This window comes from Rhinopithecus roxellana, chromosome 18 (genome assembly GCF_007565055.1).
Source record: "Rhinopithecus roxellana isolate Shanxi Qingling chromosome 18, ASM756505v1, whole genome shotgun sequence".
NCBI classification, from domain to species: Eukaryota; Metazoa; Chordata; class Mammalia; order Primates; family Cercopithecidae; genus Rhinopithecus; species Rhinopithecus roxellana.
The window spans coordinates 3736604-3880782 of NC_044566.1; the positions used below are offsets into that span (position 1 = coordinate 3736604).

Consider the following 144179-nt stretch of genomic DNA (forward strand, 5'->3'; position numbering starts at 1 on the left):
TATTAATTCTAATTATATTTGAAGGCCTTTAAGCTTTCTATATACAAATTCGTATCATCCACTAATAGAATTGTTTTATTTTTTTCCTACCCAATCTTTTTTATTTTCTCACCTTATTGCACCAGGAAAAACCTCCAGTAAAAAGTGGATATATGTGGGTAAGTGGCCATTCTTGTTTGTTCCTAATCTCAGAACACTATCAACATTTAGTATTTTCCATGTGATGCTTGCTGTAAGGTTTTTGTAGTTTCCCTTAATATGGATCAGAAAGTTTCCTAGTTTTATATTACAAATGTGTATTCATGAAACACTTTTCTGCGCGGATTAAGATAATCAGATGATTTTTCTTTTTTCTTGTTAACGTGATGAATTATACTGATTAATTTCCAAACGTTAACCCATCTTGTATTCCTGGAATAAACCTGACGTGCTCGTGGCTTACATCTAGGCTCATGAGTAGTTAGTGGTGTGGCTTGGATGTTTGTCCTGCCGAATCTCATGTTGAGATGTAATCCTCAGTGTTGGAGGTGGGGCTCGGTGGAAGGTGATTGGATCACAGGGTGGATTTCTCATGAGTAGTTTAGCATCATCCCCTTGGTGCACCCTTAAGATGGTGAATCAGTTCTCTCGAGATCTGCTTGTTTAAAGGTGTGCGGCACCTTCCGTCTCCCTCTCTTTCTCGCTCCTGTTCTCAATGAGCGATGTGCCTGCTCCCCCTTCACCTTCCGCCATGAGTGAAAACGCCCTGAGGCCTCCCAGAAGCGGAGCAGATGCTGGAGCCAAGCTTCCTTGCAGCCGGCAGAACCAGGAGCCAGTTCAACCTCTTTTCTCTGTAAACTACCCAGTCTTAGGTATTTCTGTTTTTTGTTTTTGTTTTTTGTTTTTGAGACGGAGTCCCGCTCTGTCGCCCAGGCTGGAGTGCGGTGGCGCAATCTCGGCTCACTGCGAGCTCCGCCTCCCGGGTTCCCGCCATTCTCCTGCCTCAGCCTCCCGAGTAGCTGGGACTACAGGCGCCCGCCACCTCGCCCGGCTAATTTTTTGTATTTTTAGTAGAGACGGGGTTTCACCGGGTTAGCCAGGATGGTCTCGATCTCCTGACCTCGTGATCCGCCCGTCTCGGCCTCCCAAAGTGCTGGGATTACAGGCGTGAGCCACCGCGCCCGGCGGTATTTCTTCACAGTGATGCAAAACCAGCCTAACAGTTGGCTTGCTGTTTTCCTTTCCTGGAATGTCACGTTTTGGCATTGATGCTGTTTTGGTTTCATAAAATAAATACGGAGTGCTCCTTCTTATTCTCCGTAAGAATTTGTGTTTGCCATTTTATTGTTAGATGTTTATAAGAATTTACTGGTGAATTCAATTGGGATTAAAGATTTCTTTGTGGGAAGGTTTTACATTGCACCTTCAGACAATAAATTTAGAATTAGGACTATACAGATTTCTTTCTTGTGTGTATTTTGAAAACTTGTACTTCTTAAAGGAATTTGTCTATCTAAAATTTCAAGTTTGTTGATTAAAAATATGCTTACAGTATCCTCTTATCATTTTAATAAGAAAGATTCAATATGACCTTTTACAGTCTTGAAATTTTTATATCTTCCCTCTTTTCATTGATCAGTCTCACCAATGGATGTTTAATTTTTTTAGTTATTTCAAAGAGCCAAGTAATGGTTTCATTGATCTTCTCTATTATACATTTATTTCCTATTTCATTAATTTCTTCTATTTTTATTTTCTAACTTCTTAAAATGCATACTCAGTTTATTTTGGCTTTTTTCCTCCATAATATATGTTTCTACCTTCATACTTCTCTTCATGCAAGGCTTTAACTATAAGCTAAAAGCTACTGAAATGTAGTACTTTTATTATTTAGTTCAAAATACTTTTAAATTTCCACCATGTTATCGTCTGTGGCGCATGGGTTATTTAGATGTATATATCTTACTTACCATACATGAGGATTTTTCAAGTGTCTTTTTATTACTTATTTCTAGTTTAATTGATTGTGGTGAAAGAAAATATCCATGTCCTTCCACTCCAATCATCTTTTATAGTGGGCATCCTAGTGGGTGTGAGATGGTGTCTCACATGTGGTTTTGATTTGCATTTCCCTGATGATTAGTGATGTTGAGCATCTTTTCATGTGCTTATTGGCCATTTGTAGATCTTCCTTGAAGAAATGTCTATTTAAGTCCTTTGCCCATTTTTAAATGTTTTGTTGTTGTTATTGAGTTGTGGGAGTTCTTTCCATACATATTCTGGATTTCAACCCTTTATCAGGTATCTGATTCGCACATATTTTCTTGCATCCCATGAGTTGCCTTTGATGGCTGTGTCCCTTGTTGCACAGGTTTAAATTTTGATGTGGTCAATTTTATCTCTTATTCCCTCTGTTGCCTGTGCTTTCAGTGTCATATTCAATAAATTACTGCCAACTGCAATGTCATGAAGTTGTTGAAGTGTGTTTTCTTCTAAGAGTTTTATAGTTTTAGTGTTACATTTAGTAAGAGCTAAATCTTACAAAATAACATTTAATAAGAGCTAAACTATAATTAAATGTATCCATATATAGTAATTAATATTAAGTACTATTTATATGTGGTGGAAGGTAAAGGTCCAACTTCATTCTTTTGCACGTGAATGTCCAATTTTCTCAGCCTTACTTGATGGCAAGACGGTCTTTTCCCTCATTGAATGATCTTGGCACCCTTGTTGAAAATCATGTGTCCATATATGCAAGGGTTTATTTCTTGGCTGGGTATTTTATTCCATTTGTCTATAGGTATATCTTTATGCCAATACCATATTTTGAAAATTACTTTAGCTTTGTAATATGTTTTGAAGTCCAAAAGTGTGAGGCCTCCAACTTTGTTCTTCTTCAAGATTGTTATGGCAATTCAATGTCCCTTGAGCTTTCATATGAATTTTAGGATGGATTTTTCTATGTCTGCAAAAATGCCATTGGGATTTGATAGGCTTTCTGATTCATTTTTAAAGTATTCTCTATATGTGGAAGGACATTAGCCCTTGGTCTAGCTTGTGATATCCTTTTTTTTTATTCCATGTGGAATATACCTTGGAGCATGGTGTGAGGTAGTGATTTAAAACTTATTTCCCCCAATGCTAAGTCATGATATTTAATCCATTCTCTACTGATTTCTGATAACACTATATATAAATTTCCCCTTTTCATTTGTCAGCTTCTGGTTTATCCATTTTGATCTGGCTTTACACATTTTTCTTTTCCAAACAATCTGAAGTTCCTGCCCTATCATGCCCCAAAACTTTGGGGTGTGATTCTGAGAAACAAGGACACACTCCTCCATGGTCACCCCCAGCCACCATGCATGACAGCTGTGCTGACCACCACCCCACCCGCCCTCAGGCTTTACTCACGTGTCTCCAGGTGTCATAATAATGTCCTCTATTGTGGGATCTGGCCAGCATCCCGCAGTGCAACGGGGCTCTTTCTTTGTTCCCAGGTGGATTGACAAGTCGAGAAATAATAGACACATACAAGATGGTGAAAGCTGGGCCCAGGGGGGTCACCGCCCTCTGGTCCCACAATGCCACCAATGCACTGGATATACTAGCATTTATTATTAAGTTTGGTGAGGGTGGGGGTAGGTTAGTGAGGGATTCAGGGTCCTTTGATTATGAGGTGAGATGGTCAGATGGGGATGAAGTAATTCTTTAACATAACATCTGTATGCAGAAGTAAAATATACAGAGATAAGAATTTACAGTATAGCGTGTGCATCAGTAATTTCTAACAGAGCCTTAAAACAGAAATACAGTCTTTCCATAACCTATGATTAGCAAGATATTAATCAGCAGTAACAGTTGCAGCAAAAGCTGGTTACAAACAATCCATAGAAACAAGAGGTGAAGCTGGACAACCGATTAGACCAGAAATTCTCAGAAGGGAGTATGCCTTAACCCTAAAGAGGCCTAGAAGAGCCATGGCAAGATGAGGGCGTTTATAGCCCTATCTTATCTATATGGACAGTCACCCACCAATGCGTCCGTTTATAGGTTCTCCACAAGGGTCGCATTCCATTCCCAGAGCTATGAACATCTGCTTTTCTGGGATAGGAATCTTGGTGATGTGAAACCTCCCCTGACTGCACGTCCATTCACAGGCTCTCTGCAGGGGGAAGCACATCTCGCGCTGTTAGCTCATTCTGGCAGCCAACCTGGCATTGTTTTTACACAATCCTGCATGCAATTTTGTATTTACAATAATCAGCATTTCATCTTTTATTCTGTAGCAATAGTTTCAGGGGGTCTCCCTACATCTCCCCCTTTTCTCTGATTTAAATGAACCATAGCAATCATAGCTTGGCACCGATCATGATTGGATTGAAGAATATTTTTTCCAATTTTACACATGAACAAGAAACCAATAGCACAAATTATACTGAGAACAAAATTAACGATAGTGGATCCTCCCAAAGATTTTACTCATTGAATGGGGTTGATATTAGATAACCCCTGCAGTGAAGAATCTGGTTCACTGTAAAGGACATTATTGCAGCCATAAAAAAGAACGAGATCATGTCTTTTGTGGGAACGTGGATGGAGCTGGAGGCCGTTATCCTTGGGAAACGAAGGCAGGAACAGAAAACCAAATACCGCATATTCTCACTTATAAGTGGGCGCTAAATGATGAGAACTCATGAACACACGTTAAAACAGAAACAAATAATATTTATTTGCAAACCAAATCAGTCGGTGTAGGGAGCCTGTGTTGAGTTAACTGGGTCAGGCCTGACCTGCCCTGCTGCTGAGCTGTTCCCGGCATACACTGCTGTTGTCACTGGGCTGCCACTGCTGCCTCCCACCCCACACACCTCACACACTCACACCCCACTGTCTTTTATGGCTGGGAAGGATTGTGAGTGTCAAATATACACAAGGGAAGAACAGGCACTGAGGTCTAGTTGAGGGAGGAGGGTGGGGGGAAGGAGAGAAGCAGAAAAGAGAACTATTGGGCACTGCGCTGAATACCTGGGTGATGAAATAATATGTACAACAAACCTCTGTGACATGAGTTTACCTAGATAACAAACCTGCACATGTACCCCTGAACCTAAAATAAAAGTTAATAAAAATAAAAACGAAAGAACGAACCTGGTTCAGAAGGCCGGGAGCACCATGGTTAGGTCTCTTCGGTCTCCTGCTGCTGGGACGCTCCCCAGGAGCTTTTAACCTTTACAACCCTGGCACAGGCTCCCAGTTCCTGGGTCAAGGTCACAACTTGAGTTTCTCTGGTGTTTGCTCTGAGTCAGGGTCAAGGTCTGTGCCTCTGGAAGGAATGTTCTGGAAGGCACATGTGCGTGTGCCCCATCGTGTGTGTGAATGTTTGTGTCTGCACATTTACATTCATTATTGGGCCTATTTTTATGTATTGGGAACCCTGAGCTCATGCCCATGCCTGCAGATCCAGTCTAACCCCGCAGGCCCGCTCCCATTTCCTGCTGTGACCTGAGTCCACCCTTCACACGCAGGCCTGGTGGGCAGCATCTCCTCTCCAAGTGGCCATAGCAGTGGCGGTATCACATACCTGGCTTTTTTGTTTAATGTGGAGTTCTCTGTATCATGATAGGAAGATAAAATACTTTTGACAGAATGAATATTTTTCAGTTCATCTTTGATAGAAAGCATTGGGATCAAATAACGCTGTGGGCAATGCTTGTCAGAACCTCTCCTGCTTTTGACACTGGGCAGTGCTGTGGCCAGAGCCCCCTTGTTCAGTGGGGGCCTATGATGTCTGTGCCTGCCCTTCCTTCTGCTGCAACCCCTGTGGGGTGAGTGGTCCTCAGCTCCCAGACTGTTTCTCCCAGGCATAAAGTCAGGTAGAAATTTAGCATTTTCAGAGTTACATTACTGGGAAATTCAGGTGCTCTATTTACACGTTAAAACAGAAACAAATAATATTTATTTGCAAACCAAATCAGTCGGTGTAGGGAGCCTGTGTTGAGTTAACTGGGTCAGGCCTGACCTGCCCTGCTGCTGAGCTGTTCCCGGCATACACTGCTGTTGTCACTGGGCTGCCACTGCTGCCTCCCACCCCACACACTCACACCCCACTGTCTTTTATGGCTGGGAAGGATTGTGAGTGTCAAATATACTTTCTATATAAGCTGACACTTTTAAAGAAAATTTCAGAAGGAATACAGGAATCCATGCTCATGGTAAAACTGCCAATAACATAGAAGCTGATTGTATTAGTCTGCTCTCACACTGCTATAAAGATACTACCTGAGACGGGGTAATTAAAAGGTTTAATTGACTCATGATTCCACATGGCTGGGGAGGCCTCAAGGAACTTACAATTATGGCAGAAGGGAAAGAGGCATGTCTTACAGGGCGTCAGGCGAGAGAGAGCAAAAAAGAGCAGGGAAAAATGCCTTATAAAACCATCAGATCTTGTGAGAACTCATTACTATGAGAACAATATGGGGGAACCACCCCCATGATCCAATCGCCTCCCACCAGGTCCCTCCCTTGACATGTGGGGATTATGGGGATTATAATTCAATATGAGATTTTGGTGAAAAAACAGCCAAACCATTATCATTCTGCCCATGGCCCCTCCCCAATCTCATGTCTTCACATTTCAAAACACAATAATGCCCTTCCAACCGTCCTCCAAAGTCTTAACTCAAAAGTCCAAGTCCAAATTCTCATCTGAGACAAGGCAAGTCCCTTCCACCTATGAGCCTGTAAAATCAAGACCAAGTTAGTTACTTCCAAGATACAATGGGGGTACAGGCATTGGGTAAATTATTCCATTTCAAATGGGAGAAAGTGGCCAAAACAAAGGGGCTACCGGCCCCTTGTAAGTCCAAAATCCAGTGAGGCAATCATTAAATCTTAAAGCTCCAAAATGATCTCCTTTGACTCCATGTCTCACATTCAGGTCACACTTATGAAAAAGGTGGGTTCCCATGGTCTTGGGCAGCTCTGCTTCTGTGGCTTTGTAAGGTACAGCCCCCCTCTTGGCTGCTTTCATGGACTGGCGTTGAGTGTGTGCAGCTTTTCCAGGCCACAGTGCAGGCTGTCAGTGGGTATACCATTCTGGGGTCTGGAGGATAGTGGCCCTCTTCTTACAGCTCCACTAGGCAGTGACCCAGTGGGTACTCTGCTATGGGGGCTCCAGCCCCACATTTCCCTTCCTCACTGCCCTAACAGGTTCTCCATGAAGGTTCCACCCCTACAGCAAATTTTTGCCTAGACATCCAGCTGTTTCCATACTTCTTCTGAAATCTAGGCAGAGGTTCCCAAACCTCAATTCTTGAATTCTGTGCAGGCTTGGGGCTTGCACCTGCTGAAGAAACAGCTTGAGCTGTATGTGACCCCTTTTAGCCACTACTGGAGTTGGAGTGGCAGCAGCTGGGACAGGAAGGTGTCAAGTCCAGAGGCTGCACAGAGCAGTGGGGCCCTAGATTCGGCCCATGAAACCACTTTTCCTTCCTAGGCCTCCATTCCTGTGATAAGAGGGGCTGCTGCAAAGTCCTCTGACATACCCTGGAGACATTTTCCCCATTGTTTGGTGATTAACACTTGGCTCCTCATTACTTTTGCAAATATCTGCAGCCAGCTTGGATTTCTCCCCAGAAAATGGGTTTTTCTTTTCTATCATATTGTCAGGCTGCAAATTTTCCAAACGTTAATGCTCTGCTTCTTTGTAAACATATGTTCCAATTTCAGGTCATCTCTCTCACATTCAAAGTTCCACAGATCTTAAGGCGGGGCAAAATGCCACCAGTCTCTGCTAAAGCATAGCAAGAGAGAACTTTACTCCTGTTCCCAAGAAGTTCCTCATCTCCATCTGAGACCACCGCAGTCTGGACTTCATCGTCCACATCACTATCAGCATTTTGGTCAAAACCATTCAACAAGTCTCTAGGATGTTCCAAACTTCCCCACATTTTCTTTTCTTTTTCCTGAGCCCTCCAAATTGTTCCAGTCTTCATCTATTATCCAGTTCCAAAGTTGCTTCCACATTTCGGGTATCTTTATAGCGGTACTCTACTCTCTGCAGTACCAATTTACTGTATTAGTTCATTCTCACACTGCTATAAGACAGACCAATTTGTAAAGGAAAGAGATGTAATTGATTCACAGTTCTGTATGACTGGGGAGGCCTCAGGAAACTTACAATCATGGTGGAAAGGGAAAAGGCACATCTTACATAGCAGCAGGCAAGAGAGAATGTGCAAGAGCAGGGGAAGCTGCCTTATAAAAATCATCGGAATCTCATGAGAACTCAGTATCATGAGGACAGCATGGGGGAACCACCTCCATGATCCAGTCACCTCCCACGGGGTCCCTCCCTGGACACGTGGGGATTATGAGGATTACAAATCAAGATGAGATTTGGGTGGGGACACAGCCAAACCATATCACTGGTGGACAAACACCTTGTGAGGGCATCAGCTTATTTAATCCTCACCACCATCTTATGAATGAGGAGTGGGCATTGTCACAGACCCTGCCTCAGAGAGGTGGAAATGAAGGCACAGAGAGGTTTAGGTATTTTGCCCAAATGCACAGCACTAAGTAGGAGCAGGACTTGAACCCAGGCAGTCTAGCACCAGGCGAAAACCCTTCTTCACCCTCTCCCCATGCAGAGTTAAACCCTCCTGGTGTGGGGTGACAGACACATTACAGATAGATGCACTCATGTCCCTGTGTAAATGAACAGCTTGGGGCTTGTTCTTTTTCTCCTTTGAAAACACAGATAGAGCCGTCTTATCCCGCTGATGCTTGGAGATGCCTGTCCATTTCTCACCCACCCACAGTATCCCACAGCCCCACAGTTCCACCACTAGACCGTTTCCCACGGATGGCATTTAAGTTGCTTCCCATGTTTTTCATAACAGTGTTCAACCCTCATCATCCTTTGTATATTTTGTGTGCACTCGTGAATATTTCTGTGAAAATCTCCCCTGGAAGTGGATGCTGGGTGAAAGTTTGAATGTCGTCACTGGGGGTAGATGTTAACCTACTGTTCTCGAGGTGGCACCACTTTCCAGCCCAACCTGGCCTGAGACTGTCCACTTCCCACACCTCCCCATGCTGTAGGCTGCCAACTCCTAAGCTCGCATCTTAATATGTTCAGTTTTCAACAAATTCAGACGTGCAACCAGAAACCAAGAGGAAGTTCCCCAGTCCCACTTTTCAGAGGTATCTTACGGTCATTCCCCCTCTTTACCACCAGCGTGGTTTGCTTTTATCTCTAGTTCTTGATCTGTCGACCTCAGATACTACCTCTCAGCCTTGATAATCAAAGGTGGGGATCTGGCTCACTCGTGCTGGTGCTGCTGGAGGGAGGCAGTTATGGCATTGGGTTTTGCTCTTCCAGGAGGCACTTATGGCAGCGAGTACCCTTGTGTTTCCCCAGTGCTCCTCTCTGCTTCCATGGCAGAAGATCCCAGTGTCTTTGTCTCTCCCGAGTTCCTGGAGCTCTGGAAGCCACAGGCTGGGAGGACTGGAGGTGCCTGGTGGGGTGTGGCAGAGGTGCGGGGCCGAATAAAGTAATGTCATTATGACTGCCTCTGTGGTTCTGTCTTCTGCACTCACTCCATGAGGGTACCCTGACTCTCCTCCGTGCCTCCTCTCGGCCACCACCAGGTGCTGTCACCACCACACTCCCCTCACCTGGTACCGGGTGACAGGCCACCCTTTTCTACAGAGACAGCTGAGTTCCAAAGAAACCCTAAACTACAAATGCATTACTACAACTGTGGGAACACTGGTTTCCTACCAAAGTCTGCAGAGGTGGAGCCCACAGCCTCCCCAGACAGGCGGGAAGCTCTGCCTCCTTCCCTGCATGCCCCACCCAGCTCACGAGGAGCTAGTTGGAGATTCTGGGTACCACTGTGCGCACTCAACGCACCGTTAACACACTCAAGTATTTGGACCGCAAGTGGTACTTGTGTCTTTACTCAAACTGTTGCCGTTATAGATGTTGGGGGACAGTGGGGGCAGTGTTTGGCTAAAGAGTGACCATCATCTCAGTCTGACAGAGACTATGCTGGTGTTAGCATTAAAAGTCCCATGTCCATACAACCCCCTCAGTAGGCTGGGCATGGTGGTTCATGCCTGTAATCACAGCACTTTGGGAGGCTGAGGCAGGTGGATCATCTGAGGTCAGGAGTTCAAGACCAGCCTGGCCAACATGGTGGAACCCCATCTCTACTAAATATTGAAAAATTAGCCAGCATGGTGGTGGGTGCCTGTAATCCCTGCTACTCAGGGAGGCTGAGACAGGAGAATCACTTGAACCCGGAAGGTGGAGGTTGTAGTGAGCCAAAATCGCACCATTGCAGTCCAGCTTACGTAACAGAGAAAGAGGCTCTGTCTCAAAACAAACAAACAAACAAACCCTCAGTCCCAAGCAAATTGGGACAGTTGGTGACCCTGGTGAAGCGTGTGCTGTAAGATTCTTTCCTAAACGATGAGTGGGTAAGAATTGTTCTGAGTCTCTACCTGTTCAGAGTCCTCAATCTTTTTCCTTTTCATGTCAAAGCTAGTTTGATTCCTAGTAGGATTCTAGGTTAAATGACAGTTTCTTCTCAGACCTCTGGAATAGGTCCCATTGGCAGGCCACCCACATTCTCCTGAAAGCATTCTTGACTGTCCACCCACATCAGTCCACAGGACGGAGCCACACAGCCAGGACGGAGCCGCACACCTGCTCTCCTCCACCTTAGGTCAATCCCATGCCCATCTGGGGCGCACTCTGCAAATGCCAGCAACTTGTAAGGTGCAATAGGTCCTTACTTGATGTCGTCAGTAGGTTCTTGGAAAGTGCAGCCTTCAATGAAAGGACATGTAACAAAATCCATTTTTGCTCCTTAGGATGAAATGATGTTGAAGTAAAGAATGTTATTTGAGCGCCTGCTGTCTGTCCTTTTGTTGAAAGTTGCCGTTTCCAAGAACCTAATGACGACCTTAAGTGAGGAATTAGTGTGCTCACAAAAATGTTTTAGAAGTTTTACGCTTACAGGAAAATGGTGAGGATAATGCAGGGAGTTCTCCTGTAACAGAAATTTCTATTATTATTCACGTCTTACATGAGATGGGCATATCCTGTCCCTGTGTTTGAAGACTGAACAAGCCTACTCCCGCGGTGCACAGCTGGGGCGTGCCCCTCTGTGGTGGGGTGACCTGGCCCTCTCGCCCAGTGACGTCCTTATGCTTTGTGTCACTTGAACCATGAAATCTGAGTGAAAACAAAAGTCCATGAACATCCAGGGTGGCCACCAGACGTGTGCAAGTAAGTCTCATGAAACAGAAGCTTCCCTGGATGGGGACAAAACACACTTCCTTCTGCTTGTCGCCATCCCTGGCTCCTTCCACTTGGTCCATCTCCATGACGCGTTCCTCTGCTTCTCTTCCTCTGAATGAAAAGGAAGCATGCCTCGTAAAGACAGCAGTGCTGGGCTGGAGCCCCCTCTCCCCATCAGCACTGATGGTGTGGTGCCTCTTGGCCAGCCCTTCTCTCTCCGCACCAGTGTTTTCTTTCTTCTAGAACCTCCTCTTGGCTGAGGCCTCATGGGGAAAATAGAGGCACTGGGCCCCAGGGAAATGCCAGCACCCCGGGCCAGAGAGTAGCCGAGCTCCAGACTGAGTCATCGCTCCGTGGGCCACAAAAGCTGGTTCGTGCACAGCAGCCGCCCTGGGCCCAAGCAGACACGACAGAATGGGTTTCCTCACACAAATTGAGCTTGGCAGATGTCACCTAAAAGACAGGAATGCCGAAATTCCAACAGAACGACCAGGGGGTGGCTCTGTCCTGGCAGGCTGAAGGCTCTAAGGGACACCATGTTTCCAGAAGGTCAGCAGCAAATGCTGGTGAGCACCCACTCCTCACCTCTGTGACAGGCATATGTGTTGGTTCCACCAGGGTGCAGAAGCCACACGAGCTGCTTTAACAGAAGAAATTCATGTAAAGAACAGCTCTCGGGGCGTGGGGCTGTTAACCAGGAGGGTGTGCAGTGCACGCACTGTCCAGGTTCCACTCAGTTTTCCTCCCATAGTCATCACCCTGTTGGGTGTTTCATGTTGTTGCTGTGAGAACTTGCCATTGCTTGAGTGAGTCACACTGACGTGGCTCCTGCTCCAGGGTTTCCAGTCTTTCTGCTCCTAGACTGACTCAGCGCTGGTCATTAGGCGCTGTCCATCAAGGGGAACTTGCCCTGGGCATGGAAAATGCTGACCAGCTCCCTGTTTTGGAAAATGACCTCATCCCCAGGCTGCCCACAGAAGGTGGAGCATGCCAAAGCCGTTCCTTACTGGTGTGTATAGCACTGTTTTTGTTCTTTTTGTGCAGCCTGTGAAGTGTACTTCTAGAGCTGTCATTTCACTCCTGTGTTTTCCCGGCCTTGGGTGAGGATCCCACGCTGCTGGTAATGAAAGCTGCCTGTTTCCCTGGCTGCTTTCACAGTCCCTCCCTCTTCCAGAGAGAGTTTTGTTTTGTTTTGTTTGAGACAGGATCTGACTCTGTCACCCAGGCTGGAGTGCAGCGGCACGATCTCGGCTCCCTGCCACCCTGCCACCCTGCCTCCCAGGCTTGCCCCGTCCTCCCACCTGTGAAGGGAAAATAAATCTCGGGCCCCCAAACTCAAGCCAAAGGGAAAAGTCAAGTTGGGAACTGGGTCGTGCAAACCTGCCTCCCCTTTTGGTCCCTAAATAAGATGCTGCAAGATGAAAAGCTACATACCTCCCCTATATTTTACCCACGAGGAAATTCCTAGTGAGCTCTGAGATCTTTACTCGGTGTTTCTGTTAAGATTTCACGATGGCAATGCAAATTCACAGCTCATCTTTACAGGTGCAGTCAACCCCTGCCCGACAGACACAAATGCATACCTGATTGTTCCCCTGCCCCATTTGTCTATGTCATCTTGTGTAAAAATAATGCAGATTCAATGAGCCAAAGGCATGACTATTTTTCTCTACCCGCCTCTTACGTGAAAATTGTGTACTTGTCATTATCCCACCCTTTCCCCTTTAAATTTGGAGCCCTCAAAATCATCTTCGGAGAAAGGTACAGACTGTCTCCTGGGTGTTCATCCTCAACTTTGGCAAACAGACCTCCTAAAATGATTGAGACTTGTCTTGTCATTTTTCTCAATTGACACACCTCAGTCTCCCAAGTAGCTGGGACTACAGGCATACGCCACCAAGCCCAGCTAATTTTTGTATTTTTTGTAGAGACAAGGTCTCACGTTATTGCCCAGGCTGGTCTTGAACCCCTGAGCTCAAACAATCTGCCCACCCCAGCCTCCCAAAATGCTGGGATTACAGGCGTGAGCTACTACGCCCAGCCGAGAGAATTTTAAAACCACTAAGGAAATAGTGCCATTGTTAGGAATCAGAGACTTAATGTGCTGTTCCATGTAGTGGTTCCTGTCGTTTTGCTTGCAAAGTTGGCTTCAATTATCTTGAATGATATGAACTGTCAGAAAAGCCCTACAGCAGATGATGGTAATGAAAAGACATCCTTTAGCAGACAGGGAATAGGACTGATTCACTGATGCATCTGAGTTGCAATTTTTGTTTCTAAAAACCTTGTAATTAAATTCCCTGGTAAGAGCACAGTGGCCTTCATAAATAGGAAAACAGAAAAATTGGAGTTGTCTCAAACTGTCCTAGAATCTTAAAGTTCAGGGGGCACCTGGCAGAGGGGAGCCATAGAAAGATGGCAGGGAAGGGAGGGTTAAGGTGAGGCCAAGATAAGCCAAGCAGGACTGTTCTAGTTTATCTTTCTTATTTTGTTCTTAAGAAAACTTGCTGAATGTAGCTGGCTTCAGATCTTCCTGTTTAAAAACAAAAAAGGCAATAAAATGAAACACCCGACGTGTCCTCTACCCTTCCCCAGCCCTCCTGCCTCTGCCTGCCGTGGGTGAGCACTCTTCAGGAAGCCTGGTGGAGAGGCCCCTGCCCTCCCTTGCATGGAGCTGTGGTGGCCTTAGGCCAACAACCATCAAAGAACTCAGGCCCTCAGTTCAGCGACCCGGGGGGGACCTGGGTCCAGTCACCAGCCATGGGCATGAGCTTGGATGCAGAGGCTCCAGGGGAGCTTTCAGATGAGACTGCAGCCCTGGCTAACACTGCACTGCGATCTCATGAGAACGTGAGCCCGAGGAAGGGGCTCCTCCCCCCGGGTGGGATGTCCTGCCTCAAAGCTCAACGCTCTGCTGCTGCTGTCAGTGCTGTGTTTTGAGGGGGATGCCCAGTGCTGCACTGACCAGCTCTAACCTTGGGGACTCTGCAGCCCTGGCCATGGCCTGGGGACCCCTTTGAGGTGACCTTTCAGCACAGGTACTGGGCGGGTACCCACCCCCCAGCCTCTGCCAGACTTTGCCCAAGAGGCACATCCCTCTTTGCTGCACTGTGGACCTGCCTGCCCAGGTACTGGGGCACTTGGTCATCTGGGGGCTGTGACCGTTACTGGGATGAGGCCTGAACTCCAGGTGGAGACCCCTTTCCCAAGCCTGCACTTCCGGGAACCCTGGGACCTCCCAGAGTCCTCTTGACCTGTGTGGCTCTGCTTGTACAGGTTAGAAACTTCTAGTTCAGCTTCCCTGGCTTAGCCCTGCCAGTTTTCCTGCTGAATGCCCAGAGAACTGGGGGACCCATGGCGCCCCTCCCTCTGCCCACTCCTTCCCTGCCTGCCCACGAGGCTTGGCCACGCAGCAGCAGTTTTTCACCTGGCCCTCACCTGTGGGGCCTCCGCCTCGTCCTCAGCTCTCCCTGTGGATTGACCACAAAGTGGTCACTCAGAGTCCCTCAGGGATGGTTTCAGAGCTTCACCGGCCTCACTTCCCCACCCTGCAACTTTCAAAGCCCGAGCGCACGCCTCGCACGTGCTATTCCCGACAGAGAAAAATGTGACCCTATCCAAGTCCTGCCCCAGACACCCAGGAGCTGCAGTCCTCTCCTCTTTCCGTGCAGTGGAAGCTTCTCCAGGGCTTGAGATGCCCACCTTCCCAGCGACTCCTGCCCGGCAGACTCCGATTCCAAACCCATTCTGTCCGCATGGCCCCTGTCCGGCCCCATCTCCCCTGCCCATCTCCTGAGACCTCTCTAAGGCCCCTAAGCTCCTGAGCGGACCCAGCAGGGCCCCTGAGCTCCACGATTCTGCACTGCCTGGGCCTTCACGCCGGAGCCGACCCTGGCCCTTCCCTCCTGCTCCCCAACAGGAGGCCGAGCTGCCCTCCGGGGCCTCTTCATGGTGTGCAGGTGCCCCCCACCCCGGCCTCCCCTCCCCGATGGCCTCTCCGCCCCTCCCCTCTCCCATGGCCTCTCCCTCCGCCTTTCCCCATAGCCTCTGATCCTCCCCCGTCCCCAAGCGCCTGCTCTTCCATCCATTCTCCAGATCTGCACATCACACACACAACATTCACACACATGCATACATTCACACCCACACAAGTCACACACATAACATTCACACATGCACACACATTCATCCACACATGTACAAGTCTCACATACATTCACACACATCCACAGATACACAAGTCACATTCACACACATGCCCACACCTCGACACAACACCCACATGCAACATTCACACACATCCACACATGCACAACTCACACACATGTTCACACGTGCACACATATAACACAAGTCTCACACTACAACCACTCATGCACATCAGCCACACATATAAAACATTCACACCTGCACACACGCATTCATAAACGTCACACACAGCATTCACACATGCACAGCAGCCACACACATTTACACACATCCACATGCATCACACATTTATACACATCTGTGCACACGTCACACAAATCAACATTCACACGTGCACACACATACACATCCACACACATCACGTACATTCACATATAAACATTCACACACACCAGGTTCCCACTCACAACACACACTTCCCTTCACATTCCCATACACACACTTGCACACTCACATTCCCAACGACACACTTCCCTCCACATTCCCCCCACATTCCCACACTGACACACTCACAAACCCCCACATTCCTTGAACACATTTGCACACTCTCATACACGGACACACATGCTCGCTCACTCATGCATTTGCACACACTGATACGCATCATCACACACTCGCACACTCAGGGTCTCCCTGGCTGCAGCTGTGTCCGGGGTCACTGTTCACGTTGCTCAGTGCAGACTCTTAGGGTGGCGTCTACCTCCAGCTCCCAGCTCCAGCCCTGCCCTGCCGCAGCCTCCACTACCCTCCCACTGCCCAGGGACCCCCCATTCGCCCCAACCCCGGCTGCGGTTCCCCAAGTAGAGCTGCGCTGGAACCGCCCGGCTCAGCCCCCTCCACCGGCACCTGCGCCTCTCCCCCCGTTCCCGCCCTCCCGATGGCTCCTCCCCTTCCACCCGCTGCCTGTTTCTTGACTCGCCTTTTCCGGGAAACTCTTCAATGTTTCCCACGTTCTGTCTCGAAATTATTCTACCGTTTTCTCGTCCTTAATAAAACTCCAAAAACCCAACCTATGGAAAAGTCAAAAAGGGTAATTCAATGAATACCCAGTCTACATTTTCCAGTTATTTATCACTAGTTGCTTAGATCTCATCATTCGAAACATGCCAGCACTTCTCTCACTGTGGCCTGCAGAACCTCGGGGTCCCCAGGACCCCATTTCAGGGGGTCCCCAAGATCAAAACGGTCTCATTACCAAGATGTGACTTGCCTTTTTCAGTGTTGACATCTGCACTGAGGGTTCAAAAGAAACTGTGGGTAAAGCTACTAGCACCTTAGCAAAAACGGCCCCGACCTGATCACCTTTAGATTCTTCACTGCTGTGCAGTCAAAAAAAGAAAAAAGTCAATTTCACTTAAGAATGCCCTCAATGCAGTAAAAATGAGTAAATTTTGACAGCACGCATTCTGTGTGATGTAAAGAAAGTGTGCGTAAAGGATTTGTTGTGTACGGTTATCTCCAGGAAAAAGCACATCTGTGGCTGATTGTGCGATAAATGTATCCAGTCGCTTTTTCAGAAACGTCATTTTCATTTGAAATAATGATTGACAAGCTATGTGATTTTTTAAAAAAATAACCAGGTTATAATGCAGTGGCTCAAGCCTGTAATCCTTGCACTTTAGGAGGCCAAGGTGGGAGGATTGCTTGAGGTCAGGAGTTTGAGACAGCTTGGGTAAAATAGTGAGACCCCATGTCAAAAAAAATTAGCTGGGCATGGTGGTGCACGACTGTAGTCCCAGCTACCTTCAAGGCTGAGTCAGGAGGATCCCTTGAGCCCAGGAGGTCAAGGCTGCAAGGAGCCAAAATCGCATCACTGCACTCCAGCTTGTGCGACAGAGTGAGACCCTGTCTCCACTTAAAAACAAAAACAAAAAACCCAGTGAACCTTCTACTTCAAAGAAAACTGACAGTATTTGTGTCCAGTGATAAAATTTGAGTTTTTCAGCATCAATCAGAGTGTTGTAAAACTTATATCCAGTACCATGTGCTTGACAATTTCCAACTTTTGACTTCCATGAGATTATTGGTGATCAATGTTTTATTTATTTTTACAGATGGGGTCTTGCTTTGTCACCCAGTTTGGAGTGCAGTGGTGTGATCTCGGCTTACTGCAACTTCTGCCTCCCGGGTTCAAGTGATTCTCCTGCCTCAGCCTCCCAAGTAGCTGGGATTACAGGTGCGTGCCACCACACCCAGCTATTTTTTTTATTTTTAGTAGAAATGGGGTTTCACTTTGTTAGCCAGGATGGTCTCTATCTCCTGACCTCATGACCCGCCCGCCTCAGCCTCCCAAAGTGCTGGGATTACAGGCATGAGCCACTGCGCCTGGCCGGTGATCAATGTTTTAATATTAATGACAGTTTCAACACTTGAAAGACTTGCAGAACTCAGTTAAAAGATCTTTCCCAAGTAAATAATGCATAAAGTTACAAAATTATGCATATGGGTTAAAGGTCCTTTCTAAGTGAAAGATGGATGGACTCGACTGTAACCTAATACAAGCAGCTCACTCATGCGGGTCCTGATTCAGCATTGCAACTGGCCTTTAAGAAACTACTGTTACTGGATGGAAGGTCTTGACTGCGAGTTGTCCAAGTTCCTGGTGCAGTTGAATAAATACAATTACAGGTGCGTGCCACCACACCCAGCTATTTTTTTTATTTTTAGTAGAAATGGGGTTTCACTTTGTTAGCCAGGATGGTCTCTATCTCCTGACCTCATGACCCGCCCGCCTCAGCCTCCCAAAGTGCTGGGATTACAGGCGTGAGCCACTGCGCCTGGCCGGTGATTAATGTTTTAATATTAATGACAGTTTCAACACTTGAAAGACTTGCAGAACTCAGTTAAAAGATCTTTCCCAAGTAAATAATGCATAAAGTTACAAAATTATGCATATGGGTTAAAGGTCCTTTCTAAGTGAAAGATGGATGGACTCGACTGTAACCTAATACAAGCAGCTCACTCATGCGGGTCCTGATTCAGCATTGCAACTGGCCTTTAAGAAACTACTGTTACTGGATGGAAGGTCTTGACTGCGAGTTGTCCAAGTTCCTGGTGCAGTTGAATAAATACACAAAGCAATAAAAGAAGGGAACAATGAAAGAAGCAAAAAAAAAAAAAAAAAAAAAAAAAAAAAAAAAAAAAAAAAAGCGCAGCTTTATTGTAGCAAAAGTACACTCCACAGAATGGGAGCCAACTTGAGGCAGGCTCAAGAGTCCCCCCTTTAGGGTTTTCACTAAGCTAAAAGAATTTGGTAACACCCCTACGTGCCCTTTAGAGGCCTCCAATTGGCTGCACCCTATGAAAGATTGGCCTGCAACCAATCAGAGGCTGAGGCAGAGACGAGTCTTGTTATCATAGGTAGCAGACTGTGGCCTGAGTGCTGCCTCATGTTGCCTAGAACTGGCTGTACCTGCTGTTCTTTTGCTTATGCCTTAGCCCTTGGTTACCCTAACTTCCTATTCTCCTGCCCCACGACCACTACAGAGTTTGGGCGTGGCATCAAGCACTCACAATTAACTGCAAAGACAGTTCAAATATCCCTCTTTTCAATTACCTATCTGTGTAAGGCCAGATTTTCTCCACATACTTCAACCAAAAATGTATTTAGGTATTCTATCTCCGAGTAACGTTTTATAGTTTTCAGTGTAGAGGTCTTGAACATCTTAAGATATTTTCCTAGGTATGCTATGGTTCGGGTGTCACTGTAAATGGGTTTTATTTCATTTTCCAATTGTTTCTACTAGTACAAACGAATGCGTGCATGGGAAAGTATCTTCAGGCCAAAAAGGCAGAGTCAGGGAGCTATTCTTTCAGTATAAATGTCAATTCTGGCGGACACAGAAAAACCTAAGCTTATTCTCAATGTTAAAATGACAACCATATTTTTTAATACAGCATTTTTCTTTCAAGTCCTAAAAAAACCCCAAAAACACTTGTCTCAAATAAATACAAAGTAGACAGACTAATGCCCCTTTACATACCCACTACCCAGCTTTAACATCAGCTCGCACCAATTGTGTTTGATCCTTGTCTCCACTCACCAGGGAGCATGGACTCCACTCATATTTTTATATTTTGAAGCAAATTCCAGGCATAGTATTGATTCCATCATCACAATTCCCTTATGTATCGCTAAATAAGAACTGAATAGACTCGTGTAAATGACTCTAAACTAGAATATGACAAACTACTTCAGTCATCCACTCAAGTGTGGATGTTGCCCTACTCTAGGTTCTATGCAATATTTTTGTTCCTAAGCAGTTATATTCTGTCCAAAAATTCAAGACTCATCAAAAGTATGTTTAGTGTGTTTTCAGAGATTCACTTAACGTTTTTCAGCAAATTAACTCACTATAGGTAATATCTGGAATACCTTAGAAAACAGTCCAAATGGGATGGCATCAAGTTTCATCTCTCTTAAAAACTCAGTAGTTTGGGTGGCTTCTTGGATCAGTCTGAGGCCAAATCTCAGTTCTAAGCTTGGTTACTAGTATCTGCCATAGGATGGGGGGGCGGTGGCCTGGACAGCACCATGCATTGTCTTCCTGTTCTCACTGTAATTTTTGCAAAACTTCCAAAGCGTAATGCTCTCTCATTGTGGTCTATTAAGTTTTTACAAGAATATGCGTGACGTATTGAATGTTTTAAATAACATATGTAGGCATGCCAGAATGGCTATTTTGGTGCTATAACTGTAATTCATATTCCTAAAAGGCTTACATTAATGAACATTTGCTAAAACCAAAGAAGTTTAGAACATTATGGTTGCTGTCTTTTACGAAAATAAACACCCAGGCACGATGCTAAACTGACATGCAATTCATCCTTCCTCCACAGAGGCTCAGTACCAACAGGGCCCATAAAACTAGAGTAGAAACTCAAAAACGGGAAAAAACACCCTATGAAGAGTGTCCGAAGAGTCAAGTAAAATCTTATAAGCAAACTGAAACAACAGTCAACTTCTCCTTCCTTCCCATTCCTTCCACAGATATTCACACCCTGCTGGCCCCCAAGCCCAGAGAGAAACGCCAGGGACAAACTGAGTGTGAGAGTTTTTTATTCAATTTGTGAAGGACAGTTTCAAAACAAAATGTTAGTAACACTCTTAGAACACTGGTTTGTTCATTTGACATATTCTCTATCTGCACCAATTTTTATTACAAAAATCAAAAAAGTAAAAATTCATTACAATATTTGCACAGTATAACCACTAGTTGCCTAGACAAAAGCTAATTTCTACAAAATCAAAAACTTAATGCAGTTTTATTAAGAGAGTCAAAATTCTCTCAGTTAACTGGGTATACATAGTGGTATATATCTTAAAGCAGAAAACCCCAAAAAACAAAAACAAGGAAAAAAGAAAATACATGTCAAAAGTCAGTTAAATATTTTGACCTGACAGTTCCTACAAATAGTAACTTCCACTACATATAAAGGAATCTGTTACGTGTGGTAAAATTTCCAGAGACCAAGTAGGAAATGTGGAATTAAAAACAGTAAATCAGAACGCAGCCCCAGGCTGGGTCTGCTGTCCATGAAGCCCAAGGCAGTGATCTCCACCAAGGAGGGACCACTGTCTACAACTAAAACCTTCAACCACATGGTGATCTGCAAAGCTTCATTGAAAAAGACAAACGTTCTCTTCTTCACACAAATCACTGCAGAAATCTTTGTAAGGCTGTACCTTGCATAGGGAAATAGTTGTATTCTGTCAAATTCTACAGAAAACAGTGGAAGCAAGCTTTTTAAAATGATGCCCATGTGCAAAGAGATAAATTACCAGGCACCTCATTTACCGCCCCAATTTATCTTCATCATATAATCTTTTAACAAAAGGAAAAACAGCAATATCTGGTGACAGTATTAAAAAGACATTGTTGAGACTGGCATCAGAAAAACTCCAAAAGTACATCATATAAAAAGGACACCTCACTGTAGAAACATCTATGCACTTAGTAAGCCCTACTCATGCACAAACAAGCAGTCGCTGGGAACTTGTCGAAGTTTACTTTTTCAGAAAGTTAAAGTATAAAAAAAATAGAAGTTGTGACATTCATTCAAATTGCTGCTACATTGGTATTCTGAGCTGGCTACCAGGAAGGACTCCTGCATTTCCAAGAGGCTGGCCAGGGTCTCTAGGAGCCGTGGTGCAGGTGCATGGTGCCCAGCATGGCACTGTCGTACCGCTCCTGCACCTTCACGGACTTGGAATGCTCAAGCACACTGTTCAGTTCTGGGATGCTTTCAGCAGTGTCCCCAAAGCCGTGGTAGTGTCCGTAGTACAGGTTATCCCCAATGTCTTCCACCCAGGAAGGCCTACTGGCTACACAGCTACTTGGACTCCCGTTCAGGTGCAGAGAACCACACAACTCAGGGTTAGCTCTCAGGGTCTTCTCTGGCTCCTCAGTCCCACTAATGCAGAGAGAACCCTGGCTACTCGGAAACGGCTGTCCTGGGGCTAATCCACTGCTAATTCCGTTAGATCCTGTCAAGCATTGGCCATTCCTGCTTTCCATCCCACTGAGCGGGGTCGTGGAGGGGAAGTCCAAATGTCCATTGATGACACATCCATTTGTCAATGTATTCGATACGGAGCTACTGTTTTTCATATCTGCATTAAGAAATACACCTGTCACCAAAATTCAGAACCAGAGAGAGGAGAAACTATAAAATGCTTCATTGCCATTACAATTTTAAAGAATTTTAGTTTTGGGGTTTTTTTCCCCTTTTAAACCAGTTCTTTTTTCAAAGTAAAATGAATGTGCGTAAGTAGACTTGGTATTAAAACGTTAACAGTATTTGCCTGCTAAGATAGGAAAATCACATGCATGTCAGTAGCATCAGGTAGCTCAACTGAAAAATGTAAGCTGACAAACACACTGCATGAAAAATACCAACACAGCCCCGAAAAGCCATCAATGAAGTGCTCTCATTTTAAGGCTACTTCCGAGAGCGGCTTAAAAACCGCCCCTGAAAAGGTCCATCAGAACTGAGTGTCAAGTGTTCTACAGAGGGTTCCAATAGAACACAAACTTCTCTAGTTCTCAAGCGAAAATGGAAAAGAAGATAAATAAAGTGAATTAAGGAAATTCTTTGAACTATGTATGACAGCATCACATGAGGTTTTTAAAAAATCTCATAAATCAGGTAGGGACTGTTGACTCTCCCCCGAGCCTCTAATCAGGGCTATGAAAAGGAACCACTAAGTTTTTATTTTTCCAGTAGCACAGAAATCTACGTAGTACTTCTGCCAAACGCCACATGAGAGCACTGGCAGAATACAGAGAAACCGGTGACCACAGCAAGGAACTGTAACGGCCAACAGTCCTATGCTTGCAGGCCTGGGCCAACAGCACAACATGGAGTCACTTCTTCTCAGTCCAGCAATTAAAATGACCAGGGCAGCCAAGGTTTCATTAGGTTACTTTCAAAAACCACCTTTGCTGGAAAAAATGTTGATAGTTCAATCTGCATATACAGACATCTATCAAGAGGGAGATGTCTTATGGGATAAAAAGTCCATCACGGAACATCTGGGCACACCAGGACAGGCAATGACAAGTCATTCTTCTGTATAGTGGAACTTGAGAATCAGTGATATTCATGTTCACAACAATTCACATAACAGTATAAGGGATGATCTAAAATTATCTCTAACTTGGTAATACTAGATTTTATCTCAATGTTCTTTACTACCAAAGCAAAGCATGATATTAAATCTAGAAGAGCTCAGTTCTAATAACTTTTAGAATAAGGACGCAGCTTAAATACATCCGATTACCCTAACACGTCACACGCTGCGCGACTCTTCCCATGGAGGGCCTCCCCTCCATCTCACCACCTGCATACCTCTGACAGAGCTTTCTGATACGTCCTGCAAGTCTTCCTGCCAATAAAGGATCACGGCTTGTTCAGTGAATGGAAACATTATCTAAATATTCCATTAATTGTCCAGTGTTTGGATATTTAAGCAACATAGTTTAGTAATTGCTATAAATTCTTCATAGGACAATAGATTTTTTTTCCCCCAAATTAAGTGATAGCTTTTCTATTTGGCTAAAATCCTAGACTAGAAAACATGTGTTTCAAGGACTAAATAGAAAATAAAAACAGAAATAAAACAAGTTATTTCCAGGGGAAATTCATACGATTTTTTTCAAAAACAAAGTATAAACAATGTTTTCCTAGGTGACAAAACTCAAATATGATGGCAACCCTGACAGTTGTTTATTGTATGTATAGTTTTTACTAAGAGAATAGAGTAAGTAGAATTTTACTTCAGTGCCCAGTTAAAGTAAATCTGTTCTATTATTTCATCTCCAAATCAAGGCTGGTTGGTAAGCTCATGTTGTTACAGAGAATCTAATAAAACTGAGCATAAAACAGCGGGCAGCTCACACATCACAACCTCCAACGCTCTCCCTTCCTCTGCTCCCAGCTGCCGGCCAAGACCCGCACTTCCCTTCTCACTGTCTGCCTGGCCAGCCCCCGGATCCCACGAACATCCAAACACAATGCTGGGGATGAGGTTTCAGACAAGATCCTACTTCCCTTCCAGCCAACCCCATAGAGAAGATCGGGATTTAGAAGCAAGCACCCTCCTATCCGAGTCCTTTCCAGGGGTGGGGACACTTGACCCTCCCCTGAGTCTCAAACTAGGGGCATTTAAAATGCAAAGATAGCTGTACATAGTTGTTCAAAAATGTAGAATTCTTTGGAAATAATTTTGACCAAACAAAAATTTGAACTTCCTCAAGTGTTTAAAGGAGAGCAGCCTTTGGTCTGATTCTCAAAGGACTATGGAGGCAGCTCCCTCAAGCTTCTAGTGGACACGGAGTGCCATGTCCCACCAGGAAAACCTCGAGTAATCTCTACTGATTTAACACATTGTTTATTCAGTCAGAGTGTCATAAATGAAATGACGGGAAACACGGGGTGTATGTACTTGGCATCTGGTAAACGGGATGGGCTGGGTTTTTCAAAAGTACGTTCCAGCTTGGATATAGTTTAACAAAGAACTAATGTCTGACAAATAAAGGGTGGCCACTTCTGCCTATTCAAAAGCAGGCAGCAAGGTCATTTTTAACAAACGCAGGATTTGAGTTCTGTTATGGATCTTTACCTAAGGTCAAATAGTCCCTGACTACAGAAAACCTATTATTTTAAATATACTAAGTGATCTGAATTTCTCTACTGGGAAAAAGGTGACCCCAGCAATTCTGTAGCTTCCAGAAAAATGAACACATTTTCTTTTAACTTTAGTGAACAGAAATGATTTTTTCATGTGGGTTTGGGGAAAAAATACATACTCTTTTTTTTCATCCCCAGTTATGAATTTTGCATAAAGACATAATAAACTAAAAAAAAATCTACTTCTAAATATATTAACATGTAAAGAGAATGGCTAAAAATGTTTTTGTAGTCACCTGAATAAAAGAGCAGCAGAAAAAAAAGCAATAGCTAAATGGACAAATCATTTTAGATATTCTAAATGCTATAAGAACTGAGCTGCTTCTGCCTTTTAAAAATTGGAAATAGGCATACGGTTTTAATATGCTAAAAACATTAATGTATGTTGTGAAACACAGTGTTTACCATTTTAACAGACTCAGAATGAAGACCACAGAAACCAAAGCAACCAAGTCCTGGGTAAAAGATTCCATGCTGGAGTGACCGGGTGGAGTCAGAACCACATTGACTAGTTCTCAGTGTTTACTGCTAGTCGTCCTCTTTGCGGTATATTGGTTTGAAAATATTAACCGTAGCATGTTCGGTATATTCACCCAAAGGCCATATGTCAGAAAATTAAAAATGCAAACCTCATTAAAAATAAGCAAGGCACATTAAGCAACAGCTTCAAATCAGAATAGAAAGATTGCACTTACATTTTTCATGTTCATAGAATATACCCAAAACACTTATCCTTGTATCTACAAACTTGCCCAAGATATGCAAATTATAGTATAACATTTTTAAAAAGACACTGGACAACAAAGTGCAAAACATCTGAGAAAAACTCATGTTAGAAATAATATGCATACTGATTCTTGCAACGACAGGGGGTCTGCATTGCTGACACAGTATATATTTCTATTTCTTTTGGTCCAACAGAACCACTCTCCTGCTGTTTGGTGTCTTCGATCATTGGATTGTTGTTGCAGCTAACAGGAAACTGTCCACTCCCACCTGTTACAACAGCAAACTCCCTATCAACGTGCATTTTGTCAGCATCGTCTTCTGTGTCGCCATTCATGAGTGGCACGGCAGAATCCAAGCTTTGAGCTGCACAGAAAACAAAGACTATTTCAGATTCCTTTGTCTGTAACAAGATAAGTGTTCAGACACACAGTTTACATTATTTTGTGTGGGCACTGAACACTTTAAACAATCACATAAAAAAAAATCGACAGGTCACTAATGAGCTTAGCACACGACTGAAAAACTTCCACAATCAAAAAAATTTATTGACATGTGCAGTGTTTAAAGTCATGGAATTTCAGATACCTATTATAGATTTACTTGATGGCAAAAATTCTAATTTTCTGGCCATTTAGAGGGCATAAAGTGGTTATATAACCTGGAAACAATCCTAAACTCCATTTTCAAATTCAGTAGACTTTAAAAACAAAAAAACATACTACGACAATTCTTAAATTAACATACAATTAAAACAATCCTGATTTTTAAAAAAAATCCACTATTTCCATAACAAAAAAATAATGGAAAGGCTGAAAGACTCAAGACTAGTCTGTCAGCACTGTCCCAGAGTGGCATTTGATCTGAGCACCAAAATACAGTAAAATAATTACACCAAAATACAGAAAGAGTTAAGAAATGTGAAGTTAAAGCTACATGGGCACTTCACTTACAAGATTACCATCCTCTGCACTGTGGAGATGCGAATGCCCCATGTCATACACTCTGCACAAGCACCTCCGCCTCCGAATCCTAGCAAGACTCACTTCTTACAAGCAGCTCCACGTGTCTGAACGGCTTCTAGTGTTTAAAAATGTGTTTTAAACAAAAAGGATTCTAACAAATCACTGTTACACGTTGCTTTATTCATTTAGCATGGCATAAATGTTGTATCAGTTAATTTCAAAACAATCTTTCCTCTGCCCTATGACTGTATTACGATTCACCTAACCAAATTCCCTGCAGCTGTCTGGGCTGCTTAGCCCTTTTCTTTCCTATCATGAACACCACAATTAACATACTCATAAATGCATTTTTGTGTGTATTTCTGGTTAACTCAGATACTTAGAATTATTTCTGGGCCAAAGAATACACACCACAAATAGCAATTTTCAGTGCTAAATACCTCTTTCATATAAACATTTAAAAATAGGGAGAACGGAACTTTGCAGCTTGAATTAGCTCTAATTTTAGAGGCACACAACTCATTTTTGATTATACTGTATATACTAGATCTGGATTATTCTACAAAGATGCTAACGTACAGGATGAGAAACCCGATTTCTGAATTAGTATCTGGGAGAGAAACAGAGCAGTGTGATTTGTGTAGCTGAGGGGATTGGGGGTAGGCAGAAGTATGAATAGGTAGGAGGCCAAAAGCATTCTTAAAATACAGGTGCTTTAAAACCAGAGGCATTAAATGGTGGATTTAATCCTTATTCAAAGCTTTAAAAAATCTTCCACAGGCCAGGCTCCACTTTCACTATGACTCAGGCATGCACTTTTAAGAGATCAATGTGTAAGCAGGGCATCTTTTGGAGGAAAAAAAAAAAAACAAAAAAGGGCTGGGCGTGGTGGCTCATGCCTGTAATCCCAGCATTTTGGGAGGCCGAGGCAGGTGGATCACGAGGTCAAGCGATCGAGACCATCCTGGCCAACATGCTGAAACCCCCGTCTCTACTAAAAATACAAAAATTAGCCAGGTGTGGTGGCGAGCGCCTATAGTCCCAGCTACTCGGTAGGCTGAGGCAGGAGAATCACTAGAACCCGGGAGGCGGAGGTTGCAGTGAGCCGAGATCACGCCACTGCACTCCAGCCTGGTGACACAGCGAGACTCCGTCTAAAAAAAAAATGGGAGCGTGGGGTGGTGGAAGAGCAGATCTCCCAAGTGTGCGAAAGTCGTCCCAACCTCCAGGAGCCTTCATGGCGTGCATACACGGAGAACCTGCAGCCAGGAGCAGATCAGCGTTCGCTCCTCCCACAGGCTGCAATCCTGCAAAGCCAACCACGAACACGGTTTGTACAAAAGGGTGGACTTTGATGGGAATACAATGCAGACAGCTTAAAATACCTGCACACTCAATTGGCATTCAGATGCCAATGTTCCCCAGATAAAAGTGACAACTAGGGGTTACCTGCAATTTCACACCTCTGAAAAGCAGGTTAGAAAACCCCAACAGAGAAGAGCTTCACGAAAGCTGGGGTGTTCGTCTTCTTCAGTAGGCCCAGTACCTAGAACAGTACTCACATCAACAGATGAAGCCCACTCACTAGCCAGGAGAAACACACACAGAAGGTAAACAAAAACAAATCATCAGTGGCCGGCGCAGCCTGTAGTACAACCCGAGGAATCACAACCATCCAGGCAGGCCTGGCCATGCCACGTGCAGGCGCAGGAGGCGCCACTAGGGGGCCGGAAGAGCCGCGTCAAGGGCAGCCCAGGGAAGAGAAAGCGGGCAACACACTATCTCCCAGCAATTCATCCTGTAACTAGAAGGCTCACAGTGGCCAGGGACCTCTCAGAAACTGCTCCATTGAGTAGACGCATCTTTTGTTAATGCAGATGGTTTCTCTAACAAAGCAGGGTAAGAATGAAAGTCTTCCATATTTTACCAATCAAGATTCGATTGTGGGAATCATACCAACAGACACCCTGGAATTTCTATCTCCATAGATATGGCCTCTCTATACAGTGTAGTTCCCACGACCAGCTGTCCCAGAGCCTTGGGTAATGCTGTTTCATGAGTGCTGCCTTCTTCATTCCTAGTAGCTATACATAAGTTCTCAATTGGCTGGTACAGATATTAAGCCTGCAATTATCTTTTTAATTATGCTGTAAGCCATGAAATTAAAACTGGCCTCTCAAAATTTTAAGAACATTGGATATGGACCCGTTCCCTCCCACAACCAAGACCCTGCCAACTGTGGCATTTGCTCCCACACACCTGTTGCCACTGCTGAAGGAATCAATTACATCTTGCATTTGAGGAAGGTGACCTGTACAATTTCAGAAAAACGTCTTCCAACGTCATCAGTTTACTCAGGAAGCACTATCCTTTCCTATCTTCCTATTGACTCTTAAACAATGATTGTTTCTGAAAATGTTAGCATGACCACTTTTTACAAAGGGTCTTTACCTAACTGTAAAAGCAGGTGTCTGTTGGGAAGACAGGCTTCTAGTACACCTGAGACACAACGTTCAGGATGGAAACCTACCTAGGACTAGCTCAAAACCTCCAGCCTCCCTGCTCAGAAATACAGCCGCGTCCAGGTGTGGTCACTGCCTGCCCTCCTAAGCAAGAACTAAAGCCAGCAGAGCATGCCTCTGGCTGAGAAACCCGCATTCCTGACCCTGGGGGACACGTAGAAATGCTCCACTTGGGGATGATGCCCACGGCAACTAAATGGTCTGCATTTGTATTTTCATCTTAAATTTGGAGGTTGCACAAAACCTCTAAAGGCAGTTCCCAGTAACTCTGCAACTATATGAGCTATTCAGGATCCAGCAGCCTGAAACCATGAAAAAAGTCTTAAGTTTCAAGTTCGGGAAGGTCTGCCGAATTACAGAAGTAACGCAACTGGACATCAAGGTCGTGCCACTACAGAGGCTTGTGGGAGTGCTGACCAGGTGAAGACACTCCGGTGCACCACTCATACCGACACACAGGAAAACAGGACTGTAACTGACAGGCATGCCTGCAGATACATGTTAAGGTTTAGGGAAAATGCCTGATCATAACTTTAATCTTACATTTAAAAAAAAAAAACCAAAAAGCACTCTATTAAATAAACAGTCATATTTTGGGATATAGGGGCTCCAATCAGCCAACAGGACATTACTCCCAAGACGCGAGCCATACTGGTTATATTCCCCAAGACTAAAGCAGGAGACATTTTACAAGTCAAAAACTGCCAAGCAGTTTCACACAATGAACTTAGGCGAAGCTTGAGATCATGACCTAGACTTGTAATCTACCTTTTACTGTGCCTCTAGGTGCTGTGTGGAAGGGTCCCAGGTGTTGACCTACAACCCTTGAAAGGTGGCCAAAAGGCCCAGGACCCCTCCCGCCTGTGGCCTTTCCACTGAACTGAGTGAATCCTGCTGTTGCTTCCACTGGGGAAGCCTCAATGTCCTCTCATTAAAGCAGCAAGACAAGACGCTCTGCCTTCCCGGTTTCCCACCAGTCATTACCTGGAACTATTGTTTGTTCCGCTGTAGAGCACATTTTACTCAACTTTTTAAGGTCCTGTTAAAACCACAATGTTTTTCTATTACAAGGTGACCTTTTGTGGGACCCACCAGGGCCCAGATTCCAGCAGTGCAGAGGGCTGGGATGACTCCAGGCAGCAGGAAGCAGCAGCAACCAAGGACAGAGGAAGGCAGTGAGCGCTCTGGAAAGACGAGGGCGGGCTGGGGGTTTGGCTCAAATAATACAAAAGCGGCTTGTGATCAAGTGTGCCAGTATTGGTTTTGCTTCCCACTGGAGTGTCCACAACTCTGCTGAGGACAGCTCAGGCCCGTAAGTTTGCTCAAATGGAGACTTCACAGTGGAAAATGCAGACACTGTCTGGACTGGAAGTAATTCAGACTGTATTTCAAGACATCACATCTTCAGGGATCAAGAAAAAATACTCCTTATTTGAACACAATTAGGTAGGTGTGTTCTATCATCCTGGCCAAATTTTTATAAACAAATATACTGCAAATTTGAAAACTGTCAGGATGTCCGCAGTTAACAGTGCTCTAATATGTAACTAAACTAGAAGGAACTAAATTACAAATTTACTCCTGGGAGGCATTTTATTTCCTCTCAAGCTTCAAGCAATTACCATCTATCATTTAACAAACCAGCCGGTCATATCTGCCCTCCTTTACCAATAGTCTTTAACCCTGTTCAACACGAAGAGTTAAGGACAAAAGGCAGAGATCCTTTATCCAGGTTAAATCCATTCTGGCAAAGTGTTAAAACTTTCCACCAGTAACTTTACCTCTAAATCATCAGGTTGTAGATATTTTTTTCTGTAAGGTGTTTTTATATTCAATATCTTCACAGTATGAATGAGATTCTATGATCAATAATATGCCTATGATTAAAACCGAGCTGTTAAGTCAGTTTAACGCTTGAGATTTGCTGTCACCACAGCCTACTTCTGGGGCAAATGTCCCAATTATGAAATTGAAGTTATTGGGTCAGTTTTTAAACTCACACTGTGTTCCCCCACTTCTTCCCCACGACTCTTGAGCTCAATCCAAAACAATTATCAATCAGCAAAATGAAGTTTTCAGTCATGGAAGGGACTGGCATTCTTTTCTAACCAGGATCACTGAGAAACTTGACAAGTTTCCAAGGAGTACATATAAAAATAATTGCATTGGGTTATTCCTGAAGATTAACCAAGAACACTAGCAAACCTGAACTCAGTTTTATACAGTGCAGCTGGAATCCCAAAGCCCATGCGTCATACCATCAGAGCAAATGATTGATAAACAGAAAACAAAAAAACTTAAAGACTGATACTTCCTTGCACCATCTAAAATGAACAAAATCCCACACTGGGGAAAGTATTATCCCAAGATACTTTCCATCAAAACAAACTGCTTAAGTAACTGGATTTTATTTCACCCTCCAGAGGTCATGTCCACACCTATTATATGTTCTAACTAAACTGCATTTCATACGGATGCAAATAACTTTATGAAAGTTAAAGTATGACTTCTTGTAGCATAACTTCCAAGACAGGTAATATTCAAGCAATACAAAAGGCGAAGTCTTTATTCTTCGCTTAAGATCTTTTACATCAGTTTCCAAAAGAAAATTCCTCCAATTTTAAATACTTGAAGGTAGTTTACTAAAAGCAGATACTACTTTTTGGGGAAGAGTGGTTAACATTCAGACAAGTGTTTTGGCTTTTAAGAGTGAATTTTACAGGGATCTCCTTAAGAGAAAACTTTCTGGAATTACTTTTGTAAATATAAATTCCACACTAAAAGCCTCAATATTTGTAACTCTTAAATTCTAGGAAAATGGAACAGACTAAGTTTTATTGATAAAAGTTATGCAGCCAAGATATCCCTGGCACCTGTAACTTTGTTTTTAAAGCCAAACAAAACAAAAAACCCAGCTTAAACTCTTCTAAATATTTTTATATGTGAAGTTACTCAAAGTATTTTATATGTATGTGTTAAATGAGGAAAAAACAATTTATCTTTTTTTTTTTTTTTACTCTGGCATGAGAACCAAAAACCTAGTAATTCAGATTAAGCAAAACTTAACACACATTTAAACAAAATCAAAACAAGATCCCAGAAATTACAATTAAAATAAAGCAATGTATCTTTAATTCAAAACTAAAAAACTGACCAAATAATGGAAATAATTATGTATCTATTGAAACCAAGAACAATTTCATGTAGAACATTCAGGTAATTGGGAGAAAAAAAATCCTGTTTCAATGATCAAGAATGATTCCCAATACCCAACATACCACATTCAGTATGCAATGTAAAAGGGGCGGGGGGGGAATCACCTTTTCCCACAGGGAAAAGAGTGGTGGGAGTGTGGGTAAGCTGAAGATGCCCATCTATACTCACACAAACACAAAATAGAAAAATATATACAACACACCCTTGTGACGTGTGGGGCAAATCTAAGGACTGTCAACTACACAAAAGAAGCATTAGAAGTTCCAGGAAATTAGTCAAGTCACAGTCAGTATACAAATTAGGAAAACCAGAGATGAGTGGCTTTAAAGTAATGTGCATCTTGGCTGAAATATTTTTACTGTGATAATCACAGAAACATCAGTCATGTACTGTGTACCTGGAACAGTGGCTCAACCTGTTAGGTCTATGTATTACCTGCAACACTTAAGCTGGAGTGCCGGCTCTAACCATGTTTTTTGTCTAAATTAGCACCCTCAGGCTTAGGACCAGGAATGTCTAGTTTGGGAAGGCTGCATGGCGAGTTTAATGTGCAAAATGTGAACTAATCACTGGTCAACCAAAACAAATCCTCCTCCTAAAGGAAGAAAATAAGATCCCCGAAAATCAGCAGGACTCTTTAAACCAAATGTATGTAGTTATCGAGGATTAGGAAACAAGGAATCCTCAGAAATGCTTTTCAGGGTAATTAAGCAGCGTGGTACTGGCCAATTCAACTGACTGTAGACACCCTGAGACTAGTTTTACAAACTCTTCTAGGTGCATTTTGAGTCCAATTAGCATGTTAAGTGATCCCTTTTTAAAAATACTAAACAGAATTTAAGATTTGTCAGCAATAAGAAAATGAAGCATAAATCATTTTTCAAGGACATTTAGACTATACAGTGACATACACGGACAGACATGTACAATTCGTCCATGAGGGCACAAGGCCACTCTACAATATTAACCAGGTTTTAAAGGAAATGACAAAGGATTTTTTTAAAAAGTGGATGCTCTTAAAAAGGCTTTGAAAATACATTAGAAAAAATATATTAAAACATGGTACAGATAAATGACAATGCTGAATATATCACTATTAAAAAAGACCATTTTGAATTTTATGCAGATCTTCATGTCACGCTTATGATTTTAGCATCTTTCCGGAAATGCTTAACTCATAAAAATCTTGAATTTTATAAAACTGTTAAGTTTATACATTACTACAAAAAGTCTTATCACAGGAATTTTTATGGTGACAAGATTTAAGTAGTTGTGAAGTACATAATACTGACATTTTATCAACTTTATAGGAAAAAAATGTTTCACTTGGACACACTCATTAAAATAAGGTAGAAAAAGATGGTTGGTTCATGAAATTTAAAGTTAACCAAAACCTCTAGATTTTTAAGTGATTAACTGATAGTCACTCAGTTTTTCTTATGCTATAACTGGTAGGTTTTTTTTTTTAAACCAACAGACAAAACTGTGCTTATCCTCAGCAAATCTGAGCTCACAATCTAGTTCATTACACTCCCACCTCTCCCCTTCTATGTCCACTAAATACGCCTGCCAAGCTATCACATTTACCTTAAGACTTTTTTTCTTTTTTTTTAAAGAGACGAGGTCTCACTATGTTGCCCAGGCTGGTCTCAAACTCCTGAGTTCAAGTAATCCTTCTGTCTCAGCCTCCCAAAGTGCTGGGATTACAGGTATGAGCCATGACAACTGGCCTAAGACATCTTATAGATACAGATGATTTTCCTACAGGAAAGGGAGATGTTTTCAACTTCGAGTGATTGGCTGACTGCTTATTTGCAAACTCAAACATACCTTAAAATACAAATTAGCCCGGCGTGATAGCATGCACCTGTAATCCCAGCTACTTGGGAAGCCGAGACAGGAGAATTGCTTTAACCTGGGAGGTGGAGATTGCAGTGAGCTGAGATCACACCATTGCGCTCCAGCCTGTGTCACAGAGCAAGACTGTCTTTTTAAAAAAGGGTGGAAAAATACTTACAATGAAAATAACTTACCTTAGGGACTTAAACCCTCAAGATCAAATTATACACCAGATCTTGCTGTGATAAATGAACACGTATTACCATGTGGGGTACAGAGACCAGCTGAGGTCAAATCATAGTACAGAAATAGTACAGAAAACATTTACCTTCTCGAATGTGAAAATGTTTTACTGCCAGACCATCAGCAATTTTTTTAAGCCCAGGAACATTTACAAGAAACAAATTATTAAAAAAAAAAAAAAAATCAGGCACAGTGGCAGATTTTCTTTAATAGATATATTTCAAACAGATACAACAGATTAAAAAATCTAATTCACGGCAGGTAAACATGGGTGCTCAAAGAGTTCCACACAGACATTTACACTTGGGCTGTTAGTATTTCCCTCACATCCCCTTTTTTTAAGTGTCCCATCTTCGCAGTGGCAGTACAGGAGAAATCTCCACCGTCACCGCACAATCCACCAGGCACATTACCACCTGAAGTGAAGGTCTCATCTCGAAGGTGCGTTCAGCCATAAAAAGAAAACATATTAAAGAAAGGAAAAATAAGTGTGCTCTTCCCACCCACAAAGTGGTCTCACCTTCAGTTCTAGCTTTCTTTACTCCAAAGGCTTCTGAGTCTTCCAAGCATCTCTTTCGATTTGTTCCCACACTAATATGATTAGGAAATACATTCTGATGACCCCCATTTAAGATGCCATTGTTATAGAAATGGTTCAGATGACAATTCTGGAGGTTCAAGAGAAACTGGGCACACTCTTGGAAACCCTGGGTTTGTGCAATGTCTGCTGCTGTCAGGCCACTGGCATTTCTCAGGCTGTACAACACAAAAACACTGAATTATACCCCGTCCGCATGCTAACCTGGTCTCTGCTCCTGCTGAACTGACTAGCTATCTGAGGGTGGTATGAAAGAGTAAACAAATTCATAGCAAATCTTCATTAAAGAAGTAGTTAATCAATCTAGCTCTGTAACTAACTTCTCTTATACACATTTGATTTCTAAGCAAGATTTGGGAGATAAAATAAATATGCTAAACGTTTTAAAAAGGCATCTTCCTATTTAATTTCTCAAAATCATGTTTTATGTTTAAATTTAGTCTGAAGAATCTAAATTTATGCTAACTTCAGACTTGAAACTGAATTATATATTATCTGCACTTAATTTTAATAACCCATTCCTTTAGCGTGAATAAAATCATAACAAACAAACATGTACTGAAATTGTCCATGGCATTCATAACTGTCTTCCTAAAAATAAAAGTAATGGCTTACCAACAAGCCAGCCTTTATGCTTACATGTGACACTGTAAGTGGAAGTTTAGAAGGATGTCCTGACATTAAAGTAACTATCATCAGACTCCAGAGCTGAAAAGCTGTGTTTTTGTGTCAGATTTTGATTGTTTTGGCCTTGCTTGGAAAAACTTGCAAAAGTATTACATTTTTGGCATTCTAGAGCATTTGAGTAGTTGGTTCCTTTAAAAAGGCTTTGAATACTGTCCTAAAAATTCATCCCTATCACTCGCAAGAACCAAAGCTTTACCTGGCTAATAGTACTAAAAAGGAAAGGTCTGGGATTTCTACAGTAGCTAAAACTCAGATTAAAGTAGGAAGTGATGGCAGAATAAGTGAAAGAGCTGAATAAAATAGAGTAAGTTGAACTTGTAAACCTTTAGACACTGAATTAAAACTGAGGGATCAAAGGTAACTCCATGTTGAAGTTCCCCTGGAAGACAAGAATGTACACTGCTCTGTGAAATAAACCTGTAAAAAAGCAGACATCCTGTTAGCTGCAGGTTGATAAACAAACTGGAGAAGTACTTAACAGCAAAGACAGCTTCCATACCTGTTCAGCAAGCTACACTACATCCACAGCAAAAGCATGATGAAATAAAGGCCTTGTGCTGTGTCTCTCAAACAACCAATCCAGAACCCTGATGCTTTTCTTGGGGTTACTGTTAATGCAAAAAAACAAAAACAAGACAAAACAAAAACAAAAAAACCCTGCATTTGAGAGTGAAAACTGCAGAATTAGGGACAAATAATATTTTCTTATTTATAAGAACAATAATCTTGTATTCGTTATTTCCGGACATCATAAAGCTCTGACCTCAGAAATGAAAAGTGGGCATGGACGCTCACTAAACGTGTCTCTACTTTTTAAAGCATAAATGTATTATACATTTTGAAAAAAGACCCAAATCCTATTTGATCAGGTATAAAAGAGAATTGAGAATCTCAGAAACCAACAAAATTCTTAAAAATATAAGGCAGCTATGTGCAGGATGATTAAAGTCGGTATTTTTATTAGCCAATAAGACTTCATGGCTATGAATGGCCGTATTTTCTAGTATTGCATATTTTTATTTTGATATATGAATTAAATGAAAAGGAAGCACCAAAGTTTGGGCAGACTGAATTACATTAATTACACTTTGTACAAAATCAGATCACCTTGTTATTGAAATAGAAAATATACTAATATTAAGTGACAGCTTAATCATATAGCTGAACTTTTTATTAATGGTGTTATTTCACTTTCAAAAGATATCAGAAGTGCAGATGACCTGGGAGGGTCTACTCTGTCAAGAATGTGAACAGAAAAATAAGTTGCCACATGAAAATTCAAAAACTCTTCAAGGAGAACATACGTTTATAAACTGATTATTTCTACAGACAAGCACAGACTTGCTCTCCAAAATCAAGAAATAGAGACATGAGAAGCTACTGCTTAGTATTAGAACAAATAAAAATATGAAACAAATCCCACAGTAAAGATTACTCTTTAGTAGACCAGAGAATAAAAAAGAGCAAACAGATTTTTGAAATGGCACTTAGAATCATAAATACCATGCTGGGGGTGGTGGCTCAGGCCTGTAATCCTAGCACTTCGGGAGGCCAAGGTGGGTGGATCACCTGACGTCAGGAGCTTTGAGGCCAGCTTGGCTTACATGGTGAAACCCCATCTCTACTAAAAATACAAAAAATTAGCTGAGGGTTGTGGTGGCACATGCCTATGGTCCCTGCAACTCGGGAGGCTGAGGCAGGAGAATCGCTTGAACCTGGGAGGTAGAGGCTGCAGTGGGCCGAGATCACACCACTGCACTCCAGCCTGGGCGACAAGAGTGAGACTCTATCTCTAAATAAATAAATAAATACCAATTCGCTGAGGGAAGTTTACATGCTCAACGGCCACGCCAACATTCTGAAGTGGTTGAAAGAACATCCAAAGCACATTCAATTCCTTTATTCCTTATTCAGAAGCTGAAGACTACACTGAATTTGGGTTAAAACAGCAAGTTTACTGATCTTCCAAAGAAATATAACCTTAAAGAAAAATAATCAACAAAATAGTGCCAACATATGGAGATTCCTGGAGACTGAAGTTTGAGAGTGTTGCCTACACATAGATAGCACCGGTAAGCTCTCCCACTTCGCTTTTTCCCCTACCAAAAGTAGTTAAACATGTGCTTGTCCTCTACTTAGACCAAGCAAATTTCCATGTGGTCTTAGGTATTATCTCAAAACTTACTTCACTAAAAGAGCTCAAAAGATGGATTATGGCCCACTCATGCTATATACTCTACTCATGCATAAGGACCACTCATGCTATATACTCTACTCATGCATAAGGACCAAGGAAGCAAGAACAATCACAGGTCAAACAACTTCTAGCAGCTCACGTAATTTGGGGGCACTAGAAGGTAGACATGATGGGGAGATCAAAAAGTTCTAGAAATTGTATTGGACAGGTATCAGAATCCAGGATACACGGTAACTGGAGGAATTACTTAGAGGCGACTGTAATTTTGCTCTACATTTAAGTGGCACTATCTATGCAGCATTATCAGAAACAGAAATATCCAGCACCCTTTCTCTGCTGCTAGTGAGGTACAAGAACATTTCAACTCTTATCATTTCCCTTGTTACCAAGGGCTGAATGTATACAACATACAGTTTAACTTGATAGCATTTATATTCTACTCTGAGGAAATCTGTTGGTACCTGACTCAGGAACACAACACAAAATGACACCACCATCCCTTGCCCCTGAAAGTCTTCATTCTCATTTCCTCTCCTTACCTACATTCATCACCTCCACTATCCCGCTCACATTAAAAACCTTGCAAGTGGTCACTCAACTGTTCAGTGCACATTATAGAAACTGGCTTGAAAAGATCATTAAGGATCATCTTCCAGAAGGCACTTTTCTAAAAAGGACTATGTAGTAATTATTTTAGACTTTGAAGACGATACATTCTCAGTTCTACTCAATTCTTTTGTTGTAGGCTGAAAGCAGCCTCAAGACAATTAAGCATGGCTACGCTCTCATAAAGCTTTATTTACGAACACTAAAACTGAAATTTCATCTAATTTTATATACTAGAAAATATTATTCTATTGATTTTTGCTCAACTATTTAAAAATGTAAAAACCATTCTTGGCCCACAGGTCATACAAAAAAAGGCAGCAGGCCAGAACTGCTGAATAACATTTAACCAAATAGATACTGTAAATATTCCTCTGTTATTATGGGGTACACTGTAAATTCCAATACAACATATAGGGATTAAAAAAAACAAAATAGCATATGCATCACCTCAAACACTTTTCATTTGTATTGAATTAGCTATATAAAAAAAAATTAAAAATTACCATTAACTAGTCACCCTACAGGGCAAGGTAACACTAGAATTTACTCTTTCCATCTAGTAACCACTCTTTTTTAAAAAGACAGAGTATCTCCCTGTTGCCCCAGCTGGAGAGTGCAGTGGCACAATCGTAGTTCACTGCAGCCTGGAACTCCTGGGCTAAGGGATCCTCCTTAGCCTCAGCCTCCCAAGTAGCTAGGTATACAGGCATGTGCCACCATGCCTGGCTACTTTTTTTTTCTTTTAATTTTGAAAGAGATGTTGCTCAGGCTGGTCTCAAACTCCAGGCCTCAAGTGATCCTCCCACCTCAGACTCCTAAAGCACTGAGATTAGAGGCATGAGCCACTCTCTACTTCTATGAGATCTTTTTTACCTTCCATGTAAGTACAGTACATGGAGTATTTATCTTTCTGTGCCTGGCTTACCTAACATAATGTCTTCTAAGCTCATACATGTTGCTGAGAATTACAGAATTTTGTTTTTTAATGGCTAAATGGTACTCCACTGGGTATACATACCACTGTTCGTTTGCTGACAGACACTTAGGTTGATTCCAAATCTTGGCTATTGTGAACAGTGCTGGAATGAGCATGGCAGGTGCAGATGTCTCAGTATATGGATTTTCTTTTGGATATATACCCAGTAGTAAGACTGCTGAATCATATGGTAGTTCTATTTTTAGTGTGTTCAGGAACCTCCATACTGTTTTCCACAATGGCTGTACAAGTCTACATTCCCACGAACAGTGTTTAAACGTTCCTTTGTCTCTGCATTCTCATCAGCATTTGTTACTGTCTTTTTCATAACTCATTCTAACGGGGATAAGACAGTCTCTCATTGTGGTTTTGATTCTCTTTAGAATATTTCTCCTCTGAATATTCCTCTACTCTTAATAATGGATTTTCTGAAAACATCTATTAATTTTACGCACTATTCAACTCAAATAAAACAGTAACTTTTAAAAAGTTGCCAAATCTGTCACAAAATATTAAATAATAAGAAAAATATATAAAGGTAAACTTGAGAGGGGTGTAAAAAAAAAAGACCCTGAGCGAGCACTTAGCTGTAAAACAATCATTCCTATTCCTAAATTGAGTGTTTTTGGTTACATGTTCTAAGTGCCTTGCAATAAACCAGGCAATGTGCTTTATCTGGAAAAAGGGAGCCCGAACTTCAAAGTCTGAGTTCCTCAAACTTTTTTAATAGTTAAATTTCAAATATGTTAGAGACTGAAAATAATTTGGGTTTCCAAGTCAAAGATTAGAATAATCATTAAAGATCATAAAAGAGGTTCAGGTCTTTAAATTCTATGTTCATATGTGCTTTCCTATTTGTTAAGCAATATTTCAATTTTCATGTTTTAATTGCTAAAATTCAGTAAGAGTTGAACACATAAATGAAACACTTGATTTACAGGTTCTGTGTTTCCATCCACACTCAAACCTAGTACTTCTAGTACTTTGTTCTGTCATAGTAATTTTTAAATACTCCACCCTTTACCCTTCACTCCACAGGTTTTTTGTCTGTTTGTTTTAAACAGGGTCTCACTCCCGTCACCCAGGCTGGAGTGCAGTGGTGCAACCACAGCTCACTGTAGCCTCCTCTACCTCCCGGGCTCAGGTGCTCCTCCCACCTCAGCCTCCTGAATAGCTGGGATCATAGGTACCACCACCATGCCCAACTAGTTTTTCTTTGTTTTTTTTTTTTTTTTTTTGAGACGGAGTTTCACTCGTTGCCCAGGCTGGCGTGCAATGGCGTGATCTCGGCTCACCGCAACCTCCACCTCCTGGGTTCAAGAGGTTCTCCTGCCTCAGCCTCCCAACTAGCTGGGATTACAAGCGCCCACCACCACACCCGGCTAATTTTTTATATTTTTAGTAGAGACAGGGTTTCACCATGTTGGCCAGGCTGGTCTTAAACTCCTGACCTCAGGTGATCCACCCACCTCAGCCTCCCAAAGTGCTGGGATTACAGGCAAGAGCCACTGCGCCCAGCCATTGTTTTTAAGTTTTTTATGGAGACTGGATTTTCACTCCACAGGTACCGACTTAGTGTATTACGTGACCATAGGCACTAACTGCTGGCCACTCCTGTCAACCTCAAGTGAGGTATCAGTAGTAAAGACAAAGTTCATCTGGACTGTGTTTACGCACACTATTCCAAAGGGAAAATTAAAGTATCCAGAAGAAAGAATTTAAAAAGAGTCTCAAAAACTATTTTGAATGCAAGCTGGTGGTAACGAAGGTGCACACATTATTTTCAGATGAAATCTGCAAAACAGACGCACTTTTGAACTGAGCACCCCCAGTTTGATGCAGCTGGATACATGGGCTGTGCCTGACCTAAAATGCGTGTCTGTTCGTTTCTGAAAATAGGAGTGTGTCGTTCTACAGCTATAGCCTGTCCTCCCTGGTCCTCTCCAACATCCATTTGAAAAATCTTTGAAAATGGGAAGAGATTTTTAAAACTCAGACAACGGTCAACTTGCGGTTCAAACTGGTTCTAGTTTGAAGTTCTAAAATTAACTTTCTTTAAAAGAAACGCAGCATGATCAGATTTTTAGGCTAGCAAGCTAAATGTGCTGCAATTTATTGTGGAAACTATGATGGCTGTGCTTTTATCTATAAATTCTATCCCTGTAACATTCACCAAGACTAGGAAAAGCAGTCACTGAGCAGGCCACCCATTTGCTCTCTACTATTCTTTCAAAACAGGAATATTAAAATGTGGGACAACACAGAATCATTTTTACTGTGAATTACGTTCTGTTAAATAACTGGCAAAAACAAATCAAAGCAGCATTAACTTTACTAAAGACACAAATGCTTATATGCTGTATTTTCTTATTCTGAATAGAATATTAAAATTTATTACCTCTAGGCCAAGGACAGTGGCTCAACCCTATAATCCTGGCGCTTTGGGAGACAGAGGCAGGAGGATCACTTGAGGCCAGAAGTTTGAGAACAGCCTAGGCAACACAGGAAGACCTTGTCTCTTCAAACACTCAAATTGATATCTGAGAACTCTCCCCAAAAGAACTTTCACTAAAATTTATATCTAAGAATTCTCCCCCAAAGAACTTTAAAAATCAGGCTCCACTCTGAAGCCAGCCAGGGTCCCACCAGTTTCCACTTATAGTGCCACAATCCCAGAACAAAGGAGAAGCCATTCTGATGAGAACGACTTTGCTTTAATTTTGAGGAAACCACGGATCAGGAAATACCTGAAGTTTAATTTTTAGAATCCGAGTTGTCACATCACCTCCAGGATGTTTTCTTATTGTTAATGCCATGTGACAATAAAAGATAACAATTTTTATATAAATAATATTTCTGTTAAAATTCTGATCTCAACTTAGCTATTGTTAGTTTACAAATAGAAAGGTAGATATCATAAATTAGGTAAGCAAAGCATGCAAATCTAAAGCATCTCTATCTGAATTCCTAGATTAGCGTTAAAACCAATCACCGCAACAAATACCTCAACAGTATGCCTCGTGTGCAGAAAGGAAGCGATACTGAACATTCAATGCCACAACTGTAAGGTTTTCGGAGAAGCACCTGTGGCAGTTTCAGCAGTTTCTATATGGAATGCTCCCCCTTTCTAGGATTACTTGAAAAAATCAAGTCAATTCGAATTACGTAGCTGTAAAACATTGACATGTGTAGTTTTTACAGATTCAGAATCTTCTGTGTGATTTAAAACGGGCAATGGTTCATAATACAGGAAACTTAAATAATAAGGGATCACATATTTGCAGGCAACATTTGGATTAAAAATACATACACACATAATGTGCAGAAGCACACTGACTGAACTTAAGCCATTGTCATGTGACCACCTTGACCATGAGCTATTGCTCTAAAACACTGCCTTTTAAATTACCTTTGGTAATTTTTTAGCATGAAGCCAATTTAAGTATGTCAATATTTCAACATAAGTTTAACAGTATGGACTAAAAACCATCAACTCACGATTCTGGTTACTTTAAAATTTGGTATGCTGTATCTCAAATACATTAGTAACTATTCCTAGATGGAAATAAGCAAATACATGGAATCATTAAAAAAAGATAAAAAACATTACTAAATTGTCCATTTGTACAGACAAAACATTAGCAAACAACTAAGATATCTTCAGCAAAAGAAATATGTGTATTTTTAACCCTTTGGTATCCAAACTCTTATTTAATTATGAAGACTTTCTTAAATATATCCTTCAGTTAATAACAGGAAGAAACTATTTTAAAGAGTTTCTACCTAAATAAATTTGGTGCCAAGTTTTCAAGTTCAAAGTTACTGAGGATAGTTTTACATTGCAATTGAAACACAATTATGTTTGTATACATTAAAATGTAAAACCATCATTCCAGGAGTTTGATGAAATATTTAGCATGCTCCTGCTATAATTTAGCAAGGGAAAAAGACATTTGGATTTAGAAATCATTGGTTTTATTTGAAAGCACTATCTACAAAAGCAGTAAAGAAATTTTATCTGTATTTTAATCAAGCTGCTATGAAAAAAAATCAAAATTCTAAACTTAATTTCTTAAGTCTGGAATGGTATCAACCCACTTACTGTCCCTGTCTAGCAGGCAGAACTTAACAGCTATCTCAGGAAGAGATTCCTCCATCCTGAAATACTTTAACCACCAGAAAATAGCCAAGACCAGACAAGTGTGCTGTGGTGACAACTAGATAAAAGGAGGCTGCTGCACAGTGGCTCACACCTGTAAACCCAGTGCTCTGGGAGGCCAAGGTGAAAGGACTGCTTGAGCCTAGGAGTTTGAGACCAGCCCGGATAACACAGCAAGACCCCCATCTCTACAAAACATTTTTAAAAATTAGTTGGGCATGGTGGTATGTGCCTGTAGTCCTGGCTACTCAGGAATCTGAGGCAGGAGGATCACTGGAGCCCAGGAGTTTGAAGTTGCAGTGAACTATAATCATGCCACTGTACTTTAGCCTGGACGACAGAGTGAGACTCTGGCTCTTTAAAAAAAAAAAAAAAAAAAAAAAAGAGGCAAAAAGTAAGATGTGAGGATGACCAGAATTCAGAGGACCTAAAATCAGAAAATATGAATTCAGAGTCATAATTCTGGTAGATTTTGTAACTATTATTCTGACGGGCAAAAAAATGAACAAATGAAAATAAACCACAAATTTCAAAATGAACAGCTAAAAGTAAATCTAGGTTACATTTGCCAAGGGCAAAAGTCGCAAATGAATTTAACACTAGTATTAAATATGCTCATCACCTGTATTTGCCCTAATGAAAATCTGGTTTCTAGACCGGGCTCTATGGTAAACAAAGGTGAGTCATAAATGGTCAATTATGATCCAAACTAAGACAATTCCATTTTAATTAAAATGTCTAAAAGCGAAGCAGTTTTTGTGGCATTAAAATAGTCTACTAACACCACATTCTAGGCCTTTGTTATTATAGCCAGCTGTGCCTACTTTCTAAACTAGGCAAGAGAGACGTCTAGAGTTAAGTCACTGAATTTGCTTATATAAGGCTATTGATGCTTCTCAAGCTATCTAATGATCCCAGTTAAGATAAAAATAATTAAGTTAAAATACATGTATCCCAGCTGAAGATCTGGTTACCACAGAATAAATGGCTTTCAAAGAAATCTCCTCCTATAGAAAAGTTCTGAGACTTTGCCATTCAACACTGGCATCCATATAATGTAGTATTAAAATGCATCCACAAATCTGCCTGAGATGTAAGAAATGCTGGTTCATTCTAAATCTCTTTATTTCTACTCAGTGGTATAAAGCTATTTTACTAGCTGGTTGACATGGAAACATCCTCCACTTTATCTCAAGAAAATAAAGATGAATTAGCCAAAATTAATTGGTACCAAATTACTAAAAGTACAGCTAATCCAAGGCTCGAATTCTGCTATTTACAATGTTAGTAGTGAAAAGATCTTCTTAATTATCAGCAGATAGTAAGTTTTCAAGTTTTTTTCCAAAATCACATTAAGACTTAATGTTATAGTTACTTGTTCCATCGTCCAAAAGAAAAATGAGATGACAATCTTTTTGTAATATATCCTCTTCTTCCAGTCAAAACCTGAGTATCAAGCAAGCAGCACTCAAATACTGGCTGTAGTGGAAAAATGGAACTACTATATAAGCAAGATTAAGGATGGTGACAACTTCACGTACTTGCTGAAAACTCCACACACAGAGATTTAGGTCCTTTAAAGTACACAAACATTGAGTTTGGTCACAAGTTAGATTTAATCCTGTGCACTTTAATTTTTAGATGTAAACAATGGTAAATAATAATGACCAACATATAAGCCAGAAACAGAGCTTCACATACAGAAAACTTGGCACCAAAACTCAAGATTTAAAATAAGTAAAGAAAAAGAAAGTCCATTAACATACTCACGTGTGGTGCTAGAAAATTTAATACGATGCACAGCAGCTGAAATGCGTTATCTTACAGATGCAACCTACATTAACAAGTAAGTTATATAACAAACCGTTCTAGCCACAGACACTTAGTGTACTTGCCCTTATAATTATGTACCTGATGTCCAAAAAAGCACAACAATTGAAGACTTTGGGCACTTTAGGTAGCAGATATATAAAAAGCAAAGCAGGAATTAAGAGCAAATTAATTTAATAATACTGATATAAGGCAGCTTTTAATCTATTCACAGGACAAGGAAAAATTTATGTTATCTCCTAAATATTATAGCATGTAATATGAAGAGTTAATAATCTGGTCCATTCTGAATGAAAAAAAAAAAAAAGTAAATGCTCCTTGAACGTTTTAAAAAAAGAAATGGTTATGATTTGCTAGGACTACACTTTACCATATGAGCAGCATTACAGGGAATAAAATAGACCTAGTACCATTATTTTGGAGATTCAAACTGTTACACATTGGTGGACTAAATGGGGTAAAGTATAAAAATGTGCAGAAATCAAGAAGCAACTTACAAATTAACTTACTGACAAAAGTGACATTTTATCTAGATGTTAAAATGAAATAATCACATATACAATAGCAACAAATAATAATTACTTGTGCGCTATCTCCAGGCCAAAGGCTTATTAAGAATTGTTTTTGGCTAGGTAGCTCAGGCTAAATATTTCTTGTAAAAAAAAAATATGAAAGCTCAGTCCAGGGAAGTCACCATAATGCAGGGTCTTGAGAGGTGGCTCTTATACTGAGAAGGAAAAACAGACTGGCACCTGAGCCCATCTCAGCCACACCTGGTGGAAAAGAGACACTTGAGGGCCCTGTAACCAAGGACAGAATTGTAAATAAAAGATTCTCATTTTTAAAAAGACACCTACTCAAAAAAGGACATTGTGATATTTATTGGCTGAAAAGATTAAGCTATCCATAAAATGAATAAAACACCTTTGTAATAAAATGTTCAGGACCAATTAAGAGTATTATTTAGAAAGTCATTAAAAATATCAACTTCTAATTATCCACTGTTTCAATAAATGACAAGCAATTTAATCATATGACTCCGTATTTTATAATAAAAGCTTCTGTTATTAAAATTAAAGATGAGTTTTTAATCTAACTACAGCTAAGAAAAATGCACAACTTTGCTTTAAAGCAATCCACTGAGAATCATCTCAATGTTCTACTATTATATAAAACATACTATTGTTTCAACATTACCTTTAGTCACAACTATACATGAAGTCGCGAGAGTCCCTGCAATGTAACAGTAAATAGAGGCCATGTTTATAATACTAAATCACTATATAAGGATCACAGCCCAAACTAATGGTGAATCTTGCCAATAAACTTAACAAAACAGAAGCTAAGATATTCACAGATGATTGACAGCCTCTGGTACCTACACATGTTGTGCATGAACCTTGTATGGTTTTGCTGTTAGGATCTATTTTCAATATTTACTATAATACAGAGTCAAAGCAATGAAATGGAAACCAAAGGGTTAAACTAGTTTTGTGGGTTTTATTTCCTCCAAAGTCTAAATGTTCACATTTCTGATTAGAATAATGTGGTTTATAATTAATCTTTATGAATTATTCGTAACATTTAAGGTAAAACAAAAAAGCTGATATCAGTTATTTTGGTTATTACGGCTCTATAGCTTACACTCAATATTTAAGGGTGAAAACCGCATCCATTTTGTTAATGCTGTGAACTGCAGAAGAAAAATTTTTATAATATAAATCTTTAAGAAAAAGTTAATACAAATAAATTTAATAGTTAAAATAAATGTATAATGCCATGGCTAGCTAATGATTTGCATATAAGATCTCACTTCTAAAAGAATACACGTAAACATTAAGATTGCCCCATCAAAGCATAAATAAGCTAACTGATGTAAGCTGAGCTAAAACAAAAGATATTTTAAAATAATGCCACCAGTACCAGAAGCTTACAGCAAGCTTGAGGTCTTTAATGAAATAATCCTATTTTACAAGGAACTATCAACCATTAAGTTATAATAGGCTTTAAAACATAACTTTCTCACATCTGCTAAGATGTGGAAATCAAAACAAAGAAAAGTGAATTTTCTTCAGAAACCTTTTGAGCCAGAGAGGCCTGAAAAGATACTTTAATCCAATCCAAGCTTCTTGTTTTGAAATCAAAACTTGGCAAAGAAAAGTTTAAAGACCACAGTGACACAACTAGTTAGTGGCAAAGTAATGGTGGCAAAGTAATGATGCCAAGTTCCAAATCTAATTAGTTAACTGTTCTTTCAGTTCAAATACACTCTCTTGGCAAGAATATTGAGGCTGCTGTGAAATTAAACCCCCTCCTCTAGAGATCAATTTAATCCACACAATTTTCCTCACTAACACCAACTGTTCTAAAAGGCAAAATTACATTACTAATTTTGAAAACAAAGTTTTAGGATTTTTGCCTGCTTATGTACTACCTTTAAACAAAACATCCTCGACTACATCTTCAGCTGGCAAGAATAAACGAAAAACACTTACTCGACGCGAGCCCCATTCGCCACAAGGGCACTGATGCATTCTAGGCTCCCAGAGCGAGCTGCCTTGTGAATGGGAGTTTCACCCTCACAATCCTGAAACAACAAAAAGCAAAATATACACATACTCAGAAGAAAATTTCTGACATTTTGAAGTAATGTCATTAGCACAGATCAGAGACCTTCTCATCTCTCTTTGAAGTAAAACGTGTTGAGCAAGACCTGAAGCAGAACACAAAGAAACTTACACGTGAACGGAGGATGAAAGCGAACCAGGAGGGGCCAAGATATTTGGTCTTGGGGCCTCTCTAGTAGTGACAGCGTGAATGCTCTCAACAGTGATTTATAAATCACTTTATGCTGGATCTTAACAGATCTTAGCAGAGAAAAAAGTGATTTCTGGTGGAAAATGAAGACTCTGGGAAATCCTGGGGGCTCCACAGCAACACCTGTTGAATACTCACACAGAAACCTCACCGGAAGCTGAACTGGGCAGACTACCACACAATTAAGAGACCAAGATAAAAAGGAGTGCAGTAATTGTGGGTCACTTAGAAAACAGTTCATTCCTAAACTCAGTAAATAGCTAAGCTCCTTCACCAACGCATACTCACAGGAAAAAACGTGAGGTGAGGGCCACCCAAAGTTAAAAACAGCGGTAGATTAATTCACAGAAAAATAAGAGTATGAAAGGCTCGAGTGCTTGGTGGAGGGAAAAGTGTACACATTTATTTAAACAAAGGTCTAAAGAGAATATAAAGCAATGTAAAGCTCTAAACAGAAAAATCCATTATGGAAGACAGAAACACAGAAAACCATGCGGCTATAAACGATCCAGCCAACATGGATTTCTTAAAAAGCGAAAACCTAGCCCTGACCTCCCCAAAAGAGAGGTGGGGAGGGGAGAGAAGCAGTACAAAATAAAGACAAATAAAAATTACATAAAAACATTCCCAAGAAAACTGGAGCTGAGACTTAGATACAGTTTTGCCAAAAAAGAAAAAAGCTAAAAAGGAAAAAGGTCTTTAAAGCTATCCTTGGAACAAGACAAAAAAGTAAAGGTCTGTCATGGTGGGATACGAGCAGATGACAGAGAAAAAGCAAAACCACCAAGCTCTTCAGGGACAATCTTTAGGGCAGAACAAACACTAAAGAAAAGCCCGGGCACCCTGAGAGAAGGCAGCCAAGAGAAAAGATGCTTCCAGCACAGAGCCAGGTGAAGGTGCCCGGGCCTCCAGCTCAGCCCAGTCACGTCGCAGCCACGGCAAGTTGAGTGATACAGGGAACTGGGAGCAGTGCCAGAATGCTCAAGACAGGCTGGGCACCCTGGGTTTTCATAAAGAAAAATGTCATTTCTAACCTAGATAGGAAAAATTAAAGACAACATCAAATGCCAGCAAAATTCTATAAGAGGCATATGAAAGAGAATGTTTGCTAATTACACACCAAGGCTAGTCAATATAGATTCACTAAAAACAAAATCACAGGAAAGCTGACTTCATTTCCTCTTGGGGAAACCGAGAACACGGGCCTCCAGGCAGCATACGAGCTTTGGTAGTCTCACAGGCTCACCTTAGAGATTGCCAAACAAGTCTGTGGTATTAATCTTGAGGAAAATGAACTCAGAACTGTTAGTAGCTAACACTCCAAAACATTAACAGACTAGAAATTGTCTTAAAACACTGTATCAACAGGCTCAAAAAATTAAATGGATACAAACAACAAAGGAGAAAGACCTGGATCTGGCATCCTGAGTTTCTATGAGAAATTAGAGAAACCGTCTGCCTGGAGATGAGTCAGCAGGTAGGCGGGGTGGGGAGCTAACAAAAGGGCTATTGTGTCCTCAAGAGTCACTGGGTGCTGAATTTCACCCACTACATAATAAAGTGAGATGATGCCTGAGATTGGGATGTAAACTCCACATGCTAGCAGACCACAACTACCTAAGACACACTAAGGAGAAAATCCAGGATGCTTAACAACGCCAAATGATATGCCCTAGGCACACGTGAGGACTTGGAAATGTCCATCTGGCTATTTCAAGTACAGGGAGGGCTGCAAAGGAAAAGATTTTAGGATCCTGCCTGGGAAGAAGCAGAGTGTGGTAGAGGTTTCCAGAAGGTGTTATCTAGAGGCATCTGAGAGGAAGGTGGGGGACACAGCAGCACACTTTCTGCCCCACTCCCTTTATCTACTGAAAACACTAAACTGCCATAAGACACTTTGAAAAGGGGGCTTCTCGATTTAAAAAGGACTGGAAAGCAGTGTTAGACAGTTTCTCTAGCCCTCTCTAAATAAGATGCTATGTAACAATTTCATGAAAATTAACATACAAAAATTATATAAATTCCATACTAATTACTGCCATTCATGGAATTATTCACCGTATTTTACTGATAAGGAGATTGAGCCACAGACCAAGTTAATGACTTGCCCAAGGAATCAAGCCCACACTGCCCTTTCTACCAGGGGACGGGGTAGGGAAAGAAAAACACAAGGCGATGCCCAGCACATAAGGGTATAGAGTAGGTTAATTCATAACTCTTGAATTTATGAATACGAGCAGCAGAGAAATATACATTATGTAAAGGCATACATGCAGAGATGGAAGGAGAGAAGTGGCAGCATAACCTTAAAAGTTGTCCCACATCCCAAGTTTCAGTTTAGTAACAAACAGGCCTAAACTCTTGGCCACCTTCCCTTACATTGTTTTTTCTACTTCGTATCTCTCAAGGCGACAAACTGCCTTCTCACTTACCCCACTTTCCCATTGATCCTTGTTTTAAATCATGGCTAAAAACACCTTCTTTCTCAATTACTGCTTAGATGGGCAGCTAAGTTTTTAGGAGAGGGACTAGAAACAACCTTATACCTGGTTATAATCAAGGACTGAATTTTGGGAAAGACAGAAAAGTAGAAAGACTTTGCATACAAGACCTTGATGACTATAAAGCATTTAAAAATAGGAGTAAAAGAGGCATAAAAAAACAGCTCCCAGAGCCCATGCCCAGGTCTTAAGAGAAGAAAATTACAAATTAGTCTAAGGACTAATCCATCTTCAGCAAAGGACACTGATTCCAGGGACTGCTCCCAGTCAGACAACCTAATGGTTATCAGATGCTGCTTGTCTTATACAACCAAGTACCTAACAATCTGAACACTCGTGTGTATGGTTTAGGTGAAATGATACTGAAAACACACCATGAAAAAAATCTGGCATGATGATGTTCCTGTTAGTATGCTTAATCTTAAATACCAAGTCCTCAAGTCACTTACTCTTCCGACTTAGTAAATGATCCTTAGCTACTTATCTGCACCAAGGCATCAACTTGTATCTAAAGCTCACTTTGGAGCTGACTTAATAGTCATGCTTTTTCTAGGATGAAAGTGTTTTTATAATTATCTGTGGAAATGAGGCTAAGGCAGCTGTGAGAAGAAAGCCAGGAAACCTGGGCTTAAGGCCAGGCTCCTTTAATTACCAGCTATAACCTTGGGCACATCACCCTGGATCAGTTTATCAAACAATAGGTGAAAGCACTCTATGAACAGAAAGCATTCCTATGGAAAGGGTCTATTATCCTTCACAAACAAGTGAAGAAACAGAAACTCCAGTTTGCCCTCAGGTAAAGATATCAAACTCTAATTAAGGCCTCCATTTAAAGCAATACCGTGTATAATTATAACTGCAAAAACCAAAAGCAAAAGCAAAAGTCCATCACCAGCACTCTTACCGGTTTGTTAATGTTGGCTCCTGCTTGAATCAGCCAGACCAGGCACTGAGGATGTCCCCCAAAGGCCGCAATGTGGGCTGGCGTCTGCGCGTACCGTGTGGTAGAGACATTGAGTGTGGCTCCAGCTCTCACCAACTGCACTAAGCACTCCAACTTCGAAAACAAGAGGGGTAATGAAAACACGCAGACATGTCAGTACACTATTCAATATTACAGGAATAATCTAAATTCTGTAACGGTGACAAATGGCATTGTTACCAGTTTTTTAATAGATCAAATTAAGTCACTCTTTCCCAATGCCATGCAAATTTTAAAGAGCATTTAAAATAACATTTTCCCTTGTCCTTATGAAAAAGATGGGAACTAGAAAAATGCAAAAAGACTAATAACACTACACAGATTTAAATATTTTGGTTTCCCTACAACTGAATAAGCCAAAATCAGAAAATATTGGACTGCGCTGTTCCAAGACTTCCAACAAAAATGTTTGTTGCACAGACTATTCTTAAAAAACTTTGTGTAGGCCGGGAGCGGTGGCTCATGCCTGTAATCCTAGCACTTTGGAAGGCCAAGGCGGGTGGATCACTTGAGGTCAGGAATTCGAAACCAGCCTGGCCAACATGGTGAAACCCCGTCTCTACTAAAAATACAAAAAAATTACCCAGGCGTGGTGGCGGGCACCTGTAATCCCAGCTACTTGGGAGGCTGAGGCAGGAGAATTGCTTGAACCTGGAAGGCGGAGGTTTGCAGGGAGCTGAGATCATGCCACTGCACTCCAACCTGGGCGACAGAGCAAGTCTCCATCTCAAACAACACTTTGTGTAATGCCAGGCGCAGTGACTCAAGTCTGTAATCCCAGCACTTTGGGAGGCCAAGGCGGGTGGATCACCTGAGGTCAGGGGTTCAAGACCAGCCTGGCCAACACTGTGAAATCCCATGTTGGGGTTTCAAAAATACAAAATTACAAAAAATTAGCTGGGCGCGTAGTGCATGCCTATAATTCCAGCTACTCAGAAGGCTGAGGCAGGAGAATCGCTTGATCCTGGGAGGCGGAGGTTCCAGTGAGCAGAGATCACGCTGCTGCACTCCAGCTTGGGCAACAGGGCAAGACCCTGTCACAAAAAAAACCAAAACAACACAACAACGAAAAACCCCACAAACTTTGTGTAGCCATAGTAAACGCCTCATAGTCAAAGACTATTTTCTATAGTGTGCACAACTGTGCACTTTTACACAAGCCAGCACTGAATACTCATTGATTACTCAATGGAGACCCCATTCTCCACATTTTTTTACTCTTTTCAAATGATTTGTATTTTAAAACCCTATGTTAAAAAAAAAAAAAAAAAAAGCCTACAGCATAAGTGAGCAACGCACCCAGTGGGTGACTAACACTGGCAAGTTAAGACTTTGTGGCCAGGCACCAATACTATGATAGCCTCTGGCTAAAATAATTCACCACATTCAACAAATTTAGCAAGTGCCTACCATGTGCCAAGCAATTGTTTAACCCACCTTCTCTGATCCTAGACTGCTTGTTTTCCCTCACTCCAATCACAATGCAGTTAGGGAACAAGCTATGCCTGACCGCAAGCAAGTCTCTTGAAGAGGAGAGACCTCACCTGAAGCAAAATACCTGACACTCTCCCCCAACTCACCTCAAGGTTTCCTTTTCCATCTAAGTACTGTCAGGCTTTCAATGCACACTCCTGTGAGATGAAGGGTATACAGACTCAAAACACCCTCTTCAACCAACTTGGACCTGCGAGTAAAGGCTGATGTCTCTCTCTCTTTTTTTTTTTTTCCTGAGACGGAGTCTCGCTCTGTCGCCCAGGCTGGAGCGCCGTGGCGGGGTCTTGGCTCACTGCAAGCTCCGCCTCCCGGGTTCCCGCCATTCTCCTCCCTCAGCCTCCCGAGTAGCTGGGACCACAGGCGCCGCCACCTCGCCCGGCTAATTTTTTGTATTTTTAGTAGAGACGGGGGTTTCACCGTGTTAGCCAGGATGGTCTCGATCTCCTGACCTCATGATCCACCCGCCTCGGCCTCCCAAAGTGCTGGGACTGCAGGCGTGAGCCACGGCGCCCGGCCGTCTATTTTTATTTATTGCCTTTATTAATTTACTGGGTGAAAATGGAAGTATTCACTAGCGATAAGATGAACAAGTCTCAAATCCAATAAAAATGAAACGGATGCAAATCACTTGGCAATACCAAAAATCATCCACTGAGGGCTCGCTGGGCTTAAACCTGTTACCCTTGGGTTCCATTTAGAAACTTGGATTTGTTATTCTGGAAAGATACTGTTCAATATGATATCATAAAAAGTACAAGAGAGCTTTTAAACAACCCGTTTAGTCCTCTGGAAGCAAACGAGTCTTACCAGCGGTTAGGGATCTTGTGCACCACTGGCACATTTCTAAGAACACGAGCCTGAAACCTGTGTAAGAGGGCAGCCGTTAGCAGGGCTGGGGAGAAAGCCTAGACTTCGCAAGCGGCAGCCCGGAGTCCTGGCCTGACTCCTGTCCTAACAGCTTCTTCTCAGAAGGGAATGTTTGGACCCTGGACAGGGGCTTTCTAAGGCCCCTTCGGTATCTAAGACCAAACAGCCCTATGATTCAGACAGCTGGAAACAATGAAGTAACTGCTTCTTGTTATAACATTTGACGACCAAGGTAAAGCTACTACTCAAAGTTCCATGGAAGCAGACTTTTGAAAAGTGATTTCAGTTGGTGTTTTTATAAAAATTGTGATAAAATACACCTTAAAAGTTACCATTTTAAAGCAGTTATGGCTATTTTAATCCCCAGAGACAAGTGGAGGCGCCATTGGGTTAAATTTTTTAAGTGACCATCTGTAATGAAGCTTTAAGCATTCTACAGATCGCTGTTGACTGTCACCCAGTAATGTCATTCTCAAGCAGGGTAGAAAGGACGGAATCCTAAAGTTTAGTGTAAAAATAAACCACAGCAAGAGACACTCTGGAGAGAGGAAATCCTCAGATTACTGACTACCTCGGGAAATCTATTTAAGGCCTCAGGCAGAAGAGCAGGGAGGCGGCTTTTTTACTTTTGTTTGTTAAGAATCTCATTTCCCCTGGGCACCTGTTTCCTCCAGCTGGTACTACGGTTGCACAACTTCAGAGACAGTGCCACAGGAACCTAACAGCCCTTGAGGGTGGATTAACTTGCTTGTCCCACCCCGATCGTCAAAACCCCTTCTAATTTCTTTTGTTGAAAGAAAAGTGGCTTTTCCACTTTAAAAGGAGAATCAGAAACTGCTTCCCAAAAGATACAACTGCGTTGTGAATGTAGCGCCAGGGGCAGCAAAGGTAAAGCGCAACTTTGTCAGCTGGTAATGACATTACCAGGGCCAGGCCTTCTTAAAATAACTTACTTCACATTATCTCTGCAAAACTATTTAACCCCATCTCATCATTTACGAGAAAAACACTAAATATTCCTGAATTTTAGTGAATTGAAAATATTAATCATTAAAAAAATCATTAAAACCAGCCACTTCTGAAAAGGACGGTGAAATCTCATTTTAAGATTTCTCTGAGCAAGTACCCCAGCGACTTCACAGATGAGGAAACTGTAGCTATGTTTTAAAACCTTAAAGCAGCACTGTGTTCCCTCAGAATTTTCAGTTTAAAAAAAGGGGGGCACGTAAAGGCTCCACGGGAAGAGAATTCTGCTTCATTTAACCACTTCTGCAGTAATTTAGATCCAAGATAAACACAGCCGTTACTAATTTTCCTGAAGCGGGGCCAGTTACGAGCTTTAAAGCAAACCCAGAAGCTGGAGAGCCGGCCTCCATCCCACACAGCTGCCCGAGCTTTCCAGACCCGCTGGGGAGCGCGGTCCTCGGCTGAGCTCGTCCTCAGCGCGGCCCTTGGCTCCCGGCGAGGGTGCGCCGAACCAGAAGGTCGACCGCGCCCAGGCATTCCCCGCGCGCCTCTTTCCGGCACCGCGAGGGCGAAAGACGCCTCTGACCCCGCCTCGGCTCCCCGTAAGCCGCCGGGGCGGCTACGCCGCATAATACCCGGCTCTGCGAGGTCGCCCGCGCCTCCCACCCGGCCTGAAGCCCCGCGCCATCCGCGCGCGCAGGCTCCGGCCGACAGGCGCCGGGACTCCTGGAGCCCGCCTTGTTACTTGCTACAAGCGCCGCCGCACATGCGCCCTAGGCCCCTCGGGGCGCAGGCGCCGCCGACCCCGCTTCCGCCCAGCACTCCCGGCACGCCCCGCGCCCCCCGGCTGCCCCGCTGCGGCCCCTGACGGCGAGCGCTGCCGCACAGGCGCCTTAGGCCCCGCGAGGCACAGGCGCCGCCAACCCCGCTTCCGCCCCGCGATCCCGGCACGCCCCGCGCCCCCCGCACCTCAGACCCGCTTTCACCGACCCCCACTGGACAGCCGCGGAAAATGGCGCCTTAAAGCGTTCGCGCCCACCTTGCCGAAGTGCGCGGCCCAGTGTACGGGCGTCCAGCCATAGAAGGAGTCCTCAGAGGTCAGGTGGGCGTGCGGCGTCTGCTGCAGCAGCGAGCAGAGCGTGGCCAGGTCCCCATCGCGGCAGGCGCGGTGCAGCGGGAAACGGAGCGAGAGCAGCTCCTCGCTAGAGAAGCCCGCCTCCACGCCCGCGCCCGCTCCCGCCGCCGACATGGTCCGTCACTGGAGAGCGCGGGGCTGTCTGGCCGAGAGAACGCGTCGGAGAGGACTCGAGAAGCCGCCGCCGCCGAAGCACAAAGGAACGAGACTAGCGCTGCGGTCGCGTCCCACAGGCTGCCGAGCGGAGCGCGCACGGAGGGGGCGGGGCGGGGCCTGGAGCGGCCGGGTTGGGGGCGGGGCCTGGCCCGAGGACGCCTTGTGCAGCCGGGCAGGGGGCGGGGCCTGCAGCCGCGGACTTCTGGAGCGGCCGGGGAGGAGGCGGTACTTGGGCCTCAGGACGCCTGGAGCAGCCGGGCGGAGGGCGGGGCCTGGAGCTGCGGACGTCTGAAGCGGCCGGTAGGGGGCGGGGTCTAGCCCAGGGGATGCCTGGAGTAGCCGGGTAGGGGGCGGGACTTGGACCAGAGGAGGCCTGGAAGTAGCCGGGCAGGGGGTTGGGCCAGAGGACGCCTGGAGCGTCTGGGCAGGAGGCGGGGCATGGCTTGGGCCCACGCCTGGGGCGGCCGGGGGCGGGGTCTGTTTAGAAGCAACGCTTGGAGCTGGGGTGCAGGGTGCGAGGCCTGGCTGGGTCACTGCTTACAGCGGCTTCCGGGGCTCTGAGGTCACGGGGCTGGCTGTGTGGGGGCTAGGGGTCGTAGAGCGGCCAGGCATTGGTCTGAGCGGGGCTGGTGGCCGCTCGCGCTGTGGGTTTCGGCTGCGCCCCGGGTGCGGACCGTGGTGTCTCCAGCGTGAGAGCCGTTCCGGGCGGAGAGTCCCGGCTGCCAGGGGCGCAGGTTGAGGCTCTGCGGGCCCGCGCCCAGAGCGGGTGGGAGACACGGGTCTCCCCGAGGCCCGGCAGAGCGCGGTGAAGTTGTCCAGTTAAAATTTCTGGAGCGCCTAGGGAGAGCAGGGCTTCGCATTAAAATCTGAGAATCAACAAGTCCTAGTTCCTTACAGAGCAGGGCAGATTCCTCAGTTTTGTCTGAGGGACGCCTTCCTCAGAACCAAGTGCAGTGGGCTAGCACTACACTTTTGCAGCTTTAAGAGATGAGCCGGAAGACCAGACAGAGCAAAACATAAAAGGCTTGTTGTTGAGAACTGTGTAACTGTAAGGAAATACTAAATTCCCTGTTTCGAATGACAGTATCATGGGCTTTTTTACATATGTAATTTTATTCTGATTGTGAAAGCATCAGTGATTTCATTATTGAGGAATAACCACAATGTTTGTGAATATTTCCTTTACTTCTAAATATGCGGTGTTTTAAAATCATGTATTTTGTTTCATTTGTATATATAGTTTTCCGCTGTGTAAATTTCCTTCCTTTTTGCAAAATTCTACGTCACAGAAATTGAACTTTAACAAGGCAGTTAGATGTATAGGGAAATACTGATGCACGAGAAAGCATATTGCAGCATTGGTTAGTAAAACAAAAAATAGAAACCTAATATTTAACAAAGGGAAATTGTTAACTAGTGGTGTAACCACTCAACACAGACATTTCTTCATACAGCAAACATTTGTTGAGTACAATGCTGAATGAAACACATTGAGAAGCACTCTAGTGAAGAAGTAGCAAATATTTCAGTTCAGTGAGCAATTGCTAATGAATGGAAAGTATGACACATAGATCTTCTCTCAAGGAGTTTGTAATCTATTAGTGAGGCTGGAGAGAATAATCGAGCAATACTTTTTTGTTTGGACCAAAAGGGATGAGAATAGACTATAAACTCATTTCAGGTTTTGTTTACTCTAGAACTTAATCATTTTTCTTTTCACGTGCCATGTTTATTTTAATCTAATCTCTTTAAAATATATCCCCCTGATAATGATTTCAATCTTTCTTAGGAAAGAGGTGTCCCATTCTGCAAAGGGACATGAGTGTATCTTGTCCTCCATATAATGAAAGGGAGGGATTACTGGCTAGGCTGCATTCTGGGAATGGTGAAACAGAGCCAGTGGTAGGTCAAGGAATTTGCCCGAGGGCAAACTGCATGCCTGCAGCAGAGCTTAGAATAATATCCAGACCTAGGTTCCAACCCACTGTTAGATTTTTTTTAACTTTGGAATTTCTTTTGCATCGAGTCTTAAAGGCTAGGAAGACAAAATAGGTTATAGTGATGGGATACTTAGTGTACTTCTTTCCTGGCTTCAGATGACTGGGTTTTTTTAAAGGATTATTTCGACTGTATACATATTTATGTAGCTGTACTGGAGTAGACTGACATATATACATGGTGATGAATCCCCAAGACAGATCTTGTAACTCTGGCAGGAGGATTGTGGATAGGATGGTGTCTACTGACTATTCCCAATGCCAGTGGTCTAAATGGTTGGTCACCCAGGTTTTCCCAACTCTTATAATTGTCAGATACATTCGAACTAGAACAACTCCGTCTTAAATGGGGCTGGGTAAAATGAGGCTGAGACCTACTGGGATGCGTTCCCAGAGGGTTGAGGCATTCTAAGTCACAGGATGAGTTAAGAGGTCAGCACAAGATACAGGTCATGAAGACGTTGCTGATAAAACAGGTTGCAGTAAAGAAGCCAGCTAAAACCCACCAAAACCAAGATGGCCACAAGAGTGACCTCTGATCATCCTCACTGCTACACTCCCACCAGCGCCTTGACAGTTTACAAATGCCATGGCAACATCAGGAAGTTACCCTATATGGTCTAAAAAGGGGAGGCATGAATAATCCACCCCTTGTTTAGCATATGATCAAGAAATAACCATAAAAATGGGCAACCAAGGTGTTCGGGGCTGCTCTAAAGAAGAGTCATTGTTTTATTCCTTTACTTTCCTAATAAACTTACTTTCACTTTACTCTGTGGCCTCACTCTCAATTCTTTCCTGAGTGAGATCCGAGAACCCTCTCTCTCCTGGGGTCTGGATTGGACCCCTTTCCTGTAACATAATCATTACCAATCTCAGATTTCCTTTGGGACTGTTATTTTTAAAAAGCTCCAAAGAGAAGAAAAGAGTAGAGTCATAACGTCTTTTTCATCTGGTGAAGCACCATACACAAGCCAACTTAGGCATTTGAAGATACGATCCAAATCCGTGAAAGAAAACAGGAAAACTCAAAACATATTACGATTGCCTTTAGATTGGAATTTTTTTTTTTTTTTTTCAAAAAAGGATTGTATTGTGTGAGAAATTGTGGAAATGGGGCAGGGCTCTGTTGTGTGAATGGCACAGTGATACAGTGTTCATACGTGTGACAGACATTGATGGGCATCTCTTGAGTGTCGTTATTACACTAGGAGCAGTGCGCCCTGAGGGACGTGGGGTTGGAGAGGAAGGCAAGCCCCAGCTGATGTTCCATACTAAGCATGCCATGCTAAGGAGTGGCTTTTTAATTTCAAAAAGTTTGGGAACCAATGAGGGGTTTTGTTGTGCCATTTAAGGGAGGGAGTGATGACTTGGGGTGGAGCAGTGGGGGGACCCAGGTCAGACTTGCAGCTTGGCTGTGAGGATGGAGGTCAGGGAGCCCACTGTGATGACACCTTCAGGACTCAACGTGGGCCTCCAAGCCTTGCTGTTTTCTCCTTGGCTCCCTCACAATTCCTATCCACATCCACTACGCTGGCAGATCCATCTTTTGAGAGGGCAAATCTGCTTAAAAATTGATGCAAGAACAGTTTCCAAAACTTGTTGTTCAGATACCATCTGCATGTGGGTTTTTTTTTTTTTTTTTTTTTTTTTGAGACAAGATCTCACTCTTGTCACCCAGGCTGGAGTACAGTGGTACAGTCATAGCTCACTGCACTCTTGACCTCCTGGGCTCAAGGGATCCTCCTGCCTTGGCCTCCCAAAACCCAAAGCACTGGGATTACAGGTGTGAGCTACGGCTCCTGGCCCTATGTGGGCTTTTATATCTACATAGGATTGATACTTTTTTTCTTAAAACTGGTTCACCTTTTTAAAACTTAGCTACTTCATTCATATCCTTTCATTAATAAAACATTAGTTTGTGGTGCTAGTTACATTTTCTCCCTACCCATTTAAACAAATAGATATCAAAATAGAGTTTGTTCTGTGAACCTTCCAAATTGGCTTCTGCCATTTGAGGTTTTCAGACCACACCTGGGAAAATGCTCCTAGCAAGCAGAGTCCCAGATCAGACCCTTGGCTGGGTGATGTCCTTACAGCCAGGGCCGACTGCCTGTCTTTGGACTTCTTGTTATGTCACTGCCCAGGGCTGTCCAGAGCATGTCCTTGACACTAGGGCTACCTCTGCCTGGAAGGCTGCTCCCTGCCCTGTCCCAGAGTCCACTCCCTCTGATCTGGGTTGAATTGTGTCTCCCCCAAATTCATGTGTTGAAGTTCTAACCCTCAGAACTAAGAATGTGGCCTTGTTTGGAAATAGGGTCACTGCAGATATAAATAGTTGACATGAGGTCACACTGAAGTAGGGTGGGCCCCCAATCCCTTATGACTGGTGTCCTTATAGAAAGGGGACATTTGTCACGCCTGTAATCCCAGCACTTTGGAGGCCGAGGTGGGTGGATCACCGGAGGTCACGAGTTTGAGACCAGCCTGACCAGCATAGAAAAACCCGTCTCTACAAAAAAAAAATGAGCCTGGTGTGCTGGCACATGCCTGTAATTCCAGCTACTCGGAAGGCTGGGGCAGGAGAATCGCTTGAACCCAGGAGGCGGAGGTTGCGGTGAGCCGAGATCAGCCCATTGCCCTCCAGCCTGGGCCACAAGAACAAAACTCGGTCTCAAAAAACAAAACAAAAGGGGTGGGGGACATTTGAACACAGACACGGGGGGAAGACAACCATGTGAAGACAGAGGCAGAGATGGGGGTGGTGCTTCTACAAGCCAAGAAACCCCAAGGGCAAATCACGAGAAGCCATGGAGAGGCCTGGAGCAGATCCTTCTCTCGCAGCCCCAGCAGGAACCAGCGCTGCTGACACCTCCATCTGGGCCTTCCAGCCTGCGGGGCTGCAGGACAACACTTTTCTGTTGTGAAGCCGTCCAGCTCCGGAAAATAACACACTGGTCCGTGCTGGGTTCCACCTCTCTCGCCCGAGGTCGGGAGGCCCCAGCCACCCGCTGGGTGCCTCTGTGCACTGGCTTCTTCGGTGCTGTTCACTTCCCTTTCTAAAGCTGTTTTCCATGTTAAGACAGGAGCTTCTGTCCCCTGCAGGCAGGCTCGGGAGGATCCAGGTGTCTAGCCTTGAAAATGTTTTCAACTATTCCTTCATTTCCCCATGTGGGTACCGTAGAGGAAAGTCCCTAGTGAGTCCCTAGCGAGTTATTAAAATGGTTTCTGCCGATCTTCCTGGGAGGGGTGCTGCTGGCCCTGCTGTGCTCTCCTCCTCCAGCCGGGTGCCCAGCCACTGACCCGCTCCTGGCTGGACCAGGCCCTGGTACCTGCTGTGACTCAAGGGATTTACATCTTCCTCACCCTTCCTGAAATTGCCATTATTGTATTTATTCCTTAAGAACGTTCTAGAAAGAAAAGCATTTATCCTCACAGGATTTCCTGTCACCTCCATATGAAATAATTTAAAAACCAGACAAGTAAATGTTACTCTTATTTCTAATCATGAAAGAGATTGATTTTTTTAAAAATCCTGACCGTGGAGAGGCATGCCTGAGACTGCATCCCCCTATTCATATACTCTTGTGATTAGAAACATGCCAGAGATCTGCTTCTGGGGGCTTTAAGTGTGGAAACCAACAGCTGTCTTTCCAGCTGCTCCCTCTCTGCTCTGGAGGGGAGCTCTTGGTGAGCCCCTTAAGCAGGTAGAGGAGACTGCTCTGAAAATATTAAATACTTCTGGCTGATGCTCCGTGTTCTGCTCAGCAGTGTCACAGACGGATCTCTGTCTGTCTCTCTCTCTCTCCATCATTACTGTATCCCTCGAACGTAGGAAGTAGGACAGTGCCCAGCCCATATTAAGTCCTTAATGCCTAGTTCCTGAATGGCATGAAATTGAAATGGAAGACTGAGCTTCAAATCAGTCGATAGCTCCCTTCAGAAAGGGAGAAAGCACCATGGACCAGGGATCTTGAATTAAAAAGAACATGAAGATTCTAGAATCTTACTAATCATCCTGTATCTTGCTTTTGTCTTGTTAAAAAAGTGATTAGCAAAATCACTTTAAATTAGCAAAAGTGATTACCCATTTTAAAAAAAAAAGGAAAAGTCTGCAGCTCTACTCAGAAGCAAGGGCAGGCCTGTCTGCGGGAGACCGACTGTGGAGTGGGGAGGGATAGATGGGCGAGAGTGTTGAAGGAAGGAAAAGGAAACAGGCTGCCCGCTGGTCCCTGCCCCCTAAAGAAAGAGCAAGCTGCCGGAGGAGCTGCTGGGGGAGGATGACCTGCAGGTGGTTTGCTGACATCTTGACCTTTAATTTAGCAACCATACAGTCCTTGAAAATGTTTTCAACCGATTCCTTAACTTCCTCATGTGGCTACCATAGAGGAAAGTCCCTAGTGAGTCACTGCTGTTATTAAAATGGCTTCTGTCGATCTTCCTGGGAGCGGTGCTGGTGCCCTCCCACCCCCTACACATGCTGTCCTCCACCAGCCGAGTGCCCAGCCTCGAGGCAGGGCCCACTGACCTGCTCCCGGCTGGACCAGGCCCTGGTACCTTGTGTGACTCAAAGGATTTACATCTTACTCACCCTTCCTGAAATTGCCATTATTGTATTTATTCCTTAAGACCATTCTAAAAACAAAAGCATTTACCCTGATAGGAATCTTCTTGACCTAGGATAAAATAATCCACCCATCTCATTATAAGAGGAAGTGGATGTCGCCTTAAAACCACTTATATCTCACAGCATAAGACAGTGAATGCAGAACAGTCCCAGCCATGCAGAAGCACCAGGGCGTGGGGAGCCAAAGAGATCAAATCACTGGTGTCACAGTGTGGGATGTGCCTAGCAGAAAAACGCTTGATTGTCTCCCTTTATCCTATAGCGCCTAAAACCTTCCACATCCCTCCCTGGCTCTTCCAAACTTGAGCGCTGACTCTATAAGCTTGGCTAACTAAGTGTCTTAGGGAGCAGCCAGAAGCAGGGATGGAAACAAGAAAACAGCACAGCTCCGGCCCCGGTGCAGAGCCCGTGGGTAATTACTGGGACAGTTCAGTTTCTCGTTGTGACAGCCTTCTTTTTCTTTTCCCTGTTTCTGAAGGCTGGGTTGAAAAGAATATTGCAAACAACATTGCACAGGGGGTTCTTCTGCTGGAGGAAGGGTTTCCTCCCTGCCCTGCCTCAGTTTCCTCATTTATTAAAGGAAGACAATAATTTTCCTGTCCAGGTAAAGGTCATTGTGAGGGGTCAGGTGAGCTTTTGGGTGTGGAAGGATCTCTAGACTAGGAAGATACTGGGTACTAATTGTTCTCCCAAGTGCCTTTATGAATTTACACTGCCAACAGCAATTCACCAAAATCCCAGTTCCCGATTCTTTCTGATACTAGGTATTGCTATTAGATTTTTTTTTTTTGTTGTTGTTCTGCATTTTCATGAAGGTTAAATTGCAGTGGTAATGGCTGCTAGGGGCTTTGTTGTCAGAAACTGGCACCACTGAGTGCAGGCCAGCTGTTGAGAGCGTCCCCAGTGCCTGTTGGGCTCCTGTGCCCTGCTCCGTGGACCCAGTGCCCCTGGGGTACTGCTTCACCTGGCACTGTCCTCTACACAGGCTGCCGAGGCTGCAGCATTCTGACCTCTGGCCGTGGGGAGTTCATCCCTGTAGGATGGCTGTTTCCTCTTCATTCTCCAATGTGCAGCAGCCCTCAGCCTGTGACTTTGATCCACACTTACTGCAGGTTCGGTGTGCTGGCAAGGATGTGTCACTCCACAGAGAATAACCAGGGCCACAAACCCAGAGTTGCTCCTGTTTACTTGGATGTGCCTTCCCGCTGCTTCACTCCAGCCTGACTCCAAGGAGTAGTGGCCAAGGACAGAGGAACAATTAGAGTTCAAACACACTCAAAAATCTGTTCCACATGGATTAGACTTCAATGTGAAAGCAAAATGGAAAAAGATTTATAAGAAAACATAGCAGAACATCTTTATGACCTTAGAGGGTGGAGGATTTCTCAACAAGACACATAAAGCACAGCAATAGAAATGTCCAAACTTGCCTATGTTATAAGTAATAATATAATAATGTCTTTCAATTGTTATTAATTAGTAACATAACTTCTTTCAAAGCAAAAGACAAGCTATAGAACAAGGGAAATTGTTTGCAATTCATTTAACACGTACAGTCATGCCTCACTTAACAACAGGGATATGTTCTAAGAAATGCACCATTAGGCTATTTCCTCATTTCAGCATCTTGGAGTGTGTCCCCACGAACTTGGATGGTACAGCCCTGTCACACACCGAGGCTAGATGGTGGAGCTTGTTTCTCCTAGGCTACAAACCTGTACAGCATGTTCCCATACAGAATACTGCAGGCAATTGTGACGTAACGGTAAGTATTTGCATATTTAACATACCTAAACATAGGAAAGGTACAGTCAAAATATATTAATAGTATTATCAGCTCATGGGACCACTATTGTATATGCAGCCTGTCGTTGACCAAAAGGTTGTATGAAGGGCGTGACTGTAGAGCATTCTTATTCAGCATATAAAAATAACTTCTACAAATCAAGAAGAGAGAGATGAACAACAGGGGCAAAAGATATTGACAGGCAATTTACCAGAAAGAGATATAAATGTCCAATAAGCAAGATGCTCAGAAATCAGTAATTTCTCTGCCCTACCGAATGGATTAGTCCCCTCACCAGGCAAATCTGCTGCGACCACTTATAGTGGTTCTCTACCTTAAAATAAGCACACGCTCTCATCATACTCCGTTCTAGCTCCTGCCCATCTCTGCCCTTTCAAAGAATTGTCTGCAGCCATTGTCTCCCAGGCCCTCCTCAACCCTTTCCAACTGGACATCAGCCCCCAGCACTCCCAGGGATAGCCAGGGAAGTTCATCATAGTCCTTCAAATCTGCCAAACCAAATGGTCAATTCTCTATTCTTATCTGGCTTTATCTTGCTGGAACATGCAACAAGTTGACCATTAGCTCCTTTTTGAAACACTCTGTCCTGGCTTCCATGACACATCAACTCTCTTGCTGGACCCCCAAATGTTTAAAGATCCCAGGACTGGGTCCTAGATCCTCCATTCTCTGTATTTTCTTCCTAAGCAATGTCATTTAATCCCACACCTCCAAACACTACTTACATGCTGGTGATTTCTTTCTTTCTTTTTTTTTTTTTTTTTGAGATGGTGTCTCGCTCTGTCGCCCAGGCTGGAGTGCAGTGGCCGGATCTCAGCTCACTGCAAGCTCTGCCTCCCGGGTTTATGCCATTCTCCTGCCTTAGCCTCCCGAGTAGCTGGGACTACAGGCGCCCGCCACCTCGCCCGGCTAGTTTTTTGTATTTTTTAGTAGAGATGGGGTTTCACCATGTTAGTCAGGATGGTCTCGATCTCCTGACCTCGTGATCCGCCCGTCTCGGCCTCCCAAAGTGCTGGGATTACAGGTGTGAGCCACCGCGCCTGGCCATGCTGGTGATTTCTAAATTTATGTGTCTAGACCTGACCTCTGAGCTCCAGACTCAAATCCCATGGCTTAGTAAATACCTCCATTTGGATCTCTGAGGGGCATCTCTACTCGTGCCCCAAATGAAATTCTTGAGTCACCCTCCCCACACCTGCTGCCCATCCCACACATACATAGTGTTCTCTAACTCTGTAAATAACACCACCACCTATCCAGGGGCTTTGAGTCCAGCATCTGCAGGTCAATACTTTCTCAACTGCCACGTGCAAACCACCTGTAAGCCCAGGGGGGCTCTACCTCCAAATATATCTCAAGTCCACGTGCCTCTTTCTTTCTCCCCTCCTATCTCCCTGACCCATTCTCTCTCACTTAAACTGACACGGTAGCGTCTCGGCTTTTCCTGTCCAGCAGCCAGAGGATCTTTTTATGATATAAATCTAATAATAGTGCCAGCTTAAAACCTTCCTATGCTTTTTCATTGAACTTGGAACAAAATCCAAATGGCATAGAGACTTGATGCCCTGTTGGGCACCCGCAGCCCCTCTCGCCCAGCCTTCTACTGCTCTCTCTTGCCCTCACTGGGGTTATGCAGGCCTCGGGCTTCCTGTTCCTGGACCCAGCTCCGTCTGCTGGGAATGCTGTCACCTGAAACTCGCAATGCTGATTCCTTGTTTTTCAGGCCTCCCCTCAAAAACATACCGGAGGAACGGTATGGCCTGAACCCTAGCCCGAGTCGTCTTCTGCAGCAGCGCCTGCTTTGCTTTCTTCCCAGCATATACCTCTGGAATGATCTGATTTCTCACTGACTGTCCTGGCCCCCTTGAATGGATGGCCCAGAGAGACAAGACCTCCTTCACAGCGGATACTCAGAATTTAACTAAATGCTTTAACGAATAAATTTAGGTAAAACTAAATTTACGATGGAGTTGTGCCTTTAGGGATTGAGTGACAAATTCAAATCATTTGCTGCTTGTTTCCCAGTCAAAACTGCCCTTGTGTCAGAGGCGTGTGAACCAGGGTAACTCCATCTTGAATTGGGACTGGGTAAAATGAGGCTGAGACCTATTGGGCTGCGTTCCCAGATGGTTAAAGCATTCCAAGTCATAGGATGAGATAGGAGGCTGGCACAAGATACAGTTCATGACCTTGCTGATAAAACAGGTTGCAGTAAAGAAGCCAGCTAAAACCCACCAAAACCAAGATAGTGATGAGAGTGACCTCTGGTGGTCCTTACTACTACACTCCCACCAGTGCCATGACAGTTTACAGATGCCTTGGCAACGTCAGGAAGTTACCCTATATGGTCTAAAAAGGGGACGCATGTATAATCCACCCCTTGTTTAGCATATAATCAAGAAATAGCTGTAAAAATGGGCAACCAGCAGCCCTCAGGGCTGGTCTGTCTATGGAGTAGCAGTTCTTTTATTTCTCTACTTTCTTAAAAACCGTAGTTTCACTTTAGGAACTTGCCCTGAATTCTTTTTTGCAAGAGATCCAAGAACCCTCTCTTGGAGTTCGGGACCCCTTTCCTGTAACACTTGCAAGTCTCTTTCAATTGCTTGTAAAGGACAGTAGAAAGCTGTGTGGTCTGTAGCAACTGCTGGCCACAGGGTGCTTTAGAGTGCTTGAAATGTGGCCAATGAGACTGAGGAACTAAATTTTAAATTTTATTTAATTTTAACTTATTTAAATGTGAACTTAAAAACTGAAGCCTGATTCAGTTATTGGAAAATTCTTAAGTAGGTTTGGAACAACTTAGATCTGTGCATAGAACTCTTTCAAATGTAATGGTCTAAAATCTAAGTAAGGTTCAACTGTTGTCAGTGAAACTTTAATGCCCCATTGAGATGTGCTGTAAAACACACACTGAACTTCCCAGGCTTAGTAAAAGTGAAGGAATATGAAATAGCTCATTAATGATTTTAAATGTTGAATGTATGTTAATATGTGTAAATATGTTGATATAATAAATTGATAATACTTAGGATATACTGGGTTAAGGAAAATATATTATTCAAATTAATTTCACCTGTTTCTCTTACTTGGTGTGTGGTTAGGGAAAAGTTTAAATAACATATATATCTCAAATTTTATTTTTATTGAGTGGCTGTAATAGTTGAGTGCCAACTTGATTGGATTGAAGGATGGAAAATATTGATCCTAGGTGTGTCTGTGAGGGTGTTACCAAAGGAGATTAACATTTGAGTCAGTGAACCAGGAGAGGCAGACCCACCCTTGATCTGGGTGGGCACCATCTAATCAGCTGCCCGTGTAGCCAGAATAAAAGCAGGCGGGAGAACATGGAAAGACTAGACTGGTTTAGTCTTCTGGCTTACATCTTTCTCCCATGTTGGATGCTTCCTGCCCTCGAATATTGGACTCCAAATTCTTCAGCTTTGGGACTTGGACTGGCTTCCTTGCTCCTCAGCTTGCAGATGGCCTATTGTGGGACCTCACCTTGCGATGGTGTGAGTCAGTACTCTTTAATAAACTCCCTTTTATATGAGCATGTATCCTATTCATTCTGTCCCTCTAGAGAACCCTGACTAATACAATGGCGCTGGAATGTTGGAGACTGATATGTATCTCATCTATCAACAAATCACATAACTAGTTGTTTTGTTTCTTCTGCTAGGAGAATACCGTTTCTTTTGTTCAGTACCAGCCTTGACCTGGGGTCCATCTTGAAGAAAAAAATAAATGTCTTTAAAGAATGGAACCCCACCCAAGGTGGCAAAATGCCCACAAGAGACTCAGGAGGACGGAGAACAGCTGAGTGAACAGCAGGGCCAGGTCTTCTCACTCACTGCTGGGTTCCAGGAGCAGAGCCGTATCTGACATTATCATCTGCTCTGTGCATTGTTCTTCTCCCTTTCCCTTCTTCCCTCCCTCTTTACCCAGTATGTACAGTTATACTTCTCTCTCCCCATAGATAGATGTGGAAAATGATTTTCACCTGAGAGTTTTTGAATGGTACAATGTTGGGGACATTTCTTTTTGGAACATTTCTATATTGCTTCATTTTTAAAATGAGCTTTTTTTTTTTTTTTTTTTTTGCAAAAATAATAGTTCTCGTAACAAAGTCTGGACATTACAGAAATATATAAAGTAGAAAATGAACCTAAAGGCAGGAATACCATTTGACCTAGCAATCCCATTACCAGGTGTATACCCAAAGAAATAGAAGTCATTCTACCATAAAGGCACATCCACTCGTATGTTCATCACAGTACCATTCACAATTGCAAAGACATGGAGTCAACCTAAATACCTATCAATGATAGACTGGATAAAGAAAATGTGGTACATATACACCATGGAATACTATGCAGCCATAAAAAGGAATGAGATCATGTCCTTTGAAGGGACGTGGATGGAGTTGGAAGTCATTATTCTCAGCAAACTAACACAGGAACAGAAAATCAAACACCACATGTTCTCACTTACAGGTGGGAGCTGAATGATGAGAACACATGGACACAAAGGGGAACAACAAACACTGGGGCCTGTTGCGGGTGGGACTGAGGGAGGGAGAACATCGAATAGCTAAGGGATGTTAGCTTAATACCTAGGTGATGGGATGATCTGTGCAGAAAAACACCATGGCACACATTTAACTATGTAACAAACCTGCACACCCTGCACATGTACCACTGAACTTAAAAGTTGAAGGAAAAAGAAAGAAAGTAAGATGAAAGACCCTTGTAATTCTATCCCAGAGATAATTTCATTTGTTGTATACATTTTCACACACACATAGATAAAATACAGATTGAGCAGGCCAAATCAAAAAATCTGAAATCTGAAATAGTCCAAAATCCAAAACATTGAGCACCAGGATGACACTCAAAGGAAATACTCATTGGAGAATTTTGGACTTTGGATTTCTGGATATGGAATGTTCAACTGGTAAGTATATATAAGGCAAATATTCCAAAAACCCCATATCCAAAACACTTCGGGTCTTAAGCATTTTGGATGTGGGGTACACAACCTGTATCTTTATATATTAATATATCCATGATTTTTCAAGTAAAATGGAATCATATTACACACAGTGTCTGTAACCTGAGTCATTTACTTATCAAATGTCAGGCTTTCCAGGCTGGTAATAGACATCTCTACTACTCTTTTTAATAGTTGTGCAATATCCCAATATGTGCCTGTAGCATAATTTATTTACCCTTCCTTTATTGGTGAATTCATCTCGTTTTGCAATGATAAACAATTTTGAGGTGAATTTATTTGTGTATGGTTCTTTGCATGTTTGTCTTATTTTCTGAGGTGAAATCTCTGGGCCAGTTTTATGCACACTATAATGACTCTTCCAGGTCTCACTTCCTGGAGGTTTCCTTCCAGAAAATTTGAGGTTTCCTTCAATTCCCAAAAACATTTGAGGTTTCCTTCCAGAAAATTTTGGCTAATTTATACTCCCACCACCAATGTTTGAGAGTACCTGTTTCCCCACATCCCGGCTAATATTGGGTAGTACCCATAATTTTATGCAAAAATAATTCATTCAACAAGTATTTATTAAGCACCCACCATATGCCCCTGTTAATTTGCACTTTAAAAATTTGTCAGTGAGGCTGCTACCAATGTATTTCTATGTGTTTTATGTTTTCATGTGCTTTGTGTTTCTGCTCCAAGCTGCCCTTGGCATGTTGGGATTATTTGTGTTTTATTAATTTATGAGACTTTTTCTATTCAAGGGTTGCAGCTCTCTGTTGTACTGCAGAGCTGTCCTGCCTGTTTTCGCAGCACCCTACACTGTGCAAAATGTCTCTATTTCAGGTAGTCAAGATTGGCATTATGTTCTCTTATGAGCTTCTGTGGCTAGAGTCACGCTGAGAGACATACCCTGATTATAAAAATATTTCTTTGTCAGTTATTGATTTACTGCCTCCTAGCTTCAAACTTGGTCTCTACTCTGCCGTATGGACTTGTCTTTTTAAGCATTTCTCCTTACCAATGTTAATTTTTTCTTTTTTTTGAGACAGGGTCTCACTCTGTCGCCCAGGCTGGAGTGCAGTGGTGTGATCATAGCTCACTGCAGCCTTGAGCCCCTGGGCTCAAGCCATCCTCCTGCCTCATCCTCCCAAGTAGCTGGGACCACAGGTGGCCACTCTGTGGGCTCACCGTGTTAAGTGTCCGCACTGGAAGATGCTAGAGGATGTGGCAAGAGGAAGGGACCTTTCCCTCCTGGGTCAGGTGTGCTGTGTCTGTTCTCTTCCTTGTTCCTACCGAGGGGTCTGTCCGTGGTGCAGGAAGGTGGGGACATTCCAGGGGGCTCTGCCACAGCCCCTGCTCAGAGGGTGCAGCCCCTCAGCTGCCTGACCCTGGATCTCTGCCCAGGAGTCTCCTGACACGACCTGTGTGCCCAGACCTCACATGCCCACGCACTGCCCAGGCCCAGGAGCCTGTGTCCTGTGCCCGGCTAGGAAGCAGCGCTGGCCGGGCAACATCCCCACAACCCATTATCGGTAGCCACACCTGGCCGGTGAGTCTGGACTCTGGCCTGGGGGACAGGGCTCCTTCCACATTTCTCCTTTTTGGGGCCCTTGCCCTCAGCCCTGGTGTATCTGTCTTTATAGTCTTTATAGTTACTATCTAATCACACTTAATAATTCTTTATAAAGTTCTGTTTAAGTTACTTACTAGACTCAAAATGGTACAATTCCCTTATATTTCCTTTTAGTCATTCCATGCTTTTATTCTTGATATTTAACTGTTTAGCTCATCTCAATTTATTTTATTGTGTGGTATGTGTTAACATTCGAACTCAGCGTTTTCCCAGTCATTTACCCATTGTTCCCAAATCTTCCACATCCTCATCATATGCTAAACACCAGGACTCTCAGAATTTCTGGACACTTTGCTCCATTCCATTGATATTCTGTCTATTCTTGTGCCATACTGTTTCATACCCTGTAGCTTCATAATATATTTTGAAATATGGTCTGGCAAATTCCCTTTTTTCAGTCCTAAAATGGAAATTTCAATAATCATCACTAACCCCCCTTCTCCCAAATACTACACAACCTGTGTCCATGATAAAAATTTTAAAATAGCAATAAAAAAATCCCTAATTTCATGGAAATTAAAAAGTCTTTTTTCCAGAAGCAAAAAGGAAATAATTAAAATTACATGGTAGTTGGGGATTAATGACACCAAGAACATGTTATATGAAAACCTATGAGGTACTGTACATCTTCCCCCAAGAAACTATGCCCATGTAGGATGTGTGAAAAAGAAGCCAACATGGAATATGTGATGCAGATGTATTTTAATTTGCAAAACCAAAATGCAGATGCAGCTTCAAACGCGAAAAGTGACTCTGCCTATTGTGGAACTAGGGGAACATCTGCCTACATTCTACGGGGATGAGGGGAGGCAAAGGAGCAGAAGGCCCTCCCTGGAACTCCACACCACACCTCAGAGTCTCCTCCACCTCCAGAGTCTTGCACCTTCATTCTCTCCTCCTTCACGAATTCCTCGGAAGATGGAGCATCTTCTTGCCAAGACTACGCGGTCTTCAATGAGCTCCTGGTCTCAGGCCGCTGCATGTGCTTGCTCAGGTTATGTGGCACTGGACAAGAGCACCTGTCCAAGGAAACTGTGTGGGCTGAATCTCAGCCCCCCACCCTGGCTGTCACACTGGCACCAGGTGGCCTCTAGTGGGAGGGAGGGATTCCTTGTTCAGTTTTGCTACATCCAGATTACAGCCCAAAGAGGAAAAATGATGGAAAATGTAGAAAAATGTGTGAGAGTTAAACATTCTATTGCCTTTGCGTTGTCAGTGAAGCCGCAAAAGTGCTGATAGGTTCTAGCAAGGCAGAGAGGCATGTCATAATACTATCATCATTACAAGAATGTTTAATAACAGAAGGAAAAAGGAAAATAAAAATACCTAATATACACAACAGAAGCAAGAAACGATAGAAAAGGACACAGAACAGATGGGACAAATAGAGAACAAACACTGAGGTAGCAGACAGAAGCCAAACGACAGCACCAGTTACATTTCATCAAGTGGAGTCAATACTCCAGTGAAAGGCAAAACAATGGTTACTGTAGACTTTGAAAATCCTCCTATATGTTGTTTGCAAAAGATATACCTTAAATATAAGGGTGGTTATCTTAAATATAAGGGTGGTTATCTTAAATATAAGGGCACGAAAAACTGGAAAATAAAAAAGGAAAATAATATGTAAATACTAGTTAAACGAAAGCATATTCAAATGAATATTGAACAATTGTACTCCTGAGGCAAGAAGATTTTGACAGATGAGGAATATTTCTCAACCAATTTCAAAAGATTGAAACCATGGAGAAGGGAGGAGTGTCGCTTCAAAGTGTCTTCCATCCCATCCCACTCACAACAGGGACGAAGACTTTGTGTGACAGCCGTGACCACCCGGAGGCAGTCTCCCCTGCTCAATCGCCACACCTTCTATACCTTCAGGGAGTTCTTCCTTCTCCCTGGAGTGCCTGTCAGATTAGATGCACAAGGAAGGCTCACTTCCAGCTCAGCAGCAAGTCTTAAGTATTTGCTACCTATAAACTGATTTATCACTGGTTTTTCTAGCTAATATTAAATTTATATTTTTGTTCATAAAGCTGGATTGTAAGCCTTCTGAAGCCCGTAACTGTAAGTCTCCTAGGGCATTCAGAAATATCCCTGGACCTGTGCACACTTCATAACTGCTGAGGACACTGGGCTCAACATCTTTAAAACCTTTGAAGTAATTTATAAAATAAATTATAACTCCACAGAAGTTGTGAAAAGAGTACATAAGGTACTGTGTACCTCCCGCTCAGCTTCCCCCAATGATGGCATCTTACCCAACTGTAGTGTACTATCAAAGCCAGGAAAATGACATTGCTGCAGCATTATAAGCCTTATGCTGTGTGCACCATTTCTGCATGCATGTGTGCATGTCTGTGTGTGTGTTCTGTGCAATTTTGCCCCTTGTACAGGTTCATGTGACCAACACTACATTCAAGTTACAGAACTATTGAGCCAGCACAAAGAGTTCCTTCATGATACCCCTTTATGTATTTATTTATTTTTTAGTTTTTAGGGTTTTTGTTGTTGTTGTTGGGGCTTTTTGTTTGCTTGTTTGTTTGTTTTTGATATGGAGTCTGCTCTGTTGCCCAGACTGGAGTGCAGTGGCGGGATCTTGGCTCACTGCAACCTCCGCCTCCGGGTTCTCTTTTGGAGGCAGGGCCTCCCTCTGTTGACCAGGCTGGAGTGCAGTCGCAAGATCTTAGCTCACTGCTCACTGCAGCCTCAACCTTCTGGGCTCAAGCAATCCTCCCACCTCCCAGCCCTCCAAGTACCTGGGACTATAGGCATGCACCACCACACCTGGCTATTTTTTTTTTTTTTTTTTTTGTATTTTTTTTTTGTAGAGATGGAGTTTCACCATGTTTCCCAGGCTATGATACCCCTTTATATTTGCACCCCCAATCCCAGTCCCTGGCTCCTGGAAACTACAATCTGTTTTCCATCTCTGTTGGTTTTTCATTTTGAGAATGCTGTAGAAATCACACAGTATATAACCTCTTAAGGTGGGCTTTTTCCACTGAGAGTAATGCCCCTGTGATTTTTTTACTGAACACAATTGCCTTTGAGATCTACCCAGATTGTTGGTATCATAGATTGTTCCCTTTTCACTGGTGAGTAGTATTTCATTGTATGGATATACCAAAGTTGAACATTTTGGGGTTATTTCTAGGTTGTTACAATTATGAATAAAAGCACTCTGAATATCTGTGTACAGATTTTGGTGTGAATATAAATTTTTATTTCTATGAGATAAATGCCTAAGAGTGTGGACTGCTGGGTTGTATGGTATTTGTGTGCTTCATTTGATAAGACATGGCCAAATAATTTTCCAAAGTGTCTGTGCGATTTTACATTCCCACTAGCAATGCATGAGAGGTCCAGCTTCTCTGCCTCCTCACCAGTATTTGGTGTTATCACTGTATTTTAATTTAGCTGTCCTAATAGGTATTGAAGGAAATAATGTATGTGGTGGTCCATTTCCAAGACAAAGTGCCTTGAATAGGCTTGGATCTGCAAACTACTGAAGAACACACTACATGAAGCCTCTGCTTTGATAGCCAGCACCTGCTTGCTGTGGCCCCTTAGTTGCCCTCACCCGAACCAAAGAAGTCTAGTCTAGAATAAAAGTTTATTAGCCTCCAAAATAGCTCACTTTATCTATTCTTATCAGCTTGCCTACCTAGGTCATAGGTCAAATAATTAAAAAGCCCCTGAGCTAACTATAACTGCAATGTATTGTGGGCTGCAACAGAATGCAGTGAGGTGACCCTAAAAAATATACCTAAAAGCCCCTACCCAATGACCAATAGGCAACATCTGGGAAGATTGTGACCCCTGAGGAATCAGGGGAAGGACCTGCACACTAGGGGATAAATTACTTGTGGTAACCGTGCCGAGTGTGCCTGTCCACCAGACCCTCGATCTTGCAAGACTGTCATTAAAAGTCTCACTTCTGCTGCTCCCTGTGTCTCTAGGTCCATTCTTTAGGTTTGAAGGGTTGAGTTTGTTTCTCACAACCTGGGGGCTCATCTGGGACACCTGTGCTTGCACAGCGTGGGACTCCAGCCTAGAGGGGAGACACGTCCCACCCACTTTAGGTGGCCGACTCTGTCTGGGGATAGCAGCTCCCCACAGAAGTAATAGACAAACCCAAGACTGTTATCCAGGGGGCAGTGGAGATGACACAGGGAAAAAAGCAGGCACCTCAGAAACCAGGCAACCTTTTGCACTAGCCAAGGTCGGAAAATCGGACTGTAAGTATTGCCTTGGTGGTGGGGCATTTTTGGAGGTCAAGTGTGTGTGACTGAGACGTATCTTAGATAAAAAGCAAGTGTGGAGTCCCAATCTGTGGTTCTGTTCTCCTGCAAAGGGAAACAGCCAAAGACAGACGAAGCAATTCTCAGGGTGTGCAAGAAAGCTCTTGTAGCAGGGGCTGCATACCGAGGGAAAAGACACAGAGACTAACTGAAAATAGGCAACAGGAATTCTAGGCCTAGGGAACAAAGGAAACAGAGAACTAAGGAGACTCCCTTTGACATTCCCACAGATAGCCCACTGGGGAGAATGCTGCAGGTTTGCAGGTATAACCCTCCAACCAGGGACAAGGAAAAGCAAAAGATGATAAAGTATTGCTGTCTTATTGGGCCCAAAGATCCCATTCGTAAGCCTTTGGTCTTTTGGCCTAAGTGTGGCTCCGATGAGGATTAGGTGTGCCAAGGTTTAATTCTACATGTGAAAAATAAAACCTTATCCTCACAAGAAAAGACGGGTTATGCTGTCTGTTGGGTCAGGGAATTAGCCCCCATGTTCCCCGTCAAAGAAAAAGAAAAAGAGCATAGTAAAGAGCCCTCACCCGATAAAAAGCCCTGGGATGCCCTAAGACACTTGGGCACCCTCCTCCCGCGCCCACCATACATCTCCCAAAATAAGGAACAGTGAGATCAGGGGACAACAGGAAGGCTGGAGGAAGAGAAATCTGGAGGCCATGAGGAAACTAAACCCACTGCTCCCTTAAATCCTTATCTGAACTCAAGCAAAGAATTAAAGCAATGTAAGAAGAACGTTAAGAATTTCCCTTTCGCTCTAAATAGGAGATGTCCAACACGTTTCCTCTTAAAGAAGGCCCTATGGGACTGGGAGAAGCTGGATTTATGAGTGTGCCTTTAACAAGTACTGAGGTTAGGAATTTTAAAAAGGAAATGAGGCCACTTTTAGAAGATCCCCTTGGATTAGAAGCACAGCTAAATCAATTTTCAGGACCCAATTTTTATACTTGGGCTAAGATAATGTTTATCACGAATATCCTGTTTACTGAAGAAGAGAGGGCAATAATGAGAAGGGCAGCCATGGCTTTGGGTGAGACAGCATCATCCCGGGCAAGGAGTCCTGCTGGAGGAGCAGAAATTCCCAAATGCAAATCTCGGATGGGATAACAATGACCCCAGGGATCCGGCCCACAGGCAAGACCTTAGGGAACTCATCAGGGGGATTAAAGAGTCCATTCCTGGGACACAAAATGCCTTGAAAGCATTTGAGATTCAACAAGAAAAAGAGGGGACTGCCTCTGCATTTCTGCAGAGCTCTGGGATCAAATGAAAACTACTCAGGATTAGATCCAGAGGACCCAGTAGGGCAAGGTGTTTTAAAGGCTAATTTTGTAGCTAAAAGCTGACCTCATAGCAAAATTACTAAGAAACTACAAAATATTGATGGATGGAATGAGAAACCGATTGAGGAATTACTGGGGGAAACTCAGAAGGTCTTTGTAAGAAGAGAGGAGGAGAAGCAAAACAAAAGGCAAAAATCATGGTTTGCACTGTAAAGGAAGCAATCAGAAAGAGATTAGCCCTCTCAGGGGAGACAAGAGAACACTAGGTCTCAGCAAAGAGACTGGAGGCAAATACAAGGAAAAACTCCCAAGATTGTAAGTGGATGTTACAAATGTGGGAAACCAGGACATTTAAAGAAAGAATGTCCGGAATGGAAGAAGGAAGAAAAGGTAATCCCCATTATGAATTTTAATGAGGACTGGGGGGTCAGGGGTTCCTTCTAACCAGGTCCCACCAGGAACCCTTCATAAACTTGAGGGTGGAACCCGAAGGGGAAACCATGACATTTTCGGTCGACACTGGAGTGGATTCTTCTTCTTTAATATACCCACCAAGGGGCACAGACCCTCTAAGAAAAAGTTAACAGTATCAGACTAAAAGGAGAGGGATTTCAGGTTCCAATATTCAAGAAAATGTTAATTAGGCAGGAATCAGAACCAATTAAGCAGTCACTCTTACATGTTCCAGAAGCAGGAACTAATCTCCCGGGCTGAGACCCGATTGTAGATTAGGTTTAGCTTTAGGATTAGGAGTAGAGGAGGGACAAATAAAACGAATGATGGTTCTCCTAACAGAGGAAGAAGAAGGTAAGATTAATCCCCTTTTGTGGGTTAAGGAAGGCAACAGGGGAGGTTTAAAAATCACACCCTTACAGACTGAACTAAAACATCCAGGAGAAAGAGTTTACAGGAAAAAATATCCCATACTCATTGAAGGGAGGAAGGGTCTCCAACCGGTAATAGAAGGACTAATTAAAGATGGACTATTGAGCTGGGCGCTCGGGAGCCTGCGGCCAGGTGAGCGTGAGCGGGGCGGCGAGGGGGCAGCTCCGGGCAGCGGCGGCGGCGGCAGCGCATGTCTCCAGGTCGTCGCTTCGGGTTCCTGGGATTTGGCGGCAGCTGGGGGAGGATGATGCAGTCCTCAAATAAGCTCTACCAAGTGGAGTACACCAAGAGCGGACGCACCTCTGCGCCGTGGCTCACGCCTGTAATCCCAGCACTTTGGGAGGCCGAGACGGGCGGATCACGAGGTCAGGAGATCGAGACCATCCTGGCTAACACGGTGAAACCCCGTCTCTACTAAAAATACAAAAAATTACCCAGGCGTGGTGGCGGTACCTGTGGTCCCAGCTACTCGGGAGGCTGAGGCAGGAGAATGGCGTGAACCCGGGAGACGGAGCTTGCAGTGAGCCGAGATCCGGCCACTGCACTCCAGCCTGGGCGACAGAGCGGGACTCCGTCTCAAAAACAAAAACACAAAAAAACAAAAACAAACAAACAAAAACAAAAGAAAAGAAAAAAAGAAAGAAATGCAGCGAGAGCATCCCCAAGGACTCGCTCCCGATGGCCATCATGGTGTACTAGCCCATGTTTGATGGAGAAGTCCCACACTGGTACCACTTCTCCCACTTCCGAAAGGTGGGCCATTCCATGTGGCACCCTGATGAGGTGGATGGATTCTCTGAGCTTTCATGACCAGCAGAAAGTCAAGAAGGCAGTGGAAGCTAGAGGAGTGATGGGCAAAAGCCAGGATGGAATTGGCAGCAAGGCAGAGAAGATGCTGGGTGACTTTGCAGCAGAGTACGCCAAGTCCAACAGAAGCAAGCACAAGGGGTGTTGTGGGGAAGATAGAAAAGGGCCAGATGTGCCTGTCCAAGAAGATGCTGGACCCTGAGGAGCCTCAGCTAGGCATGATTGACCACTGGCACCACCCAGGCTGCTTTGTCAAGAACAGGAAGGAGCTGGGTCTCCAGCCTGAGTACAGTGCCAGTTAGCTCAAGGCTTCAGCCTCCCAGCTGTAGAGGATAAAGAAACTCTGGGCCGGGTGCAATGGCTCATGCCTGTAATCCCAGCACTTTGGAAGGCCGAGGTGGGCGGATCACGAGGTCAGGAGATCGAGACCATCCTGGCTAACCCGGTGAAACCCTGTCTCTACTAAAAATACAAAACATTAGCTGGGCGAGGTGGCGGGCGCCTGTAGTCCCAGCTACTGGGGAGGCTGAGGCAGGAGAATGGCGGGAACCCGGGAGGCGGAGCTTGTAGTGAGCCGAGATCACGTCACTGCACTCCAGCCTGGGTGAAAGTGCGAGACTCTGTCTCAAAAAAAATAAATAAATAAAATAAAGAAACGAAACGAAAACCTGAAGAAGCAACTCCCAAGAGTCAAGAGTGAAGGAAAGAGAGAAGGCGATGAGGTGGAAGGAGTGGATGAAGTGGCCAAGAAGAAATCCAGAAAAAAAAAGACAAGGATAGTAAGCTTGAAAAGGCCCTAAAGGCCCAGAACGACCTGATCTGGAACAATCAAGGACCAGCTAAAGAAAAGATGTTCTTATAATGACCTGAAGAAGCTGGTCATCTTCAACAGGCAGCAGGTGCCTTCCAGGGAGTCGATGATCTTGGACTGAGTAGCCGACAGCATGGCGTTCGGTGCCCTCCTTCCCTGCCAGGAACACTTGGGTCAACTGGTCTTCAAGAGCAACACTTATTACTGCACCGGGGACGTCACTGCCTGGACCAAGTGTATGGTCAAGACACAGACACCCAACCAGAAGGAATAGGTGACCCCAAAGGAATTCCGAGAAATCTCTTACCTCAAGAAATTTAAGGTTAAAAAGCAGGACTGTATATTCCCCACAGAAACCAGTGTCCCAGTGGCGGCTGTGCCCCCACCCTCCACAGCCTCCAAGCCTGCTGCCATGAACACCTCTGCTCCAGCAGATAAGCCATTATCCAACATGAAGATCCTGACTCTGGGAAGCTCTCCCTGAACAAGGATGAAGTGAAGGCCACGATTGAGAAACTTGGGGGAAAGTTGATGGGGATGACCAACAAGGCTTCCCGTGCACCAGCACTAACGAGGAGGTGGAAAAGAAGAAGAAGATGGAGGAAGTGAAAGAAGCCAACATCTGAGCTGTGTCTGAGGACTTCCTCCAAGACTTCTCTGCCTCCACCAAGAGGCTCCAGAAGTTGTTCTCAGCACATGTCTTGTCCTCCTGGGGGGCAGAGGTGAAGGCAGAGCCTGTTGAAGTCGTGGCCCCAAGAGGGAAGTCCGGGGTTGTACTCTCCAAAAAAAGCAAGGGCCAGGTCAAGGAGGAAGGTATTAACGAATCTGAAAAGAGAATGAAATGAACTCTTAAAGGAGGAGCAGTTGTGGATCATGACTCTGGTCTGGAACACTCTACGCATGTCCTGGAGAAAGGTGGGAAGATCTTCAGTGCCACCCTTGGCCTGGCGGACATTGTTAAAGGAACCAACTCCGATTACAAGCTGAAATTTCTGAAGGATGACAAGGAAAGCAGGCATTGGATGTTCAGGTCCTGGGGCCATGTGGGCATGGTGATTGGTAGCAGCAAACTGGAACAGATGCTGTCCAAGGAGGACACCATCATACACTTCATGAAGGTATATGAAGAAAAACCGGGAACGCTTGGCACTCCAAAAATTCACAAAGTATCCCAAAAAGTTCTACCCCCTGGAGATTGACTATGGCCAGGACAAAGAGGCAGTGAAGAAGCTGACAGTAAATCCTGGCACTGAGTCCAAGCTACCCAAGCCAGTTCAGGACCTCATCAAGATGATCTTTGATGTGGAAAGTATGAAAAAAGCCATGGTGGGGTATGAGATTGACCTTCAGATGCCCTTGGGGAAGCTGAGCCAAAGGCAAATCCAGGTCATGTACTCCATCCTAAGGTCCAGCAGGCAGTGTCCCAGGGCAGCAGTGACTCTCAGATCCTGGATCTCTCAAATCGCTTTTATATCCTGATCCCCCACGACTTTGGGATGAAGAAGCCTCCGCTCCTGAACAATGCAGACAGTGTGCAGGCCAAGGTAGAAATGCTGGACAACCTGCTGGGCATCGAGGTGGCCTACAGTCTGCTCAGGGGAGGGGGACATCGAGGTGGCCTATGATCTGCTTAGGGGAGGGGGACATTGAGATGGCCTATGGTCTGCTCAGGGGAGGGTCTCATGATAGCAGCAAGGACCCCATCAATGTCAACTATGAGAAGCTCAAAACTGACATTAAGGTGGTTGACAGAGATTATGAAGAAGCTGAGATCATCAAGAAGTATGTTAAGAACACTCATGCAACCACACATAATGTGTATGACTTGGAAGTCATTGATATCTTTAAGATAGAGTGTGAAGGGGAGTGCCAGTGCTACAAGCCCTTTAAGCAGCTTCATAACTGAAGGTTGCTGTGGCATGGGTCCAGGACCACCAACTTTGCTGGGATCCTGTCCCAGGGTCTTTGGATAGCCCCGCCTGACCTGCCCATGATGGGCTACATGTTTGGTAAAGTGATCTATTTTGCTGACCTCATCTCCAAGAGTGCCAACTACTGCCATACATCTTAGGGAGACCCAATAGGCTTAATCCTGTCAGAAGAAGTTGCCCTTAGAAATGTGTGTGAACTGAACCATGCTGCACATATCAGCAAGTTACCCAAAGGCAAGCACAGTGTCAAAGGTTTGGGCAAAACTACTCCTGACCTTTCAGCTAGTATTACTATGGATGGTGTAGAGGTTCCTCTTGAGACCAGGATTTCATTTGGTATGAATGACACCTGTCTACTGTATAATGAGTACATTATCTATGATGTTGCTCAGGTAAATCTGAAATATCTGCTGAAACTGGAATTCAATTTTAAGACCTCCCTGTGGTAACTGGGAGAGGTGGCCGAGTCGCACATGGTGGCTCTGGTATGAATTCACCCTCAGAGCTTCTGCACCAACTCACCTGGTCGGCTAAGTTGCTGGTGGGTAGTACCTGTACTAAACCTCCTCAGAAAGGATTTTGCAGAAACACATTAAAAGCTTTTCCCCAACTTTTTTAGTCTCTTGTTTTGTGTTGTGTTTGTGGGGAGGGGTACTTTTTGTTTTTTCTTGCCGGGTAGATAAAACTGACAAGCTGGAGAGAGATTCTGTTTGCATAGATTAGTCCTGTGGAAAAAACCAAGCTCTGCTAGAATGTCTGCCTTACTGGTTTCCCCAGGGGAGGAAACATACATTTCCACCCTTTGTTTGTTTGTCTTTAGCTTTGATTTTGGAAAGACATTAAGCATTTATTTTTAGTTAAAAATAAAAATTGATTTCACACTAAAAAAAGATGGATTATTGAAACCCTGTATGTCACCATACAATACTCCAATTCTCCCAGTAAAGAAACCAGATGGGTCACACAGATTAGTGCAAAATCTAAGGCCTATATAAAAAATTGTCCAAACTCAACATCCTGTGGTGCCTAACCCCTACACCCTCCTTAATAAAATACTCTATAAACATAAGTGGTTCAGCATAGTGGATCTGAAAGATGCATTCTGGCCATGTCCCCTAGACTCTGAGTAGGGACCTCTTTGCCTTTGAATGGAAAACCTCATAGCTGGGAGAAAGCAGCCGTATCACTGGACTATGCTGCCACAAGCTTTCATGGAAGCCCCAAACTTACTTGGTCAAGTCTTAGAAAAAGTTCTGGAGGAATTCTAACTGTCCAAAAAACCCAGTTGTTACATGTGGTTGATCTTCTAATTCCTGGGGAAAGGAGGGCCGAGGTATTAGAAATTCCCTAATTTCCTAGGGGAAAGGGGATTGCGAGTCTCCAAAACCAAACCACAATTTGTAGAAGAAAAAGTTAAATATTTAGGACACCTAATTAGTGAAGGAAAACAGAGAATAAACCCAGAGAGAATATCGGGAATAGTGGGTCTGCCCTTGCCTAAGACAAAGAGAGAACTCCAAACATTTTTAGGTTTAACTGGTTACCATAGGTTATGGATTGACTCATGCGCTCAAAGGACAAAGATTCTGTATTTTAAGTTACTAAAAAGGGAACCCGACCCCTTGCAAAGGTCCCCAGAATAAATTAAGGCTGTGGAGGATTTAAAGCAAGCCCTCACTACAGCCACAGTCCTGGCCCTCCCATCTTTAAATAAAACATTTCATCTGTCTGTAACAGACCAGGCCCTTGGGGTGCTCATTCGAACCTGGTAGGGTGGCGGGGTGGGCGGGAAAGAGGCAACCTGTTGCTTTTATCTCTAAGCTTCTCAATCCTGTCTCTCGAGGGTGGCCCGAATGTTGCCGTAGCTGCCACGCCCTTGCTGGTGGAGGAGAGTTGAAAGGTGACCTTTGGCGGGGCCCTGGTAGTGAGCACCCCACATCAGGTAAGGAGTATACAAAATTAAAAAGCTGGGAAATGGTTAACTGATTCCCAGATTGTAAGATATAAAGCCATATTACTAGAAAAAAATCATTTGGTCTTAAAAACAAATATTTGCTTAAATCCAGCCAGTTTCCTATGGAAAGGAGAGGAGAATAAAGAGACATCAGACCCTAACTGTTTAGATATCAGAGAATATCAGACTAAAGTTAGACCGGACCTTAAAAAAGCTCCACTACATGATGGGATAAGCCTGTTTGTGGATGGGTTGTCCTGAGTAATAAATGGCAAGAGATCTATGGCTATGCTGTCATTAGTGAAAACACACACTCCTTATGTGAGAAAGGTAGACTGCCTAATGGCTGGGTGGCCCAAACCTGTGAATTATGTGGTCTTAACCAGGCCCTAAAGCTTCTTGAAGGCCACAAGGGCACTATATATACTGATTTCAAATATGCCTATGGAGCAGTACACAGCTTTGGAAAGATCTGGACAGAGTGGGGCCTAATAAATAGCAGGCAGAAAGAATTGGTACATGGGGAACTGGTCAACCCAGGTTTTAAAAAATCTCCTGCTTCCAGTAGAGGTAGCAGTAGTTCATGTAAATGGCCACCAGAGAGAGAACAGTATAGAAGCTCTAGGGAACAGGTTTGCGAATGAAGCCACTAATCAAGCCTTCCTGGAGGAAGGAGTTAAACTATTTAGTCTAATCCCAGATATCCCTAAGGTAGTATTAAGGCACCAGTTTTCCAAAGAGGAAAAAGAAGAACTGGCCAAGATAGGGGCCACTTAAATTGCGGATGGGAGGTGGGTGCTTCCTGCTGGGAGAGAAATAATAAGCAAACCCATAATGAGAGAATTCATGTCCACAATGCACAAGGGAATTCACTGGGGGTCCCCAGGCTATGTGTGATGCAATATTCAAAAATGATGTGTGTATAGGGATTTATACCCTTGCTAAGCAAGTGTGTGGAAGTTCTGTGACCTGCCAAAAATTAAACAGTAGGGTAGTCAGAAAACAAACTGCCAGGGGAAGACCTCCCAGGTTAAAATCATTTCAAAGCATTCAAGAACATTTTACATAAATGCCCAAAATGAGGAGACTAAAGTATCTACTAGTAATGGTAAACCATCTCTCTGGCTGGGTGGAGGCCTTCCCTCTCCCAACTGCCACCACTGGGAATGTCGTCAAAATAATCTTAAAGCAAATTATACCCAGATTTGGCCTGCTTGAAAATGTAGATTCAGACAATGGGAGCCACTTTATCTCGAGGGTGCTAAGGGGAATTATGGAGGGTTCACACATTAAATGGAATTACCACACCCCTTGGCATCCCCCTCCTTCGGAAAGGTAAAGAAAATAAATCAAACTCTCAGAAGCATACTACCAAACTAATCATAGAAACTAATATGCCTTGGACCAAACGTCTCCCAATAGCACCCCTTAAAATTAGAACAGCCCCAAGGAAAGGTTTGGGTTATTATATGGTCCCCCGTATTCAGGCAGAGCTACAGACCTTCCTACTATGGAAACCAAAGACCAATTTTTTAAAAATTATGTACTGGCCATATCCTCTACCCTATCATCCCTTAAGTTAAAAGGACTTTTAACTCTAACCCCGCCTCTTAAGTTCACAATTCACCACTTCCAGTCTGGCGACATGGTGCTGATTAAGACTTGCAAGGAAGGCAAGCTTCACTCAAGCTGGGAATGTCCCTATCAAGTGCTCCTGACCACTGAGACAGCTGTGTGAACAGCTGAACAAGGGTGGACTCATTACACTTGGGTCAAGGAACTGGTAAAACAAACAAACAAACAAACAAAAAACCCGGAAGGGAGAAAAAAAAAAGCCAACAGGAAGTGTGTAAATAGCTTAAGGAACCCTTAAAGTTAACTCCAAGAAAACCTAAAAGGGACTATGAGTGAGCCCCATCACTTGGGGGGTGGATGTGGTTAAAATTAGTCCTAATACCTAAGGTAAGAGGGCATGCAAATATTGAATAAAGCCCAATAAAAAGGAAATATCCAATCAACTTAACAGTCAATATAACTAAAACTTTCACCCCCTGGACTATAAAATTCAATGCCTGCTAAGTCTCACCTTGTGGGAATGTAGGAAACCAAAGGCAGTTGTCACAAGCAGACAAATATCTATGCCCTGAAACAGGCCTCTATTGGGCCCTCTCAAAAAAAGTCCTGTGCTAGCCAGAATCAGGTCTGGTATACCACTCAGTTTCAAGGCTGGGTAAGTCATTCTTCCAAAAACAAAACCTTCAGTCCTGAAGGATGTTTTTACTTGTGGAATATAGGATTGACAGTGCTTTCTTTTGCACTTGAAAAATATCATGCCACTTCCTGCTGGCCTCCATGTTTTCAGAAGAGAAATTTGTTATTTGAATAGTTTCTCCCCTAAAGGTAATGCATTGTTTCTCTCTGGTTGCTTTTAAGTTTTGTTTTGTTTTGTTTTTTTTTTTTTTTTTTTTTTTTTTTTTTGGTCTTAATTTACAAAAGTTTGCTTATTATGTGATTTTGCATTGATTTCTTTGGGCTTATCCTGTTTGAAATTTTCTCAACTTTTCAATCGTAGATTTATGTCTTTCACCAAATTTGGAAGATTTTCGGCCATTATTTGTTTGAATTCTTTTTTAGCCTCATACTCTTTCTCCTGCGGTCTAGGATGGCATGGGAGAAATGTTAGAACTTTTGTAATTGTCCCACAGATCTCTAAGGCTCTGCTCATTGTTTTCCAGGCTGCTCTCAGTCATTGAGATTGGATAATTTCTGTTGATTGTTCTTTGAGTTCACAGGTTGTTCCCCCTGTCATGTCCATTCACTATTAAGCCTTTCCAATGAGTTTTTTTTTTTTAATTTTGGTTTAAAATTCTTTCCAATTCTAGAATTTCCATTTGGTTCTCATTTTTTTTTCTGAGATTTTCTATATTTTGCTAGTTTCAAGAGCATTTATAATTGCTTATGGAATAATTTTTAGATTTGTTGCTCTAAAATCAGCATATATCATATCAGTGTTCACATCTGTATTTGTTCCCTTGGGCTGCCATAACAAAGCAACACAAACCGTGTGGCCTAAAACAACACAAATTTATCTCTCACAGGTTTGGAGGCCAGAAGACAGATCAAGGTGTCAGCAGGGCTATACTCTCTCCAGAGGGTCTTCCTTGGAAGATTGCATTCATTGCTTTTTCCTTCTGGTGACTGACAGCATTCCTGGACTTGGGACTGCATAGGTCCAGTCTGTGCCTCCATCTTCATATGACCTTCTCCTTTTCCCTGACTCAAATCTCCTTTTGCCTTTCTCTTATGAGGATGTGTGTCGGCGAATTTGGAACCAAGGGTTATCAAATCTCAAAAGCCTCAACTTAATTACATCTATGAAGATCTTACTTTCTAATAAGACAGTATTTATAGGGATTCTGCAAGGGGCAGCCTGGCCAAAAATGCCCTGCCTGTGATGCCAGGAGTGTTGGGATTTGCATCTGCTCCTGCATAGCTGGGGCGTTCCTCAAATTGAGGGTGGAGAGAAACAAAGTGGACACCGGCCTGGTGGCCTGACCCTTCAGGGAGCCTGGAACACTGCCCAGAGAGGCTTCCAAGGGCTGGACAGGCCATAGGGAGTGTTGGGCACTGGGCCGTTCTGACCATGCAAAGAACAACTCCTGCGGTCCCACTGCTGCACGGTCCCCACAGGAAGTGCTCTGACGGGAAGCTATAATGGGTGCTCCTGGGAAGGCTGCCCCCAGCATGGTGGGCCTGGGCCTAAGGATGTGAGGCCTCTGCCATGTGTCCCCATATGTAAGAGGGGTAAGTGACACCACCAGTCTTGTTCCTGCCCAGGGCCCTCAGCCTGCTTGTCCCCTGTTGACTGTGAGGGTAGAGGAGCCCACCCAAACCAAATATTTGGAGAAATAAAAAGTCTGAATAGCCATAGAGCCACTTAACATCTTAAATTTGCTATCAGTTGCCCCCTGAGCAGCTATTGTAGACTGGTGGCTTTCTGCGATGCCATGTGATACAGTTTGGCTGTGTCCCCACCCAAATCTCATCTTGAATTGTAGTTCCCATAATCCCCACATGTCATGGGAGGGACCCAGTGGGAGGCGGTTGAATCACAGGGGCAGTTACCCCCATGCTTCTGTTCTCATGAGAGTGAGTGACTTCTCATGAGATCTGATGGTTTTATAAGGAGCTTTTCCCCCTTTTGCTCAGCACATCTTCCTGCAATCATGTGAAGAAGGACGTGTTTGCTTCCCCTTTCACCATGATTGTAAGTTTCCTGAGGCCTCCCCAGCCCTGAAAAACTGTGAGTCAGTTGAACCTTTTTCTTTTATAAATTACCCAGTCTCAGGTATGTCCTTATAGCAGCGCGAGAACAGACTGATACACCATGTCACCAAGTATCTGTTCCTCACCGCAGACCCTGTGTGGGGACCCTCCTCTCCAATCTCCCCTGTCCTCCCTTTGCTTGGCATCTCTAGGCACCACGCCTTCCCTCTCCCCAGTCTACCAGGCTGTCATGTAAGCCTCTGTGTGTCCCCACGTCCTCTTCTAGACTGGCCCACCCCATCATCCCAAACTCATCACTTACCTTTCTTTTCTCTCAGTCCCTCATGTAGCTAGTCTTGGCTTGGTCGTTAGGAGCAAAGCAATTCAATTCAGTTGATTCATTTACACTAGAGTGTAGCATTTGGGGCTTAAAGGAGTCTGGTGCTGTCCTGAGCTCAGGAGTTGCATAGGGAGGGAGGCTCCACCTGGAGGCCTTGAAGCGGCCTCTAGGGCTGAGCAGAGGAGGCAGCAACGACATGGTGGAGGTTCAGGACAATGTGGGCTGACTTCCTGGGCTGCCCTCATGAGCACCGTGCCCTCAGAGGGTGGCTGTGGCCCTGGGGCCCTGGAGGGCTCTTTCTCCGTGGCTTCTCTGACAGCAAGGTGTGCCTTATGCCGTCCCCTCTTCCTCCACTGCTTCTCCAGACTCAGACCTTCCCTCCTTGCCTCCATCTCAGCCTCGGCCTCAGGGCCTCAGTCTGTTCTTATTTCCTCTCATTCCTTCAGTGTGTTCATGGGTCTGACTCACAGAGCTGGATCCTGAGGTCCCTCCTGTAGACTTGCCTGTGACTTCGCCTGCCATGGGGCCCACTGGCAAGAAGATTCACAGTGATATTTAACCCATAACCATCAGGCAATTTGCACAAGCCAATGAGTGGGAAAAATTCAGAGATATTAAGAATGTTAGGTTTAAATAGAATCTTATTCTTGCGTAAGCCCAGAAAATCTCCAGTTCAATCCTTCCCAGCTCCAGAGGCTGTCCCACTGGGGGACTGTTTGGGGATTGGGTTGGGATGCAGATTCCTGGGCTCCAACAGAGATGCTTGACCCAGGGATGTGTATTTAATAAGCTCTCCTCCCTGGTGCCTGGAGCATGACTAGGCTCGGGAGCTGTGACCTGGTCCTGAGTGTGGGGTATACGACAGACAACATCCTGCACATGTGTTCTGGCTATACACAGAAGTTCTTTCTGGATTTAAATCTTTAGGGTAAAGAGGAGATATTTCACACCCTATGGAGTCTAAGTGCCTCACCCTCTGAGCCTTTGCACACTTGTATTTTTTGCAGCAAACTCATCTGTTGGAGGGAGGCTTTTCCTTGCTCCTGAGGGAACCCTCCAGGGACACTCTGGCTTTCTGTGCACCTGCCCTGGGGAGGAGAAGTGACATAGCTGAAGCTTTGGAAGAGGGGGCCAGGCACTGTGGCAGTGCCTGCCTCCCTGTCTTGACATCTGCTTGCCCATGAGACATTTCTGCTGTGCTTCCCTGGGCTGTGGTTTTTCCAGGGTTGGCCCCACAGCAGGGAGTGGGGGGTGCTAGGGGTCCCTCAGTCCTGACAGAGACCGGGAGATCTGCCCAACGGGGGGCAGCAGGCACGTTCACCCACCAAGGGTTTATCCTTCACAAAGGAGATGTTTCTGCCTGTGTCTGCCTGCCTCATGCCTCTTCCGTTACAGCTGGACTTGGGCAGGCGTAATTGCAAGGCTGAAATTACAATCAAAGGAAAGTCTGCCTGTATTCCCAGAAGAGGGTTGCTTTTTCTGATATTTCTGAGAAGTGCTGTTGTCATAATCCTCTTTAATATGGACTTCTTTGATGAAGAACATGGAAAAAATGGGGAAAAGTTTTCTTGATTACACAGGTATAAACATTTTTGCCCCACGCTTTATTTTAAAATGTGGGGATGGGATGCTAATATGATTTGCAAGCTCTATTTGGACATGTGCGTTGGCAAGTGAATGTGTAAGCAGAGTCAGGTGTCCTCTGACTCCCTTGAACCAGCAGTGTGGACCTTGGCAGATGGCAGGTGAACCAATCCTAGGAACTGGAATTTACATCTGGATGAAAGATTTCAAGAGAGTGCTGAACTTTTCTGCTGCTGAATACATTTTCATGCACTGTGTGGGGATTTTTGATTCCCAGTTCTCTCTTTGGCAACTGTGGATTCAGTACTCTGTCTTGGTTCTAAATGTGCTATTCTATTTACTTGCATATGTCTTTGCCATGTGAAGCTGCACTTGGGGAAGGCACATTCTTTGTGTTTGTTCATGACTCACTGTGTGGCCTTGGGCAAGTCATTTGCTAGACCTTGGTTTTACCTTCTGTCAAATGGGGTAATGATAACTGCCCTGCTCTCTCAGAAGCCTTGGGTGAGCGTGAAGTGAGAGTGTGGGCGTGTGTGGGAGGAACTGGAAACTGCTGGTTAGTGCAGGATTCTCATGTTCCTGTGCCCTGCGTTCCTGCAGTGGCTCCCAAGGGGGAGAACGTGCCTGAACCTGCACTCCAGAGATCCCAGAGTAAAGGGAACCATCCCTGCCAGTCTGGGGTTGACTTCCTCTGTCTCGGGAAGCTGTAGAAACGGTTTAGACACCATATTGTTGACATCTCCATGTGCCCTTGCCCCAGAAATAGCTGGTCTTAATGCTCAAATAGTAGCGTCATGTATTCAACAGCACAGAGCTCCAGGAATCAGTGCAATTAGCGGGTTAGAAAGGGGTGTGCTTGCAGCTTCCCTTGTTGACATTGTCGATGCTGTGCTTGGCATTTCGGTCCATGTTGCTTTATTCAGATCCAAAATCTCCTGGACTAGATTTCATCTTGGGAGAAGCACACAAGAGCACGTTAGAGCTGGCCCTGCAGGGCTGGCCCTTGTGCTCCTGTCCCCTAAGGCCATCTGTACACACAGTGAATGGGAAATGGGAACTCCAGAACCCCAGGGGATGTGGGACTTGACTTTTGAAAGAACCTGCTCTGGGTGGGCAGGCCGCTGCCTCCCTCAATAACTTCAGAAAAACTGAGACCACGGGGACGTTTGGACACTGAACATTGCCCCCCAAAGGTACAAGGCTGGACGCTTGGCCCACATGTGGTCCTGTCTCCTTCCCGCCCTGGGTCCCTCTGTCCCATCTGAGGCTCTCCCGAAGCTGCCCTCCATGTGAGCAAACGTCACTCCTGATCTCTGCATCAATGCGGCCTCATTTTCTCAAACGACTCCCTTTGAGTCCTCCTAGGGAGCTTTTACCATGAGAGCCCTGAGCTTTGTGTCTGACAGACCCAGAAAAAACACATGGGCTCTGCTCCCACCAGAATGTGATCTTGGACAAGCGTCCTCACAGCTCTGACCTTCGGTTTTCTGTCTGTAAAACGGGTTTGTATTTGCCTGTGGGCTTTTCTAAGGGTCCAGTAAAGCAGTGTATGCAGAAGGTGCTCAGCATGAAGCCTGGGCCATGGCCAGGTGTTGCAGCAACTGACAGTCACCGCTGTCTCTGCAGCACAGTCACCAGGCCAGGCTGCAGTGCTGGGCTGGGCAGTGGATCCTGGTTTGCTGGGCCCTCCGGGTTTAGCAAGGAAAGTCCCTTAACGAAGAGCTCCTTAGCCCCAGGCAAAGCAGGCATCTGGTCACCCCAGGACCAGCTCATGCGGAATTCGAGGGTAAAGGGGAAGAGGCTGAAAATGCCACTGGAAATGAAGATGCCACCAACATGCCTGAGAAAAATGCTTCATCCTGGGCTCTCGGTGTCTCGCCCAGCAGCCGCACTCTCCCTCTGCCTCACTCACAGCGCTGGGTTTTGGCAATGTGTGCCCCCAGTGAGGCCCCCTGCAGCCGGGTGGGCTACAGCCCTGTAAGGTAGGCAAGAGTCTACCAGCTCTGTGAGGAATTTGCTCCTCCTGATAAAAGGGGAACCAGTGTCCAGGCCTGCACCCCCACCTCCTGCCCTGGAAGTGGACGAGGTGTCTGGCACTGTGGACACCATCCTTGATCATGAGGCATGAGCTTGAGGAGAGGCCAGGACAACCTCAGGGACATGCCCTCGTGTTGTGGAACTGCCAGACCAGAGGCGGCGCCACCTCCCTCTTAGCTTCGGGTGCCCCAAGATCCCAGCCAAGGGGCTGGGTGCTACCACTCAGGACCCACTCCGTCCACTGGCGCCGGCTGTGGTCTCAGCCGGGGCACTGCCCTGGCAACACTGGCCTCCACCTTGAGGAGACCTTGGCCAGTGATTGGACAGAAGCACTGATCTTAGGAACTCCAAGTTCCTAAACAGTCATGGTGTCCAGTGAGATGGGGTCAGTCATGGTGTCCAGTGAGATGGGGTCTGTCATGGTGTCCAGTGAGATGGGGTCAGTCATGGTGTCCAGTGAGATGGGGTCTGTCATGGTGTCCAGTGAGATGGGGTCTGTCATGGTGTCCAGTGAGATGGGGTCTGTCATGGGGTCCAGTGAGATGGGGTCTGTCATGGTGTCCAGTGAGATGGGGTCTGTCATGGTGTCCAGTGAGATGGGGTCTTGGAGAAGAGTGGATACGCATTTGAATGGCAAGCATTTACTGGGCACTCATCTGAACCAGACACTGCCCAGGTACCGGGGGACCAACGATGGCCCAGCCTTAGTCCCTGTTCTCTCTCCCACTCCAGCCAGCCATGTCCAGGAGTCAGGATTCTATAGCTGTGAGCAGGCACAGCAGGTCAGCAGTAACAGAGCACCCACCAAGGGGAGATGGGTCCCCAGGGCAGATGGGGACAAGCAGAGGACAGGATTCAGCCGACTAGCTAAGAAGTGGGTCCTCCTGGGGCACTGTCTGAACTTCCTGGCCAATTCTGGCTTCAGTTACCCCATCATTACTGGGAGTCACTCCTGTCCATGAGGACGGGCTGTCTCTGCAACTCTTCATCTCTAACAACTGCACCCACAGTCCGTGACCTGGCCCAGTGTGAACCAGTCCACTCCATGGCCGAAGCCAGGAGTGGCCTCCTGGGGACCCAAACTCCTCAAGCTGCAGACACCCTGGGAGTCCTTCAGATGGGTGGATAGAGGCCCAGCTGCGGGGAGGTGCGCTCCTGCTCGGAGAGCAGCCACAGGTCTGGCGACCAAGGAGAGGCGGGAGGCCGAGCCAACCCACGGTGAGCTGCCCACGGCAACAGGTTGCCTGGACCCTTCCACGGGCCTCCCCACCCGCGGGGAGATTGGTCAGGGATAGAAAAATGCTTTAGGTAGAGATGAAGCCAGCAGTTGGAACAAGGTTTTAAAACCATGTCTAATTGCTGATGGTTGAATTTTTTGAGAGAGGAGAGGCTAAAATACAAATAATGACGAGCCTATCCATTGAAACAGAGCTGATCACATCTGCAGCAGCCAGTCCAGGGGGCTGGCCTGCTCCACAGTCAAACTGCAGGTATCAGAGCTCCTCTAGCAACAACTCAGGCAGCCAAACCGCAACCCCTGTGCCAGCCAGCTCCAGAGGGCCACGAATGCATTCATCACCGACAGCTCCTTTGGCTTTTGTCCTCGCTTCTAACTCAGAGCCGACCAGAGAAATCCACACACCTCCCTCACCAACACCTGCCGCCCGTCTGATGAGCCGCCCCGAGCGCCCCTGGCCAAAGCCTGCCTGGGACCTGGGCTTCCCTTGCCGTAGTGAGGCCCCATCCCCTGCCTGACTCGGAGGCTCTGAAATTGCACGTGATGGTGGCAACTCCCCTGCCGGGGCAAGCTCTGGACAGACAGTCTGGGCCTGGCCTGCCTGGGTGGGCTTCGCTGACCTCCACGGGGATTTGAATTCTCACTGTCAAAGCTTTCAGCTTTCTACCTAGAAGAAATGTGGGGGTGCGCATGGGGGTAAGAGCTGCCGCCTCCTTCTAGGTTTAGTTGGTCAGGACTCAGGAAAACTATCAGAAACGCCAGCCAGTCTTTCCTCTTCCTGAATCCTTTCCTGAGGCCGCTGTTTCATCGGTGGTGACTGAGCCACTGGCTGGAGCAGGTGCTGGTCTCAGGACGAAAACTCTCAGAATCTGGCAACCGCCAGATTCACCAGGAAAGTGAGTTCAGTCACAGCCATTCCTTGACCTTGGGGAGCCTAACTCCCACCTGGGGCAGTTCCCTTGAGTACCCGGAAAGTGGACGGGGCGGCAGAAGCGAGAATGGGAACATCCACTCATTCACTGGGGCACTCACTCATCCATCCATGTAACCCATCAAAACGCCGGCAGGCAGAGCTTCTCCCAGACTCTCCCACCCAGACGTGGAAACGGAGCAAAGCCTGACTTCTGACAGCAGCAGCTCCTGGAAAGGGGCCCCGCACCTGGGGGGCTCCTGTGTTCCCACGGGAGTCCCTGTTCGAGGCCGTGCAGCCTCCACAGCCGCAGTCCCAGGCCCTGCCGGGTGGAAGGTGGCCCCCAGCCCCTACTCCTGACCCCACTGCACAGGTGACGCTGGCAGAGAGGTCCTGGAAGGTGACTGCTTCCCAAAGACATCGATGTGAGCGGGGGTCAGGACTGCGTGCTCTAAGTCCCAGCGCTCTAGGCCTCAGTTTCCCCACATGTAAAACGAGAGGTTGGAGCAGAACTGTGGGCACTGGCCACACGTTCACACACTGGAGTGTGGCTGTCCACGCGGAAATGGCTGTGAAGTGCAAAGGACACATCAAACTGTGGAGATCCAGCGTGATGGAAAGACTGAAACATCTCATTAATGATTTTACACTGATCACATGTTGAAACCATCACACGAAATAAAATGTTATTACAGTGAGTTTCATCTGCGTCTTTTTTTTTTTTTTGAGACAGAGTCTCACTCTGTTGCCAGGTGGGAGTGCAATGCCGCAATCTCGGCTCACGGCAACCTCTGCCTCCCAGGTTCAAGGGATTCTCCTGCCTCAGCCTCTCAAGTAACTGAGATTACAGGCACACATCACCACGCCCAGCTAATTTTTGTATTTTTAGTAGAGACAGGGGTTTCACCATGTTGACCAGGATGGTCTCCATCTCTTAACCTCGCGATCTGCCCATTTTGGCCTCATCTATGTCTTTTTAATGTGGCCACTAGACAATGAAAAGCAAACCTGTGGCTTGCACTGTGTTTCTGTTGAGTGGCTCTGGCCCAGCCGTCCAATAGAAATACAGTGGCTGTATTTTAGCGTTACCTGCAGAGCTCTAGAGAAGCACAGAGGCACCAGGTCCAGCCAAACCAGCAGAGTCTGCATCCCCGGGGTGAGGCCAGGGGGTCCGTGGTTTCCACCATCTTCTCAGGGGGCTGGCAGGGCTGAGGCAGTGGAGGAGGGGACGGCTCAGCCACGGGGCCTCTCAGGTGCAAGGAATCAGTGGCATCAGGTTGAATGCGGTGCTGGTGCTGGTGCCGGAGGGCTGGGCCCGGCTTGCCGCTGGGCGTTTCTAACAAGCTCCCAGGTGATGCAGATGCTGCGGGTCCTCGGACCTCACTTTGAGAAGCAAGGCTCCCAGGCACTTTTTAGGTGTAATGGTCTAAAATTCTGTCTTCCTTACTTTCTTGAGTTTGACTCTTAAATGTCAGCACTAAATCTATGGGCCATGGGAATGTCATTCTAGCCTCAAACCAATCAGTTCCCTCCACTGTCTGCAGCTTGTACCAGGTTATCTGGGAAACAGCCACAGACAGCCATCCAGCCCCCTTCGTATACAGGCCAGAGGTTGAGAGGCGGGACTTCCTTACCTAATACTGTGGCCATATCGTCATCCATATTTTTAAAACTTGACAAACTTGACGGCAGGCCAGAACTTGAACCTAGGGGGAAATAAAAGCCCTATAGTTTAACAATGTTCGTTGAATTTGCATTTGCTTCTCTTTAAATGGATATGGTTTTGCAGGTGCCCACCAGCCCCCTCTAGAGGAAAGAGCCTGTCAGGAGTGTCTTTATAGAAGACCACCTAAACAGGCTCGGTGTAAGCAACAAGGCTGTTTATTCACTTGGATGCAAGTGGGCTGAGTTCAAAAAGAGAGTCAGCGAAGGAAGATAGGAGAGGGGCAGCTTTATAGGACTTGGGTAGGCAGTGGAAAGTTACAGTTGAAGGTGAGTATCTGTCGTCAGCAGGGGAGGGGTCACAAGGTGCATGATGGGGAGATCATGAGATCCATTGTCCAGGAGAAGAATGTCACAGGGTCGACTGATCAGTTAGGGTAGGGCAGGAACAAATCATAATGGTGGAATGTCATAAGGTTGGTTAATCAGTTAAGGCAGAAACTGACTGTTTCACTTCTTTTGTGGTTTCTCAGCTGCTCCAGACTTCTTGGCTCCTGCAGGGCATCTAGATGTATACATGCAGGTCGCAGGGGTTACAATGGCTTAGCTTCAGCTCAGAGGCCTGACAGAGCCCTGCCTGAATTCCAGTCCCTCCTGCAGGCCATGAGGGATGACCCTGGGGAAGTTCTTTGGGATTTGGGCGTCTTGTCTGGAAAATGGGGGGAAATGTTCATCCCTGGGGTGGCTATGAGGATGGAGGATGATTGCCCAGGAGCTCTGAGCTGAGCCTGCCCTCCTGGTCCCTGGAATCACCCCTTGAGAGGCCGAGACAACGTCCTGGTCCCAAGGATGTCTAGGCTCACCCGGCTGTTTTGAGGTAAGCAAAGTAAGAGGACACACCTCCTTTTGTGAAAGCAACACTTTGACCTCCTTCGTGATGGCTCCCACAATGCATGCACCTCTTTCAGAGCCGTTTGAACCAGGGCCACTCCATCTTGAGTAGGGGCTTGGTAAAATAAGGCTGAGACCTGCTGGAGTGCATTCCCAGGAGGTTAGACATTCTAAGTCACAGGATGAGGCAGGAGGTCAGCACAAGATACAGGTCATAAAGAGCTTGCTGATAAAACAGGTTGCAGTAAAGAAGATGACCAAAACCCACCAAAACCAAGATGGCGACAAGTGTGATCTCTGGACATCCTCACTGCTACATTCCAACCAGTACCATGACAGTTTCTAAAAGCCATGGCAATGTCAGGAAGTTACCCTATATGGTCTAAAAAGGGGAGGCATGAATAATCCACCCCTTGTTTAGCATATCATCAATAAATCACCATAAAAATGGGCAACCAGCAGCCCTTGGGGCTACTCTGTCTATAGAATAGCCATTCTTTTATTCCTGTGCTTACCTAATAAACTTACTTTCACTTTATGGATTTGCCTTGAATTCTTTCTTGCATGAGATCCAAGAACGCTCCCTTGGGGTCTAGATTGGGACCACTTTCTGGTAAAATCTTTCTGGTGAAACGTGGAAGAGATGTTACTAAGGAGACCCCCAACCCAAAGGAAACAGACTGCACACCGATTGGCTGACCTTGCGGAAGTCGGTTGCATTTACCCGGGTGAAGGATGGGATTGGGTTAGAGGCCCAACTTAGGGGAGTTAGAGTCTCTCCTAAGACAGAGTGGGTTAAAGGCACCTCCTAATAAAAGGCAAGAAAGCTTGACCAAACTTGGGTTCAAGCCCAACTTAGGAGGGTTAGAGTTCTTCCTAAGGTTTAGGGGGTGAGAGGCCCCTCTCAGTAAAGTCCCTCTCGGCTAAGAACATGTTTGGCACTCAGGGATGTTAACTGCTATTCTCTTTGGATTAATCTACCTTGCACTCTTTGCTGATGGCTATGGGTGACAGAATTATGCATGTACAGAATCATGGGACACAGGGGGCTTTTTGCTCACTAATGGGGGAAACTTGAGAGCGGATGGGACTGCTGGAAAAGATCCCTTTTCTACTGACAAGTGGCTGCCTGAACTTTTCAGTGTCACTACAATGGCTGGGTGTTTCTCTGGCCTCCCTGAGCTCTTCACGTACCCCACCCTGCCGTAGGCGATGGTTTTTCTCTCTCTCCTTTTCCTTTCTTATCTTTTCTATTACTCAGGGCAAACATCTTGCGCAGAGACCACAAGTTGAAACTCCCGCTTGGAGGTTGGATTAAAAGTGATGGGGCCCCGACCAGGGGAAGCTTAAGCTTTGCCAGTTTGATATTGAGTGCTAAGCAGAGAGGCGAATGTCCGTGTTTTGTCACATGTATTTTGCTCTGGCCAGAACAGGAAAAGATAACTTTCCTTCGTGTTGCAGCTTTGCCCCCAGGGCTGTGGAGTAGCGAGCCAGATCAGTAGGGCCACACAGAAGCCTGGCATGCCAGCAAAAGGGAAAGGATTTCTTACCAGTCAGACTTCTGATCTCTCTCTCTCTGTGCAAACTACTCTCTCTGTGCCCATTGAATGAATGGTAAAAATCAGTATCTCTTCTATAAAGTTTTGATTAATAGGAAAAGGGATTCGTAAGGCTAGTCTTAAGCTGTAGTAAATCTGGTGTGCTTTGCGTATCTTTATTGTTCTGTCATAAAGTGGGGTACCTCAGGATAGAATGCAGGCTTAGGACGCCATAAGCCTGCTGGCCTTGCAAACTGGTCAGTAACAAATTTTGCTGCAGGTTCCTGAGGAAAAAAACCTGAATAATGTTTTCCTCTCATCTTGTTTCATGTCCTTGGGAGCTTGTTCTTGTAATCATGTGGCGGTACTTTCTCTTGGTCTCTGTCATGTGGAGAACAGGAATTTTGGAGTTCATGTCAGTTAGCCCTAAAAATCATCTCAAACAGTTAAAGGCTTTCACAAGCTCAAAATCGGCTGCTCTGAGCTCCTTCTGGGAAGAGCACTGGAGACCGCCCAAGGCTGTAGGTCAGTAGCTAAGAGTTTGTCTCTTCACAGTGGTGGCCCAGGTTCAGGGCTCAATTCTTGCCTTAAAAAATAAGTCCTTTCTGGTTTAATATATGTGTAAACATTTGTTAATTCTCTTCCCCTCCACAAATGGTTTTAAATTTTCCTTTCTCTAAGCTCCTGGGAGTTTACCTTTGGTAAATGTCAAAAGCCAGAAATATTGACTGTTTGGCCTGGCTAAAGTTGGGTAATAAGAAATTTAAAAGTTTTTTTTTTTTTTAAGAGCTCAGCTGGGCATGGTGGCTCATGCCTGTAATCCCAGCACTTTGGGAGGCTGCAGCGGGCAGATCATATGAGGTCAGGAGTTCAAGACCAACCTGACCAATATGGTGAAGCCCCTGTCTCTACTAAAAGTACAAAATTAGCTGGGTGTGGTGGCACATGCCTGTAGTCCCAGCTACTCAGGAGGCTGAGGCAGGAGAATTCTTGAACCCAGGAGGCGGAGGTTGTGGTGAGCTGAGATTAAGCCATTGCACTCCAGCCTGGGCAACAAGAGCGAAATGCCATCTCAAAAAAAAAAAAAAAAAAAAAAAAAGGAAGAAAGAAAGAAAAGAAAAAAAAAGAGCTCTGTGGTTAAAAGTCAGCTTAATTAAAAGCAGATGTTCAATTTCTAAACACCTGGAACTCCTTGGGAAAAACAGAGGAGGCACCACAAACACCGTTTTGGAAAAATTCTCTGTTTTTCTATAAAACCCCAGGAATTAAGAATGGATACGTCCCTCTCAAAATCTAAGGCGCTGTTCTATTTTGCATTGTGTTATCTGACATTTATGACTTTTGGGGGTATCAAAAATTACTTCACATTATAAAAAAGCTTTGGTGTATAATAACTAGGTAAAAAATGTAATTTTATAAATGGCTAATGGCAGTTATGGGGGGATATGATGCTCTTTGCACATTTGGATCAGAGAAGCACACTCTTGGCCATCTAAAAGTTATGGGAAATGTCTCCCCTAACACACACACTAAGAGATAAGACTCCCATGTGGGATAGGCTAATCACAGAATGGGCTAATTCTCTCTTTTTAGAATCCAAAATCTGATATAAAAATGGGACCTTTACTTTTGGGGGATTTGTTTTGTCTTCTAGCTGTGCCTGCTTGTAGAAGGCTGTAGAAACTGCATGTTTTCCTGATCCCGTTCCTCTAAGGGCTCCACGCTGCAGATAGTAATCAAATTAAAAAACTGGCAAATGAAAAATCTTACATGCATTAAATATTGGTATGTGTTCCAAAATTATGGGAAACTCCTATAATTCTAATAGGACTTTGTGTACATTATCAGTAATAATTATAATTGTTATGTTAAGTTATTGTGTGATGCAGAGGTAAAAAATTTGCCAATTGTGGTTTTGACCATGGCTGCCCTAAGACTTTGCCACCCACAAACAATTGTCTTGTGTTAATCCCCTTCAAAAGGTTGTTTTATAATCAACTATAGGACTTTAACAGATATGCTTAAATGCAGGTTTCTAATAACTTTGGATATTGTAACATTAGAACAGAGGAAAAAAATTTTCAGGACTCATGGACAGCTAAAATGTTCATAAATATCAAACCAGAGTTAAATGCATGGACTGAACTAATAGAAGTCTAAAGTAGTCTTTTATCCCTTGTTTTGTTTTTCAGAGTCAAGGAAACTTTTCTTTTAAGCTATTTACAACTTTTAACAATTAAGTCTACTCCTGTGAACAAAAGTTGAAGAATATTTGTCTCTCTCTACCTGATTTCTCCAGAATTTGGAAACTATTTGTAAGTATTCTTACGGTAATACAGTTATTTGCATAAGTGCAACAAAAATCTGCTTTCTTTTGCAACAGGACACAATTAAAGAAACTGGTTATTTTACCAAGGCTTTCACTGGAATGATGCGCTTTCCTTTGAGGAATCAAGCTTAACTTGTAGAGCCGATAAAAACTCCTTGGGGGCCAGGTGCAGTGGCTCATGCCTGTAGCCCCAGTACTTTGGGAGGCCAAGGGCAGTGAATCACATGAAGTCAAGAGTTCGAGACTAGTCTGGCCAACAGGGTGAAACCCTGTCTCTACTAAAAATACAAAAATTAGTTGGATATGGTGGCATGTGCCTGTAATCTCAGCTACTTGGGGCATGAGAATCACTTGAACCTGGGAGGTGGAGGCTTCAGTGAGCCAAGATTTTGCCACTGCACACCAGCCTGGGCAACAGAGCAAGAATTTTGTCTTAAAAGAAAAGAAAAATCCCCTTGGTAAAACTGGCCTCATACCTTGTCTACATAGTCCCTGTGCAGGGTTCCTGACCTGTAGTAAGTAAAAAATGTCACTTTCTGACAGGCTCAGGAGTTCCAAGTTATCTTAAAACCTCAAAAGAAAAAAATTCACCCAACTCATATAGGTATTTGAGGATACAAACCCATGTCTGAACTCTGCTTTAAAAAAAAGTCTTAACTGAGATTCCTTCTATAGAACAAAATTCCATCAAAGCCAATTTTAAAAGCCTGTGTGAAAAATAATTATTCTTGCTGCACTTTATACAAATAATCAGGCCAAGTATAATAAAGCAAATCAGTCATACCACAATTTGTCTTTGGTAAAAATGGGGAGACTGGAGAGAAAAAACATTATGTTTCAACAACTGTGGTATACCTGTTATTAAATTCTAGTCTCATCAGTTGTTTTTAAGTTTTTTCCTGCAATTTACACTAACTTTTCTTATTCCTATGAACCAACTAGTGATCTCTGACTGCTGCTCAGAAGACACAAGAGGGATGGGTAATATAAAAGTCTAAATCAATATTCCAATTTTGGGCATGTATTAAAATCAGCTACCAACCCCATATCAACTCAGTTTCAACAACTGTCCCAGTTCATAAAAAGCCTTCTAATTTAGTTTACTTGGGATAATCTTACTTATTTTGCTTTACTGTTGTAAAATATATTGCCGTCGTACTCTTTGTGTAAAAAGCAGAATAAGTTTACCAAATGTTTTCTTAAATTAAACATTTATTAATCTTCCAGATATCACCTTTTGCTGGAACTAAAAAGTTATGAATGGCCCTTGCCACACCAGTGCTTTCTAACTAAACTCCTCTCTACCCTGAATGCAAGAAACTCACTAGTTAGGCAGGAATATCATTGCCCCTATTCAGCCTAAAAAAGTTACAAAAGATGGTCTTCCACCCTCTACAACCCTTGGGATTAAGGGTTCTCCTACAAAAGAGACGGAGGGAAATGTCAGAAGTGTTTGAACCAGAGTAACTCTATCTTGAGTAAGGGCTTGGTAAAATAAGGCTGAGACCTGCAGGAGTGCATTCCCAGTAGGTTAAAAATTCTAAGTCACAGGATGAGATAAGAGGTTGGCACAAGATCCAGGTCATAAACACATTGCTGATAAAACAGGTTGTAGTAAAGAAGATGGCCAAAATCCACCAAAACAAAGATGGCGATGAGTGTGACCTCTGGTCATCCTTACTGCTACGCTCCCACCAGCACCATGACAGTTCACGAATGCCATGCCAAGATAAGGAAGTTACCATATATGGTCTAAAAAGGGGAGGCATGAATAATCCACCCCTTGTTTAGCATATAATCAAGAAATAACCATGACAGACAGAAATAACCATTTCTTGATTATATGGGCAATCAGCAGCCCTTGGGGCTGCCCAGTCTATGGAATAGCCATTCTTTTATTCCTTCACTTTCCTAATAAACTTGCTTTCTTTTTTTTTTTTTTTTTTTTTTTTTTTTTTTTTGAGACGGAGTCTCGCTCTGTCACCCAGGCTGGAGTGCTATGGCCCGATCTCAGCTCACTGCAAGCTCCGCCTCCCGGGTTCACGCCATTCTCCTGTCTCAGCCTCCCGAGTAGCTGGGACTACAGGCGCCGCCACGTCGCCCGGCTAGTTTTTTGTATTTTTTAGTAGAGACGGGGTTTCACCGTGTTAGCCAGGATGGTCTCGATCTCCTGACCTCGTGATCCGCCCGTCTCGGCCTCCCAAAGTGCTGGGATTACAGGCTTGAGCCACCGCGCCCGGCCATAAACTTGCTTTCACTTTACTCTATGGATTTGCCTCAAATTCTTTCTTGTGTGAGATCCAAGAACTCTCTTGTGGGCTCTGGATTGGGACCCCTTTCTGGTAACACCTGGAAGCTTAGGAACATGTTCTAGGGAAATGGGAAAACAGTATGCAATGCTATGGCTCCATCATGAAGACCTGGCTTCATGGCTCTGTTTTTGGAGGGGCAGGACTCAGAGAGATGGGCCACCCCCCTTTCTCCTCCTTCATAAGCAAAGTGATTTCAGGGTGGTCCCATTTGCAGATAAGAGGTGGAGTCATGTGGGTGAAATGCTGATGTCTGGAATGTGGATTATTCACAGGACCTGTGGCCTCCTGACCTGTAGCCTCGACTGCCTGGCTGACAGGAGCTGACCCTGCTGAGTGACCCTGACAGTGAGTGGTGGTTCTGAGCACTTCTTTCTTCTTGTTAGCCCCCACACAATGGTTTCTTCCTTCTGCCATTCATGGTTTTTCTTTATTGGAGGTGTGGTGTCTCAGTGTTCTGGGGCATTGCTTAGGCTCAAGGTCAAGGTCAGCCTCTTCCTCCAGCCCTGAGATTTGGCTCAGCAGGGACACGCACCTTCCCTTTCTGAGTGCACATAGCTTTCCAGTGGTGTATTCTAGGATCTGAAGTTCCGACACTAAACCAGTGACAAAGCTGATTTCCAAATGGCTTTAATGACAGACAATCTGCATACCAATCAACCCGTCTGAGCACATGCAGGCTCAGAACAATATGGAAAAATATGCAAAAAGGTCTGAGATGTGATGACAACTGCTTCCCAGTATGCTGACCTTCGGTAAATGAAACAAACAAAGTACAGTTCTCTTTGGATGAGACATTAATGATCATTAAGAATGGGTACAGCTGCATCATGCAAGTGCTTTGTTAAAAATATTCTTTTCATTTTGTATCTGTCCAATAATTATAATGGAAGTATTGTGCAAATCAGCCAATAAGCATGTGCAGTAAAATATTTGGGTTTTATAACATCAGTGTGGTTTTTAAAGTGCGTTGTCAAGTGGAGTGACTTTGCCATATCCTTCCTGTCACCTCTGACTTCAGCCTCTCAGTTTTAAGATGCCGCATGCTGTGTAATCGTGATGTTAAATATGAATTACAAATTTCTCTTCAAAGAATTAATATGAGAGTGTGTTCAATTATTTGCCTTCTACTTTTAAACTTAACTTCCTTGTAAAGCAACCTTTTCTGATTACCTACTCCACCCTGACTCATTCTCCACCCTGACTCATTCTCCACCTTGACTCATTCCAATTACCTACTCCACCATGACTCATTCTCCACCCTGACTCATTCTCCACCCTGACTCATTCTCCACCTTGACTCATTTCATAACCATTTTACCACCAAATCACTCACCCTGTCACTCTCTTTAAATACTCAATCGGAATTAGTTTAGTTTATGCGGTCTAACCCTAGCCAGTCGGGGAGCAACAAAGCAGTAGGGACCATGTGCATAAGGCATAAGAACCCCTTTCCCTCCCTTGTCCAGATGTGTACTCACCATTACTCCATCTGTAAGGGTGCACTGTTGCCTTGCTGAGAATTAAAAAGAAAATTTTATATTCAAGTGCTATTTCTTTTGTGGCACCAAAACTTTACTTATAACAATTTGGGGGCTCGTCCGGGATTACATTCCTCTCTGAGGGCGGTCTCTGGTTCTCTCTTGTGAGGACGTGCACCCTGCCCCACTGTGGTGGCCTCAGGGGTGAGAAATCAAGACCCACCCAGTGTGAACAATAACCCGAGCTCTCAGCAACATGGAAAGAAACTGGCCAGCAACCTAGCTTAAAGGATCCTCCATAACAGCCATGCAAGTCTGTGCATGGACCAAGGGAAAGATATCAAGGGAGCCGGTAAAGTATTTCCTTGGTGGTCGGGACCAAGGTAAGAAAGCCATGAGAGGGTGGTGAAGTACTCCTTGGTTGGGGTGGCTTAGAGGTTAAAAAGAGGAGAGACATCCCCATTGTGGGAGGGGATTGAACCTCACATAAATCTCCAGTAGTAGAAAAGGCAAGTAATTTCTGGTGGGGGAAATTGAACCTCACCCCAAAAGGCAAGAAATTTCCAGTGGGGAAAATTGAGCTTCACCCCAAAAGGTGAGAAATTTCCAGTAAGGGAAATTGAACCTTGAACTTTACCCCAAAACCATCAGGATGCTTGGGGGAAACACCCCAAGCAAGACAGGGAGCAAGAGGGATAAAGATGGTAACAAAGATATCCCCCCAGATAGCCCCCTAGGTCTCATGCTAAAATACTGAAAGGATAATGAAAGGACTAAACATAGGAAAAAGCAACAAATGATAAAATATTGCTGTTTTATTTGGACTCAGGGACCCATCCTCAAACCCTCAATCTTCTGGCCAAAGTTTGGTTTGAATGAGGATGTAATGTGTCAGCTTCTAATCTGATATGTTAATGATAAAAGTTCAGTGTCTCAAGAAGAACTAGGCTATGCCCTTTGTTGGAGGCAAGGACCTGCCCTCCTTTTTCCCTTAAAAACACAACAGCCTGCTTGGCTATCTGATCTGCTAGGTTATTTCCTCGACTTTCAAAAGAAAGGCTTTTCTGGTGTCCGGGAACATGGACAATAGCTATTTTTTCTGGCAACTGAAGATTATTCAATACTTAAGTGATCAGCTCCTTGTGAATGAGGTCTTGACCTTTACTAGCTTAACTCCCTGCCTCCCTCCTCTTACCATAATCTCAATTTTCTCTTTCACTGAAAAAGAAAAACTAATAAAAATAGGTGCTAAAAAGAATTCAGAAGGAAAATGGGTACTGCCAGACCAGAGAGAAATGTTGAATAAACCCCTTATGAGGGAATTCTTACCCCAACTACATCAGGGGATCCATTGGGGGCCCCAGGCCATGTGTGACACAGTTCTCAGAGTTTACGGTTGTATAGGGACTTTGTATGTCTAAGGGACAGAGATGGGGGAGAAATTAAAATATGGACTGAGTGTTAGCTGCTATAAGGAGTTTTGTTAATTTTGTTAGTGTGATTATGTCATTGTGGATACATAAAAACAGTGCTTTAATCTGTTAGCAAGAAAATATTTTACATGAAGTGATAAGACACCTGGGACAGTGCTAAAATATTCCTGATAACAACAAAAGTGTGTGTGTGTGTGTGTGTGTGTGTGTAGAAAAAGCAAGACGGAAAAACATGCACAATTATTGAAACTGAAGGATGAATATGTGGGTGTTCATGGTATTCTTCCTTGACTTCCTGCAAGTTAGAACATTTCCATAAACTAACAAAAAATTAAAATATATAATGTACACATGGAGTTCTGAAATTATAAAGGGCTTCAAAAACAGAAAAACTTCTTAAATTCCTCCATTGCCCAAGGAATAAATGTCCAATGGTAAAAAATTCAGGGAGATAGGGAAGGATGGTGTCTTAGTCTGTTTGTTCTGCTATAACAAAATACCCGAGACTGGGTAATTTAAAAATGATATAAATTTATTTCATATAGTTCTGGAGGTTGGAAAGTCCAAGATCAAGCCACTGGCTTGTTTGGTGTCTTGCAAAGGCTTCTCTAAGCTTCCACGATCGTGCCTTCTTGATGAGTCCTCTGGAAGGGAGGAACCCTGTGTCTTCACATGGTGAAAGGCAAGAGAGCCAAATGCTGCACAAAGCCTCTTTCATAAGGGCCTTAATCCCATTCATGAGGGAGCACCCTTTTGACCAATCACCTCTTAAAACTCCTACCTCTTAATACTATCACTATCAGTTTCAATATCTGAATTTTTGAGGGGACACATTCAAACCACAGCAGAGAAGGACTCATGGGAGAAGAGACTATCATCTGCCTGATTCAGACCCATGGTTTTGTTTGCCCAACCATCTACTTGGGACTCTATCTGAATTCATTCTTATTGGTCAGGTCTTTGCTTCTTGCCAGCAGCACAGCAGGAGGACAAAGCAGAGGGTCCTGTCTTCTTGGCTTACTGCCATGCTCCCTCCAGCTGAGGGAGAAGGACCTTATAGAAGTCTTCAGCTTCCCAGCCTTGGTCTCCAGGACAGTGTGGAATGTCAGGGCCTGTGACATTATGACCAGGAAGGGAGCTGCTGGCATCTTGCCTGGGGTGAGCAGAGTTTCTATCCAATCTATGACTGGGAAGGAGGGAGGAGTTTGGTAGCGGTCTTAAGGTAACAGACACCCTCTCTCCCATTGCTTTTTATGGTGACTTCCTCCATCCTGAGGTCCCTGAGGACTGAAGGAGTAGATACTAATTAGAACTCTAAGTGCCGGTGGCCAAAAGGCAACAAAATCTGCTCCCATGGAAAGAGGCGTATTGGAAGGATGCTGGAGAGGTCATTGAGTTACAGAGCAAGTGCCAGAACCAACAGATCCAGAGGGTTTAATCACCTCTTAAAGGCCCCTTGAGGAACAGAGCCTTGAAGAACAGAGGCCTATGGCCCCATGTCCCCTCCCACTCTCTCCCACCCTCAGAGTGCCAGGGTGGTGAAGAACAGGAGACAGATGACCCAGGTTTCAGCCTCCTTTCCCCCAAACCTTCTTTCTCAGCATCAGCCCCAATCTCTCCCTGGCAGTGAGACTTTCATCACAAGTGGAGAACGTGGCTGCATTTCCATGTTATCATCCTCCCAGCTCAATCTCCTAGAGTTTCTAGAGCTTTCTCCATCAGCAAATGACAAAACCCCAAAGGAGTCACTTTGGTTGGCTCCCCTGGATCCTATCACACCCCTGGACTGACTCCTATGTCCAGGGCTCACAGTGGGGCACCTGGTTTCAACTGGGCCAGCAGTGGGGTCCTGGGTGAACAGCCCTCAAATCTTAGCTCCGTGGTAGAGAGAGACAAAGAAGTGGTCCTGAACTTACAACAGTGCCTCCTGAGACCAGGTCAGGACCCTAAGGATGGCTTGACCATCAGGGATCTTTGACTCTATTTTTTAATTGCTGATATGGGGGTATGAAAAGACTTTCCCACTTTAAACATTATTTCTCACCTCGAAATTCTTGTTTGATTCAATTTCAGTTAGCTAGGTTTTATGTTTTATTATTACATTTTTATTTCCCTTAAAATGAGCTCAAGGATATTATAATCTATGACTTCAGGTCTGTTTATATTCTAACAACTAAATGATTGGGAATGATACACTTGACTCAGGCTGTCTTTTCCTCAGAATTTCTTAAAAATAATATTTTATTTTTTGGAGTAGTTTTAGGTTAACAGAAAAATTGATCAATATATTGTGTTTTGTTCATCTTTGGGCTTTTTGTAATATGTCAGTTTTTCCATCCCATGAAGAGTTGAGAGGACTTTCCTCTGTCTTTTGTATTGTGTTTCCTCTATGTTGTTGTTTTGGTTGGCCTTTTGCCTGGTATTCTTTTTCTTTGATTGCTATTGTTTTAATAAGTTTGTGCTATTCCGTGTATTTCTTTTCACCTTGCTTGTATTTGGGCAGGTCTCTCAGATGTTATTATGATAAACAGTGAATGACTATTTGATCCCCTTCCAGTCTTCTTTAAGTCATATTTGTTTTTTCTTCACATTCCCATACCCTATTCTAAGCAAGTTTGAGGACTGGGTTATGTAGGCTGCCTCATTTTCTATGGCCTAAAGAAATGGAGTTGGGGAAAGAGGGTGGAACAAAGAAGGTTCTGTAATAATGTCACATATTTTTGAATTTCTAAGTTCATAGAACAAATCTCTGCTCCCGAAAAATGTGATAAGAAAAATTAGAGGGTTTTAAACCACTGGGAAGAGATGAGATCATTAGACTGTTCATCTTTATGTAACCAGATTCCTCAGTTAAACATCATTTTCAAAGCACATATGCACTTGTTTTTTCTTACAAAAATATCCTGTAAATCCTTAATTTGGCACTATAAATGTGACCAATTGTTTTAAAAACAGAAGTGACGCTATTATAATGTAAACTGTTTTCTAAATGAAGAACTTAAACGAATGTAATTAGAGAAGTATAAACAGTGGTTAATATGCTGCTTCTTGAAAAGACATATTACAACTTACAATCTTTCTTTATAAGTGTATGTTGTTACTGTTTAATCAGGCGTGTGGAATGTATTCAGCTGTTAAGCAATCCTATTAGCTGGGAAATTGCATTATTATTTGCTGGTCTGTTTATGTTACATTGTTGTTGGCACTCTAAGTTTCTCTTTTTTCTCCAAGCTTCTCTTACTCTGGTCTCTGTAATCTGTATAATTGTCTTTTTTAAGTTTTATCTTTAGAAAATATTGAATACACATACTGGGAGTGATTAACTGTGTCAGAATCACAAAGTTCTAGTGCTTTTCAGATTAATCGTAGAGACATTATGCTGCTGTTTTAAAAGACAGAAGGACCTAGATCCATCATGGAGGGCCACAGTAGGGTTGTGGCCAATGATCGTTCCTGCCCAGGGAGAATCCACAAATGCTGTCTAGGAAGACCTGCTGTTGACCAGACCAAGGCCACTTCAGTGCATGACATCTTCTTGGACTCATCAACCTTGACCTCAGTGGTCAGAGATCTCTCTACTAGTAATTCTAAGTGTTGACGACAAAAGTGAAGAGGGCAAAATTGGGAATGCTCTCCATTCTGGGGAAGCAACAGTGGAAGATTTGCCTGAGTAAGAAAATCTCCTAAAAGCTTTCTGTGTCCATCTAAACATTCATACATTCATATACTAAACATTCCTACATTCATACATACTTCATTCCTTTGTTCATTCATTTTCCTTGTCTTCTCATAGAATATGTTTTCTGAGATCAGGTTACTATGTTGCTGTTACAGGAAATCAGATTAATTTTAAATTTCTATATGCAATAAAATAAAAGCCTTTGACATCTCCCTTTTATTCTCAACAGTTAATAAGTTTAGAAGCTCAGTGATACGGTTTGGCTGTGTCCCCACCAAAATCTCATATTGAATTCCCATGTATTGTGGGAGGGACTCAGTGGGAGGTAATTGAATTATGGGGGCAGGTCTTTCCCATGCTGCTCTTGTGGTAGTGAATAAGTCTCATGAGATCTGATGGTTTTATGAGGGGGAGTTTCACTGCATGAGCTCTCTCTCTTCACCTGTCACCAGCCATGTAAGACAGGACTTGCTCCTCTTTGCCTTCCACCATGATTGTGAGGCCTCCCCAGCCACGTGGAACTGTGAGTTCATTAAACCTCTTTTTCTGTATAAATTACCAAGTCTCTGGTATGTCTTTATCAGCAGTGTGAAAATGAACTCATACACTCAGTTTTAAAACAAGTTACATGACGTTGCAGAACTCTTTAAGAAAGCCATGACTTACCCAGACAAATCAATACTGGTGTGTTAACTGAACTCAATTTGATTTTTCTGAGCTTTGTTTTGTATTGACCTCTTCTTGTTAAATAAAAAAAAGAAATTCAATAAAAATGTTAACAAATAGTTTTGACAAAACCGAATATAATACACAAAACATATTGTGATGCAGCTTAAAATTTAAAAAGAAAAAAAGAACAGCTTCAAGAGAATTAAGTACTAAGAGAACAATCATCAGAGCTAGATACAAAACATCTAATATCTTTCGAGAAACATTACTTATGTTACCCAATTCTTCCTTACACATCTTACTGGCTAACTGAGAAAGCAATGCATTAAAATCACATTGAAATGAATTAATATGGTAACTGGAGGCAATGAGAGGTAACTGAGACATAATTGCAAATGCAGATTTTTTTTCAATTTGAAATTGAACGTTTAACAACCAATTTGGAATTTTCTATTTTTGAAAATCCAGTAGCTCTTGGAGTGAATAGACCAAATGACTCCATTTTAATAGGTCTCATCATTAATCTCTGCTTATAAAATTTGCTTCATTGCCTTTGTGTACCTGAGACTGAAATGCAGGCTGTTCTGGAGTCTCCAGGTAGTCCAGGAGTTCAATGCCAACTTGTCTTACACAAAGAAGTCTGTAAAAATAATCTGGTTGCTATGGTTTGAATGTCCTCTCCAAAACTCATGTTACAGTTTAATTGTCATTATGATGGTATTAAGAGATGGGACCTCTAAGAGTTAATTAGGCTCTGCCTTCATGAATAAGTTAATGCCATTATCAAAGGAGTAAGTTTGTTATCGTGAGAATTCAGCCCCTTTCTCTCTCTGTCTTGCACCCTGCCTCGCCATGTGATGCCTTCTGCCGTGTTAGGATGTAGCAAGAAGACCCTCACCACCTGTGGCCCCACAGTCTTGGACCTTCCAGCCTGCAGGACCTTGAGAGAAACAAATCTCTCTTCTGTATAAATTACCTAGTGTATAGTGTTCTATTATAGCAGCAAAAACAGACTGTGACACTGGCCTTTTACTTTTGATTGTCTTTCTATTGATTTTTACCAGGTACATCTAATTTCAGCTCTTGGAGATGGCTGACATGGTCATTGAACTGAAGCTTTGTGGTGAAGAAACTATTAAGCAAATGGGGAGGAAGACCCATACAATTTCACTTTAGTGAGGAGCAAAGAACTAATTTTATCCCGAAATCAAACTCATGCCAAAAACAGGCCAATGCAGTCATTTAGGGATAAAGAACCTGGAGTTTCAGGCATGAGGGGAAAGGTGTTGAAGGGTCCAGAACATGCCTCTCCAAAAAAAACCCTCTTTGGCATAAGGATTGTTTTGAGCTAAGGGCAACTGAGAATCAACAGCTGTAGGAAAAATTCTCTACCCTTTCTTTTGTGCCTAAAAGCAATGCATAAACTTATCTTTGTGAAAATGAGATGAATTTTTCCCTCTCCTGAACCAGGATGAAGAGAGCTACCCTTATCACCACAGATGGAGAGCCAGCACCAAGATGAGTCAGTAAAAAAAGACCTTACTAAAATAACCCTTACTTTCATTAGTTCCCTGATATATTTGCTAGTCACTTCCCCACAAGTTATCACCCCTAGAAGCCTAAAACCCCTCTCCTTTGTCTAGTCTATTTGAAACGCATTGCCTTTTGTTAAAATGGTATGTAATCTCTTATGTCTAACTGCTTCTTTTTATAATTTTTTACTTCTTCTTCTTTTTTTTTTTTTTTTTTTGAGACGGAGTCTTGCTCTGTCACCCAGGCTGGAATGCAGTGGCCGGATCTCAGCTCACTGCAAGCTCCGCCTCCCGGGTTTACGCCATTCTCCTGCCTCAGCCTCCGAGTAGCTGGGACCACAGGCGCCCGCCACCTCGCCCGGCTAATTTTTTGTATTTTTAGTAGAGACGGGGTTTCACCGTGTTAGCCAGGATGGTCTCGATCTCCTGACCTCGTGATCCACCCGCCTCGGCCTCCCAAAGTGCTGGGATTACAGGCTTGAGCCACCGCGCCCGGCCTTTACTTCTTTTTTTGTGAAGCCCTTGTGCACACAAAATTCAAAATATTAATACTATTTCTATGCCTTTTCTCCTGGTAATCTGACTTTTGTCAGTTTTGTTCACAGGTTCCAGCCACTGAACAAAAGAGGGTGGAGAAAATGTTTTCCGACCCTACAATGCACACTGTATCTGTGTTTGTGTAGCATACACCTCTGTATGACAATTTCCCTTGTTGTTTGCCACAGGACACATGAGCTGCAACTCTGAATCGGGAAATAGAACTTTACTCACTTTTGTGGAGCAACTGGGGAATGAAACAACCTTGCATGCTCCTCTGAGGAGTACGCCGTGAGAGCTCAGAGGCTACTATTATTGGCTGAGCATTGATGTCAAAATCTTGATTGATGTCCAAATGCTTCTAGTCTCATCCTAGACTTGCGAGGTGTGATCTCCATAGGTCTGTTCCCATCCCCTTCCCCTCCATCATGCCCAGTCCCACATTCTTTTCTGCATGCTGGGCAGTGTGCTCTGCTTTACTGATCACCTTAACCCAGCTATGTGCACTCTTCCCCTTGTCCTGAAAACAGCACACCCAGGTAGCCTTCTTCTTCAGTGATGTCTGGGTCATGTGTTGGTATTGTGCACACTCTCATTTTGATTATTTGAACTCTTATAACACATTGTTTAACACATGTGAAAACGTAAGACAGACTTTCAGTTTTCAGTGATTTAACAATAAACCACTATATAAATGTTCATATCTATTCAATATAATATTAAGATAAGCACTTCAAATTCTCATTTAAGTATCTTAATTTTGCTTCATCTGTAAAGTCATAACTTTATTAGTTCCAATGCTTATTTGGATAATTTCAGAATTTCACAAAGGTATCAAAAATTGTACAAAGATTTTCTAAATACTCTTCACTTACATTCCCGAAATATTCCTACATTAGCATTCTCTCTCTCTCTCCTCTCCTCTCTTCTCCTGTCCTCTCTCTCTCAAGGTTCTACAATTACTGAACCTGACACTTAGGATCTGAGTTTAGGTAGAGCTTTGGAAACTTCAAGATCCCTCATCATTTTATCTGGGAATGTCTTTTGCTCAGGTGACACCTTTGACTTCAACTGCTATGTTTGCCTCACTAGTTTCACTTGTGGGATTTTTCAAAAATGCATCATGATTGATAGAGTTAAAATTAATCTTTCTTGACATAAAGCATATTGTGTTCTTTGCCATGGGCCTGCTATGTTTAGTATTGCAATGCCAGTGGGTTTATACCACCTACCAGTTTAACTTGTTATAACTCATCTGACTGCTTTATCTCTGTGAGGCAGCTGTTTAGAGCTTAGGTTCTGAAGTCAGATGATTTGAGTCTGACTCTTGGCTTTAGTTCCTGAATCCTGGACGAATACCTTCACCTCCCTGGGCCTTCCCTTCCGCATCTTCCAGATGTGCATATGGTAGTGCTTATCTCATAGGATTTTGTGTATGTGTGAAGATTGAGTCAGACAAATAGGAAGTGTTCAGTATGTTGTCCATTGTAACATTAATCTAAAAAGAACACTGGATAAAATTTGAGTATCTTCTGTGCCTAAAATGTCTATAGCCTTTCTCTTATTTATTTGCAATTTTCTGCTCTTCGAGTTTCTGATAGGCTCTACATTTCTAAGCTTTTATTTAGTCTTGATTAATTTTAGTAAATTTTTTCATCAATTTACTCAAAATACTGTATTTACCGTAGGAAGTTAGTAGTTAAAGACAATTGTGTGTTTGATCTTTACATAATTAAAACTTGAGAATTTCATCTTTTCAGTTCCTATGTAGGTTAGTTGTTCCTCAATATGGCTAATGTGGGTGGTATCTTGGATTGAAATATCTTATTTCCTCAAGTGTACAATCCATTTTAAATAGCAATTTGTGCGGTTGGTAACCATTCACTTGACAGAAACATTAGGTCTGAATCTGTCTCCCCAAAATTCATGTGTTGGAACTTAATTTCCAGTGGGGTAGTGTATTAACTCATTTTCATACTGCTATAAGGAAATACCCAAGACTGGGTAATTTATAAAGAAAACGAAGTTTAATGGACTCACAGTTCCACATAGCTGGGGAGGCCTCACAATCATTGTGGAATGTGAAGGAGGAGCAAAGGCACATCTTACATGGCGGCAGGCAAGTGAGCATGTGGAGGGGAACTGCCCTTTATAAACCATCAGATCTCATGAGACTTATTCACTATCACGAGGATAGCATGGGAAAAACTCACCCCCATGACTGAATTATCTCCCCCTGGGTCCCTCCCATGACATGTGGGGATTGTGGGAGCTAAAATTCAAGACAAGATTTGGGTAGGGACACAGCCAAAACACATCAGGTAGTATTAAGACGTGGGGTCTTTAGGAGGTGATTAAGTCATGAGCATGACGCTCTTAAGAATAGAATTAGTGATCTTACAAAAGATGTGTGAGGGAGCTGTTTGCTGCTTCTACCTCTTCTGCCAGGTGAGGATGCAGCAACAGGAAAACATGTTGGAAGCAGAGAGCAGTCCTCACTAGACACTGAGTCTCCAAAACCTTGATCTTGAACTTCCCAGCCTCCAGAACTGTTCAAAATAAATTTCTGTTCTTTCTAAATTACCCAGTCTGTGGCATTCCGTTATAGCAGCAGGAATGGACTAAGACAATTTTATTGAACATCTATCTAAAGAAATGCTACTTCCTTTACTGAAAAATAAAACATGAAGTTTCTGCAGGTCAGGAGGGCCTCTTAGACCAAGTCATTAGTCTGACCATGAGATTCGACTTCCAGGATCCTTTTCTGAGTCTTGCTTCTCTCTCTCTGTTAGATTTAAGTGCTCCTGTTCACCATGGAGTCACTATGTTGAAGTAGAGCCCTGCGGCTCTCCCACTGCATGTCTGTTTGGATGCCCTTGGGGGCCTTGCAGGAGTTTTAATGTGGACTGATGTAGGCATGAGGATTCTCAGAGCCCCATGGTATGTTTGCCGTGCAGTGAAACTTGAGGACCACAGCCTACCCAACCTCTGATTCTCTGCAGCACCCCCAGGGTCAGGTGGGGACCTGCAAAGTTTGTTCTAAAATTGAGGTGGTGAGAGGGAGCTGAGTTCAGAGTGCCACCTCCTTCCACTCCACCTCCACACACTCACCTCCCCTCCACACTCACACTCCTCTGCGCAGTAGTGCAGGCTCCACGAAATTCCCTTGGAAAGAACTCCACTTAACTGTGCTCTATCTAGTGTTTCCAAACTTAATACCAAATCAGTGCTGTGGTAATATGTGGGCTTATTTTATTAACACATTAAATAAGGATTAGTGGCTATTTCAAAACACCTGCAACAGCTTAACATGCGAAATATGTGGTTTCTGTTGGTGACAGATATGGGTACCATAGTTTGTTAGTTGCATTTATAATTAAAGGAAGAGCTAAATTTCAAATAAAACTTACCAAAAATAAACATGAGATTATTTTTTATCTCAAGTTCACAGACCCCCTCCCAACCCCACCATCCTGCTCCCTGCTGCACTCTCTGTCCATGGGCCCTGGTTAAGGGAAGCCCAAGTGGGAACAGGACCCAGGGCTCTTCTTTGACCTGGGCTTTTGCAAACACAAGAGATGCATGAATTGGGCACAGTGCTGGTGCGCGAGCTGCACTTTTTGTGGTGACCTGAAACCTGAATTCACCTGGACCTCCAGTTCCTCCTGCCTGGAAGTTGGCGAATGCCCGTTGGATCCACTGGAAGGGAGGCATCTCCCTCTTGGCTGTCTCTGTCCAGAGCTGTTCCTTAGGGACTTTCTTGCACTGGGCTCCTGCCAGTCTCAGGGACTTCTTGGTATCTCCGTTGACGGATGTGACCTAATGTGGCAGGGTTGGTTTCCTCACATAGTAAGTAGTGGACACCAGCTGGGTGCCCTCTAATTCAGTTCTAACACTATCTGCTTGGAGGTAACCTTAGATCTCACAGGTTGAGGCTCAGTCCCCAAGACGGCCCACCTCAGACACCAGTGGCAAGTCCAGGCTCTGAAACTTCTGACTGACTGGCTGTAAATTGGGGATCCCAGAACTCTCTTTGGGTTCAGTTTGTTGGAGTGGCACACAGAACTCAGGAAAACACCACCTTGTGTTTACTAGTTTATTGTACAGGATATTACAAGGATACATCCATCAAGGATACAGATAATGAGATGCAGAGTGAGGAATCGGGGAGGACACAGAGCTTCCACGCCCTCCGTGGGCATCACACTCCAGGACTCTCCCCAGGCTCAGCCATCTAGAAACTCTCTGAACCCTGTCCTCTTGGGATTTTATGGCAGCTTCATTATGTAGGCATGATTGATTAAACTATTGGCCACTGATGATCAACATAACCTCCAGCTTCTTCCCCTCCCTGGAGATGACGAGGTAGGACTGCAAGTCCTAGCCCTGTAATTATGCCTTTGTCTTTCTGGTGGCCAACCACACCCTGAAGCTATCAGTAAACATCAGCAAACAAAAAGACAGCACTCTGAAGTTTCCAAGGATTCTAGGAGTTGTATGCCAGGAAAACTGGCAAAGACCAAATATATATATTTCATAATATCATAGCTTCCTTCTCCGAATTTCTGTAAGACTTCAGCTTCACGTGTGAAAATAAGTCATTCAAAATCTAAGCTACTGAAACTTTGAAATATTTTGAGCCTTAAGGAAATGTGATTATGGGATCTGAGTCATGCAAACAGGCAGCTGTAATGTAGGCAGCTGTAATCTTTATTTCTCTGATTATAGATTAGCCTTCTTCCTTACCTACAGTGTTTTGTAAAATGCTGCAAATGACTAAAGAGTGACAAGAAAGACCCCTTCCCTCTTCACTACAGATCTTTGTTATAGATTAACATCTTTCTTACCTTTCTCATACAAAGACTTTGGCTATCACATTGCTTAAAATAAAATGTTAAATATAAATTTTTAAATTGGAAACAAAAACTAGCTGTAAAGAAAAGAAAATGTGTCACATGGAGAAAAAAGCAAACTGTACTGATTAAATTTTTGCAACCAATACACCAGCCTTGCATAGACAATGTTATAATCCTACTAAACTTCTTTGTTTTCTGCCTAATGAGAAATAAAAACTAAAGTCCTAAGCCTCCCATGTGACTAAACAGACCCCCTCTTAGCCAAGAGGACCCTGGAGAAATCTTAAAAAAAAGCAGCTCTCAGCCATGACAGTATAGGAGGTCAGATGGGCCTCATGATGGACCCTCCTTTGCTAACTGCCATTGGACTTTCTTTTCCTAAGGTTTAAACAAAAACCAGCCCTCTTGAAAGACTTACTTGACTGCTGATTTCAACCAACCACCTGACACTACCCCAGTCTGGTGGAGAGAACTGATCAACATTCCTTCCTGATAAGAGACCACCAACCATGGAGTGGTTCTGATCAGTTTAAAGAGGTTGCACAATGAGGGCCTTCAGGTCATCTGCTTTACCTTTTGATGTATAGGATCTAATTATAATAATACATTTAAATGATAAGTCTCTACCCCAAAGTGAACGTGGGACACATGTTACTTATATGTTACTCTACTACACATGCCTATGCCTCCCCTTTGTAAATATTCAGAGCTCCTCTTATAACCTGTAGAATATGTATACCTAGTCAATCTGTTCAACATAAGATCCTGTATTATCCTTCCCTCCCTTGAAGTGCCTGCTTCCTGCTTCTGAAAGAGGCTACGCTTCCCAGCCTACAGGATGCCCAGCCTACAGGCTGCAACCCTTTATGAGAAATAAAGCTCTCCTTTCCAAATTTATGAACCTCATGATTCTTCAAATGACACTATATATAAAAGCAAAACAACTTTTAAGTTCTAAGTGCTGACCCCATTTCTCTGGTGTCTTTGTCTTTCGGATGGTCATTCCCAGCTTTTCACCTGAATAAGCTTTTTAAACTGGATTCTGATCATTTCTTTTATTTCAGGCTGACACACATAATTCATCACCTCCTTCATCTTACTGCATTCATTCATTCATTTACCATGTCTTCCGGTGAGCTCCCTGAGAAGAGTTCTGTGGTAGGTAAATTTGTGTTCCCTCTGGCACTCAACTCAGAAACTTGTCACTGAAAGGTGCTTAAACATGTTATTGAAGGAATGCTATTCAAGTCCTGTTTCCTAAGAACATTTCAGTAAAGTCTATTCTGTACAAATGTACATCTATGGACATGTATAGATATTTGCTTGATTATAGCTAGGAGCCAGTATTTTCATTGAAGATTTGTTCTTACAGCACATGTTCTCATAAAACCAAGTCTGGACACGATCAGTGTCTGTCCTTGTTACAGTTGGAGAAAACTCTTTGCTGCCACAATTTCCTAAATGCTGGTCTTGTTGTCCAAGCATGAAAGGGTTTTCTTTGCCACATCCTCACTTCGCACTTCTCAGAGTCAGATTCTCTGTGTCCCGGGCGCTTAAATCATTTTAGGCTAAAGGAAAATGATAATGAAGACAAACATTCTCCCTCTCATTCACTGCCTCTCTCTTTTGGTGGTTTCTATCTTAATGGATTGATATGGTTTGGCTCTGTGTCCCCACTCAAATCTCATGTTGAATTATAATTCCTAATGCTGGGGGAAGGTAGGGAGGTGATTCGATCATGGGGGCGAATTTCCCCCATGCTGTTCTCATGATAGTGAGTGAGTTCACACCAGATCTGATGGTTAAAAGTGTGTGGCACATCCCCATTCACTGTCTGTCCCTCTCTCCTGCCACAATGTAAAGAGATGCTTTCAATTAAGTGGAATGAAATAATATTTACTAACTACTTCCCCTTCACCTTTTGCAATGATTGTAAGTTTCCTGAGGCCTCCCAGTCATGCTTCTTGTTAAGACTGTGGAACTGTGGGTCAATTAAACCTCTTTTCTTCATGAATTACCCAGGCTCAGTAGTTCTTTATAGCTGTGTGAAAACAGACTAATACATGGATCTTAATCCTGGAGATGGACTCTTCAATGTTGTCTTTTTTGGGACAGCACTGGAATAAAAATTTTCAGATTTACATGCGCCAAGAGAAGACAGCAATGCTCTGAATTGTGTTTGGGGAAACAATGGGGAAGACAAAGTCTGTGGCACCCTGCAGCTCACCCCATAAGCTGCTTCGGGGAAACAATGGGGAAGACAAAGTCTGTGGCACCCTGCAGCTCACCCCATAAGCTGCTGGCCTGCTGTAAAGACATGGAGGGTGTTAACTGGTTATATGACAAAACAAATTTTGATAGATTTGATAGAATTTTATGTCTTGTGCTGTTTTCTAGGATGCACATGGGGAAGACGGACATTTTTGTAATTTTAAGTCCTGTAGGATGACGCAGTGTAGCTAAAGGTGGTGGTTGTTGTGGTCCCATGTTGTGGTCCTAGATTTCCAGGTGGTAGTTTAAGTGTAGAGTAACACAATGGTGCCAGTCATTCATTTTATGTTGTGTGCTTTTTCCACTCATACCACAAAGGCAATGTTAAATAATTACAGAGAATTAATTAAGAGGCCAAGAAAATGAAAGCCTACTTTTGAGTGATGCTTTAATACAACTTTAGAGTTAAATGTGAAGGAAACAGGTAGCCTTATAGATTCATTCAGAGCACAAGGCCCTGTTACTCCTAAAATCACTGAGTTAATGATCTCAACTTGGGAAGACGGATTTGCTGTTAAAGGTCATGCAAAGAGTGAGGCTAGTGAATATTGGTGATTCTAGAAAAGTGATTCTCAAATATTTCATTAAGTTGCAGCTAACAAAATTGTTAAGGAGAGACCTGAGTAGACAGACTTCTGAATGTCAGGAAGGCAGCTGCAGCCTCACACCCAACAGTGTTGAACCTTAAGGTCATGGCTGGGAATGTAGACCTGTCCAATGTTCTCGATTTGTCTTCCAGTGAGGGCTCTAGGACTAAATCCTCTTTCATGAGTCATGTGAAAGATGAAATGTGTGGCACTGAGTTCTGCATTCAAAATAAAAAGAATAGAATGTTCTAACATCTGTTACTTTGCTTATTCTTGTGGAACTTAAGAACAACGTGAAAAAGCTACTTGTTAGTTGCTTTCAAATAAAAGGTATTCATCGCTAATTTGTCCTTGTAAAAGGGCGCCTGTTCCTAATGCAGGTGCACTGGCCGTGTGCACTCCAGGGTCCCAGCAGCTCTCGCACCCTGGACACCCGCCGTAGTGGGTGTTTACTAAGGACCTGTTGATCTGGAAAGACAAACCCAACTCAAAGGGGATTAAGGGTGGAGGGAATACATTTGTGGGTCTTTCTTTTCTGTAACAATATTTCACTCCTTTTGCTTCTTTTCAGGGTATCGTGCAGCAGTTTTTGGTGTTACTGAAGACCAGCTCTGACTCGAGTGTTCGGTTTCTTAGCTTCAGGCTAGACTTTAACGAGCATTAGAAAGCCAGGGAGCCCAGGCTCCGCGTGTCTCTGGGTACCAGGGGGCGGCGCAGCTCCCACACGTGAAGCTTGCGGTCCTCGCAGGGAGCTGCAGATGATGTTCATTGCACTGCTAGACACGAAATTCCCATCGACGTCCTCCAGGACCTGCATGCGGCAGGTGTCCTGCCCTTCCGCCCACCAGTGCGCCATGTTTCAGGGGAGCGGCGTGCGGGAGAAGCCACGTCGTGGTTCTCACGTCGGAGTCGAATGCATTTGTAAATCACTAAGTCAAGTAGGCTGGCTGCCCTGTTCACATTTGTCTCTAAAAGTCTTCATCGCTAAAAGATACCACCATTTGCTGAGGCTTCTGAATCTTAAGTGCTCCATGTTATTAACTTATATTTGTCACTTTAAAATAACAGTTTGTTTAGCAAAAATTAGGGCAAGGGTATATTTATAAAGTGATAATGTCATTGCTATTATTTAGCATCCTCTTCAGAAACCTTTTTTTGCAATATTATTAAATTAAACTGAAATACATAGAAAATATACGGAGCATTTTATTATCTTGGTATTCAAGGTTGTAAAGTGTGAAAATTTTTGTATCTTACATCTATCTATTCTTTTCTCTCTCCTTTCAAGGTTTACACTTACATATTTAATTTACTATTCTAGATAACTTCTAAAATAGTACAGAACAGGAGTAGGAGTGTTGTGGAACAAAAACATCCTTAAACTTAAATTTCTTGACACCACCAGCTGAAGCAGTGTGGCAACAGGAATGACTGGAAAGTTAACAAATTATTTTCTTTTTAAAATTTTGATAAGCATTAGAAAGAAATCGATTTGGATAATGAAGTTTTCTTTTTTCTTCGACTAATTTCTCCTTGTAAATATTTATATACTATTGACCAGATGTTGGGGAGAACTGTGTCTGTAAAAAGTCAGGTCATATCAGTTTGTCTTTATTATGCTGTATACGTGAAAACTTAGAAAATTGAAAGCAATTATCTTTCAGAGCATTGGCTGTTTTTTGAATAGTCTATTAAGTGACAGTTCATTTGCCAGGGGGGTGGGGATTGACAGGATTTGATTTAATGTAGTACAGCATATGAATTATTTAATCATAATTAGAAACCAAGAAATTAGATTTTGTGCGACTTTCGGTGTAAAAACAAAGGCAGTGCCACCACTCAGGCCTCAGGAGCGGTGCTTCAGTTATCTGAATCCGCCTCTGACTCCTTTAGGTGTGGATTCCCTTTAAAACTAAGGGGCCATCAGGAATCCTGGCCATGCAGAAATGATTCCACGGCAAAGGCCAGAAATTCTTAGGATAAAAACAATTTAGTTTTAGTTTTAAAATTCATAAAATCAGAAATTTGAAACAGGTTTCTCCACTGGAAGTTTCCCTAGAAATTATGGCTTATTGTGTATCTCCAAGAGAAAAGTTCCAAGGTTATTGACCATGCAGCCTGTTTTTATTTTATTCTATTCAGAGGGTTGTTCCAGGGATTAATCCTCCGTAGAAACCAACCTAGCAAAGGCCCCCCCCTCCCCCCCCCCCCCGATTTTAGGGATTACGACTCCATTGGAGTGTAGGAGTCACCAAGACTTAGGTCAGATTTGTGGACTATGGAGGGCTTCCGGGAGGTGCGGCCCTGGGGGGTGCCTGCGGGTCTGGAAGGTGGGAGCTGGGAAGGGGTGAGGCCTCTGAGGAGCTGTGTGGGACCCACTCCCCGTCATTGTGGATGCACAGTCAGGCCCCTTAGGGAGACAGGGCCCCAAAAGCCAGTATCAGCCAAACGTGGATGACTTGGGGGACTGCACACTGGGGTTGTGCATAAAGGAGAGCTCCTCTCAGGGGGTGGGCGCGCCCGGCCAGGGGGTGCCACGTCTTCATCCAGAAAACGAGGCTGAGTCTGCAGGGGCCCTGCCGCAGGGATGGAGGTGCGGGTGGTTGGCAGGACCCCAGGCCGGTCTCCAGTAGACCCAGGGGCAGGTGTGCAGGTGTCCTTCCTTCTGGCTTCCACCGTGGGAGGCAGCAGAGCCCGCCTGCTGGAGATAGGGGCCGCCCTCAGTCCAGCCCCCTGCACCCGCAGCGCAGGCTCCCGGCGAGGAGGACCAAGCCGGCCCGAAGGCTTGCAGGGCTGCCCGGCCAGCGCCGCCCCGTCTCTTTTCCTGTGCAGGCTCTGGCCTGCTTTTAAAGCACCTAGTCTTTCTCCATGGTGACCACTGGCCCCACCCCCAACGCTACGGGCCACACACCCGGGCCTGCAAATTTCCTCCTGCAGGAGCTTGCTCCGGTCCTGGGGTCTTCTGGCTCTGAGGCCACCCCCGCTCCCCAATCCCTGCTCTGCTCTGAGGTGCCAGCCAGAGCCACTCAGGGTCCTCAGTCCGGTTTCCCGTGGGCCCAGAAGCAGGGCCCTGTGGCTACCACCCTCCCCTCCCTGTCTCCATCTCAGAAACTGAAGCCTGGGAGCCCCCTGGGCCACCTGAGTCTGGGAGGTGCTACCCAATCCCGGGGACAGACCCCGGCCCCTTCCTAGTGAGGGGCACTCTGGTCAGTCGTGGGGCAGAGAAGTTTGCTTTTTAACATAAAATATATCCTTTGTCCCTAGAATGACAGGCTACCTTCCTGCCTTATTCTGTGAAGATGTAGTTCTTTTATTAGCAGAGCTTATTTTGAAAATAGAATAACAATAAATATATGAGCAGTTGGAGAGTAAAATCATTACAGTATTCAAGTCTAAATATATTACAAATGCCAAGTTTTATTGGAAAATTGCATATAAAATTCTTATATACATTTTAGTAAGCCTCCATCTTAGTATCTAAAATTTCATCCCACTTTAATTACCAGAAGGCCATGTATTCGACTTTTAGAATCAGGTACATTTTCTTTTAAAATAAGTTCTGCTGTAGTTTGTATGTATCCCCCAAAGCTCATGTGTTGGAAACTTAATCCCCAATGCAACAGTGTTGAGAAGTGGGGCCTAATAAGAGGTGATTAGATCTGAGGGCTCTAATGTCTTATGGAGTGAGTGGGTTACTTATTGAGAGGCTGGATTTGTTATGGAAGTGAGTTTGGCTCCTCTTATGCTCTCTCAAACACTCTCTTCTTGCCCTTGCAACTTCCACTATGGGATGACACAACAAGAAGGTTCTCACAAGATGCCAGCACCTTGATCTTGGACATCGCAGCCTCCACAACCTTAAGAAATAATTTTCTTTTCTTTATAAATTATCTACTCTGTGGCATTCTCTTAACACAAAACGGACCAAGACAGGTTCCCTTTCTTCTCTGTTGTAAAAAGAAAACTTACTATATTAGTAAGAATGTCTCACGACAAAAACATTATTTTTTTCATTTTTTAGTTTTTAAAATGTATTGTAAATCATAAGTAAAAATGGTATATACTTTTACTTATACAATAAATAAAAATGTGGGGGGAGGGACGGCCATCAACACTGCTGTGGTTGCCTGCTGTCTAAGCTGTCTGAGCTCCTTGGGGGAAGGGCAGCAGTCAACACTGCAGCTGCAGGGCCTCCCTGCAGGAACTCCAACTCTAGCCAGGGGCTCTGGGACAGAACTCTGATCTCTCTGGGCCTGATTCCCTAGGGGGAGGGATGGCTGTAGGCTCTGTGAACCAGCAGACTTAGTCTTTCCTTCTGCTAGCTCTGAGGAATTTGGACAGCCCAGACGTGTGAGTTCCCCCCAGCACAGCACACCCTCTCCACCAAGGGACAGCCAAAGTGCCTCATTAAACAAGTACTGCTTCCTGTGCCACACAACTTGGTGAGACCGCCCCCCCCCCGCCCCAAACAGGGGTTGTCAGACATGCTCTATACCGGAGCATTCTTACTGGCATCAGGTCTGTGCCCCTCGAGGTCAGGGATTCCAGAGGAAGGAGCAGGCACCCATCTTTGCTGTTTTCCAGCCTCTTCAAGTGACATCTCCAGGTGCATGAGTGAACCAGATGAATAGGACCTGAAGTGAACTGTCAGCAAACCACAACATCCCTACAGAAAAGAAAAGGGTCCTGACTCTTGAAAGAAAAACAAACAAACAAACAAACAAACACAAAGCAACAACAGCATCAACAAAAAAGTCACCACAAAAACCTCATCCAAGAGTCAGCAGCCTCAAAGATTGAAACTAGACAAACTCATGAAGATGAGAAAGAATCAATGAAAAAAATGCTGAAATCCCAAAAGGCCAGAGAGCCTCTTCTCCTCCAAATGATTGCAACATGTCTCCGACAAGAGTGCAGAACTGGATGGAGGATGAGATGGACAAGCTGACAGAAGTAGGCTTCAGAAGGTGAGTAATAACAAACTTTGCTGAGGTAAAGAAGCATGTTTTAACCCAATGCAAAGAAGCTAAGAACCTTGATAAAATGTTGGAGGAGCCGTTAACTAGAATAAACAGTTTAGAGAGGAACATAAATGACCTGATGAAGCTAAAAACTCAGCTTGAGAACTTCATGGAACATACACAAGTATCAATAGCCAAATCAATCAAGAAAAAGAAAAAATATCAGAGATGGAAGACTATATTGCTGAAATAAGGCAGGCAGAAAAGATTAGAGAAAAAAGAATAAAAAGGAACAAACAAAACCTCTGAGAAATATGGGACTATGTAAAAAGACTAAACTTATGACTGACTGGAGTACCTGAAAGAGATGAGGAGAATGGAACCAAGTTAGAAAACACACTTCAGGATACTATCCAGGAGAACTTCCCCAACCTAGCAAGACAGGCCAACATTCAAATTCAGGAAATACAGAAAACTCACTAAGATAACCCCACTAAGATACTAAGATACTCCATGACACACAATCATCAGATTCTCCAAGTTTGAAATGAAGGAAAAAATGTTAAGGGCAGCCATAGAGAAAGACCAGGTCACCTACAAAGGGAAGCCCATTGGACTAACAGTGGATCTTTCAGCAGAAACCCCACAAGTAGAAGAGAGTGGGGGCCAATATTCAGAATTCTTAAAGAAAAGAATTTTCAACCCAGAATTTCATATCTGGCCAAACTAAGCTTCATAAGCAAAGGAGAAAGAAAATCCTTTTCAGACAGGCAAGTGCTGAGGAAATTTGCCACCACTAGGCCTGCCTTGCAAGAGCTCCTGAAGGAAGCACTATGGTAGGGATATGGTAGGGAAGCACTATGCTGGTACCAGCCACTCCAGAACACACAAAAATATAAAGATCAATGATACTATGAAGAAACAGCATCAAGTAGTGTGCAAAATAACCAGCTAGCATCATAATGAAAGGATCAAATTCACACATAACAATATTAACCTTAAATATAAATGGGCTAAATTCTCCAATTAAAAAACACAGATTGGTAAACTGGATAAAGAGTCAAGACCCATTGTGTGTTGTATTCAAGGGACCCATCTCACAGTCAAAGATACACATAGGCTCAAAATAAAGGGATAGAGGAAAATTTACCAAGCAAATGCAAAGGAGAAAAAAAGCAAGGGCAGCAATTCTAGTCTCTGACAAAACAGACTTTAAATGAACAAAGATCAAAACAGATAAAGAAGGGATCAATTCAACAAGAAGAACTAACTAAATATACATGGTCCCCCTACAGGAGCACCCAAATTCATAAAACAAGTTCTTAGAGCCCTATTGAAAACCAGCACAAGACAAGTATACCCTCTGTCACCACTCCTGTTCAACACAGTATTGGAAGTTCTGGCCAGGGCAATCAAGCAAGAGAAAGAAATAAAGCATATTCAAATAGGAAGACAGGAAGTTAAATTGTCTGTTTGCAGATGACATGATTCTATATTTAGAAAACCCCACTGTCTCAGCCCAAAAACTCATTAAACTGATAAGCAAGTTCAACAAAGTATCAGGATACAAAATCAATGTGCAAAAATCACAAGCACTCTTATACACCAACAATAGACAAGCAGAGAGCCAAATCATGAATGAACTCCCATTCACAATTGCTAAAAAGAGAATAAAATACATAGGAATACAGCTAAGAAGGGATGTGAAGGACCTCTTCAAGGAGAACTGCAAACCACTGCTCAAGGAAATAAGAGAGGACAAAGACAAATGGAAAAACTTTCCATTCTCATGGATAGGAAGAATCAATATTGTGAAAATGGCTGTACTGACCAAACTAATTTATAGATTCAATGCTATTCCCATCAAACTGCCACTGACATTCTTCACAGAATTAGAAAAAAACTACTTTAAAGTTCATATGGAACCAAAAAAGAGCCTGCATACCCAAGACAATCCTAAGCAAAAAGAACAAAGCTGGAGACATCACATTACCTGACTTCAAGCTATACTACAAGGCTGCAGTAATCAAAATAGCATGATAGTGGTACCAAAACAGACATATAGATCAATGGAACAGAACAGAGACCTCAGAAACAAGACCACACATCTACAACCACCTGATCTTCGACAAACCTTACAAAGCAAGCAATAGGGAAAGAATTCCCTATTTAACAAATGGTGCTGGGAAAACTGACTAGCCATATGCAGAAAACTGAAACTTGTACCCTTTCTTTACACCTTATACAAAAATTAACTCAAGATGGATTAAAGATTTAAATGTAAAACCCAAAGCCATAAAAAACCCTAGAAGAAAACCTAGGCAATACCATTCAGGACATAGGCATAGACAAAAATTTTATGATGAAATCATCCAAAGCAATTGTAATGAAAGCTAAAATTGACAAGTGGGATCTAATTAAACTAAAGAGCTTCTTCAGAGCAAAAGAAACTATCATCAGAGTGAACAGGCAACCTACAGCATGAGATAAAAATTTTGCAATCTACTCATCTGACAAAGGTCTAATATCCAGAATTTACAAGGAAATTCTAATATCCAGAATTTACAAGAAAACAAATTTACAAGAAAAAAACAAGGAACTCCATCAAAAAGTGGCCAAAGGACAGACACTTCTCAAAAGAAGACATTTATGCAGCCAACAAACATATGAAAAAAAGCTCAACATCACTGATCCTTAGAGAAATGCAAATCAAAACCACAGTGAGATACCATCTCATGCCAGTCAGAATGGCAATGATTAAAAAGTCAAGAGACAACAGGTATTGGTGACACTGTGGAGAAATAGAAATGCTTTTACACTGTTGTTGGGAATATAAATTAGTTCAACCATTGCGGAAGACAATGTGGCGATTCCTCAAGGATCTAGAACCAGAAACACCACTTGACCCAGCAATCCCATTACTGGGTATATACCCAAAGGAATATAAATCATTCTATAATAAAGATGCACACTTAACATTTATTGCAGCACTATTCACAATAGCAAGGATATGGAACCAACCCAAATGCCCATCAATAATAGACTGGATAAAGAAAATGTGGTACATATACATCATGGAATACTATGCAGCCATAAAGAGAAATGAGATCATGTCATTCGCTGGGACATGGATGAAACTGGAAGATATCGTCCTCAGCAAAGTAACACAGAAACAGAAAACCAAACATTGCATGTTCTCATTCATAAGTGGGAACTGAACAATGAGAACACATGGACCAAGGGAGGGGAACAACACACACCAGGGCCTGTCGGTCAGGGTGGTAAGACAAGGGCAAGCATCAAGACAAACAGCTAATGCATGCGAGGCTTAAAACCTAGGTGACGGATTGATAGGTGCAGCAAGCACCATGGCACAAGTATACCTATGTAACAAACCTGCATGTTCTGCACTTGTATCCTGGAACTTAAAGTAAAAAAAAAATAGCCGGGTGCGGTGGCTCAAGCCTGTAATCCCAGCACTTTGGGAGGCCGAGACGGGCGGATTACGAGGTCAGGAGATCGAGACCATCCTGGCGAACACGGTGAAACCCCGTCTCTACTAAAAAATACAAAAACTAGCCGGGCGAGGTGGCAGGCGCCTGTAGTCCCAGCTACTCGGGAGACTGAGGCAGGAGAATGGCGTAAACCCGGGAGGCGGAGCTTGCAGTGAGCTGAGATCCGGCCACTGCACTCCAGCCTGGGCGACAGAGGGAGACTCCGTCTCAAAAAAAAAAAACTAAATAAAAATAAATAAATAAATAAATAAATAAATAAATAAATAAAAACAAATTAAAAAAAAACTTCACTTGTAGGCTTTTAAAAGTCCTACAAAGTTATTACCAAAGTTTTGAAAAGGCTGTGCTTTGAAGAAAGAAGAATACGTAAATTTTAAAAGATGTGTTTTTTACACACTTTTTGGACAATAAACGTGTACTTCACACTTTATGCTTTCCACCCAATCTGTTCCACGCCTATTATTAGTTCCCAACACCTGGTGATACATGGGAAGAAGAAAAGATGGCACTTTAATTCTGACCTAATCCACGTATGGCATTCCAGTTGTTTTAGGAGAGGTAGACCACGGCCAGACTGTCCTGAGCTCCCAGGCTAGGAAAGCAGGTGTTGGCAGGCACACCTAGGACCCGTCCTCTGCTGGGGGCGTCCTGCTTTAGGTCTTCCCTAGGGTGCTTTCTCGAGGTGGGAGTCACAGCCCGGCATTTGGGAGGATGAGAAGGTGTCTGTCTGTTCCTCACTCTTTCACACCTCTCCTCTCTTGGAAGTGCAGACCCATCATTAGCTGTGAACTCATGCAGCCCTGTGCAGCCCTGCAGATCACTTTCTTCTTCTCTGTGCCTTCCTGGCTGTGTGAGGGAGGGTTCCAGGGCGTTAAGCCTGTGAGGCAGCCACTGCCCAGCAAGTATAACCGTGCTTCTGACCCGGTCCCTGACTCAGTGCATTTCCAGTCCCTAGCATGAGACCTGTTACTGGTGTGGCAGCTGTCATGCTCGTGTCGGGGAGGAGGTACAGCATGCTGGCCAGAGGCATGGCTCTGACCCCTGCCCAGCCCGGGGTTCACCCCTGGCTCCCCTCCCCAAGGCTGGAACAGATTTTGCTTAACTTCCCTTTGCCTCAACTTTCCTGTCTGTAAAATGAGGATGTTCCTGCTGCTAGGGACTGAATCATGTCCTACCCAAATTCATGTGCTCAAGCCCTAACCCTTAATGTGACTGCATTTAAAATAGGACTTCCAGGAGGTAATGAAGGTTAAATGAGGGCCTAAGAATGGAGTCCTAGTCCTACAGGATTGGTGCTGTATAAGAAGAGGAAGGTCTCTTTCCTCTCCATGCTCACACATCAAGGAAAGGCCATGTGAGGACGGTGGGAAGGTGGCCGTCTGCAAGCCAGGTAGAGAGCCCTCACCAGGAGCCAACCCTGCTGGGTCTTAGTCTTAGGCTTTCCAGTGTTCAGAACTGTGAGGAAATAAATGTCTGTTGTTTCAGCCACCCAGTCTGTGGTGTTTGTTACAACAGCCTGAGCTAGGTCACCTGCCCTGTAGAGTCACTGGGAGATGTGAGATGAAGCTGGCCTAGCACCTGGCACAGGGTACATCTTGCAGGGTGGCTCTTACTCCCAGGAGAGTTAGCTTCAGAGTCTCTAAGTCCACTGTGCTCCCAGGCTCGTTTTCTCATCTGTCCCTTTTAGGACAGGTGTGAGGCTAAGAGAAAGCTCTGTGAAGACTGAAAAGCCATGTGCACCTGTAAAGCCTAGGTGAGGCCTGGACTCAGACCCACTTTAGTATGCAGAGGTGGATCACTAGTTCTGCCTCTCTATGGACACCCAAGGGGCTCTGAAGCAGACTCTGAAAGGAGTGTTAGGGTAGAGAGACAACTCTCTAAGCCCTGAGAACTCAGAAAACTGATTTGAAGTAGGAGACATAGAAGAAGGATGTCCATTATTCTTCAGAACACAAAGGTAGATTAAAAGAGCTACCGGAGTAGCCCCTGTTCCAGCCCTCATGTTAATTCTTTAAAGAACTTGCAGTGAGTTCAGCTTTCAGAAAGCTGTTCACTGTTTGTCTCTTTCTCTTTCTTTTATGTATTAATTTGTGAATATCTGCTATGAACGACTTTAGCTAGATGCTGGGAGTAGAATGTGGAGGAAAAGAGAAACTATCTCTGCCATGTGGAATACAGAGACTTTCAACAATACTGCAAATAAAAATACGATGACAAATTATGATAAGTTCTATGAAGGGGAAAAATAGAACTATGAGTGGGGACTTGAAGTGAAAGCGACTTTAGCTTGGTTGCTCTGGGAAATCATCTTTGAGGGAACAGTATGTGAGCCAAGGCCTAAAGGACAAAGTGGAGTCATGAGCACGTGTGACATTCTCTGGAGACCACAGGGACATGGTGAGATTGTCTGAAAAAGACAGACGCAACTAAATAAGCAAAAAACACCTTAGAACTCCAGAAGTTGTGGAAAATGAATAGAAATGCAAATGATCTTGTCCATGGAAATGCAAATTGTGTCCAGTAGAATGCAATTAATTATTGCCCTGTGGATAGCGACCAGTTTTGCATCTATTTATAAATTCATTTCAATTTTCTTTGTAGGACCTGAAATGCGGTAGTCATTTATAGTCACGAACAACCGTACAAATATGACTAGAGGCATTCCTTACATGACTGTAAAACTTTGAATTCTTCTTTGTAACATCTCTATGTCTGAACATCTGAGCACTATATGTCTTATGATTATTTGTCCACAATTCAAAACAGCCTTTACCTCTTGTGGGAGCATGTCATGTTTTCTTACCTCTGGATGGTTGTACAGCAAAATAAACTTTAGATCTCAGCCAAATATTGGGAGATCAGGGATTCTCTGGAGGGAGGGGAACTCCCAGGCCCCAGCAAATTGTCCTGTTGGTTTGAGCCATAAAGATAGCTTTATGATATACCTCAAATCGAGTTAATTAAGGTATAATTTGTGGATACCTAGATGATTTCTAAGTAAGATAGAATATTGAAACACTGATTACTGAGCATAATTTTAAGTTTATATACTTTTGCTTATTTTTATATGCTAGATAGAGGCTGTATCTTTGGGTCATGCTAATGAACCAAGCACCAGTAGATTTGTCAAAGGTCAGGGGCACTTCCACTCAGAGTCCCTTTGTGGTTGCCAAATTGTAAACCAAGAGGTATCTGAGACAGTTCTCAATCAAACTCAGAAAGTTGGTTTTGCCAAGGTTAAGGACATGCCCGTGACACCGCCTCAGGAGGCCTTGATGACATTTGCCCAAGGTGGCTGGGGCACAGCTTGGTTTTATACATTTTAGGGAGACATAAGACATCAATTAATATATGTAAGGTGTACGTTGGTTCGGTCTGGAAAGGCGGGACAACTCAACGTGGGGAGGGAGCTTCCACGTCATAGGTAGTTAAGAGACAAACGATTGCATTCTTTTGAGTTTCTGATTAACCTTTAACTGAATGCACAATGTATAGGAATAGTCATTTATGCCTTAGTCTGGCCTAGTGAAACAAGAGAGCAAAGGAAGCCATCATTTGTTTCATGTGAGCAGAGGGATGACTTTGATGTGTGTGTGCCCTTGGTCCACAAGGAATTTCCCTGTGGTCAAATTGTGAGGGAGGTATGTAGCTTTTTCATCTTGGTACCTATCTTATTCAGGAATAGAATGGGAGGCAGGTTTGCAGCTCCCAGCTTGTCCTTTCCCTTTAGCTTAGTGATTTTGGGGTTCCAAGATTTATTTTCTGGCCGGGCGAGGTGGCTCACACCTGTAATCCCAGCACTTTTGGAGGCCCAGGTGGGCGGATCACCTGAGGTCGGGAGTTGGCGACTGGCCTGACCAACATGGAGGAACCCTGTCTCTACTAAAAATACGAAATGAGCCGGGTGTGATGGCGCATGCATGTAATCCCAACTACTTGGGAGGCTGAGGCAGGATAATCGCTTGAACCCGGGGGTAGGCGGGGGAGGTTGTAGTGAGTGGAGATCACACCATTGCACTCCAGCCTGGGCAACAAGAGTGAAACTCCGTCTCAAGAAAAAAAAAAAAGATTTATTTTCCCTTCACAGTATCGATAAGTTAAATTATAAAATATCTTAAGTTTAAGGAGCTCTGTCTGATTGGCTTACAGAAATAAGTAAGCACTTATATAAAGTGAAAATTTCCAAAACTTCAAGAAAATAAGGAAATTGAACTTCATTAATGAAAGCATGCCTTAAATGTGGTGTGTGTGTGTGTGTGTGTGGGTGTGTGTGTGTATGTACAAAATCTAATTCAGAAATGTTCTAAGAATTCAAGTTTAAAAAATAAGCCAATCTTTGGTAAATGAGACTAATTCAATCCAGTCTAAAATCTAGTTTTAAAATAGCTCTCCCTGATTTATCAATGTTAAGTAGAATACCTAACTACTCAGGTTTGTTCTTCCTAAACTAAAACAGGTTTACTGATCAAATAAGCTAATATTGCTCCTTTGTAATATATCAGATTATGAAAAATGTAAGATTTTAAGTAAATGGAATCCTTATTCTGATGAACTGCTTTCTTCAATGGCTGTTATGTTGCACTGTCAGCTTGAAAATAATTTTCAAGATTTTTAGATAACCTAAGATCTTAGATTGATTTCAAACTGAATTAAATAAGGTATAATTTGTGAATACCTGGATGATTTCTAAGTAAGAGAGAATATTGAAACCCTGATTACTGAGCATAATTTTAAGTTTATATACTTTTGCTTATTTTTATATGCTAGATAGAGGCAATATCTTTGGGTCATGCTAATAAACATGTTCATTTTTGCCACATTGGAAAGGGATGTGTCTGGCTTATAGAAAGTAGTATGAAGACACTGCTAGACTGCTAATGTGTTCACATATGGCAGGCAGTGAGACAGAACTCCCAGGATGTTCAGATCTAGAGAGAGAGATTTCTGATAGGGAATTGGCTCCCATGATCATGGAGGCTGACGAGCCCAAGGTCTGCAATCGACAACCTGGAGTCCCAGGAGAGCCCCTCCCGCAGTATAAGTTCCAGGCCAAGCTTGAGACCCCGAAAGGGCCGATGTTTCAGTTTGAGTCCAATGGCAGGACAAGACCGATGTTCAGCCCAAGGCATTGAGGGAGAGGAATTCCCTCTTACCTGGCATGGGCGGGGGCAGCCTTTTTTGTCTCATTCAGGCCTGAACTGGTTGGGTGAGGCCACCCGCATTGTGGAGGGCCACTGTGCTTTGCCCAGTCCACAGATTCAAATGTTAGTCTCTTCCGGAAACACCTTCACGGACACACCCAGAGTCATGTTTGACTAAATACGGGGTAGCCTGCGGCCCAGTCAAGATAGCACACAGAATTCAGCACCACCCTAGCCCCCAGGTTTCTATTCTGAAATACGGGTGAACACACTCATAGCGGCAACAGCAGGGAGACGCATCCAGGTATGCCTGTGGTTTTGGCAAGGAGAAAGGGAGTTTTGTCCTCAAATGGTGGTTTTACCTTTTTGATCTCTGGGCACTTTTAACACTCTTAGAACTTAACAAAGACCTCAGCTTCTGTTTATGTAGGTCATAGCCATATTTATTACATTCAACACAGAGGTTGAGAACTTTTAAAAAATATGTATTGTTTCATTGGAAGACAGCAATAAGAAACACATTGCATGTTAACATAAATGAAATCTCAGTATTATTGCAAAATCAATTTTGACCTCGTAGACTCTCTGAGATCTGTTTCAGAATATTTAGGATCATCATGAAGGACAAAAATTGGAAAGATTTTTATTTGCCTGATTTTATGATATCTGAGTCTGAAAATAAAAGCCTTGAAATGTGTAAAATCTCAGCGAGGGCCACTGAATCTTGATGGGCTTGTCCTGTGGTGACTGTTTCTGACCTTTCCCTACAATATGCAGGGTCATCTTCCCTTCTCAGTCACCCTCGATGTCTGAGTGGGCTCCTCAGCCTTTACTCTTCCCAGGCGACATCCAAGCACCCCGCCTGCCTTCCCCAGGAATCCTGCTAGGTGGGTTTGGCCACAATCCCCCGTGGCCCTGAGATTTCTGCTTACTCATTTTCCATCCACTGACCCCACCCTACTCCTTGGCTACAAATTCCCAGTGCTTGTGCTGTCATCAGGGCTGAGCTCATCTCCCTCCACTGCGAGACCCACGGCAGCAGTCCCTGAACCTGCGGCCACTGCCCCTTGAGTAAATTCTGCTTTCCCCCTTCAGCAAGTGTCATTGGATCATTTTTCTCTTTCACTGTAGCTTTAGTTGAGTAATTGGAAGTTTCAAGCCTCCAAAAACTCAAGGAATGCCTGCTGTACCCTTCTTGCAGGGGTGTGTAGAATCAGGTGGGATAATATGCATCAAAATATATTTAAGTATTGTGGAAATAAATGGAGACCACCTAGATGAGAAAAGCAGAGCATATCATTAGGAGCTTGCTGTAGCGAGGGCATCGGCCACCATCTCAAGAGTTTGACAGGTACTGGAAGGCAGGCAAGGGAGTGGGAGGGATTTATGATGAAGACAGGGAGAGGCTCCTGCAGGCATGCCCTTAATGTGGCTGCTGGTCTGAGGACGCTGCAGGCTGTGGCTGAATGAGGCATGCCGTGCGACCGGTGAGGGAGTGTGTTTGGCTCTCTATTCTCGCTCCTGAGTTGGAAGTAGGGACAAAAATTAGGGAAATTATTAATCAAGTCTGGGCCATCAGGCCGATTGTTACAAAATTATTGTTTGCAATCTGACTTCCTGCAAGTTTGACCTGCATTAGTCGGCTGCTGGGGCTGGGCTTTGTGTCTCCACCCAGGGCTGGCTTCCTGGGCAGTAGCTGCAGGCTGTGTCCAAGTTCTGTTTTTATGTCTGCCCTCGCCACTGTCCATGTGTGCACTTAGTTTCTCCATATGTATTAAAGTAATAATAATAATTCCTAATATGTGACTAAACTGATTTATGGCATTACTGTTCAATATTTCTAAAAATACAGTATTTTAAAACAAAATTCCAAAATATTACTTGAACTAAGTAGACACATTCCCAGAAACTGTCTTCAGAAAGCAACAGCTGCTCCTATTTAAAGATTTCCCTGAAATCAACTGCCCAGAAAGCTGAGCTGGTTTAACTATGAGGTCCTCCGGGCTCCAGCTCAGCGCAGCGGGTAGGCGCAGGAACAGGTGGCTGGACTCAGTGCCCAGGCCACTCTCTGCCCGGTGCCTGATTCTTCTGTCCGAAGTCACAGAATTGGGAAGGACCCCAAAAAGGGGCTTGTCCAGCCCTCTCCCTGGAAGAGTATGTCTACATTGTTCGTTAAGCAGTTCCGCTGAGACCACAATCATCTTACTTGGCAGCTGATTGTGGATTCTAACTTCCAGAAAAGTCAAGTGGGAGGAGAAATTATACAAGGGGCCAAAGGCAGCCATGGGAACAAGGCAAAGAGTCTGTCTGTGGGACTGACGGCCGCACACGAGGACGCTGCGGCTGTTCTGGAGCCTTCACTGGCTGAGGCTGAGTCAGAGGTGACTGTACTGTCAGCGGGAGACTTCCCACCAGGCCTGGATTGGCCGACTTCGCAGTAATACACACTCAAAAGCCCTTGGCTAAACACTCTCATTCCTGTCCTCTCTTTAAGACTTCACTTTCTTAGAAGGAGGTGCTGCAAAGGGATTTTGCTATTTTTAGTAGGTTTATGGGATATGTATTAGTCTGTTCTCATACCACTAAAAAGAGCTACATGAGACGGTGTAATACATGAAGAAAATGCATTTAATCACCTCAAATTCCATAGGCAGTACAGGAAGCATGGCTGGGAGACCTCAGGAAACTTACAATTGTGGTAGAATACACATGGGAAGGAAGCAAGTCTTTGCATGGTGGGACAGGAGACAGAGAGAGAGAGCAAAAGGGGAAGCGCTACACACTTTGAAACCACCAGATCGCGTGAAAACTCACTATCCTGAGAGCAGCACGGGGAAAACCGCCTCTATGATCCAATCACCTCCCACCAGGTCCCTCCCCCAACACCGAGGATTACAATTCAGCATGAGATTTGAGTGGGGACACAGAGCCAAACTATATCAGGGTGCAAGTGCATGCATAGCTTGTATAGTGGTGAAGTCAGGGTATTTAGAGCATCCATTACTAGAATGACGTATGTTGTACCCATCCAAATATTATTTTTAATACACTTTAGGAAATCTCAAACATACAAAAAAATTGTCACTTGAACTACAATAAAATGCTTTCCCCCACCCCAATCATTTGAGAATAAGTTGAGGTCACAATGTTCCATCCCCCCCAAATGGCCTCAGTGTACATTTTTTATGCATTTTTCATGAGAGGTTTCTCCCACACAGTTACAAAATGCCTATCCAAGTCAGAAAAATAACATTGTTACATTATACATTATGTAATAATAAATTTCAGAACCATTACCACTATCTTATACTTAGGCCCAGTTTAGCATTAATCCTTAGCCCCAAGTTTAGCATGATGATGAATATACTGATTAATATAATCAAATAGCCTTTCCATATGTCTATGATAACTAACTATAAGATATAATTTAGAACATTTCTCATATATGAGAGAACTTTAAAAAGTTTATGAAGAAATAGATTTAAGAGATAAAAGTTTAAAATGATTTTATTTCTCAACACGAGTTCTATCAAGTTCCAGACACTACTGTAAGCAATGATAACATTCATTTAGTCCATCCCTAAAGAACTAAGTGTCCTGGGAATTTAACCATGTCAGTGCAGTCTTTTTTACATTATTAACTGGAAAAAAAAGGGTGCCCTTTACAGATTTTTTAAATATTAGGAAGTAAAGAAGTCAGAATGAGCTTACTCAGGACTGTAAGGTGGATGGTTAAAGATTTACCATAGAAACTCTAGCAAAATCACCCTTACTTGATGAGAAGAATGAGCAGGAGCATTGTTGTGGTGGAGGAGGACTGGTTGGTGAAGCTTTCTCAGGTGTCTCTCTGTTAAAGCTTTGGCTAACTTTTTAATAGCACTCTCATAAGAAGCAGATGTTATCGTTCTCTGGCCCTTCAAGAAGTCAACAAACACTATGCCGTGAGCATCCCAAAACACTGCTGCCACGACCGTTGCTCTTGGCCGGTCTGCTTGTGCTCTGACGGGGCCACTTCCACCCTTGGTAGCCATTTATTTGATTGTGCTTTGTCTTCAGGATGGTATGGGGAAAGCTGTGTTTCAGCTCCTGTGGCAATTCTTTGAAGAAATGCTTCTGGATGTTGATCCCATTTCTTTAAAATTCCCATTGAAAGCTCTGCTCTCGTCTGCAGCTAATCTGGGAACAACAGTTTTGGCAACTGGAGTGGAAAGTTTGCTCAACGTTATTTTTTCAGTCAGAATTGTGGAGCTGAACCCATTCAGATTTCTATAGTGTTGGCTATTGTTTCTGCTGTTAATCATTGGTCCTGTTTAATTATTACATGAACAAAAACAATTTTTTTTCCTTAAAAATTGATGTAGATGGTCTACTGCAGAGGGCTTCATCTTCAGAATTATCTCATCACTTCTTAAAACAAGTTATCCATTCGTAAACTGATTTCTTTGGGAATAGCATCCCCATAAATCTTTTCATAAAGCATCAATGATTTCACCATTCTTCCACCCAAATATTTGAGACTGGGTACAGTGGTTCACACCTGCAATCCCAACAGTTTGGGAGGCCAACGCAGGAGGATTACCTAAGACCATTTTGAGATCAGCCTAGGCAACACAGCAAGACCTCATCTCTACAAAAAAAAAAAAAATTAAAAATAGCTGGGTGTGATGGGACACACCTGTTGTTCCAGCTACTGGGGAAGCTGAGGTGGGAGGATTACTTGAACCCAGTGGTTTGAGGTTACAGTGAGCTATGATCACGTTATTGCACTCCAGCCTGGGTAAAAGAGTAAGACCCTGTCTCTAAAAAGAACCAAAAAATTTAAAAAGTTGTTTGCTCTTGCTTCTGTCTTAGCAGAATTTATGTTGTTCTGACAGGAGCTCTTTTCAAACTGATGTTTTATCCTTCTTAGTGACTCAAACTATATCCTGTCCAGACATGTTATAACAAGTCAGTATGAGTTTATTTTAGTGCAAAAAAATGAATTCATGTATAGTTTTTTTCGCAATATGCATTTTTCATGAACTTTTTGAAGACCTCTCATAATGGCAAAACTATACTAGGGATATAACCCTAACACACCGAATGGAAAATAAACAAAAGATGTCTGGTTTTAAGAAAATGTAATAAAGTTGGATATTTCCTCTTAGCTATTCAGAAATGGCCCCAAAGCTGAAAGAATAAGAAACAGAAATGCTTACTGTATTACACAAAATACAAATACATTTGAAGCCCTAATGCTCTGAACAGGAGAAAGAGCTGCTGAAGGCAGTAAATTCCCCTTATAATGGATGAAGTTGTGGAGGGAAGATACACTGTTTAGTTAAAAAAATAAAAATAAGAACAGACAGTGCAGAATGACTTCTATAAAATCGTTAAATTTGTGTGTTAAAGAAACAACACACAAAATCATAAAATGACACTACATGGTTTGACTACACCAGGTACAGTCATGTACTGCAGAGCAATGTTTTGGTCAATGGTGGACCACAAACATGGCAATGGTCCCATAAGTTTATAATGAGGCTGGAACATTCCCATTGCCTAGTATTTACCATACTGCATATTTTATTATCTTGGAGCATACTCCTTCTCCTTATTAAAAAAAAAAGTTAACTGTTGAACTGCCTCATGTAGGTCCTTCAGGAGGTATCCAGAAGAAGGCATTGTTCTCAGAGGAGATGCCAGCTCCATGCGTGTCATTGCCCCTGAAGACCTTGCAGTGGGACAGACCTGGAGATGGGAGACAGTGACAGTGATGATCCTGACCTGTATAGGCCTGGGTTAATGTATGTGTTTGTGCCAAATTTTTAGCAAAAGAAAATGAAAAATAGAAAAAAGCTTATAGAATAAGGATTTAGAGAAAGAATATGTTTGTACAGCTGCACAATGTGTTTGTGTTTGAAGCTAAGTATTCTCACAACAGTCAAGTTAAAACATTAAGTTATTAAAGTAAAAAAAAGTTACAGTAAGCAAAGGTTAATCTACCATTGAAGAAAGAAAAGTATTTTAAATAATTTTAGTGTAGCCTAAGTGTACAGTGTTTATGAAGTCTACAGGAGTATATGGTAATGTCTTGGAGCTTCACATTTACTCACATGTCACCCAGAGCAACTTCTAGTCCTGCAAACTCCATTCATGGTAAGTGCCTGATACAGGTGTGCCATTTTTAATCTTTTAGACTGTATTTTTACTGTACCTTCTCTATGCTTAGATACACAAATACTTACTATTGTGTTACAACTGCCTACTGTATTCAGTACAGTCACATGCTGTACAAGTTTGTAGTCTAGGAGCAATAGGCTGTAACATCTAGCCTAGCGGTGTGGTAGCCTGTACCATCTAGGTTTGTGTAAGCATACCCTATGATGTACAAGACAAAATTGACTAACAATGTATTTCTCAGACTGTATTACCACATGACTGTGTTTTCTATGAGAATACAGCATATAACTGCAAAAAAGATCTGAAAAGTCCACACCACTTGATAAGAGGGTACCTGTGGGAAGCAGAGGCAGGCACTGGGAAGACACAAGTATTCAAGGAGAACTTTAGCTTTATCTAGTATGTTTCGTTTTTTTTTTAATTACCTTAAAATGCACTTGCAGTGCTTCTGTCATTGAAAAGCTAATTTAATAACAATCTCTCCTTTTGTCAAGCAGTAGAGATCAAAACAGAACAAATTCTTGTCCTTTCATGTATCTCCAACTGACATCAACTTGTAGCAACAGCATTGAAGATGGTCTGAATGGGAACTATTACAACTCTGGGAGAAATAGAAGATAATCTTCTTATCACCAGGGAAATAGTTCCTACAGCCACACCAGCATACGATAAACTCAGGACTTCAATGAAGGTGAGATGCAGACTGGATCCACAGGAACTTTGATAAAAATTGGAAACACATGGTGTTCTGGGGACACTGGCACACACTTTCTCAAATGAGGACTTCCATCATTAAAATGAAACTTGAACTACAATCTCTACTCATTCCCATTCCTATCAGCACTGTTTTTCTTTATTATTGCTATGTCATGTGTGTTTAAAATAGAGGTTTCCCTAGCCCTAGCTGCTAACCAACCTGCTGCAATCTGACTTCTGCCTTTGGAATTGCTCCTGCCACATCCATCAAAGGCATGGCAGTTGCCACACTTGAGAGCCATTTTTCAGACCTTTTAAGTATTTTCTTAGACGTTGGTTCTGCTGAGAGTTCCTCCTGAACTCTCCTCCCTTGCTCTATGAGGCTAGCATCTCTGGCTTTCTTATTTCTCTATGAATTCCTTGGCCTCTTTTACCTGCTATTCTTTTCTTCTGCCTGTTTCTTATTGATGTCCATCGAGCTCAGTTCTGGGTCCCTGTGTGAGTTGCCAAAATGGCCCGAATTCTGCCTCTACCCACCCCACCCAAAGCCCTCACAGTGTGACTTTGTAGGGTGGAGTCTGTTTCCTCATTCCTAGAATCAGGGCTGGTGCAGAGGAACTGATGCTGTACTAGGTCTGCACCAAGGCCTTGCATGCATCATCTCTGTCTTAGAGTCTGCCTAGCAGCAATGGAGCAAGCCTGAGCTTATTGGCGAGCTGTGCAATTGCAGGGTCAGATGCTATTTGATCTTGCAATCCATGTCCCAACCAATTGCCAGCAGCCCTAGAAATACAGTTACCTAGTTGACCAGCAGCCGAACCTAGACCTTTGAGAGAGTCCAACCAGGACCCATAAAACCATCCAGCCAAGTCCAGTCCAAACAGCTGACCCACAGATTTATGTGCTAAATCAATGCTTGTTTATTATGTAGCAAAAAGCCAACTGTTACCTCCTGTTCTCAATTTTGGGGGACCTCCTTACTCACAGGCATGACTTCAGCTTCTAAGACCTAATGATGATTCTAACACAGTGCCAACAAATGTTTTGATGGGGTGAAGACACAAGCTTTTGAGACAATGTTTTTGAAGAATATTCATTCTCTGGATTTCTTAGCTCCAGTAATTTTCATTTAGGACTTCCTCCTTTTGTTATATTCTGGACTTGATATTATAACTATGGTTATATATATATACATACACATATATAGTTATTATAACTATAACTATGGTTATTATTTTCAAACTTACAATGACTTATTTGAACAATATAATTGGAAAGATCAGAAACTGAAATAAAACAGTACTACCTTTTACTCTTTATTAATGTATTTGAATAAAACTCCACAGTACACTCGAAAATAAATCCTAATGCAGGTGTTTGGCTAAGGTGCACATGAATGTAGAGCCTGCCCCAGTCACTAGTGGTGCCTAGTAAACCACTCCAACATTTAGTGACTACCTAAAACTCCATCTTCTTAGGCTTACAGGGTTGGGGATTTGGAAAGGGCTTGGCAGGGGCAGTTTATGTCCACCCCATGATGTCTGGGCCTCAGCTAGGAAGGTGAGAAGGCTGAGGGGTGAGTCAATGGCTCAGGACTGGAATATTCTGGCAGCAACTTCACCAGCAAGTCTGTAGCTGACACTGGCCTTTGGCTGAACTTCAGCTGGACGCTGGGCCATTCTCCAAGTGCTCTCTCTGCCTCAGGCTGGTTTGGGCTTCCTTATGGCATGGCAGCTGGATTCCCAGAAGAGGCGTCCCAAGAAAGCCAGGCTGAAATGCTTGGCATCTCTACAGTGTCATCCAGCCTCAGAGGTCACATAACATCAGTTTAGCCACACTCTTGGTCAAGGCTATAATGAAATTGGCTCAAATTCTAGGAGACTTCTTGCTCAACAGAAGGAGTGTCAAGGTCACACTGTTTCATTTTATATATTTTTAAAGCACATGGAATGGATGACATTGTCATGGTCATTCTTGGAAATTATAATCTGAAACCGAAGCATATGCAAAATGCATCTGAAAATTCAGGCATCTGTGCCTTGCAAGGAAAGGAGACACCACAGATCACCCTTTGGGAGGTGAGTTTGAGAAACAAGGAGGCGTCTTCACAGACATCTGGTAGCTTGCCAACTTGATAGACTGTTTAAATAACCTAGAACAGTGTTAGTCAACGGAGGGCCCCTCCTCCATGAGAGGTCTTCTATGTCAGTAATAAAGGCATTTTTAATATTTCAAAACATTAGAGAAATTATGCATTCATTGGGCACAAAAGTAACTGAAATATAACTAAAACTTTTTTCTACTTTGGGATGGAATGCAAGCTAAACGAAGCTGTGACTCACATTTACATATGTTTTTATTAAATAAGAAAATAATCACTGAATGAATATATCTTATTTGGTAGCTAACTATTTCAAAACATGGTAGCCTGCTATAGAAGGACAGAGATTGGAAACAGACATTCTGTTGTAATTTTTGTTTTGACAAATTTAAAAAAAGAGCAATAAAAATAGTGGAGCTAAGACCTGAGAGCCTTCCACCCAGAACTGGCGACTAATGACATGATGTCAGATTTGCTCCATCTTTTCAAATATAAATGAAATAAAGCAAATGAAGCTGGCTTTGTATCATCCCTGCTTCTGTCTTCCTTGCCCTCAGAGATGATCATTAAGAATCACAAATATTCTAACAACCCAAAAATGCTCCATATGTATTTATATTCATGAATAGTTTCTATTGCATATCTGATGATTGATATAATTTGTCTCATGCTGCAAATGTCTTTTCCATTCAATATGTTTTTGAGTTTTTACATGTTATAGAAAAATAGTTCACCTCTGCTCTGTAGGATTCCATGGTGTGAATGCATCATAATTCTTTTATTTTTTTCTTTTGAGACAGGGTCTTGTTCTGACACCCAGGCTGCAGCTCACTGCAGCCTTGACATTCCAGGCTCAAGTGATCCTCCCACCTCAGCCTCCCAAGTAGCTGGGACTACAGGCACACGTTACTATGCCTAAATTTTGTAATCCCAGCATGGTGGCTCATGCCTGTAATCTTAGCATTTTGGGAGGCTGAGGCTGGCAGATCACTTGAGGTTGGGAGTTTGAGACCAGCCTGACCAACATGGTGAAACCCCGTCTCTATTAAAAATACAAAAATTAGCTGGGCATGGTGGTGGGCACCTGTAATCCCAGCTACTCGGGAGGCTGAGGCAGGAGAATCAGTTGTACCCAGGAGGCGGAGATTGCAGTGAGCCGAGATGGTACCACTGCACTCCAGCCTGGGCGACAGAGTGAGACTCCTAAAAAAAAAAAAAAAAAAACCTCTTTCTTCCTAAATTACCCAGTCTCAGGTGGTTCTTTACAGCAGTGCGAGAGTGGACTAACACAGCTGCATAACGATGTGAATGTACTTAATGCCACTGAACTGGATACTTAAACATGGTTAAGATGGTAAATTTTATGTTATGTGTATTTTGCCACAATTAAAAATAAATCTTAAAAAGTAAGTGACAAGAATGAGAAATGTTGTCATCCTCAAGATACTAAAGATCTGTTTCAATTACTCAGATAAAGAAATCACCCTAAATATCACCACCCAACTTCAACATTAAAGATTCTGAAATTTAGCCAAAGAAAAAAAAATTAATCCTTTGCAAGGGGTATAAATTGAGTTGGTATTTTACTCTATCCTCAAAAAATACAGTGGCAACTCTACAAAGTTCTGAAGGAAATGTAATGCAACCAAAGGCACTTAAGCCAAGGTGTGTCTCAAGTATAAAGGTCACGAGAAAATTGTCCACATAATAAAGAGTTAAAGCTCAACACTTTTGACCCTTTCTTAATGAAATACAGTCAATTAATACATTTTTTTAGAAAAACACTTGAAAATAAAGGCACATCACAGGAATGGTATTAAGTAAATGCTTCATGTAAATGGGGCATTAATGCTAGAGCCCCAGTCACTTTAAGACTACAGAATAGAAGGTACATTTCTAAGCCTTAAGAGTAAAAATCTTCACAAAACTTGGGAGGTCAGAAGACAGAAGTTGGGAGGAAGTGTAAAAGTGCTAAAATCCTAATTTTTTTAGTGCCAGAAGTCAAGTGCTGTTTAAAATTTAAACATAGTTTAGAAGACCGTTATGACTTGCCCTCTTCACTAAAAACAAACAGACGAAAAACTCTCTTATTAACCTTTGAGTAAAGAAATCCTTCTTTTGAATTTGGCTGCTGCAATGTGTGCATAGAGCATCTCATTTTTTTTTAAGTTGCATTTCCCTGATGATTAATGGTCTGGAAAATGTATTAAATTATTGAACTTCA

The 144179-nt window shown here is 43.4% G+C and overlaps 2 protein-coding genes, 1 long non-coding RNA gene and 1 pseudogene across 6 annotated transcripts; 2 read left to right on the top strand and 2 right to left on the bottom strand.

Annotated features, from left to right (window-relative positions):
- Positions 1-11055: 11055 nt before the first annotated feature.
- On the bottom strand, positions 11056-12131 carry LOC104679236 (putative uncharacterized protein encoded by LINC00346). Its single transcript, XM_010384728.2, is given in 2 exon segments — positions 11056-11543; positions 11546-12131. Coding segments are annotated over 2 exon segments (492 nt in total). The 5' UTR covers positions 11571-12131; the 3' UTR covers positions 11056-11076.
- Positions 12132-20553: 8422 nt separating this feature from the next.
- Positions 20554-56317, bottom strand: ANKRD10 (ankyrin repeat domain 10). Of its 4 annotated transcripts, XR_004054757.1 has the most exons (7): positions 55937-56317; positions 51493-51645; positions 47766-47857; positions 35823-35916; positions 34735-34970; positions 25700-25795; positions 21842-22124 (listed from the first exon to the last, which is right to left on the bottom strand). XR_004054757.1 is itself a non-coding variant. In XM_030922435.1 (6 exons), the coding sequence occupies exons 1-6, from the start codon at positions 56144-56146 to the stop codon at positions 21649-21651; spliced, it is 1263 nt and encodes a 420-aa protein (XP_030778295.1). In that variant the 5' UTR covers positions 56147-56317; the 3' UTR covers positions 20554-21648. The 4 variants fall into 4 exon arrangements, 3 of the variants coding, with proteins under 3 accessions (XP_030778295.1, XP_030778296.1, XP_030778298.1); XM_030922435.1 differs by lacking the exon at positions 35823-35916 and having other exon boundaries at positions 20554-22124; XM_030922436.1 differs by lacking the exon at positions 35823-35916 and having other exon boundaries at positions 21773-22124; positions 25555-25795.
- A 21655-nt stretch (positions 56318-77972) lies between these two features.
- Positions 77973-81726, top strand: LOC104679235 (annotated as a pseudogene).
- A 22380-nt stretch (positions 81727-104106) lies between these two features.
- LOC104679234 lies at positions 104107-120574 on the top strand. Its single transcript, XR_750297.2, has 2 exons — positions 104107-104198; positions 119951-120574. It is a non-coding gene; the product is annotated as an uncharacterized LOC104679234 (long non-coding RNA).
- The last annotated feature ends 23605 nt before the right edge of the window (positions 120575-144179 follow it).

Bases quoted from the DNA above. Each gene is read 5' to 3' on its own strand.
- ANKRD10 (XM_030922435.1), bottom strand. From the start codon at position 56,146: ATGTCGGCGGCGGGAGCGGGCGCGGGCGTGGAGGCGGGCTTCTCTAGC. The intron at 51,646-55,936 runs GTGGGCGCGAAC...TTGTTTTCGAAG, and splicing joins GGGCCGCGCACTTCGGCAAG to TTGGAGTGCTTAGTGCAGTT. The intron at 47,858-51,492 runs GTAAGAGTGCTG...TTGTTGTTTCAG, and splicing joins GAGCCAACATTAACAAACCG to GATTGTGAGGGTGAAACTCC.